This window comes from Protomyctophum parallelum (assembly GCF_964188405.1).
Source record: "Protomyctophum parallelum genome assembly, chromosome: 15".
Classification (NCBI taxonomy): Eukaryota; Metazoa; Chordata; class Actinopteri; order Myctophiformes; family Myctophidae; genus Protomyctophum; species Protomyctophum parallelum.
In genome coordinates this window covers 50383869-50500687 of record NC_139710.1, presented here as the reverse complement: position 1 = coordinate 50500687, position 116819 = coordinate 50383869, and the positions used below count along the sequence as shown (strand labels likewise).

The following is a 116819-nucleotide window of genomic DNA, read 5'->3' as shown; positions in this document are numbered from 1 at the left end:
AAATAGGTCATGATGAATATATAAATATAAAAAGGAGTCACTTCAGGACCATGATCATTAGACGATCCATGTGAGAGCTTTGGCGGCTAAAAGAGAAGGCCTACTCTGAACCACAGGTCCAGACATTCTTTTCAGCACTCACCTTTTTTTGTTGTTGAAGAATATTTTCGGCAAATTCGTAGCCGTATACAAAACCCCCGAGCAACCGAGGTGTGTAGAGTGAATGACTATAATACAAAACCCCCGAGCAACCGAGGTGTGTAGAGTGAATGGCTATAATACTGCACCAGATAAAGAGCTCTTCATCACTCAGGATAAATCTCCTCAGCAATAAGCCTCTGACATTATCCAGAGATGTTTACCAATAATGGCCTACAACTCCTCCCAATGTATGAATGAATGAACCATTGTAAAGCGCTTTGAGCACTTGGAAAAGCGCTATAAAAATGCAATTAATTTACAGCCATGTTGTGATCATAATTTTGTGATGCTCTAGTCTATATACTGTATACTAAAGCATGCAGGTTAATTGTATTATATCATTTAGGAGTAATGTTGCATTCTAACAGGGTCATGGATTTAAATTGCATGACTGTGTACAATAACTAACCTGACTCTGCTCCATATGGCGGAGTCAGGTTATACAATAACTGCCTAACTAATAATAACTGGGTTCTGGTCCTCTGGGAAGGAGAAATTGCTTTTAGAGCTTCGCCGTCATTTCCCCCTTTTTCCCCTTTGTACTGTATACAGTAGGCTGTAAGTGTTTTATATTTGTTGTTTTTCCCCTTTGTACATACAGTAGGCTGTAAGTGTTTTATATTTGTTGATGATGACATGTATTTTTGTGTTATTTTTTTATGCTATGGTGATGAATTGAATAAACAAAACAACAAGTCCCCAGGACACTTTTGTTGTGTTATTCTTTTAGCCAAAATGTCGGACTGTACCTCGTGCTGTTTACATTTCTGACTAGTAAAGTATTCAGTCAGTCAGTCGCACAGCTGATGATGGCTTCATTTTCAGTGGAAACTGGATTCAATATTTGCTGGGAAAAGAGGCCTACATCAGTGGTTCTCAAACTTTTTCATGTCAAGGACCCCCAAAATGACACTTATTATCCCGCAGACCCTCATTTGAAAAGGTTATGCCTGTCAGGGACCCCCCATAAGGGGTCCTTTTTACAGATTTAGCAGTGACTCTCAACCATTTTAATTTCAAAAGGATCGCCAGTTTTACATGCATTAGGCTACGGACCCCCATTTAATGCAATTTCTATCTCTGGGACCCCACTTTAGACTGTATTGTAAAATCAATGTTAATTTAACTCTAAGAGCATACAATTGGGTCCATTGGGTCTATTCACTTCCATTTGTACACTCTTTGAGTTACAGACCCTTAAGGATCCATTTGGTTACAAACTATCATTTAGCTGGGAGACCCCCTGGAACTCCCCCAATGACCCCTGGCGGTCCCCAGACCCCACTTTGAGAACCACTGGCCTAGGTGAGCCGAGGGTCAAACTGCCTTGTGACCTTCTGACTCCTGGACCACCTTTATGCCCTCTCAGCTAATGTACACAAACAGCCCTACAGTAGTAGTAGTGTTCTGTTGTTTGTGTACACATTTAATATAATGGCTGCGGTCACACGATGCTTTCTTAAGTTATGAATGGGATTAGAGAAACGCTGAGCTACTGAAAACGTGGCACGTCACCCTGCAGAGATGAGCTGCTTACATAAGGGTGACAACAGCATGCTGCTTAGTATGAATGATATGGATATGGCCAGGCTGGCTGGTTGAATGAATGAATGGCTGGTTGAATACTTACTTATAGATGCATATGGCTGGCTGGTTGAATGAATGAATACTTACTTATAGACGCATATGGCTGGATGGTTGAATGAATGAATACTTACTTATAGACGCATATGGCTGGATGGTTGAATGAATGAATACTTACTTATAGACGCATATGGCTGGCTGGTTGAATGAATGGTTGAATACTTACTTATAGACGCATATGGCTGGATGGTTGAATGAATGAATACTTACTTATAGACGCATATGGCCGGATGGTTGCATGGTTGTTTTTAGATCAGTGGTTCTCAAACTTTTCATGTTATCTCGAGACCCATTTGACAGATCAGACGTTTGCCCCGGGAGACCCAAACTACTGAAAATAGCTGATCTACAAGCACACAACGCGTCGCTACGTGCCATATGTTGCGAGCTTTGGTGGATTGCCTATTTTCACTATACTTCTTATACATTTGTTTTCAAATGTATGGATTTTCTTAGATTTTTTAGATTTTATTTCTTCATGGAATTACTCATCATTGAATTTGTTTTTGTTTTTTTGTTTTTTTTCTGAATGTTTTTTGAAAATGCTTTGAAATAATAATAATTAAAAACTAAATGTAGGGAACAAAAAACAAAGGGACCCATAAAAAAGTGTGGGAATTAGTGGCTCAGTCCAGACAGGAAATAAATGTATGAAAATCAAAAATCTTTGAACTTGAGCTTTTTCTTATCTGTGTATAGTTGGGGAGGCTTTATTTATGGGTTATGGCCTTTTCCAGAAGGTATGTCCAGGTATGTGTCCGGGTAGCTCAGTCAGTAGAGCGCTTGCTTTTCAACCACAAGGTCAAGGGTTCGAACCAGGGCACCGCCAACTCAGCATATGAGCTTGAAGCTTGAAGTTGTGCGGTAAGTACTGGGAGCTGATGGTAGGTGTTGTAAGTACTGGGAGCTGATTACCTATATGTCCATTGAATAGGTCTGATTAGGCAATGTTTCAATAATGACCTTCAAGAATTAAATCAGGTCATTTTGAGTCAGAAACAACCTTTCAGAGCTGCAATCACTTAAGTGAGGATGCAGCATAGTATGGCTTAAATCAGTTACATGGCCTTTTGATTGATTGATTGAAATATTTATTAACAGTTTGTAGAATTTACAGTACATTTTAAGCACAAACTCAATACAAAGACTGTCAACTGTGAGTGGACGACCCAATTAAGCATTACACTTGTTTACAACAGGGTCCACATTGTTCAATTCATCAAAACATTTAAAGACATACAAACATTTAGAGACATACAAATAGACATTTCTATGTAGCTAAAGAACAGAACAGGAATTCATCATATGGGAAGCAAAAAAGGGAAAAGATACAATATACAGTGAGGGAAAATGGGGGGGGGGGGGGGGGCCTTTAATTGTATGTCCAATATATTGGTCTAATTGGGCTATACAAAGGGACGTCTTTAAATGTTCTGATGAATTGAAAATGGTGGACTGGACCCTGTTGTAAACAAGTGTAATCATGGTTCGTCCACAAAGTAACAGTTTTTGTATTGACTTGCTTTCGTTTGAAATGTAGCCTACCCATTCTGCATACTGTGAAAAAAATCAATCAATCAATCAATCAATCAATCAATCTAACTTAACCCATACCTAAATACCGTTTATTAAGTCCAATTCAAGACATAACAATAGTCAGTGTTTGGCTGTGTTTTGAGGCTTGATCAATCAATCAATCAATTTTAATCACTAATAAAATAGAGCAGGAGTTGAAAGCAAACACTAAACAGCTAAAAAAAATAATCGCAGAAGCAGAATTTGTGTTAAATTTTAATTAAAAGGTAGGCTATAATTTTGTTGTTGTTTTACCCCACATCTGAATCAATTTGCCATGCTGGAACTATCTGAAGTCTACATGAGTCACCTGACGATCAAGCATTTTTCACTTCCGCAGAGATGACGTCACGTCGAAGGGCTGGCTCATGATGGAAAGTCTCAGCTGTACTTTTCTTTTCCGCACACAGGTGATTCTTCGTCCATCGACGCCGCCTGACTAGTGTGGTGTGGTGGTGGCCTCAGAAATGGGTAAACTACAGGTATTTGAGATTAGTTTTAACAACAATAAGGTTGTTTATAGCCCAGGGGAGTCCATTTCGGGGACAATAACCATTCAACTGGCGCAGCCTCTGCAGTGTAAAGGTAAGCTTGTTGTCGAAGTTTTATGTTTTTCTTCTTTCCAGCCAGTGTTTCGTTTAGGACCCTGTGTTCTAAAAACAAGGAAGTGGATGATCTATTTAAGTATCTAACATCATTTAGATTAGATATTATTGGTGTGCTGCTAAGGGATAAGTAGTTATAAACATGTTCTCTTAGAGTAGACAATTCGTTTTTGTTATTGTTGACTACCTGTAAAGAAAGACCATGCTGTTTGGATTGCTGTGGACATTCTTTTGGACACATTTTATTCTATAGGAATAGGCCCATATTATTATTATTATTATTATTATTATTATTATTATTATTATTATTATTATTAATTAATTACGTATTTGTTTTGTTATACCATTGAATACCTTGATATCTAAACAATTGACCTCACATGTATGTAGGCTATATATATTATGTCTATAGCCTACACTTTTTAACAAGATGGCACTGCATGGTTAACAATCTAGGCAAATATGGTTGCATATTGCATAATGTGTCTCTGTTTTTGCCCAAATATCCTGAAATAAAGCAATGACTATTTAGATAAATTAGGCGAACCACATTATTTATTTATGTATTTACTATTTATATATTTTGCATCCGATTTAGCTCAATATCAATTTCAGTGATTGATTCATGTACTTCCTTTGCCCCTAAGTTCCTCTTTGTGTCTTCAAGGGGGGAGGGGGGGGTCCTCTAAAATCTTCATAAGGGATAACCTCAATGACGACAAACGTCACTGAATGTCACCAGTCCAAATGACAGAACAATAGCTGATTCTTAGATGTATAATTAGTATTTCCAGGTGTAACGAATAGCTCTTCCTCCCTCGAGGGTGTGTGTGTACACACGCACACGCACACACACTGTGTGTGAGAGTTTCTGTTTATTACATGTGTGGAGCTTCCAGTTTGTTGACATTCCTGTGCAGGTGGAGGTGGTCAGGCTGTAGCAACATGAACACACGCTCTGCTCTGCTAGTGAAAATGAACCGCCAGGAAGACGATATGAAGCACGCTTCACTTTCTTCCTTTTGTCAAAATCGTTTTTTATTAAGAACAGGTTATACTATTATTTTAAAATTGGTACTGTATACATTCTTATTATTTTTTACTGAAAAAAAGGAAAAAAACTGACAAAAAGAAACCCCTCAAACCCTCCCACCCATACTGACTATAGCTCAGTGACACTGCATAGAATAAAGTAGTATTTGGTATGGACGGTGCGTTCACACGGCAAAACGCAAAGATACAGTCTACCATTCGTTGTCAATGGAAGCCAGGGACATGAGTGACGATGCAAAGACGCAATGATGCATGTAGCTGCTCAACATTATACTTCATCTTTGCTTCTGCCCGTGTGTGAACGCAACATCAGATGATGAAATACTGTCCTGTCCTGAAATGATGATTGTAGACAGTCAACCACATCAGTCCTGTCCTGTGCTTCTGCAGGCTTTACTTTCTGACGCGGCCTGCCTGTGCGTTTTCTATTTAAGAACGCATTCATAATTTGTGCTCTCGGACTTCATGGCCTATCCTGTGTGGGACTCTGTGTGATCGACTGCTCTAGGGAGGCTCAGAGATGTAGAGTAAGACAGAGTTACTTCATGGGGCCAGTCCTCTTCTACAATAGACTTCTATGGGCGAAGAGCATAGCAAACAGTGACAAGTCCTGGACCGGAAGTTGGCAGAAATGCATTGGACCCATTCATGGGTTTAATAATCTTAAATCCTAACATTACCAAACATAAACATTACAGAGACGTTAGTTGTTAGTGTACAATACTTTAAAACAGTTGTCATGTTGCACACATGCTTAGAATTGCTCTTATTTGCGCTGCCCTCGTTGAAAACAATGTATTTCAAACTCCAGCTTGTCCCAGTGCAGGCTGCATGAACAGCGCTCGAGTGCTCAGTTTTCTGCCCCCCTCAATGTCGTAACTCTATGGTGACTCTGGGGAGGCTAAGGTTGTCCAACTTTAACCCATTTAGACCTGCGGCCGATTCTGCAAATGAGATCAGCAGTTCGCACACTTTCAAGATTTTCTTTTTTTTTTTAAGTTCAAAAATAGCAGATGCGGCAGAAAGCGACACGCTGCTAGCTTGCATATCTGCTATTTTTTAATGGCCAACGCAAAAATCTAAAGGGACAATGATGCCACGCTGGGCAAGTGGCATCAACGGAAGTGCAAAGATTTGGCGGAATTACCGCTCAAGGAAATGACGTTGGCGCTTTACAAATCCGTTTTTACATTCAATGTATGTATTTAATACTATTCATTCTCGCTTGCAGCAATCAAGGTGAACTGCAACGGTTTCTGTGGCGTCACCAACAAGGTCAACGACACGGCGTGGACGGTGGAGGAACAGTACTTCAACAGTACTGTCTCTGTGGCAGACAAAGGTACAGCCCTGCTCACCGTTATGTTTTCTGTATATCTAGAAAAACAAAGGTACTGGCCTGCTCACCGTTATGTTTTCTGTATATCTAGAAAAACAAAGGTACTGGCCTGCTCACCGTTATGTTTTCTGTATATCTAGAAAAACAAAGGTACTGGCCTGCTCACCGTTATGTTTTCTGTATATCTAGAAAAACAAAGGTACTGGCCTGCTCACCGTTATGTTTTCTGTATATCTAGAAAAACAAAGGTACTGGCCTGCTCACCGTTATGTTTTCTGTATATCTAGAAAAACAAAGGTACTGGCCTGCTCACCGTTATGTTTTCTCTATATCTAGAAAAACAAAGGTACTGGCCTGCTCACTGACTGCACTGGCTGCTCACCGTTATGTTTTCTGTATATCTAGAAAAACAAAGGTACTGGCCTGCTCACTGACTGCACTGGCTGCTGAGTGCTGACAATTATGTTTACTGTATATATCAGTGGTTTTCTACACATTTCATATCAAGGCCCATTATTTATTCTGTATTTGAGCCACGGACCACCATTTGATGCGATTTAGCCTCTCAAAAAGATTTTGTCCACAAATCCATGCTGTATTCATTGATGTGGTACCATAGAAGAGACAACAGGCGTTGATGGGAATAACAATTCTTCTACATACATTCTACATTGTCTAATTGTGGCGTAATTGAAGTAATGCAGCAGATGTAACAATTTAACTATTGAGAGTGTAAAAGGGTCCATTTGGTTTCATTTTACGCTCTCAAGAGTTATTAAAGATCTATAAGGGTCCATTTGGTTGCCAACTCTCCATCATTTAGCCGGGGACCACCTGGAACTCCCCGGCAAGGACCACTGGTGGTCTCTGGACCACTGGTGGTTTCCGGACCACTGGTGGTTTCCAGACCACTGGTGGTCTCTGGACCACTGGTGGTCTCTGGACCACTGGTTGAAAACCACTGGTATATAATGTCTTAGCACCAGGCCTGGGTCAATCCATATTGACTGTTATGCTTACTGTATACATTATCTAGCTACCAGGCCTGGGTCAAACTGTATTGGCAAATCATTTTCTAGTGTTTTTCGGTTAACTTGTTTGAAGTGCAAATGGGTGAGGTTTAAAAAAACATCAGGGCATTATTCAGGTTGTGTGACTCATGGAAACTGAACTTTGAAATACTGCGTTCATAGTTGTGTGTGTGTGTGTGTGTGTGTGTGTGTGTGTGTGTGTGTGTGTGTGTGTGTGTGTGTGTGTGTGTGTGTGTGTGTGTGTGTGTGTGTGTGTGTGTGTGTGTGTGTGTGTGTGTGTGTGTGTGTAATTCATAACTCAAACTGTATTTGAATAAACCTGTTAAGCCACAATAATTGCTGGTGTTATCATCCGTTTTTCACGGAAAACTTAAAAGCTAAAATGTCTAAAGAAGTAATTATTAATGCATATCATCAGTGTTTATCCCACGTATATTTGTGGATGTAAAATGGCTTCCATGAAGCTGGTGGTGTGTACTGTACTAGTCAGCGTGTTGCCCTGGGGGGGGCGCCAGGTTTGTCTCGCCACAAAGGAAACAACAGAGCTATTGTCAAAAGGTTCCCGAGCCACTGACAGATGCTTATCTGTGTTCTCCCTCCTTGTCCCAGGAACTCTGAAACAAGGGGATCTCTGCTTTCCCTTCAAGTTTCTCATACCAGGTAAGAGCGCTGAGTGATGGGATGGGGGGACGGGGGGGTTACGGGGGGACTTAACACCTGTTGCACACATTCTTTTCCTATGTGTTCTTTCCCCCTTGTTTGCATTTCATTATAGACAGACATGTCTCGACATGTTGTTCTTATTTAGCCTAACTCTAGCTCTGCTGTGGATTGGAATATACTAGTATTACTAGCACACCACCAGATGACATTTGTTTATAATAATGAATATTCTAGCACACCACCAGATGACATCTGTTTATAATAATGAATATACTAGCACACCACCAGATGACATCTGTTTATAATAATGAATATTCTAGCACACCACCAGATGACATCTGTTTATAATAATGAATATTCTAGCACACCACCAGATGACATCTGTTTATAATAATGAATATGATAGCACACCACCAGATGACATCTGTTTATAATAATGAATATTCTAGCACACCACCAGATGACATCTGTTTATAATAATGAATATGATAGCACACCACCAGATGACATCTGTTTATAATAATGAATATTCTAGCACACCACCAGATGACATCTGTTTATAATAATGAATATACTAGCACACCACCAGATGACATCTGTTTATAATAATGAATATGATAGCACACCACCAGATGACATCTGTTTATAATAATGAATATTCTAGCACACCACCAGATGACATCTGTTTATAATAATGAATATGATAGCACACCACCAGATGACATCTGTTTATAATAATGAATATACTAGCACACCACCAGATGACATCTGTTTCCTTAATTCACCGTGAGACAGAGTTTGAGGTTGTATGCAAATCAGTCTTCCCTTACATGTATTTTGTTGCAGCCGGTCACATTATCAGTGGGAGCCTGATTTCTATGTTTGCCCTATGACAGTGGTTCCCAAAGTGGGGTCCGTGGACCCCCAGGGGTCCTTGATGGAGTTCCAGGGGGTCCCTCCCAGCTAAATGATAGTTTGGAACCAAATGGACCCTTATGGGTCTGTAACTTAGAGAGTGTAACAGGTCCATTCGGTTCCATTTGTGCACTCTCAGAGTTAAATTAACATTGATTTCACAATATAAATTGGAGGTCCCAGAGATAGAAATGCCATTAAATGGTGGTCTGTAGACTAATATGTGTCAAACTGGGGGTCCTTGAAATTAAACTGGTTGAGAATCACTACTAGAGCCGTACAAATCTTCTCTTATGGGGGTCCCTGAATCACTGCTAGAGCCGTACAAATCTCCTCTTATGGGGGTCCCTGAATCACCGCTAGAGCCGTACAAATCTCCTCTTATGGGGGTCCCTGAATCACTGCTAGAGCCGTACAAATCTTCTCTTATGGGGGTCCCTGAATCACTGCTAGAGCCGTAAACATCTTCTATTATGGGGGTCCCTGAATCACTGCTAGAGCCGTAAACATCTCCTCTTATGGGGGTCCCTGAATCACTGCTAGAGCCGTAAACATCTTCTCTTATGGGGGTCCCTGAATCACTGCTAGAGCTGTACAAATCTCCTCTTATGGGGGTCCCTGAATCACTGCTAGAGCCGTAAACATCTTCTCTTATGGGGGTCCCTGAATCACTGCTAGAGCTGTACAAATCTTCTCTTATGGGGGTCCCTGAATCACTGCTAGAGCCGTAAACATCTTCTATTATGGGGGTCCCTGAATCACTGCTAGAGCCGTACAAATCTCCTCTTATGGGGGTCCCTGAATCACTGCTAGAGCCGTAAACATCTTCTCTTATGGGGGTCCCTGAATCACTGCTAGAGCCGTAAACATCTTCTCTTATGGGGGTCCCTGAATCACTGCTAGAGCCGTAAACATCTCCTCTTATGGGGGTCCCTGAATCACTGCTAGAGCCGTAAACATCTCCTCTTATGGGGGTCCCTGAATCACTGCTAGAGCCGTAAACATCTTCCCTCATGGGGGTCCCTGAATCACTGCTAGAGCTGTACAAATCTCCTCTTATGGGGGTCCCTGAATCACTGCTAGAGCCGTACAAATCTCCTCTTATGGGGGTCCCTGAATCACTGCTAGAGCCGTAAACATCTCCTCTTATGGGGGTCCCTGAATCACTGCTAGAGCCGTAAACATCTTCCCTCATGGGGGTCCCTGAATCACTGCTAGAGCTGTACAAATCTCCTCTTATGGGGGTCCCTGAATCACTGCTAGAGCCGTACAAATCTCCTCTTATGGGGGTCCCTGAATCACTGCTAGAGCCGTACAAATCTTCTCTTATGGGGGTCCCTGAATCACTGCTAGAGCCGTAAACATCTTCCCTCATGGGGGTCCCTGAATCACTACTAGAGCCATACAAATCTTCTCTTATGGGGGTCCCGGGCATATCTCTTCAAATGGGTTGGTTTCAATTTGGGGGTCCTTGACATGAAAGGGTTTGGGAACCACTGCCCTATGATCCCTCATAATAATAATAATAATAATAATATTATATTATTATTATTTTATTATTATTATTATTATTATGATCCCTCATGCTTTATATTATGGGTCATTTCAAAGCTTACCTCGGAGAACGAGGCTACATTTTCCTGTACCATGTTGACAATCCTCATGGTACAGTATGAGGTCATGTCGACTACTAACCGCGTGCACTTTCCAAGTAGATGATAACTGATTCCCATTGTGTCGGATATAATAATAATAATAAAGTAGATGATAACTGATTCCCATTGTGTCGGATGAGAGCGTGGCCATTCCACTGCACCATTCATACTTTATTGTTCTAACTTTCACTCTCTCTGTACTCACAATGATTTGTGTATTTAATGTATCTACACTGATGTTGACTTCACCACTTAAGCCCTACCATTATGGGGGGGATGGGGATGCTCGCCGAAAATACTAAACGACTGGTTGTGTTACTAGACGTTCCTGTTCTCCCTTTGAGCTTCGTCTGTAGTGGGTTCTGTATTTATGAGCATTGTATGTTTGTCCTGTTCTCGTGTATTTATTGTTACTGGCAGAACTGTGTCACTTATTTTTCCTCTTCTCTTGGCCAGTTCACACTTGTAAAAGAGACTTCAGTCTCAATGTGGTTTTTACTGGTTAAATAAAGGTAAAAAAAAATTTATTGGCATTTAGTCAACATATTAGAAAATAGGATTGAGGCAACATAGGGTTGACCTCCTATTACACAAAGCTCTTCTTCTGAACCTAGTCACTATGTGGATCTTTTTGCTTTTCAACATTATTCCTTTGTCTCTGCACCCTTCTTTAGTTACCAGGATGTGCATATAAATCTTTGTTGATAATTGTTTTACTTGATACGGAAACAAACAAACAAAAAAAACCTATGACCAGCTTTGATTTGTAATTGCCCCCGCCGATAACCACATACCGTTGACTACACTCTTCTTCAGCAATATAATGCCTGTAGTCTTGTTGTCTCTTGTTACTTCTCTTGCCTGGTGTATGGTTCTTGGTGACATCTCTTCCACAGCTATGGTTCTTGGTTGCATGTACAGTACGAGGTATCTTCCACAGCTATGTGTGTACTGTAGCTTAACTACCCCAGCCTGCCACTGTAAACCTAAGAACGTGTGTGAAGCACACCATAAGTTGTTGATCCGGTGATTATTTTAGGGTGTGTTTAGGCACAATTAACCCATTAAGACCTGAGGCTGATTCTACAAATGCCCCTCCAAATCTGCAGTAGTTCTCACACTTACAAGATCTTTCTTGATCTTTTCGCTGTGAGCTTTGTAGTATAGCCGCTATTTTTTTAATTAAGCTAAAATCTAAAATGACACCGATGCTTTCCCGATGTTAATGCGTTAAAGTGGACATTTTTACAGATATGTTGTGTGAGCATACCAAATCCAAAAGTTATATGACATTATTCAGAGTTCAGAGGTTTCCAGTTGTCCCAGAGACATTTCATTTTTTTTTAATAATATTTGTTTTATTTGGAAAGAGCAGTACAATACAGATAGCATTTTCACACATGACACACGAGCAATTCCCAAGATTTCATTTTTTCTTTCCACCCCTCTTCCCTCCCTCATCCCCCCCCCTCCATGTGGCTCCAACTCCAATGTCTCTGTATAGTCCTTTTTCATATGACATCAAGTCCACACTTAAACAGGGACAAACAGGGCAGTATCACTTAAACAGGGACAAACAGGGCAATATCACTTAAACAGGGACAAACAGGGCAATATCACTTAAACAGGGACAAACAGGGCAATATCACTTAAACAGGGACAAACAGGGCAATATCACTTAAACAGGGACAAACAGGGCAATATCACTTAAACAGGGACAAACAGGGCAATATCACTTAAACAGGGACAAACAGGGCAATATCACTTAAACAGGGACAAACAGGGCAATATCACTTCGGGATGAAACATTTCAGGAGGACAAAAAGAAAAGAGTGGGCAGAAAAAGACAGACAGAAAAACAACAACAACCAACAAAAATAAAACGAAAGTATATACACTATTGCTGAGGGGGACAAAAAACAATACAGCTTTGCTCTTGGACCATGAGAGAAAGAGAGGTGTCTTAAACATTTTCTACAATCGTAAAGCAGGCAAAGGACCAGTGAGATCACACACAGTCCGCTCTCAGAGGGGCAATGTGCACTATCCAGTTGTTCCAAATGTGGTAGTAATTGTCTAATCTAGTCCTTAACATGTATGTTAATTTCTCCATTTTGAAAATATCCAGGACTATTCCATGCCAATCGTCCATTGTGGGTGTGATTGGGGTTAGCCATCTTCTTGTTATTGACTTTTTGCTGGCTGCCAAGAGCACCTGCAGTAGCTTTGTGTATCTCGACTGGTTAAGACATTCAATGTGGCCCAGGTACAAGGTTGTGAAGTTAAAAGGTATTGGAGTATTAAATACTGAACACAGTGATATGTGAATATTGTTCCAAAACACCCCCAACTTGGGGCACCCCCAGAAAATGTGGAAGTGGTTGGCTTTCTTTTCCCCACACTGCCTCCAGCACGGCCTATCATCCCCTTTGTGTTTTTCCTGATACCATAGACATTTCAAAAGGTATTTATTAAATGATTCCCAAAGCATTTTCCCCTCATAGACATTTCAAAAGGTATTTATTTAAAGACGGTTACGCCGCGGACAAAGCCAACTCGAGTCGTGACAACTCATGACAACAAACACAATATTTTGGACCAAACAAATAATTACAAAGAAGAAAAACAACAAAAAAAGTATTGTAACCTGCCGTTTTTTCTTCTTTCTAATTATTTGTTCGGCCCGAAAAATTGTGTTTGTTGTCATGATTTGTCACGACAAGAGTTGGCTTTGTCCGCGGCGTAACCGTCTTTAAATAAATACTTTCTGAAATGTCTATGAGGAAAATGAAGGGATAATCATTTCCTGGGCCCTGGTAGGGGGTGGGTCTATAGGCTCAGGTTGTCTTGTCAAACTGCCTCTTGCCACCTGTCCCCTAACGACCTTTGAGGTATAGCATTAACTGACGTCTCCGTTTGTTCCTGCAACACAAAAAAGCAGTTTAACTCAATTCAAGTCTGTGCTTTGCTATTGTAAAAACACCTGTGCTACGGGTGCAGTCAACTGGAACCTGTGCTACGGGTGCAGTCAACTGGAAGAAAATGCTTATCTTGGACGGCGAGGTGCAGATCAAAACACAAAGGTTAACAAAAGCAGTCCAACGACACAATAGAAGTGAAGTTATAGAGCGTCTCCCAGTCCCGCTCTTCAGTCAACAGAAAATAAACGTTCACGTCGGGATACAGATTTTGTCCAATCAGGAGAGACGACTCATTACAGGATAAACAAGTGAAATATTGGAAGAAACATAAATTTTTTACTATACTAAAGAGCAGGGCAGACACCTGTTAATAAACAAACACAATGATTACTAGAAGAATGTAGAGCTGCAACTTCTTAAATACTTTATTTATTCATTTTTATTTCAACCAAAATACATCGCTTAACACCCCCCCATTTATTTTTATATTTACTCTTAATTTGAAGGCTTCTCCTGTCACACATATCAAACAAAGTGGTCCCAGCCCGTTTTGTTTAGTCATGGACTATAAGGTCACTTGTGTTCAGATAACCTCTTCCTGCAATGTGAGAGGAACAAACTGAACCAGTTCTTTGTACAGCCATGAATCTTAATCTGTTGTTTGAACCCTGTGTGTCGGCGCCTGTGTCTACACCTACCAATGTTTACACCTGTGTGTCGACGTTAGAGCCTTTGTCAATGAAAATGACTTCATCTCGACGCACGTCATAAGAAATCCATTCTGACCTAGATATCAGTTTTCTAAAAAAAAACATGTTTCTATGTCAGTGTTTCTCAAACATTTTCATGTCAAGGACCCCCAAAACTATATGTAATTGGCCGCCGACCCCCATCTGAAAATATGTTGTTCGGTGCCGTGCTATGAGCTTGTAGATCTGCTATTTTTCAATAGCTAAAGCATATCATAATGCTTCAAACACCAAAAGGGGTTCCCGTCCTGAATTGATTAAAGAAACGCTAGGCTACATTCATTGATTGATTTGATTTTGTGTCTTCACACCTCATCGCGCACGTGGTCTTACAAGACAGTATACCAATTCACAAACTCACACAATCGTATGATCAATATGATAAATAATATACTGTATATGATTTGCTCCCACCAAATCCAGATAGTTGGATTGTTTCCTCTTAAAGGAGAATTCCATGCTAGAATGCTTTCTTATCTTTCTTTGTAGTTTTTACGTCCCCACCAAAGAGGTCCAGGTGTTTTTTTGTGCAAAAACTCCTTATTGGCTATTTTCCCCATAAGCCCTCAATGAATTGCATTGCATTGAATGGAAATTGAATGGGGCTATGGGGTGTTATGCTAATTCGCTTATTTCCATCGAAAGAAGTAGTAAAGTGTGCCACTTGGGATATTATTTACATTATGAAGAGAGGATATATACAAAGAAATTATAATTTTGAGCAATGGAAATAAGCAAATTAGCACAACACCCCATAGCCCCATTCAATTCCCATTCCATTCAATGCAATTCATGTAGGGCTCATGGTAGGGGAAATAGCCAATAAGGAGCTTTTGCACCAAATAACACCTGGACCTCTTTGGTGGGGACGTAACAACTACAAAGAAAGGTAAGAAAGCCTTTTAGTATGGAATTCTCCTTTAACTTGTTAACGTAAACCATTGACGTGCCCCTCTATAAACTCAAGTTGTCAGATGAGTTAAGTTGACATGAGGCCAAGTGTTTTGTTTTCATTGTGGATATTTTCATTCATTCCTAACAAGAAAGGGGTAATCCTAATGCTACCGCTAATCACAATGTGTTGCCTCTTCCACCACAGCCTCGGCTCCATCCTAATGCTAGCGGTAATCACAATGTGTTGCCTCTTCTCCCACAGCCTCGGCTCCCACCTCCTTTAATCACAATGTGTTGCCTCTTCTCCCACAGCCTCGGCTCCCACCTCCTTTAATCACAATGTGTTGCCTCTTCTCCCACAGCCTCGGCTCCCACCTCCTTTAATCACAATGTGTTGCCTCTTCTCCCACAGCCTCGGCTCCCACCTCCTTTAATCACAATGTGTTGCCTCTTCCACCACAGCCTCGGCTCCCACCTCCTTTAATCACAATGTGTTGCCTCTTCTCCCACAGCCTCGGCTCCCACCTCCTTTAATCACAATGTGTTGCCTCTTCTCCCACAGCCTCGGCTCCCACCTCCTTTAATCACAATGTGTTGCCTCTTCTCCCACAGCCTCGGCTCCCACCTCCTTTAATCACAATGTGTTGCCTCTTCTCCCACAGCCTCGGCTCCCACCTCCTTTAATCACAATGTGTTGCCTCTTCCACCACAGCCTCGGCTCCCACCTCCTTTAATCACAATGTGTTGCCTCTTCTCCCACAGCCTCAGCTCCCACCTCCTTTAATCACAATGTGTTGCCTCTTCTCCCACAGCCTCGGCTCCCACCTCCTTTAATCACAATGTGTTGCCTCTTCTCCCACAGCCTCGGCTCCCACCTCCTTTAATCACAATGTGTTGCCTCTTCTCCCACAGCCTCGGCTCCCACCTCCTTTGAAGGCAACTATGGAAAGATCATATATCGAGTGAGGGCTTTTGTCGACACGCCACGGTTCGCCAAGGACTACAAGATGGAGAAGCCCTTTTACCTGCTCAGTCTCCTCAACCTAAACCAAGTGCCTGACATATGGGTGAGAAAGCCACCGACGGGTGTTCTCTCACTAACAGAAGCCCTTTGTGTGACTGTGAGGCAGGCCTCCTGTTTAGGCCAAATGTGTGACTGTGTGGCAGGCCTCCTGTTTAGGCCAAATGTGTGACTGTGTGGCAGGCCTCCTGTTTAGGCCAAATGTGTGACTGTGAGGCAGGCCTCCTGTTTAGGCCTAATGTGTGACTGTGTGGCAGGCCTCCTGTTTAGGCCAAACTATGCGCTCAGACTTGTTGGTGGGTAATCCTTGTATGGCAGCAGTATCTAGAGATATAGAAACAATCACAGTTACATTTTTTAACACCCTTTTAATCCAATTTAAGGCTGTGATACAATTTAGGCATTTAGCAGACACTGTTAATCCAGGTCGATTTACAAAAAGCAAAAACGGGTAACAAATCAAATGCATAGAAATAGTCCTCTAGGACCATATGTAAACTAAGGACCCATCATCCGTCTAACAGTAGAATATATATATATACATATATAATCATATATTTATACATATATTTAAACTATATATATATGTACATTTAAACTATAAACACTATAGAATGTTATAGAATGCCAGATCAATAATCACCTGTCACCTGTCTATACATAACTATGCTAACTAAATTCTAAATGTTTAGCCATTGCATTCCCCAGTCCCATTGTGGACACATGACAGTCATCAAGTGACCTCTGGTTTGCCTGTGCAGGAGCCCAGTTCCTCTGCGGTGACCCGGCAGTTCACCTACATGCTGGTGAAGACGGGCACCGTGATTCTGCAGGCCAACACCGACATGAAAGGCTACACTCCTGGTCAGATCATCCAGCTGACCGCTAACATCCAGAACCAGTCTGGGAAGACTTCTGGAAACGTGGTGGCCAGCCTAATGCAGGTAAACATGAGTTTGAGCAGAGTTTTCTTGAAACCCATTTTGGGCGGGAGAACCCCCTTTTGGTGTTTTAAAGCATTATATTATACTTTAGCTATTTATTTTTTATCGTGAAAATGCGGCACAAATCTTTGAATATATATTCTTTCAGAGCGAACGTTTTTAACTCTTTTAAATCTTTGCTTCTGAGGGGTCGGCGGCCAATTGCATATAATGTTTGGGGTCCTTGACATGAAATATGGAGCACCACTGATACAGAAACATAAGGTTAAATATGGAGCACCACTGATACAGAAACATGAGGTTAAATATGGAGCACCACTGATACAGAAACATGAGGTTAAATATGGAGCACCACTGATACAGAAACATGAGGTTAAATATGGAGCACCACTGATACAGAAACATGAGGTTAAATATGGAGCACCACTGATACAGAAACATGAGGTTTATGGAGCACCACTGATACAGAAACATGAGGTTAAATATGGAGCACCACTGATACAGAAACATGAGGTTAAATATGGAGCACCACTGATGCAGAAACATGAGGTTAAATATGGAGCACCACTGATACAGAAACATGAGGTTAAATATGGAGCACCACTGATACAGAAACATGAGGTTTATGGAGCACCACTGATACAGAAACATGAGGTTAAATATGGAGCACCACTGATACAGAAACATGAGGTTAAATATTGAGCACCACTGATACAGAAACATGAGGTTAAATATGGAGCACCACTGATACAGAAACATGAGGTTAAATATGGAGCACCACTGATACAGAAACATGAGGTTAAATATGGAGCACCACTGATACAGAAACATGAGGTTAAATATGGAGCACCACTGATACAGAAACATAAGGTTAAATATGGAGCACCACTGATACAGAAACATGAGGTTAAATATGGAGCACCACTGATACAGAAACATGAGGTTAAATATGGAGCACCACTGATACAGAAACATGAGGTTAAATATGGAGCACCACTGATACAGAAACATGAGGTTAAATATGGAGCACCACTGATACAGAAACATGAGGTTAAATATGGAGCACCACTGATACAGAAACATGAGGTATTTCAGAAAACTGTCAGGATTTAGAAGACATTTTTAAAAATGTCGACGTCAGGCCTAAATGTAGCCACGTTAATCCTGGACTTGACCCCATTTCTTTATAGTCTTTGGTATGACCCGACCTCTCAATCTCAGAGAAAACACACGAACTATATCTGTTCTGTCTGGCAGAAACCACCCAACTCCAGAATGTACATTTTTCAGGAAATATATATATTTATTTTCTCCAGGAAATGAGGTAAACCTTGTATATATTCTTTTGAGTGGTGCAACCACTCCTACAACCAGCTTGCAATGTCCTCGTACCTGTTTGTGTGTGTCTACCCCTGTGCGAGCATGAGTGTGTCTACCCCTGTGCGAGCATGAGTGTGTGACTTAATAATAGCAGTAGGGGGCGCCAGAAACAGTGAGAGGGGTAGTGTCTCTAATGAGAGAGAGAGAGAGAGAGAGAGAGAGAGAGAGGGGGGGGGGGGGGGGGGGAAATTGCACCACTCAGTTCACACGTGTGTGATTTTTAAAACAATGCAATACTGCCTCATCATGTGACTATATATTTATATTTCTTCCATGAGAGGGGGAGAGGTGGCTGAGTTAGTTTATATTACTTCCATGAGAGGGGGAGAGGTGGCTGAGTTAGTTTATATTACTTCCATGAGAGGGGGAGAGGTGGCTGAGTTAGTTTATATTACTTCCATGAGAGGGGGAGAGGTGGCTGAGTTAGTTTATATTACTTCCATGAGAGGGGGAGAGGTGGCTGAGTTAGTTTATATTACTTCCATGAGAGGGGGAGAGGTGGCTGAGTTAGTTTATATTACTTCCATGAGAGGGGGAGAGGTGGCTGAGTTAGTTTATATTACTTCCATGAGAGGGGGAGAGGTGGCTGAGTTAGTTTATATTACTTCCATGAGAGGGGGAGAGGTGGCTGAGTTAGTTTATATTACTTCCATGAGAGGGGGAGAGGTGGCTGAGTTAGTTTATATTACTTCCATGAGAGGGGGAGAGGTGGCTGAGTTAGTTTATATTACTTCCATGAGAGGGGGAGAGGTGGCTGAGTTAGTTTATATTACTTCCATGAGAGGGGGAGAGGTGGCTGAGTTAGTTTATATTACTTCCATGAGAGGGGGAGAGGTGGCTGAGTTAGTTTATATTACTTCCATGAGAGGGGGAGAGGTGGCTGAGTTAGTTGCTTTAGTATACAGTTTGAGGGTCCAATGGAGTTGAGAGGTTTTGCCCAAAGCACTTTTTAATACTCTTTATTGGTTCAATATCTTTTTAAACCACCACAGACGTGGTGGAAAAGAGCTATGTGGATTTTAAAGGAATTTCATCTCTAGAATAAGCTACCTTCATTTGTGTGTGTGTGTGTGTGTGTGTGTGTGTGTGTGTGTGTGTGTGTGTGTGTGTGTGTGTGTGTGTGTGTGTGTGTGTGTGTGTGTGTGTGTGTGTGTGTGTGTGTGTGTGTGTGTGTGTGTGTGTGTGTGTGTGTGTGTGTGTGTGTGTGTGTGTGTGTGTGTGTGTGTGTGTGTGTTCGTGTTCCTGTTCCAGAAAGTGACCTACGAGACCAAAAAGGCGACCCATGACATCAGGACCATAGTGGAGGTGGAGGGGGGGTGCGTCAAGGCCGGCAAGGATGCAGAGTGGAAGGAGCAGATCATAGTCCCTCCTCTTCCTCAGTCCTCCCTGACTGGCTGTGAGGTCATCAAGATTGAATATTATATTAAAGTAAGTCACAAGCTTACTGTACAATGAATAGGGTGATTGAAGTTGAATGTAAGAGACGAAATGAATAGAGGTGCTACGATCAGGGTTTTTTTTGGGATCGATCGCCGATTGTTTTTCTCATGAATATACCGATCTTGTGCGTAAGGAGAACATTTCCAAAATGATGTCATAACTGGGTGTGTGTGTGTGTGTGTGTGTGTTACCGAGTTACGGGCTGTTCACTCCAACTCAAGTCCACACCATGGGTATAACGAAGCCAATGGTGCTCTTATGTCTTTCTGAATACCCAGGTCAGTCTCAAATCTCCAGAGGTCACGCTGACCTTGCCCATCCACATAGGGAACGTCGCACTGGACAAAAAAGTGCAGAAGAGAACCAAATCAGTCACCTCGACCCCAGCTTCAGGTGAAACTGCCGCCTCTGCTGCCGCGGAACCGACCGCCACCACCCCTACCGTACCTCCTCGGCCCGCCCCCAAGCCAGCCCCCCGGGCCAGACACTCCTCGTATCACCCTTCCCCCAGCGCCCCTCCGTCTGACCACCACCTGGGAGCCGTAGGCGGGACGCCAGCCTCCGGGGCTCCGCCGGGCAGCGACTCCCTCCCCACCAAGAGCCACTCCCAGCTGGGCACGTCGGGCCCTCACACTGCCATTTCCCCCAGCGCTTTCAGCTACGCCCCGGGTCTCACCTTCTCCCAGAACCAGCAGCAGAACGACAACAGCCGCGCGCCGGCGGCGGGCCCCAGCAGCGGGCCTCTGTTCTGCGTCTCCACGGGCGCCACCATACCGTACTTCTCAGAGAGTGGTGCCAACCCCATGCCCACGGCATGCCCGCTCATTCTGCCTCCAGACTACAGTACCTCTGCGTATCCACAGGGTAAGTTCATTCTGCCTCCAGACTACAGTACCTCTGCGTATCCACAGGGTAAGTTCATTCTGCCCCCAGACTACAGTACCTCTGCGTATACACAGGGTAAGTTCATTCTGCCCCCAGACTACAGTACCTCTGCGTATCCACAGGGTAAGTTCATTCTGCCCCCAGACTACAGTACCTCTGCGTATCCACAGGGTAAGTTCATTCTGCCCCCAGACTACAGTACCTCTGCGTATCCACAGGGTAAGTTCATTCTGCCTCCAGACTACAGTACCTCTGCGTATCCACAGGGTAAGTTCATTCTGCCTCCAGACTACAGTACCTCTGCGTATCCACAGGGTAAGTTCATTCTGCCTCCAGACTACAGTACCTCTGTGTATCCACAGGGTAAGTTCATTCTGCCTCCAGACTACAGTACCTCTGCGTATCCACAGGGTAAGACTACAGACTACAGTACCTCTGCGTATCCACAGGGTAAGTTCATTCTGTCTCCAGACTACAGGACCTCTGCGTATCCACAGGGTAAGTCTCATTCTGCCCCCAGACTACAGGACCTCTGCGTATCCACAGGGTAAGTCTCATTCTGCCCCCAGACTACAGTACCTCTGCGTATCCACAGGGTAAGTTCATTCTGCCTCCAGACTACAGTACCTCTGCGTATCCACAGGGTAAGTCTCATTCTGCCTCCAGACTACAGTACCTCTGCGTATCCACAGGGTAAGTTCATTCTGCCTCCAGACTACAGTACCTCTGCGTATCCACAGGGTAAGTTCATTCTGCCTCCAGACTACAGTACCTCTGCGTATCCACAGGGTAAGTTCATTCTGCCTCCAGACTACAGCACCTCTGCCTATCCACAGGGTAAGTTCATTCTGCCTCCAGACTACAGCACCTCTGCGTATCCACAGGGTAAGTTCATTCTGCCTCCAGACTACAGCACCTCTGCGTATCCACAGGGTAAGTTCATTCTGCCTCCAGACTACAGCACCTCTGCGTATCCACAGGGTAAGACTACAGACTACAGTACTACAGACTACAGTACCTCTGCGTATCCACAGGGTAAGTTCATTCTGCCTCCAGACTACAGTACCTCTGCGTATCCACAGGGTAAGTTGTGTTTGGGAATTTACAACGGAGAATTCGAGCAACCAAAAGAAGAAAACAAAAGGAATGACTTTCCAGAGCTGGCTGTTGGTTTTCGATAGTTCGATAAACTATCTCCATCGTTCACTACAGCTGTGTTTAAATCTGAAAGCACGTCACGTGTTGTTTCCTTCACAATTCCCAAGAACACACTTGTTATCAGTTGTTATCGCATCATATTATTACAATTACACGTTATTTTAATTTCAAAATGTCCCGAGCCCAACCCGAGTCCTGACCAATTCAATTCTATTTTATTTAAGTGTCAAATCACAACAAGTTGTCTCAAGACACTTTACATAGAAAGCAGAAAACCAACAAAGATCCACCCAGAGCAAGCAATATTGCGACAGAGGTAACGAAAAACGTCAGGCAGAACCCGACTCTAGGATGGCGGCCAATATAATATGGTATAGCAATGTTGTCGGATCAATTATAAATGTCTGACCTGACCTAGAGGAGTAGGGGTCAGACGCCCTTTAGCTAAAGGGTGCCTGACCCCTAGGGGTCAGACACTCACAAATCATACACGGTAATCACAATGTCTGCAATGCAGCTTGTTTCCTGGCAGGTGACCTATCAGTGTGTCGTTTTTTTACCTGATCGTAGTAACTTGGCAACGCACCCTTCTGTGAGGCACAAGAAACTGCTTGGCCCTGTAGTCACTGGGCTAGATCTTGCTATATCTTGATGTAGATCGGTTAGTTGAACTATTTTAAAATGCTTTTCAAAATAGTAAAAAAAAGAAAAGGCAAATATGTTTAGGGATAAGGTGTGGGGCAAGATAAGAGACCAGTGTCTCATTCAAAAGATGATGGCACTGGCCGGCTTTCCTCCGTGGTGGAGAATTCTCTCCCGAGGCGCTTGGATTGAACATTTAATGCTTAACGTTGCACGCCTCGGAAACCATGTGACATTTCATGATTTTGGGAGTTATTTAACGCGGTCCGCTCACGCCATAGCCAGTTTGGCCTGTGTAACAGAAGGGGCTACTACGATCGGGTAGGAAAACGACACACAAACCATTCTCTACTACTCTCTGCTGTCCTATATCTTAATCTGAATGAAGAAAGCAGTTAATCAATGAGGTGTTTCTAATGATGACATTATCTAGTGAGTGTGGTCAAGACCTGCTGGGAAGTGTTTGTTTTGGGTATTGAATGGTGAGCTCTGTTCTGTTCTGTCTGTTCTGTTCTGTTCTGTTTTGTTTTGGGTATTGAATGGTGAGCTCTGTTCTGTTCTGTCTGATAAGCCTCCTTTCTGTTGGTGAGCTCTGTTCTGTTCTGTCTGTTCTGTCTGTTCTGTCTGTTCTGTTCTGTTCTGTCTGTTCTGTCTGTTCTGTTCTGTCTGATAAGCCTCCTTTCTGTTGCAGACGCCCCTCCTTCCTACTATGACAGCTTTAACACATGAACAGTCTCTGGACAACAGCAGAAAGGACTGGCAAATGCCCTCCGCCATTCAGGATCACAGACTTTCAATCAAATCATCGTGTACAGTGTACCTAAGATTCGGCTATATCCATGTGTCCGTGAAGAGTTACGTTTTTAAAAGGGAGATATTTACTGCTGGATTCTTGCTTCCAAAACGGTAGCAATTTGGGGAATGCAGAATAACCGAACATGTCTGTTTTTCATTTCAAAAGAACAAAAGAGCAGCACAAAAGATGCTGCGATGAAGCCCTTATTATAATCATGACATTTTCATTTACTTTCATTTAACTTTTTCTCTTATGGTAAAGTGTTTTAAGTTGTTTTAAGTTGTTTTAAGAAATACCCACCATCTGAATGGAACTGATAAGTGATCTGAACTCAAACCTTGTTGTTATAAAGTGCACAGACTGCTCAGTCAGAACACTGTTCATAGTAAATCATCACTGCGCTCCTCTCCTTAGAAAGGCCTTCAAAAGACGGGGAGTGACTGATAAGCCTAGTGATTTAATGAAAGGAGTGCGTTTATTTTGGATGTGCGGAGATTCAGAGAAGTTGAGGGGTGATTACGCAAGCGTGTTTTTACGGCCGCCCGTGAAATTGTCGCGCCCGTTCTCGCTTCGTGCGCACGGCCCGCGGGCGACTAGACTTTTTATTTCATTTTATTTTTCGCTTGGTTTCCTCGTGAGGTTTCCACGTGTCGCTGATCCAGGCGACAACGCCTGCGTCACTCGCTTTTCGTCTGAAGAGGTCCTTATCACTGTTTTAGCACTTTTTATGTAAATGAAGGCACTGTGCCTCTCTCTCTCTCTCTCTCTCTCTCTCTCTCTGTATATAACTGGAGCCAAGTCTTTAGTCAGCTCTGGGTGATTTAGAATTGAGCACTTATAAGATGGCGTCTGTGATGTCTAATCTGTAATGTGCAGGAATATAGCTGTTCAAAGGTAAACCGCACAATACAACATCTCAATAAATCATGTGATCTATTACCGACACCCATTACTGGATTCAATTATTTTAACCCATTTAGACCTGAGGCCGATTCTAAAAAGAAAGTCTTCTAAACGCGGTTAAACGTTATTCTGAAAAACCTCTGTTTCTATGTCAGTGGTGCTCAACCTATTTCATGTCAAGGACCCCTGGAGTTATCTGTATTTGGCCGCGGACCCCCATCTGAAAATATGCTGTTCCCAGGAGCAAAGATTTGAGTTAAAAACGTTCGCTCTGAAAGAATATATATCCAAAGATTTCTGCCACATTTTCACGATTTTTCAAAAACTTCAACAACTCAAGTATAACAGTTTTTTTTTTTCTCCTATGTTTTGATTTTGATTTTGGCAATCTTGTTTGGCTTGTTCTTACAGCAGTGTCTGTGTCACAACAAACTACTGCTTAGTAAAGGGATTCTGTAACTCCACTGTAACTAATGCATGATTACGTTTTTTCTTTTTCTTCTCTTTAGCCTTTCAAAATTCGTGTTTATCAGCCGATTATTTATTTGACATTGACTGAGAGTGTTGATTTTATTATTCATATGTTGTATCGAAGTTATTAAGGTACATAACTGTACCATCTTGGTGTTCATTTTTCCATCCTCACTTAAATGCTTCTTTGTTGCAAAATGTTGCCTATTTGATACAGTTCTATGCCAATTGTTCTAGTCTTTAAAAAGGTATCTTTAGGATTTGTGAAAAGGTTTAATGTAACATACGTGCAGAAAGATTGGAGTTTTTTTATTATTATTGTTTGACAGTGTATGCTACTAATAAATCAGTAGAAGGATCGATTTGTTCAATTCTTGATTCTTCTCACATTAATTTGACTTGCACTCATTGCATTGGTTTTAATTTGCTCTGGCAGTGGTGGAAAGTAACTTTTACTTCACTATTTGAAAATGTTAGTTACTAGTTACTTTGGAGATTTAAATTTTGACTAGAAAACATACATTAACTACTTCAACCCTATACACACACACTTAATGTATGTTTTCTAATCAAAATTAAAATCTCCAAAGTAACTAGTAACTAACATTTTCAAATAATGTGCAGTACTATTTGTTGTATGAGATAGTATTTTATACAGTAGGCCTAGGTATATCTATATTATAGATGAACATTAACATAAGACTAAAGGTTTTTGGGCCACATCACTTAATGATGGCCCTCAGGTTAATATCTGAACATTTATATTTTATTGATTTCAGCTAAAATGTTAGTTTTTTTTATGTCCAATTAGTTCATAAAGTTAATATAACTATAAAGTTGTGCATTTGAAATTCAATACAACGGTTACTTTTAAGGATTCCAATTCAAAACTAGCAAATTCAAATATAGCAAAAATAGCTCAAATGTATTTGGCCACAGATCCCCAATTGAAAGCCTGAGTATCGAGGCTATGCCAACTGGGACCCCCAATATGACAATATGAAACAGAATTAAAGTGGTTAATTTTTATTTTTGATCCGGGTACCTCCAAGGACCCATGATGTGCGCGCCCGTCAAGTCAACGCGGCGAGGAGTCATGTGCAACACAATGGCGCCCCCCAGTGGCCAATTCAACGCATCTAAAACAATCTGAATCTCACTGAGCATGCTCGCCTCTCTCTCAGCTCTCATCTGATCACATGACCACAGTGTAGGTACCATCGCGTATGCGCGGGGTGAGAGAGAGAGAGAGAGAGAGAGAGAGAGAGAGGAAGAAGGGGAACATTCTGTGTAGTAGTCACTCTCTCAGTCCGCCCCCCCCCCCTAAATCCAGACACCGACCGAACGAAGGCGAAGCTGGGCAGAAGAGGAGTGTTCTTGTTCTGGTCAAAGTTTGATCACAAGGGCCTTTTTTCCCTTCTTCTCTCCGACTGTTTACATAAGTTTCCTTCCTGTCTTTGCAGCCAGCAGCAGCAGCCGGGGTGATCCCTCTGCTCTGACGTACTCGGTAAGTTTTAGAGTTATGTGTATTAAGTTATGTAAAAAGATGTGGCAGTGTGGCACCTATTGTTGCTGCATCTATTCTGCATGCGTACTGGCCGCTGCTTGGGGTTGTTCAGGGGGAAGAATGATCGATGCATCATGATGCATGATGATGTGTGTGATTGTAACGTGTTGTGTCTGTCGTGCATGGTGATGTGTGTGATTGTAATGTGTTGTGTCTGTCGTGCGTGGTCGATCATTGATTTCCTGCTTGTCCTTTATAGTTCCTCTTTATTTAAATGCAAAGCGAAATGCGGTGATTTCTCTCTCCCTCCCGCTCCCTCCCTCCCTCCCGCTCCCCTACAGTGAAAATAATGAAAGCAATTAAATTCAAAGGACTCTTAAGAGACAAGTTTATACTCCACCCCCCCCCTCCTCTTACTCTGCCAGTATCCTCAGTAAGATAGTATATTTGATGATGATTATTATTTTGCATAGATGTGTACAAAGTCTATGATTTTGTATATATTGACCTACCGACCGTATATATATATATATATATATATATATATATATATATATATATATATATATATATACTTTCCTTGGACTGTACCCATTCGGCAGTTTGTTAACCCATTTAGGGCGGGGACCCCTTTAGGTGTTTTAAGCATTATGTTATACTTTATCTATTGAAACATAGCAGATCTACAAGCTCATAGCGCGGCACTGAGTGCCGTGCTATGAGCTTGTAGGTCTGCTAATTTCAGTCTACGTTTTTAACTCAAATGTTTGCTTCTGGGGCGGTCCCTGGAACAGCATATTTTCAGATGGGGGTTGGCGGCCAATTACATATACTTTTTACCAATTACATAAACTTTTTGCGGTCCTTGACATATAAAAACATTATATTTCACTTTACTTATATTGTTTTTAAATTTCGAGGTCAGGCCTAATCAATCAATCAATCACAGAAGCCCCTCATTCTCCGTAGAAGAACCATGGACTCCGATGGAGATGGACTCAGTGAGGGGGACTCTTCCGGGGGTCCCCCGGGCAGACGACCCTCTTCCAACAACAACAACAACCCCAGCTCTGGGAAAGCCAGTGGCAGCGGCGGCAAAGCTCAGAGAGAGATCAAACCCCAGAAGATAACGCCCTTCCACGGCTCGCCCATCGCCAGCAGCAGCAACGGCAGCATCGTGTTCCGCAGCCGCCAGCCGGGAGCGCCGCCCATGAGAACCTACGGTACCCCGCGCGGCCTGCTCTTCGCCGCATCCACCGGAACCAGCCCTGATGCTGCTGTTGGTCCAACATCTGCTCCTCCTGGCCGCTCACAGGTACACCCGTCTGTCATCCTCCGTAGAGCTTCCTCTACTGCACCAGTGGTTTTCAACCCCTTTCTATATCAAGGCCCATTATTGAGCCAAAACGAAAGAATACCGTATATACTGTATTGATGTTGGTACCATAGGGGAGATGACAGGCAAACGTTGATCAAAATAACAATTCTTCTACATTCTCTAATTCAGCGGTCATCAATATGTCCGGACCGTGCCAAAGAGTTGGTCTTGTCTGTGGCAAATGTTTTTTACACACCATTATTATAATGTTCTTATTTTGATTTCTGAATATGTCAAGTCTCTAGGTTTTCTTCAGAATATGTATGACACTAGTGTTCATCATCACCAGCATCATAACCTTTAATTCAATTGAGTACAATTGAGGGGCAGGTCCTCATTTTCAATGTAGCCGAATACAGAACACAAATCAATAATCAACAATATACAAGTCAGCATTTTACAACAGCACACGAATCAGAAAACATAAGATACCAAAAATAAAGCACTGTAAGAGATAGACAGAGAATGAATGAAAACGATTACAATGTTGAGCAAAAGGGCTGTAAATAATTCCCCTGAATTGTCCCATGGGAAGACAGTGATTTTTAACCCATTCTGACCTGAGATCAGATTCATACGAGGTTTCCGCCGGACACACACTGGTCTGATTAACCCATTCTGACCTGAGATCAGATTCTAAAAATGTCAGTCGTTCTTCGATTTTTTTCAAAAATAGCAGACCTACAAGCTCGTATCGCGCCACTCGGTGGCGCGATACGAGCTTGTAGGTCTGCTATTTTTCAATAGCTAAAGCATAACATGATGCTAACACCAAAATGGGTGCCCGTTCAGAATGGGTTAAGGACTCCTGGAACTCATTCCAATCAGGAGCACAGTGTTGACCCATTTTGGGCGGGAACCCCTTTTGGTGTTAGTATTATGTTATGCTTTAGCTATTGAAAAATTGAAGAACGACTGACACAGAAACATAGCTTTTTCAGAAAACTGTCAGGAAGGATGCAGAAGACATTTTTGTCTCCACCAGGCCGAAGGCATGGGGGGAGAGTATGTTTTGCACTCCGTCCGTCCGTCCGTGTGTCCGTCCGTGTGTGTGTGTGTCTGTGAGCAGTTAATCTCCGGCACCGTTAACCCGGTCGATGCCAAATTTTGCACACACACTCCCTGGATGCCAACGATGAACCTCTGCCCCAAAATTTCCAGAACGGCCTGTTATAGCGCCACCAGGAGGCCGCTTTGTGCAAAACAAGTTTTTGCACAGTACACCTACAGATTTTGTCCAAACATCGCGCAAATTGGTACACAGTCTCTCTAGTTTAAATAATAATTCAGATTGTATTAATATGAACTCTACTACATACTTTCTTATGCTTACTCAAGTAATTATTTACAAACACTCCTATCCTCCTGGTGGAGACCTGTGCCCAGAAGGGCACTTTTTCTAGTTAGAATCTGATCTCAGGTCAGAATGGGTTAATCACACTGGCATAATAGGAGTCCACTAGTAGTACTGCTGCTTCTCAAATGTTTTATCGTATCGCCATAATGAACCAATATCGGCCCTGTATCGTATCGTCTACCATGTATCGTATCGTCTACCATGTATCGTGATACGTATCGTATCGCTGTTAACCCATTCTGACCTGAGATCAGATTCATACGAGGTTTCCACTGGACACACATTGGTCTGATTGACCCATTCTGACCTGAGATCAGACTCTAAAAAATGTCAGTCGCTCTTCGATTTTTCAAAAATAGCAGACCTACAAGCTCGTAGCGCGCCACTCGGTGGCGCGATATGAGCTTGTAGATCTGCTATTTTTAAATAGCTAAAGCATGACATGATGCTGACACCAAAATGGGTGCCCGGTCAGAATGGGTTACAATGTATCGTTGCACCCCTACTTGTAGATCTGCTGTGTTTGAAATGTTTCGAAAAGTCACGAAAAATCTGTAATAATTTAGAAAAACAATACACAAATCTCCTCTTATGGGGGCAGAATCTATTTGCGGTCTGTAACCAAATATACATATAAATTTGGGGGCCCTTGACAATACATTATTTTGAAAACCACAGATTTATAACAGTATATACAGTTTTGAATGTGTGTGTTTATTATTTCTCTCCCTGGTCATTGAAGCCCCATGGCAGTAAGGGAGCAGCCAAGTTGAACAAGTCTGATCGGCTCAAGAAGACTGAAGCACCCTCGCGCAGCCGCAAGGCCAAGGCCGTCCCGTCCGACAGCAAGCCACAGCCAGGTTGGCCATTCTCTGTGTTTCTTATTCTAAACCATTATATAATAGGTGCAGGAGTTAACCCATTCTGACCGGGCACCCATTTTGGTGTCAGCATCATGTTGTGCTTTAGCTATTTAAAAATAGCAGATCTACAAGCTCATATCGCGCCACCGAGTGGCGCGATACGAGCTTGTAGGTCTGCTATTTTATGAAAAATCGAAGAACGACTGACATTTTTAGAATCTGATCTCAGGTCAGAATGGGTTCATCAGACCAGTGTGTGTCCGGCGGAAACCTCGTATGAATCTGATCTCAGGTCAGAATGGGTTAACCACATTCATCCATTCTCTGTGTCTTTTGTTCTAAACCATTATATAATAGGTGCAGGAGTTAACCACATTCAGGTCCTGTTTTCGGACATGGTCAATCATTCTCAAAAAGCCCTAGGCCCTACATGCTTATAGTGCTGGTGTCTTTTTTTCTTTTCTTCAAAATGTAAAAATGTGGGCAACCCACGTCGCCATTTTGAAAGAATGAAAGGGCACATAATGTGTTAAGTGTTTCATATTATCGATATAAAGAATGAAAGGGCACATAATGTGTTAAGTGTTTCATATTATCGATATAAAGAATGAAAGGGCACATAATGTGTTAAGTGTTTCATATTATCGATATAAAGAATGAAAGGGCACATAATGTGTTAAGTGTTTCATATTATCGTCACTACTACTACATAAGTAGTAATAAATGACAGTAATGGTAATAACAATCATGGCAATGAAAAAGATTTAAATGCTAAATGTAATAATTTGATAAGCTGAACTTGTAATGACAGGAGGCATTGTCTTGCTGACCATTTTACATTAACAGGTAGTCCGAGGCGGTGCTTCATATTCACATATTGTTTTTCTTGCCTTTTGTATTTCTGTATATGTGTATACGGCAGTATACTTTCCTTACTCTGTACCTGTAACTCATAACTGCTCAATAAATCTATCTCACACATATCTTATCTACAGCTGCGAAGCGAAAGAAGAGGAAAATGGGCACGTATAACTTGGTTCCAACAAGGAAGAAAGCCAGGGTCCTGAAACACCAGGAGAAAGTGAGTCCCTCAGACCCGTGTTAAATATTCCTTTCTCTTGTATTTACTTTGCCAAGACGAATCAATTAGAGCAGGCGTTCTCAACGTTTCTGGCTTGGGACCCCTGAAAATGCTTTGGCCATGTCTCGCGATTTTATTTTTTATTTTTATATGGTTATAATGTGGCTATATTCATGTAGAAAACAGAAGAAGAAATGATTATTGTAACTAAAGCTAGCAAAATAAACTGGAATATAAAACAGTACAGTAGTACAGCAGTGCATCCCGTGGATGCAGAGGTGGTTGTTTTATTGCGTCCCTCAACTATAAACTGCGTTTTGGGATGCAAAATGCACCCTATTTTAATCTCTGTTATGGTAAATGGATGCAAAATGCACCCTATTTTAATCTCTGTCATGGTATATGGATGTGTTCACAGCTCCAACAACTAAAGTTGTCCTTTAAGCATTATGTTATGCTTTAGCTATTTTTGAAAAATCGTGAAAATCTTTGAATATATATATTTCAGAGCGAACGTTTTTAACTCAAATATTTGCTTCTGGGGGGGGGACGACGACGACGACACACAACATATTTTCAGATGGGTGGTCGGCGGCCAAATACAGATAATTCTAGGGGTCCTTGACATGAAATAGTTTGAGAACCACTGACACAGAAACATAGGGTTTAACCCTGTGAGAACCACTGACATAGAAACATGGGGTTTAACCCTGTGAGAACCACTGACATAGAAACATGGGGTTTAACCCTGTGAGAACCACTGACACAGAAACATGGGGTTTAACCCTGTGAGAACCACTGACACAGAAACATAGGGTTTAACCCTGTGAGAACCACTGACATAGAAACATGGGGTTTAACCCTGTGAGAACCACTGACACAGAAACATAGGGTTTAACCCTGTGAGAACCACTGACACAGAAACATGGGGTTTAACCCTGTGAGAACCACTGACATAGAAACATGGGGTTTAACCCTGTGAGAACGACTGACATAGAAACATAGGGTTTAACCCTGTGAGAACCACTGACATAGAAACATGGGGTTTAACCCTGTGAGAACCACTGACATAAAAAAATGGGTTTTTCAGAAAACTTTCAGGATTTAGAAGGCATTTGTAGAATCGTCCTCAGGTCTAAATGGGTTAAACCAAGAATATAAAGCTACATACCGCAGTCACTACGGTAGCTTTATATTCACTGCGGCATATTGTCCGGTTTGCGATTTTACCGTCGTAAACCAACTCACCTGCCAGCGAGGTTATTGCAAGTGTGCCCCTCAAATAATTGGTAAAACACTAAGAGTTTAATGTTGATATAACATTAATATGAACAAGATAATATGTAAAATAACAACAGGACAAATGAGGTGATTTAGTTAGCCTGTTAGACAGATTGTACTGTAGGTTCATAGTGTACCTGGTATCATCTCTTTGAGGCCCGGCCCCTACACGCTCTGCCCACTATTTATCTGATTTATCTACTGTGTTTATTGACTGCAGTTCAGGGACATTGGTTTCTGTAATTACTTGCCCACCAAGCCACTATGTAGCCCAACAATGTTTCTCAAACGTTCTCATGATTTTTCAACATCTTTCCTCATAGACATTTCAAAAAGTATTTATTTAAAGACCTTTTAAGCCTAGTACAAAGCCAACTCGAGTTGTGACAAATCATGACGACAAACAAATGTTTTCGGGCCGAACAAATAATTTGAAAGAAGACGAAAACGGCAGGTTACAACACTTCTTTTGTTTTTCTTCTTCTGTATTTCCTGGGCATGGCGTCGTCATGAAAGGGTGTGGGACTGCGATGCTCTATTTGCGTTAAATAAAATGGAGCTTAATACTTTCTGTGCCAGCTAACATTAGCATTTATGAAGGTAAGCTGTGCCGCCTCTGAACCTCTAATTGCTCCCGGTGAGCAGGTTTTTCCCTTGCATAGTTCCATCTGCCATTGGTGTATGAACGTGTGTGTGAATAGGTGAATGTAATGCACAACCTAATGTAACGCGCTTTGGATAAAAGCGCTATAATAATGCACCATTTATTGTCCTATTTAGAAAGAGGATCTAAGCGCAGGCGCGGAGACGAACGGATCTGCAACAGGCGGGCAGAGAACAGAGCTCCCAGTGGAAGATCTGACGGCCGAACAGGAGACCTTCACCCCCAGGAAGGAATCCAAGATGGAGGAGGAGGAGGAGGAAGGCAGCCATGTGGAGGAATACACAGAGCTGGCTTTAGATTCCCTGGACCTGAAGGCCCAGCAAGAGCTGCTCTCTCCCTCTCACTCAGGTGGATGTCTTTAAATGATGGTGAAATTGTCCTCCATCATACGTCATTTAACCCATTCTGACCGGGCACCCATTTTGGTGTCGGCATCATGTTATGCTTTAGCTATTTAAAAATAGCAGATCTACAAGCTCATATCGCGCCACCGAGTGGCGCGATACGAGCTTGTAGGTCTGCTATTTTTGAAAAATCTAAAAAAACGACTGACATTTTTAGAATCTGATCTCAGGTCAGAATGGGTTCATCAGACCAGTGTGTGTCCGGCGGAAACCTCGTATGAATCTGATCTCAGGTCAGAATGGGTTAACACGTTCGGGGCTTTAGATGTATCTATCCATCCTATCTAGGCTGCCGGGATCGATCGGTTACCGTTGGAGCATAAATTACGCCCAAGTATTTGCAGCTTTGATTCACGAAAATCCGGTCGTTGTTGAAAAACATGCCGCCATTATGATGCGAAACGAAACCACCCTGCACAGCATGTTGTAGTCCAAACAAACCCCGTTCACTTGCATTGAACTCATTTTCCCAGAAGCCCTAGCAGCCCAGAGCATGTCTAGATTTCCGGTTTCGTCGTCATAACGCAGCGGCCTCGTCACCAGGTCCGTGAGCTGCATACTTGGTAACACGTAAACCCTCAATACTTAGTAGAAATGGAGTGTACTTGGTATGTTCTAACGCTCTACAACACCTGATCGAATCTCTTCGCCTAAAATATCCGATCTACAAACTGTCAAACGTCAGCTTGTAGATCCTCTGTTTTTTGATGACCGTTCACCCCCCCCCCCCAGAATAACCCAGAATGATTTTTCCTTTAACAACAAGTTCTATTTACAAATCAAAGGGACGGCCATGGGAAAGAGAGCACCATCTTATGCAAACATTTACATGAGCATATGGGTTCCCATATCAGTCAGTGCTAGAAAAATGCAGACTAAAACCAACACATTACTATAGATTCCGAATCCTGGATGATATATTTGGGATATGGGAACATAGCATAGAAAAATTCCAGGAATTTATTGATGTGTTAAATAGCCATCATAGATCCATAACGATAAAATATGTGACACATACAGAAAGGATTGACTTTCTTGATGTAACAATCTTCAAGGGCCCAAACTTTAACACAAACGGGAAACTAGATTTAAAAGTATTCTAACAGACACTCACACCTTACTACACAAAACATCATTCCACCCGGCACACTCCTACACAGGAATAGTCAAATCACAACTACTAAGATTCCATAGGATTTGCACGCAAAGAAGTGATTTCAAAATAGCTTGTAAAACTCTATTTAATGCTCTCAGACTAAGGGGATACACTAGGTCATTCCTCCGGAAAGCTCACAATACCTTTTTAGAAGTAAGAGTGCGGGATTGGCCCTGATAACCAGTTATTCCACACAGAGCAGACTAGCCAACAACAGAATAAAAAGGAATTTTGAGAACCGAACAGATGATCTTCTAAAAGATTATAAAATTATATTGGCCTACAGAAAAAACAAAAATCTTAAAGACTATCTAGTACACAGCAAACTAAAAGGAATCAACACACCAGCACGCCAGGGACCAGAATACTTCAAACCCAAACAATTTGTCAAAAATAGAACTAAAAAACGCGTGTTGGAGATTAAACAACAAATAACAGCCAGAACCAGCAACTGCATTTATTTAATCACATGTGAAAAATGTGGTTTACAATATGTCGGGTAAAACAATAGCTACAAGGCTGGGACAACACAGATACAATATTAACAATGCAAAAAAGACAACCACAAGGTTGGTTCAACATTTCATGGCTCACGGCATTGAAGCTCTAACTGGACTTCAACACAATCCCAACTGGACAGTTTTAGGACAAAGACGTTTTAATGAAAAACAGTGGATTAAGAACCTCAACACGAATTTTCCTGGAGGCTTAAACATGCCTAAAATCAGATCTTGAATACAACAAAACTTAAACTCAGGATTAAACTGGAGAAATTTTTAAAGTGATTGGATCAGACTTCCTTCGGATACATGGCGAATGCATTCATTCCTTGCATTGTGCCTACACAACAGCCACAGAATATGGATGCTGTGGGTTCAAGTGGTCAAGTTTTAAGCATTATGTTGATTATCTGGATAATCTCGTTAATAGCAATTACTTACATTGTCCACAATAATGGTGACATGACATGGTTTCCGTCCCTAGCCGTGGGCGAGGAGGCCACAGAGAGCGACCTGGCTGAGGAGCTGCCTCTGTGCTGCTGTCGCATGGAGACCCCGTCTGCCGCCGACAGCCTGTCCACGCTGGAGCAGACCTGCATGGCCGCCGAGAGCGTGGACGGAATGGTAAGACACGGGACACTCGCACCACGGCCACAGAGTGTTCACTTCATGGGGCCAGTCTAATGGCGGGCTCTTCTACATAATACACTTCTATTGGCCAATAGAAGACACCGGAAGTTTACGCAAAGCATTGGAGTCTTATGGGCTGGCGCAGGTTACAGGAACCACCACGTGACTGGGCTGTTTTCTGCCCCCTCAATGTCTTACAGGTTACAGGAACCACCACGTGACTGGGCTGTTTTCTGCCCCCTCAATGTCTTACAGGTTACAGGAACCACCACGTGACTGGGCTGTTTTCTGCCCCCTCAATGTCTTACAGGTTACAGGAACCACCACGTGACTGGGCTGTTTTCTGCCCCCTCAATGTCTTACAGGTTACAGGAACCACCACGTGACTGGGCTGTTTTCTGCCCCCTCAATGTCTTACAGGTTACAGGAACCACCACGTGACTGGGCTGTTTTCTGCCCCCTCAATGTCTTACAGGTTACAGGAACCACCACGTGACTGGGCTGTTTTCTGCCCCCTCAATGTCTTACAGGTTACAGGAACCACCACGTGACTGGGCTGTTTTCTGGCCCCTCAATGTCTTACAGGTTACAGGAACCACCACGTGACTGGGCTGTTTTCTGCCCCCTCAATGTCTTACAGGTTACAGGAACCACCACGTGACTGGGCTGTTTTCTGCCCCCTCAATGTCTTACAGGTTACAGGAACCACCACGTGACTGGGCTGTTTTCTGCCCCCTCAATGTCTTACAGGTTACAGGAACCACCACGTGACTGGGCTGTTTTCTGCCCCCTCAATGTCTTACAGGTTACAGGAACCACCATGTGACTGGGCTGTTTTCTGCCCCCTCAATGTCTTACAGGTTACAGGAACCACCACGTGACTGGGCTGTTTTCTGCCCCCTCAATGTCTTACAGGTTACAGGAACCACCACGTGACTGGGCTGTTTTCTGCCCCCTCAATGTCTTACAGGTTACAGGAACCACCATGTGACTGGGCTGTTTTCTGCCCCCTCAATGTCTTACAGGTTACAGGAACCACCACGTGACTGGGCTGTTTTCTGCCCCCTCAATGTCTTACAGGTTACAGGAACCACCACGTGACTGGGCTGTTTTCTGCCCCCTCAATGTCTTACTCTACATACGGCTCTGACTCACACAACCTGTGAGGGACACAAAAAGGCACAAGATGTCGTTCGTCCCGAGAGCGTTTTTTTAAATTGTTGTGTTTTTGATAGTTAAATAGTTAGTTAGTTTAGTTAGTTTAATAGAGCCGAGCGGTCCTCTCGTAAGAAACATCATGATTCATATTGTTATGCAATAATGTTTTCAAATGAACTTGGAGGGTCTTCCCCACGAAGGGAGGGGCTGGAAGGAGGGCCGTGGCTTTTGATGATTGGTTCAGTCAGAGGGAGCCCGGGGGGGGGGGGGGGGGGGAGACGAAGATTTACTAATATGTGCCTATCGGGTCGCAACTCTAACAGGGCTGAGTCAACTCGAACAGGGCTGAGTCAACTCGAACAGGGCTGAGTCAACTCGAACAGGGCTGAGTCAACTCGAACAGGGCTGAGTCAACTCGAACAGGGCTGAGTCAACTCGAACAGGGCTGAGTCAACTCTAACAGGGCTGAGTCAACTCGAACAGGGCTGAGTCAACTCGAACAGGGCTGAGTCAACTCGAACAGGGCTGAGTCAACTCGAACAGGGCTGAGTCAACTCTAACAGGGCTGAGTCAACTCGAACAGGGCTGAGTCAACTCGAACAGGGCTGAGTCAACTCGAACAGGGCTGAGTCAACTCGAACAGGGCTGAGTCAACTCGAACAGGGCTGAGTCAACTCGAACAGGGCTGAGTCAACTCGAACAGGGCTGAGTCAACTCGAACAGGGCTGAGTCAACTCGAACAGGGCTGAGTCAACTCTAACAGGGCTGAGTCAACTCGAACAGGGCTGAGTCAACTCGAACAGGGCTGAGTCAACTCGAACAGGGCTGAGTCAACTCGAACAGGGCTGAGTCAACTCGAACAGGGCTGGGTCAACTCGAACAGGGCTGAGTCAACTCGAACAGGGCTGAGTCAACTCGAACAGGGCTGATTTCAGTTTGGGTCCTGGGGAGACATCATATTTCTCTTTTGGCTCACGGGCTAAAAAAAGCTCTTTGTTTCTCTCCAGGTGAGTCGTTGCCAGAAGCGAGTGATGAAGCAGGAGATGATGCGTCCCTCCAACACGGTTCACCTGCTGGTCCTGTGTGAAGACCACCGCGCCGGCATGGTCAAGCACCAGTGCTGCCCGGGCTGTGGACTCTTCTGTAGGGCGGTGAGTAAGGGCTGTGGCCTCTTCTGTAGGGCGGTGAGTAAGGGCTGTGGACTCTTCTGTAGGGCGGTGAGTAAGGGCTGTGGCCTCTTCTGTAGGGCGGTGAGTAAGGGCTGTGGACTCTTCTGTAGGGCGGTGAGTAAGGGCTGTGGACTCTTCTGTAGGGCGGTGTGCATATCTTGTTACCAGGGCGGACCGTTTATTTTCTCCAAATCACTGAATGAGCTTAAAATTCCCGGTTCTATTCCCCGCTGCTGGTGGATTTGTCCTTGGGCAAGAGCAAGGAGTCCTTCGCAGACAATATTTTCAAATGGGAGTCCGTGGCCAAATACTTCAATCGATTTGGCATGAAAATCGGTTTGTGAACCACTGACTCGTATTTCCAACACACGAGCAGCTGCTAAATCCAGGGACATGTGACCTGTGGGAGTGTAAATGGTAAATGGTGCATTTATATAGCGCCTTTATCCAAGGCGCTTTACATAGATTGTGCATTACATTCACCCATTCACACACACATTCATACACCGATGGCAGCGGAAACCATGCAAGGCACCAACTAGCACATCGGGAGCAATTAGGGGTTCAGTGTCTTGCTCAAGGACACTTCGACAGTAACTCTGGGGGAGCCCGGGTTTGAACTGGCAACCTTACGGTTACCATCCAGGCACTCTACCCCTGAGCCACCGCCGCCGAGTGTGGGGTCTTGATTGGCTTACGAGCCCATCTGTGCGTCTATGCCCGTCTCAAACTGTGCTTTTTCAGTATTACGGCATCTTTGAACTGCAGTGCCCAGGCTATTATGAGTATTACGGCGTCTTTGAACTGCAGTGCCCAGGCTATTATGAGTATTACGGCGTCTTTGAACTGCAGTGCCCAGGCTATTATGAGTATTACGGCATCTTTGAACTGCAGTGCCCAGGCTATTATGAGTATTACGGCATCTTTGAACTGCAGTGCCCAGGCTTCCTTATCGCCAACATATTATAGTTGTCTCAACTAGATCTTCCTTCTCTATTACTCAATCACTTTTCAGTACCGTCTTCGATGAATCATTCTGAAGCATCAAATGCCCCGTGTTCTGATCATGAGCATTTAGGTCTGCTATTTTTTTTAAAGTCGTGAAAATGTGCCAAAAATCTTTGAATATATATTCTTTCAGAGCAAATGTTTTGAACTTAAATCTTTGCTTCTGGAAGGTCCCTGGGACAACATATTTTCAGATGGCGGTCGGCGGCCAATTACATTTAATCTATGGGGTCGTTGACAGGAAATATTGAGAATCACTGATATAGAAACATGAGGTTTTTCAGAAAAAAAGTAAAGTAAAGTAAAAAATATATATATTTTTTAATTTCGACGTCAGGTCTAAATCGTTTGATCTCTCTCCCCCACACACACACACACACACACACAGGGAACCTTCATGGAGTGCCAGCCATATGGAACCATGTCCCATCGCTTCCACCAGGGCTGTGCCTCCATCTTGAAGGAGCACAGGTTCTGTCCCCACTGCGGGGAGGATGCCAGCAGGGCCCACCAGGTCACGGTCTGCAAGCCTGAACCCACCACGCCCTCTTTGCCCCGCTCGGAGCCGCTGCCCGCTCTGCCAGCTTCGCCCGCCGTGCTGCCGCTGCCGTCACTGCCCGCTGTGCCAGCTGTGCCCCAGATTCTCAGGGCCAAGAAGACCAGCGAGCCACATGGCACGAGGGAGAGCGACGTGATGAGTCCAGACAGGTGAGTTGAGCTTAACCCATTTCTGGCCTTTAACCCATTCTGACCTGAGATCAGATTCATACGAGGTTTCCACTGGACACACGCTGGTCTGACGAACCCGTTCTGACCTGAGATCAGATTCTAAAAATGTCGGTCGTTCTTCGATTTTTTTCAAAAATAGCAGACCTACAAGCTCGTATCGCGCCACTCGGTGGCGCGATATGAGCTTGTAGATCTGCTATTTTTCAATAGCTAAAGCATGACATGATGCCGACACCAAAATGGGTGCCCGGTCAGAATGGGTTAAAAAAAAAAAAAAAAGTCTTCTAAATCCTGACAGTTTTCTGAAATACCTCATGTTTTCTATATCGGTAGTGCTCAATATTTCATGTCAAGTACCCCAACAATTATATGTGATTGGCCCGCAGAACCCCTCAGAAGCAAAGGTTTGAGTTTAAAAAACGTTTGCTCTGAAATAATATATATTCAAAGAATATTCAAACCACATTTGCACGATTTTTCAAAAACAGCAGACCTACAGTACAAGCTCGTAGATATGAGCTTGTAGATCTGCTCATTTTCAAGAGCTAAAGTATAACATAATGCTTAACCCATTCTGACCTGAGATCAGATTCATACGAGGTTTCCACTGGACACACACTGGTCTGATTAACCCATTCTGACCTGAGATCAGATTCATACGAGGTTTCCACTGGACACACACTGGTCTGATTAACCCATTCTGACCCGAGATCAGATTCTAAAAAATGTCAGTCGTTCTTCGATTTTTCAAAAATCTGCTATTTTTCAATAGCTAAAGCATAACATGAGGCTAACACCTAAATGGGTTCCCGTTCAGAATGGGTTAAAACACCAACAGGGGTTCCCGTCCAGAACGGTTTTCCTCTTCTGCCTCTCGCTTTTCCTTTTTGTCCCTTCAGTGTAATTACAGCATAGCCTATTAGCTTTTTGATACCAGCTCAGTGGCCTTGTGGTTAGAGTGTCCGCCCTGAGACTGGGGTGGATTGGGGGTAAGTCCCTGCGTCATACTAGCGTCATGTCCAGGGGGTGTACTAACCAAGCTATCATTTAGCTGGGGACCACCTGGAGGCTGGAACCCCCTCAGGTTCCCGTACCACTGGTTGAAAACCACTGGTCTAGCGTCGTAAAGCATAGAGACATTGCCAATCCTTTTATTGAAATGACATTGGCAGTGTTTTCTGGCAATATTTCCATTTCCATTTGAGGCATTTAGCAGCTGATGGCGCTCTCATTCATACCGTGACGTTAATGTGTGACTAAGGTCTTCATCATTACAGAGGAAGGGGTGAGGCTGTGCAACCTTAACCTAGACGAATGGCTTCATCCTGTGTCACTACGGGACCCTGACAAAGGCTTTTACGGCCCAAACGCGTAGGTCTTTTTTGAGTGGTGCAACCACTCCAAGGAACAGCAATGTCTGTGTGTATGCGCTTATGTGGCCATGAACACCAGTATGTGACTATAGGGTACCAGTAGGGGCGCTGTTGTGCCATAGAGAGAGAGATAGTATTAATGCTGCACTGTTGCCTGCTAATGAGAGAGAGAGAGAGAGAGAGGAGAGGGGGTGTGATTTTTTTTTTAATGCTCTTTGCCGAGCTTATGCCGTTAGTTTACTTAAAGGCTGTGCCTTGGACCTCTTTTTGTGTTGCCATTTTTCGAACCCTCGCCAACCTGTTCAACCACACGGACCACGGCAGGTCCTTCTTTCTATTCAACATTGATTCTGTGTGCTTTAATATCTCTAAGGTTGAAGGGCGACCATGTGACTGATTCTGTGTGTATAATATCTCTAAGGTTGAAGGGCGACCATGTGACTGATTCTGTGTGTATAATATCTCTAAGGTTGAAGGGTGACCATGTGACTGATTCTGTGTGTATAATATCTCTAAGGTTGAAGGGCGACCATGTGACTGATTCTGTGTATAATATCTCTAAGGTTGAAGGGCGACCATGTGACTGATTCTGTGTATAATATATCTAAGGTTGAAGGGTGACCATGTGACTGATTCTTGTGTGTATAATATCTCTAAGGTTGAAGGGTGACCATGTGACTGATTCTGTGTGCTTTAATATCTCTAAGGTTGAAGGGCGACCATGTGACTGATTCTGTGTGTATAATATCTCTAAGGTTGAAGGGCGACCATGTGACTGATTCTGTGTGTATAATATCTCTAAGGTTGAAGGGCGACCATGTGACTGATTCTGTGGCTTTAATATCTCTAAGGTTGAAGGGCGACCATGTGACTGATTCTGTGTGTTTAATATCTCTAAGGTTGAAGGGCGACCATGTGACTGATTCTGTGTGTATAATATCTCTAAGGTTGAAGGGCGACCATGTGACTGATTCTGTGTGTATAATATCTCTAAGGTTGAAGGGCGACCATGTGACTGATTCTGTGTGTATAATATCTCTAAGGTTGAAGGGCGACCATGTGACTGATTCTGTGTGTTTAATATCTCTAAGGTTGAAGGGCGACCATGTGACTGATTCTGTGTGTTTAATATCTCTAAGGTTGAAGGGCGACCATGTGACTGATTCTGTGTGTATAATATCTCTAAGGTTGAAGGGCGACCATGTGACTGATTCTGTGTGTATAATATCTCTAAGGTTGAAGGGCGACCATGTGACTGATTCTGTGTGTATAATATCTCTAAGGTTGAAGGGCGACCATGTGACTGATTCTGTGTGTATAATATCTCTAAGGTTGAAGGGCGACCATGTGACTGATTCTGTGTGTATAATATCTCTAAGGTTGAAGGGCGACCATGTGACTGATTCTGTGTGCTTTAATATCTCTAAGGTTGAAGGGCGACCATGTGACTGATTCTGTGTGTATAATATCTCTAAGGTTGAAGGGCGACCATGTGACTGATTCTGTGTGTATAATATCTCTAAGGTTGAAGGGCGACCATGTGACTGATTCTGTGTGTATAATATCTCTAAGGTTGAAGGGTGACCATGTGACTGATTCTGTGTGTATAATATCTCTAAGGTTGAAGGGTGACCATGTGACTGATTCTGTGTGCTTTAATATCTCTAAGGTTGAAGGGCGACCATGTGACTGATTCTGTGTGTATAATATCTCTAAGGTTGAAGGGCGACCATGTGACTGATTCTGTTTGCTTTAATATCTCTAAGGTTGAAGGGCGACCATGTGACTGATTCTGTTTGCTTTAATATCTCTAAGGTTGAAGGGCGACCATGTGACTGCTGGAGAGAATCGTCCCAAAGAGTCACTGGAGAGCATCCTGACGGCGCTGGATGATGACAAGTACGTTTAACCATTACATGTTTTGTAGTGTGTAACATTGGATCACACATGTAGTAATGTAGTGTGTAACATGTAGGTAACATGTAACATGTAGTGTGTAACATGTAGTGTGTAACATTGGATCACACATGGCTGTGCATGACTAACCCACATGTTTGTCCTGCTCAGTCAGAGTACTTTATCATAGTACCTAGAGTTCAATCTGTGACAAAACTGATTTATTGTGATCTATATGTTCTTTCCAGCTTGAAACCAAAGAAGGTGAAATATCCCACCAAACAGCTGTATATCTCTGCCAAACAGGGAGACCTCCAGAAAGTCATTCACCTACTGGGTAAGAAGAGAACACGGAACAGAATTATGCAACATAATGCTAGTTGCTGCTGGGGCTTTTTTCATTAATCTACTGGGTAAGAAGAACACAGAACATATCGTTTCTGTCGGGAGGAAACCTCATAACTCTTTTTTTTTAGGTTTTAGATTATATTTTTTACAATCTACAAGCTCTCAATGCATGTGCGATGCATTGAGAGCTTGTAAATTGGCAATTTTAAGATTAGAGCATTTGAAGTGGTCAAACTAGCTAGCAATATGTTCAAACGCATCTTCCTTGAGATCCTCAGTAGTCTCAGATATTTCATATAAAAGCAAAGGTCAAAGCCTCTCAATCTGGGTTTTACTCACGCTGGCTTACGTCGTACGTTCACTTTCTGTCGTTGACATTTCATTTTTGGATTTTGTTTCGTCAATGTTGAATCACAGTGGACGGGAAAGACCCCAACTTCATGATGGAGGGCCAGAACAAGCTCACCCCTCTGCATGCAGCTGCTGCTGAGGGCCACCAGGACGTCTGCCACATGCTGGTACAGGTGAGTCATAGTCTGAGTCTGAGGGCCAGCAGGACGTCTGCCACATGCTGGTACAGGTGAGTCATAGTCTGAGTCTGAGGGCCAGCAGGACGTCTGCCACATGCTGGTACAGGTGAGTCATAGTCTGAGTCTGAGGGCCAGCAGGACGTCTGCCACATGCTGGTACAGGTGAGTCATAGCCTGAGGGCCACCAGGACGTCTGCCACATGCTGGTACAGGTGAGTCACAGTCTGAGGGCCACCAGGACGTCTGCCACATGCTGGTACAGGTGAGTCATAGTCTGAGGGCCACCAGGACGTCTGCCACATGCTGGTACAGGTGAGTCATAGTCTGAGGACCACCAGGACGTCTGCAACATGCTGGTACAGGTGAGTCATAGTCTGAGGACCACCAGGACGTCTGCAACATGCTGGTACAGGTGAGTCATAGTCTGAGGGCCACCAGGACGTCTGCCACATGCTGGTACAGGTGAGTCATAGTCTGAGGGCCAGCAGGACGTCTGCCACATGCTGGTACAGGTGAGTCATAGCCTGAGGGCAGTCGACCCAGTGAAATGTGTTCTCTGCAGTCGACCCAGTGAAATGTGTTCCCTGCAGTCGACCCAGTGAAATGTGTTCTCTGCAGTCGACCCAGTGAAATGTGTTCCCTGCAGTCGACCCAGTGAAATGTGTTCTCTGCAGTCGACCCAGTGAAATGTGTTCCCTGCAGTCGACCCAGTGAAATGTGTTCCCTGCAGTCGACCCAGTGAAATGTGTTCCCTGCAGTCGACCCAGTGAAATGTGTTCCCTGCAGTCGACCCAGTGAAATGTGTTCTCTGCAGTCGACCCAGTGAAATGTGTTCCCTGCAGTCGACCCAGTGAAATGTGTTCTCTGCAGTCGACCCAGTGAAATGTGTTCCCTGCAGTCGACCCAGTAAAATGTGTTCCCTGCAGTCGACCCAGTGAAATGTGTTCCCTGCAGTCGACCCAGTGAAATGTGTTCTCTGCAGTCGACCCAGTGAAATGTGTTCTCTGCAGTCGACCCAGTGAAATGTGTTCCCTGCAGTCGACCCAGTGAAATGTGTTCCATGCAGTCGACCCAGTGAAATGTGTCCTCTGCAGTCGACCCAGTGAAATGTGTTCCATGCAGTCGACCCAGTGCAATGTGTTCCCTGCAGTCGACCCAGTGAAATGTGTTCTCTGCAGTCGACCCAGTGAAATGTGTTCTCTGCAGTCGACCCAGTGAAATGTGTTCCCTGCAGTCGACCCAGTGAAATGTGTTCCCTGCAGTCGACCCAGTGAAATGTGTTCTCTGCAGTCGACCCAGTGAAATGTGTTCTCTGCAGTCGACCCAGTGAAATGTGTTCCCTGCAGTCGACCCAGTGAAATGTGTTCCCTGCAGTCGACCCAGTGAAATGTGTTCCCTGCAGTCGACCCAGTGAAATGTGTTCCCTGCAGTCGACCCAGTGAAATGTGTTCTCTGCAGTCGACCCAGTGAAATGTGTTCTCTGCAGTCGACCCAGTGAAATGTGTTCCCTGCAGTCGACCCAGTGAAATGTGTTCCCTGCAGTCGACCCAGTGAAATGTGTTCCCTGCAGTCGACCCAGTGAAATGTGTTCTCTGCAGTCGACCCAGTGAAATGTGTTCTCTGCAGTCGACCCAGTGAAATGTGTTCTCTGCAGTCGACCCAGTGAAATGTGTTCCCTGCAGTCGACCCAGTGAAATGTGTTCCCTGGCCTGCAGTCGACCCAGTGAAATGTGTTCCCTGCAGTCGACCCAGTGAAATGTGTTCCCTGCAGTCGACCCAGTGAAATGTGTTCTCTGCAGTCGACCCAGTGAAATGTGTTCCCTGCAGTCGACCCAGTGAAATGTGTTCTCTGCAGTCGACCCAGTGAAATGTGTTCCCTGCAGTCGACCCAGTGAAATGTGTTCCCTGCAGTCGACCCAGTGAAATGTGTTCCCTGCAGTCGACCCAGTGAAATGTGTTCCCTGCAGTCGACCCAGTGAAATGTGTTCTCTGCAGTCGACCCAGTGTTCCCTGCAGTCGACCCAGTGAAATGTGTTCTCTGCAGTCGACCCAGTGAAATGTGTTCTCTGCAGTCGACCCAGTGAAATGTGTTCTCTGCAGTCGACCCAGTGAAATGTGTTCCCTGCAGTCGACCCAGTGAAATGTGTTCTCTGCAGTCGACCCAGTGAAATGTGTTCTCTGCAGTCGACCCAGTGAAATGTGTTCTCTGCAGTCGACCCAGTGAAATGTGTTCTCTGCAGTCGACCCATCTCTTGGAGCGGTGAGCCACAGTCGTGCCGCGCTCGAGAATCATTTGATTAGTTGATTTGACCCCCCCCCCCCCTCCTCAATCCAACCCATTGATGCTGAGTGCCAAGCAGGGAAGGCATTGGCCGGGTCCCATTTTTACAGTCTATGGTATCACCCGGTGGACACGTACGACAACATGGATTCTTGTTACAGTACAGTACTGATTACAGTAGTGCATCCAGGGAACGGGGACACGATTGCGTCCTTTATCAATATGTTGGGACGCAAAACGCAGCCTGTTTGCATCACTGCGTTATGTTGTTCTTGCGTGGTGTATTTACCGTGCTGTTCCTGCGCGCAGGCCGGGGCCAACCTGGACATGTTTGATTCGGAGCACAGAACGCCCCTGATGGCAGCGTGTGAACACAACCACCTGGACACGGTCAAGTACCTCATCAGCGCCGGCGCCGCCATCGGCCTCAAGGTTGGTCACACGCCGGCTCACACCACACTCTAGCCCATTCTGACCTGAGATCAGATTCTAAACATGTCTATTACATCCTGACAGTGTCATTATTAACCCATTCTGACCTGAGATCAGATTCTGAAAGTGTCTTCGATTTTTCAAAAATAGCAGACCTACAAGCTCGTATCGCGCCACTCGGTGGCGCGATATGAGCTTGTAGATCTGCTATTTTTCAATAGCTAAAGCATAACATGATGCCAACACCAAAATGGGTGCCCGGTCAGAATGGGCTAGATAGGCCTGTCAATAATTATAACACAATTATTATTCCTAGATAGTCGCCAATTATTTAGCTTAATTGTTAGAATGGTTTCCATTCATCTGTATGAAGCTGGAAGCTGGAGGACATTTCCACATCGTTGTCCACACTCTTTATTTGGGGCATTTGAAAAGAACATCGAAAAGAATACTGAAATTAGCAGATATACGAGTTTGCAGTGTGGCACAATAGATGTGTCATTGTAGCGGGTATGACATAGTGTGTGTCTAATATGCAGTTAGCCTTTTGTTGGATTGAAATACTTATGGCCCATACAATTATGGGGGGTACTGCGCCCGGGTGCTTTTGTAATTGACTAATACATTAATTAATAATCATTAATGTGTCAAATCGGAAAAAAAGGGCTTCGTTACGCCCTCCATATTCATATGGTCAATGCCTGTGAAAAGTGGGAGCGATTGGTGCAGGCAGTAAGGAGCTACGGCAGTGTTTCTGACAGACACACACACACAGACACACACTCAGACATTGTTAGAATTATAGTATGATGATGTACGAAATAATAGCCTAGATTCAGTGGGACTTACCCGATGACACTTGTTGCTATGGCCGCCACACCGCAGTGGTCGTGGCAAACTGGCAATTGAATAAAATCATGTGGCTAATATTAAGAATCTAATGACTGCAAATCGACGCGTTTTTCTGTTTTTGAATTTGACTCCCGGCAAGTAACAGTTTTAGACATAGTGAGGTCTCCACCTGACAGAGACGGTATCTACTGTAGGAGCGTCTGTGTTTTTAACCCATTCTGACCGGGCACCCATTTTGGTGTCAGCATCATGTTATGCTTTAGCTATTTAAAAATAGCAGATCTACAAGCTCATATCGCGCCACCGAGTGGCGCGATACGAGCTTGTAGGTCTGCTATTTTTGAAAAATCGAAGAGCGACTGACATTTTTAGAATCTGATCTCAGGTCAGAATGGGTTCATCAGACCAGTGTGTGTCCGGCGGAAACCTCGTATGAATCTGATCTCAGGTCAGAATGGGTTAAATCACACCTTTCTATTTGATAGCGCCCTAGTAGTTTAGTAGTAGTTTATTCATTTTAGTCATTAAAAGAGGAAGAACACATAATCCAGTGCCTGCATGCATTTTGTTATCTTTTAAAAAGAAAATGAAACATTGACCAAAAAGGTGTAAGCCTTAGCTTATTGTGCCTACCCTTTTAGCATTTGAATAGCTTGCATAGGTAAGAACATATGAAGGCCCTAGCCTACTTACTGCGAACCCCATCCTCTCCCCTTGCCTATAAACAACGTTTACTGCCTTCAAACCAGAGGCCGTTGGCGTGTTGCGGTCGTAGAAATGAACAGTAGGGTAAGGAGTGTCAGAGACCCAGAGAGGACAGGAGAAGGAGTCCGTGTTCAGTCCATGTGTCAGAACGGTTAGCCCTCCACCGTCCGCAGCCCAAATCCATCAACTGCACAGTGTGACGCAATTTCTTTATTTATTTTTATGGCATTTTTGTTGATTTATTCCGAGAGGACTAAAGGAGAGCTAGACAGAAAGCAAAGAGATGAGGAGAGCAACACAGCAGGGTCCCCAGCCAGCCAGGAATCAGACATGGGACATTGTGGGTTATTTACAGCTGCCCCCCCCAAGGGATGCCATTTGTGTCATAATGCTCACACACAAGCAGTGTTATTTGTCACACCACAAAACCCCTGACATGTACACAACGTGGCATTTATGAACAAAACCCCTGACATGTACACAACGTGGCATTTATGAACAAAACCCCTGACATGTACACAACGTGACATTTATGAACAAAACCCCTGACATGTACACAACGTGGCATTTATGAACAAAACCCCTGACATGTACACAACGTGACATTTAAAAACAAAACCCCTGACATGTACACAACGTAGCATTTATGAACAAAACCCCTGACATGTACACAATGTGGCATTTAAAAACAAAACCCCTGACATGTACACAACGTGGCATTTAAAAACAAAACCCCTGACATGTACACAACGTGGCATTTATGAACAAAACCCCTGACATGTACACAACGTGGCATTTATGAACAAAACCCCTGACATGTACACAACGTGGCATTTAGAAACAAAACCCCTGACATGTACACAACGTGGCATTTAGAAACAAAACCCCTGACATGTACACAACGTGGCATTTATGAACAAAACCCCTGACATGTACACAACGTGGCATTTAAAAACAAAACCCCTGACATGTACACAAAGTGGCATTTAAAAACAAAACCCCTGACATGTACACAACGTGGCATTTATGAACAAAACCCCTGACATGTACACAACGTGGCATTTATGAACAAAACCCCTGACATGTACACAACGTGGCATTTATGAACAAAACCCCTGACATGTACACAACGTGGCATTTATGAACAAAACCCCTGACATGTACACAACGTGGCATTTAGAAACAAAACCCCTGACATGTACACAACGTGGCATTTATGAACAAAACCCCTGACATGTACACAACATGGCATTTATGAACAAAACCCCTGACATGTACACAACGTGGCATTTAGAAACAAAACCCCTGACATGTACACAACGTGGCATTTAAAAACAAAACCCCTGACATGTACACAACGTGGCATTTATGAACAAAACCCCTGACATGTACACAACGTGGCATTTAAAAACAAAACCCCTGACATGTACACAACGTGGCATTTATGAACAAAACCCCTGACATGTACACAACGTGGCATTTAAAAACAAAACCTCTGACATGTACACAACGTGGCATTTAAAAACAAAACCCCTGACATGTACACAATGTGGCATTTATGAACAAGACCCCTGACATGTACACAACGTGGCATTTAAAAACAAAACCCCTGACATGTACACAACGTGGCATTTAAAAACAAAACCCCTGACATGTACACAACGTGGCATTTATGAACAAAACCCCTGACATGTACACAACGTGGCATTTATGAACAAAACCCCTGACATGTACACAACGTGACATTTAAAAACAAAACCCCTGACATGTACACAACGTGGCATTTAAAAACAAAACCCCTGACATGTACACAACGTGGCATTTATGAACAAAACCCCTGACATGTACACAACGTGGCATTTATGAACAAAACCCCTGACATGTACACAACGTGGCATTTATGAACAAAACCCCTGACATGTACACAACGTGACATTTAAAAACAAAACCCCTGACATGTACACAACGTAGCATTTATGAACAAAACCCCTGACATGTACACAATGTGGCATTTAAAAACAAAACCCCTGACATGTACACAACGTGGCATTTAAAAACAAAACCCCTGACATGTACACAACGTGGCATTTATGAACAAAACCCCTGACATGTACACAACGTGGCATTTATGAACAAAACCCCTGACATGTACACAACGTGGCATTTAGAAACAAAACCCCTGACATGTACACAACGTGGCATTTAGAAACAAAACCCCTGACATGTACACAACGTGGCATTTATGAACAAAACCCCTGACATGTACACAACGTGGCATTTAAAAACAAAACCCCTGACATGTACACAACGTGGCATTTAAAAACAAAACCCCTGACATGTACACAACGTGGCATTTATGAACAAAACCCCTGACATGTACACAACGTGGCATTTATGAACAAAACCCCTGACATGTACACAACGTGGCATTTATGAACAAAACCCCTGACATGTACACAACGTGGCATTTATGAACAAAACCCCTGACATGTACACAACGTGGCATTTAGAAACAAAACCCCTGACATGTACACAACGTGGCATTTATGAACAAAACCCCTGACATGTACACAACATGGCATTTATGAACAAAACCCCTGACATGTACACAACGTGGCATTTAGAAACAAAACCCCTGACATGTACACAACGTGGCATTTAAAAACAAAACCCCTGACATGTACACAACGTGGCATTTATGAACAAAACCCCTGACATGTACACAACGTGGCATTTAAAAACAAAACCCCTGACATGTACACAACGTGGCATTTATGAACAAAACCCCTGACATGTACACAACGTGGCATTTAAAAACAAAACCTCTGACATGTACACAACGTGGCATTTAAAAACAAAACCCCTGACATGTACACAATGTGGCATTTATGAACAAAACCCCTGACATGTACACAACGTGGCATTTAAAAACAAAACCCCTGACATGTACACAACGTGGCATTTAAAAACAAAACCCCTGACATGTACACAACGTGGCATTTATGAACAAAACCCCTGACATGTACACAACGTGGCATTTATGAACAAAACCCCTGACATGTACACAACGTGGCATTTATGAACAAAACCCCTGACATGTACACAACGTGGCATTTAAAAACAAAACCCCTGACATGTACACAACGTGGCATTTATGAACAAAACCCCTGACATGTACACAACGTGGCATTTATGAACAAAACCCCTGACATGTACACAACGTGGCATTTATGAACAAAACCCCTGACATGTACACAACGTGGCATTTATGAACAAAACCCCTGACATGTACACAACGTGGCATTTAAAAAAAAAAACCCCTGACATGTACACAACGTGGCATTTATGAACAAAACCCCTGACATGTACACAACGTGGCATTTATGAACAAGACCCCTGACATGTACACAACGTGGCATTTATGAACAAAACCCCTGACATGTACACAACGTGGCATTTATGAACAAAACCCCTGACATGTACACAACGTGGCATTTAAAAACAAAACCCCTGACATGTACACAACGTGGCATTTAAAAACAAAACCCCTGACATGTACACAACGTGGCATTTATGAACAAAACCCCTGACATGTACACAACGTGGCATTTAAAAACAAAACCCCTGACATGTACACAACGTGGCATTTAAAAACAAAACCCCTGACATGTACACAACGTGGCATTTATGAACAAAACCCCTGACATGTACACAACGTGGCATTTATGAACAAAACCCCTGACATGTACACAACGTGGCATTTATGAACAAAACCCCTGACATGTACACAATGTGGCATTTAAAAACAAACCCCTGACATGTACACAACGTGGCATTTAAAAACAAAACCCCTGACATGTACACAATGTGGCATTTAAAAACAAAACCCCTGACATGTACACAACGTGGCATTTAAAAACAAAACCCCTGACATGTACACAACGTGGCATTTAAAAACAAAACCCCTGACATGTACACAATGTGGCATTTAAAAAAAAAACCCCTGACATGTACACAACATGGCATTTAAAAAAAAAAAACCCTGACATGTACACAACGTGGCATTTAAAAAAAAAAAACCCTGACATGTACACAACATGGCATTTAAAAACAAAACCCCTGACATGTACACAACGTGGCATTTAAAAACAAAACCCCTGACATGTACACAACGTGGCATTTATGAACAAAACCCCTGACATGTACACAACGTGGCATTTATGAACAAAACCCCTGACATGTACACAACGTGGCATTTAAAAACAAAACCCCTGACATGTACACAATGTGGCATTTATGAACAAAACCCCTGACATGTACACAACGTGGCATTTATGAACAAAACCCCTGACATGTACACAACGTGGCATTTATGAACAAAACCCCTGACATGTACACAACGTGGCATTTATGAACAAAACCCCTGACATGTACACAACGTGGCATTTAAAAACAAAACCCCTGACATGTACACAACGTGGCATTTAAAAACAAAACCCCTGACATGTACACAACGTGGCATTTAAAAACAAAACCCCTGACATGTACACAACGTGGCATTTATGAACAAGACCCCTGACATGTACACAACGTGGCATTTAAAAACAAAACCCCTGACATGTACACAACGTGGCATTTATGAACAAAACCCCTGACATGTACACAACGTGGCATTTAAAAACAAAACCCCTGACATGTACACAACGTGGCATTTAAAAACAAAACCCCTGACATGTACACAACGTGGCATTTAAAAACAAAACCCCTGACATGTACACAACGTGGCATTTATGAACAAAACCCCTGACATGTACACAACGTGGCATTTATGAACAAAACCCCTGACATGTACACAACGTGGCATTTATAAACAAAACCCCTGACATGTACACAACGTGGCATTTAAAAACAAAACCCCTGACATGTACACAACGTGGCATTTATGAACAAATCCCCTGACATGTACACAACGTGGCATTTAAAAACAAAACCCCTGACATGTACACAACGTGGCATTTAAAAACAAAACCCCTGACATGTACACAACGTGGCATTTAAAAACAAAACCCCTGACATGTACACAACGTGGCATTTATGAACAAAACCCCTGACATGTACACAACGTGGCATTTATGAACAAAACCCCTGACATGTACACAACGTGGCATTTATAAACAAAACCCCTGACATGTACACAACGTGGCATTTAAAAACAAAACCCCTGACATGTACACAACGTGGCATTTATGAACAAAACCCCTGACATGTACACAACGTGGCATTTAAAAACAAAACCCCTGACATGTACACAACGTGGCATTTATGAACAAAACCCCTGACATGTACACAACGTGGCATTTATGAACAAAACCCCTGACATGTACACAACGTGACATTTATAAACAAAACCCCTGACATGTACACAACGTGGCATTTATAAACAAAACCCCTGACATGTACACAACGTGGCATTTAAAAACAAAACCCCTGTCATGTACACAACGTGGCATTTATGAACAAAACCCCTGACATGTACACAACGTGGCATTTATGAACAAAACCCCTGACATGTACACAACGTGGCATTTAAAAACAAAACCCCTGACATGTACACAACGTGGCATTTAAAAACAAAACCCCTGACATGTACACAACGTGGCATTTAAAAACAAAACCCCTGACATGTACACAACGTGGCATTTATGAACAAAACCCCTGACATGTACACAACGTGGCATTTATGAACAAAACCCCTGACATGTACACAACGTGGCATTTATGAACAAGACCCCTGACATGTACACAACGTGGCATCTAAAAACAAAACCCCTGACATGTACACAACGTGGCATTTATGAACAAAACCCCTGACATGTACACAACGTGGCATTTAAAAACAAAACCCCTGACATGTACACAACGTGGCATTTATGAACAAAACCCCTGACATGTACACAACGTGGCATTTATGAACAAAACCCCTGACATGTACACAATGTGGCATTTAAAAACAAAACCCCTGACATGTACACAACGTGACATTTAAAAACAAAACCCCTGACATGTACACAACGTGGCATTTATGAACAAAACCCCTGACATGTACACAACGTGACATTTATGAACAAAACCCCTGACATGTACACAACGTGGCATTTAAAAACAAAACCCCTGACATGTACACAACGTGGCATTTATGAACAAAACCCCTGACATGTACACAACATGGCATTTAAAAACAAAACCCCTGACATGTACACAACGTGGCATTTATGAACAAAACCCCTGACATGTACACAACGTGGCATTTATGAACAAAACCCCTGACATGTACACAACGTGGCATTTATGAACAAAACCCCTGACATGTACACAACGTGGCATTTAAAAACAAAACCCCTGACATGTACACAACGTGGCATTTAAAAACAAAACCCCTGACATGTACACAACGTGGCATTTATGAACAAAACCCCTGACATGTACACAACGTGGCATTTAAAAACAAAACCCCTGACATGTACACAACGTGGCATTTAAAAACAAAACCCCTGACATGTACACAACGTGGCATTTATGAACAAAACCCCTGACATGTACACAACATGGCATTTAAAAACAAAACCCCTGACATGTACACAACGTGGCATTTAAAAACAAAACCCCTGACATGTACACAACGTGGCATTTATGAACAAAACCCCTGACATGTACACAACGTGGCATTTATGAACAAAACCCCTGACATGTACACAACGTGGCATTTATGAACAAAACCCCTGACATGTACACAACATGGCATTTAAAAACAAAACCCCTGACATGTACACAATGTGGCATTTAAAAACAAACCCCTGACATGTACACAACGTGGCATTTATGAACAAAACCCCTGACATGTACACAACGTGGCATTTAAAAACAAAACCCCTGACATGTACACAACGTGGCATTTATGAACAAAACCCCTGACATGTACACAACGTGGCATTTAAAAACAAAACCCCTGACATGTACACAACGTGGCATTTATGAACAAAACCCCTGACATGTACACAACGTGGCATTTATGAACAAAACCCCTGACATGTACACAATGTGGCATTTAAAAACAAAACCCCTGACATGTACACAACGTGACATTTAAAAACAAAACCCCTGACATGTACACAACGTGGCATTTATGAACAAAACCCCTGACATGTACACAACGTGGCATTTATGAACAAAACCCCTGACATGTACACAACGTGGCATTTAAAAACAAAACCCCTGACATGTACACAACGTGGCATTTAAAAACAAAACCCCTGACATGTACACAACGTGGCATTTATGAACAAAACCCCTGACATGTACACAACGTGGCATTTATGAACAAAACCCCTGACATGTACACAACGTGGCATTTAAAAACAAAACCCCTGACATGTACACAACGTGGCATTTAAAAACAAAACCCCTGACATGTACACAACGTGGCATTTAAAAACAAAACCCCTGACATGTACACAACGTGGCATTTAAAAACAAAACCCCTGACATGTACACAACGTGGCATTTATGAACAAAACCCCTGACATGTACACAACGTGGCATTTATGAACAAAACCCCTGACATGTACACAACATGGCATTTAAAAACAAAACCCCTGACATGTACACAACGTGGCATTTATGAACAAAACCCCTGACATGTACACAACGTGGCATTTATGAACAAAACCCCTGACATGTACACAATGTGGCATTTAAAAACAAAACCCCTGACATGTACACAACGTGGCATTTAAAAACAAAACCCCTGACATGTACACAACGTGGCATTTATGAACAAAACCCCTGACATGTACACAACGTGGCATTTATGAACAAAACCCCTGACATGTACACAATGTGGCATTTAAAAACAAAACCCCTGACATGTACACAACGTGGCATCTAAAAACAAAACCCCTGACATGTACACAACGTGGCATTTATGAACAAAACCCCTGACATGTACACAATGTGGCATTTATGAACAAAACCCCTGACATGTACACAACGTGGCATTTATGAACAAAACCCCTGACATGTACACAACGTGGCATTTATGAACAAAACCCCTGACATGTACACAACGTGGCATTTATGAACAAAACCCCTGACATGTACACAACGTGGCATTTAAAAACAAAACCCCTGACATGTACACAATGTGGCATTAAAAACAAAACCCCTGACATGTACACAATGTGGCATTTAAAAACAAAACCCCTGACATGTACACAACGTGGCATTTAAAAACAAAACCCCTGACATGTACACAATGTGGCATTTATGAACAAAACCCCTGACATGTACACAACGTGGCATTTATGAACAAAACCCCTGACATGTACACAATGTGGCATTAAAAACAAAACCCCTGACATGTACACAATGTGGCATTTAAAAACAAAACCCCTGACATGTACACAACGTGGCATTTAAAAACAAACCCCCTGGCATGTACACAACATGGCATTTATGAACAAAACCCCTGACATGTACACAATGTGGCATTTAAAAACAAAACCCCTGACATGTACACAACGTGGCATTTAAAAACAAAACCCCTGACATGTACACAACGTGGCATTTAAAAACAAAACCCCTGACATGTACACAACGTGACATTTATGAACAAAACCCCTGACATGTACACAACGTGGCATTTATGAACAAAACCCCTGACATGTACACAACGTGGCATTTATGAACAAAACCCCTGACATGTACACAACGTGGCATTTAAAAACAAAACCCCTGACATGTACACAACGTGGCATTTAAAAACAAAACCCCTGACATGTACACAACGTGGCATTTATGAACAAAACCCCTGACATGTACACAACGTGGCATTTAAAAACAAAACCCCTGACATGTACACAACGTGGCATTTAAAAACAAAACCCCTGACATGTACACAACGTGGCATTTATGAACAAAACCCCTGACATGTACACAATGTGGCATTTATGAACAAAACCCCTGACATGTACACAACGTGACATTTATGAACAAAACCCCTGACATGTACACAACGTGGCATTTATGAACAAAACCCCTGACATGTACACAACGTGGCATTATGAACAAAACCCCTGACATGTACACAACGTGACATTTAAAAACAAAACCCCTGACATGTACACAACGTGGCATTTAAAAACAAAACCCCTGACATGTACACAACGTGGCATTTAAAAACAAAACCCCTGACATGTACACAATGTGGCATTTATGAACAAAACCCCTGACATGTACACAACGTGGCATTTATGAACAAAACCCCTGACATGTACACAACGTGACATTTATGAACAAAACCCCTGACATGTACACAACGTGGCATTTATGAACAAAACCCCTGACATGTACACAACGTGGCATTTATGAACAAAACCCCTGACATGTACACAACGTGGCATTTATGAACAAAACCCCTGACATGTACACAATGTGGCATTTATGAACAAAACCCCTGACATGTACACAACGTGGCATTTATGAACAAAACCCCTGACATGTACACAACGTGGCATTTATGAACAAAACCCCTGACATGTACACAACGTGGCATTTATGAACAAAACCCCTGACATGTACACAACGTGGCATTTATGAACAAAACCCCTGACATGTACACAACGTGGCATTTATGAACAAAACCCCTGACATGTACACAACGTGGCATTTATGAACAAAACCCCTGACATGTACACAACGTGGCATTTAAAAACAAAACCCCTGACATGTACACAACGTGGCATTTATGAACAAAACCCCTGACATGTACACAACGTGGCATTTATGAACAAAACCCCTGACATGTACACAACGTGGCATCTAAAAACAAAACCCCTGACATGTACACAACGTGGCATTTATGAACAAAACCCCTGACATGTACACAACGTGGCATTTATGAACAAAACCCCTGACATGTACACAACGTGGCATTTAAAAACAAAACCCCTGACATGTACACAACGTGGCATTTAAAAACAAAACCCCTGACATGTACACAACGTGGCATTTATGAACAAAACCCCTGACATGTACACAACGTGACATTTATGAACAAAACCCCTGACATGTACACAACGTGGCATTTATGAACAAAACCCCTGACATGTACACAACGTGGCATTTATGAACAAAACCCCTGACATGTACACAACGTGGCATTTAAAAACAAAACCCCTGACATGTACACAACGTGGCATTTAAAAACAAAACCCCTGACATGTACACAACGTGGCATTTATGAACAAAACCCCTGACATGTACACAACGTGGCATTTAAAAACAAAACCCCTGACATGTACACAACGTGGCATTTATGAACAAAACCCCTGACATGTACACAACGTGACATTTATGAACAAAACCCCTGACATGTACACAATGTGGCATTTATGAACAAAACCCCTGACATGTACACAACGTGGCATTTAAGAACAAAACCCCTGACATGTACACAATGTGGCATTTATGAACAAAACCCCTGACATGTACACAACGTGGCATTTATGAACAAAACCCCTGACATGTACACAACGTGGCATTTATGAACAAAACCCCTGACATGTACACAACGTGGCATTTAAAAACAAAACCCCTGACATGTACACAACGTGGCATTTATGAACAAAACCCCTGACATGTACACAACGTGGCATTTATGAACAAAACCCCTGACATGTACACAACGTGGCATTTAAAAACAAAACCCCTGACATGTACACAACGTGGCATTTATGAACAAAACCCCTGACATGTACACAACGTGGCATTTAAAAACAATTTAAAACACAATGAATGAACTCTGGTTCTGTAGTCAAAGTGTCAAATGTGAATCATCTCGTGGTCCCTCTCCTGCAGGACATCACAGGCTTCACCTGTCTGCATCTGTCTGCTAAACTGGGACGTTATGACGTTGTCCATCATCTGCTCGCCAAGGCCTCCAAATACATCAACTGTAAGGTACGGTACACACTCCAAATACATCAACTGTACGGTACATGTAAACGTTTCTGAGCCCACTATTCAAAGTGAGACCTTTTCTGTTGCTGTGACGTTATTGGGATCTGTTTTTTAAACGCCCCAGTGTGATATTAGTCTGGCCAATTGCAGTGCCAGGCTACCGAAAATAGCTGCTTTTCAAGCTCACAATGTCTCATGCTGTCGTGACGCGTTGTAAGCTTGCAGATCGGCTATTTATATTTAGCATATTCTACATCTGATCAGTGATCACATAGCTCAGACTTTAAGGTTAATAGAAAGTTAGTAGGATGTTGATGTCCTCGTGTGTGTGTGTGTGTGTGTGTGTCTGCGTGCGTCCGTGCAGGATGGTGGGGGGTGGACTCCTATCACCTGGGCCCTAGAGAACAAGCACAAGGAGCTGGTCCATCTGTTGCTGACCAGAGGGGCAGACGTTAACATCAGGGACAAGGTGAGCCCCATTCGCGCGCGCGCACACACACACACACACACACACACACACACACACACACACAAATATCAGTCACAGTTACCCACAAACTCACCCTACAGTCAAGTGGGATCCCATGAGATCCATTAATTTAATATACTTTTGGCCATCGTCCTCGCCTCGATGCAGAGAGATGGATGCTTTGTCCCTTGAACCCCCTAGGGGGCGGTATTGAACACCCCTTGAATCCTAACCTGACGAGGAAAAGCCTTCTTGCTCTCTGCTGCCTCCAGGTGGGCAGGGTGTCTTCGACACAAGGTACGCAACGCAAGCAATATGGTTGCGTTGGCTCGGGATCAGATCTCAAACCGACGGAACGAGACGGGTCACGTGACTGACGCAACGCAAGGGAGACATTTCTCTCACCCTGCGTTGCGTGTGTATTCTTGCGTTGGGGTTGCGTTGCGTATGTATTCTTGCGTTGGGGTTGCGTTGCGTATGTATTCTTGCGTTGGGGTTGCGTTGCGTATGTATTCTTGCGTTGGGGTTGCGTTGCGTAGGTATTCTTGCGTTGGGGTTGCGTTGCGTATGTATTCTTGCGTTGGGGTTGCGTTGCGTATGTATTCTTGCGTTGGGGTTGCGTTGCGTATGTATTCTTGCGTCGATTACGTTCGACTCTGCAAGGCACTTTACATGCTGTAGTTTGCTACTAACAGAAATTTGCATGCACAAGGGCTGCCAAAGTAGGCTATCAATTCAATTCAAATAGCTTTATTGGCATGAATGTACAATATTGCCAAAGCATAAATGCAGCAAAAATAAACAAGCAAAAATAAAAATAAATAACAGAAAACTATATCAAACATATACATAGACCATTAACTTTCACAATACAATATGCAAATATTGTCATATTGATCGAATGTGTCCGTGGTGTGTGTGTGTGTGTGTGTGTGTGTGTCAAGATAGTGTCAACATAACATTGAGTGTTATTTGCTAGGCCTATTTGTCCCTCTTTTTGTGACATGCAGTCACATACTGTGCAGCCTATCTTTGGTTGTTTTTCTTGTTTCTTCGCCCACTCTCTTCGAAGTTAAACTGGGCAAGCTCTAAACTTACTGGGCCACGGTGGTAAGGGGGCCGAGACGCGACTGGTGGTTGCGTTATGGTTGCGCCGTCGAAGTATGGTGGAACGGGTGAAATTGTTTAAGCCACTGAAATGTAAGGGAATATCATCCATGTTAATGTGGACCCCGGTGACCTCTCTCTCTCTCTCTCTCTCTCTCTCTCTAGGAGGAGAACGTGTGTCTCCACTGGGCGGCGCTGTCGGGCTGCAGTGACGTCGCCCAGGCCCTGCTGGAGTCCCGCTGCGACCTGCACGCTGCCAACGTGCACGGAGACACCCCACTGCACGTGGCCGCCCGGGAGAACGGCCTGGACTGTGTCATGTGAGTGTCTCTCGCTCTCTCTCTCTCACTCTCTCTCTCTCTCTCTCTCTCTCTCGTTGTTGCATGTTCAACTTGTTCATAGATGGCTTCATAGACTTGTTTGACAGTACTGTCAATGTGTAGCGATGAACCCCCCCCCCCCCCCCATAGCTTGACACGTCTACTTAAAATCATTAATGCCATTCTGAGAATCTTTCCTTGTATAGGTTGTTAATGGTACCCCAACTTTCAGCAGCTGTCACAAAGTTTCCCAAGGGAAACTAATTGGAACAAATTGATAGGTGATAGTAGACACCTTTATGAACACATTTGTGAAGAAAGCTAGTGGTAACCCTTATTATATCCCAAACCTCTGGGCTGAAAATAGCCCATCTACAAGAGCTTGTAGATCTTCTATTTATGGCTAATGTTCCCCTCAGAATAGGGATGCCCCCCCCCCCCCCCCAAACAAAGACAAAAGACAGTTAGCACCACATTTAAGTATGAAAAGAAATAAAGATTCGTGGTTCATTGACACAAGACAGTCAATTAACACAATTTCAGTATAAAAAGAAATGAATACATATGCATGGTTCCAGGACAAAGGGTCAATTTAACACGCTTAAATGGCATGCTACGGCTATTATTCACAAACTTAAGTTACAGACATGCTTGCAAATGGGTAGTTTTTGAGTTTCCTATAACGGCTTTGTATAAAATATTCATTGTGGAAATCATTTTCAAGACTAAAGAGGCACGATATTAGTTCCCAGTAACAGAGGCATCAATAAAATTATGCTGTCTGAATACATTTATGTAACCTAACCCTGCAATGCACCTGTGTCACTTTAGTCGTGAACCACATTAACCCATTCTGACCTGAGATCAGATTCATACGAGGTTTCCGCCGGACACACACTGGTCTGATGAACCCATTCTGACCTGAGATCAGATTATAAAAATGTCAGTCGCTCTTCGATTTTTCAAAAATAGCAGACCTACAAGCTCGTATCGCGCCACTCGGTGGCGCGATACGAGCTTGTAGATCTGCTATTTTTAAATAGCTAAAGCATAACATGATGCCGACACCAAAATGGGTGCCCGGTCAGAATGGGTTAAAACACTATTTTAAACGTCAGCTGTTGAAAAATAGCAGATACTGTATACAGGGCAATGAGTGCCATGCTACAAGCTTGTAGATCTGCTATTTTTTTTGAAAAGATGGTTCATAATGTACCCTTATAAATGTACCGGTAATGGACTCAAGTCACTCTAAACTAAATATCTTCAGTTCAGTAAGCTAGTTGGTATACTTCCGCGTATATGTGTTTAATATTCGTAAATTATTTCCGTTTTAACCCATTTACGACGATTCTTACGATGTTTCTATGTCAGTTGGTGCTCAACCTTTTTCATGTCAAGAACCCCCAGAATTATCTGTATTTGGCCGCGGACTCCCATCTGAAAATATGTTGTTCCCAGGAGCAAAGATTTGAGTTAAAAGCATTCGCTCTGAAAGAACATATTGAAAGATTTGAGCCCCTTTTTCAGGATAAAAATAAATAAATAGCAGATCTGCAAGCTCGCCGCGCTATGAGCTTGTAGATCTGCTATTTTTCAATAGCTAAAGCTAAAGTATATCATAATCCTTAAAACACCAAAAGGGGTTCTTTACTCTGAGTTGACTTGTTTTTTTGCTTCTACATTTATTACAAAGAAGAGCGCTGTGTCACCGCGCGCACGCACACACGCGCGTGCGCACACACAGCAAGTGTTTCAGTGCGTTAGATCTGTCACCTGACCATGCGCGCCTCTTACCGCTGGCGTGCGGTGCACACTTGATGCCGGCCGACCGGCCAGCACACTTTCTCTCTCTCTCGCTCTCTCTCTCTCTCTCTCTCTCTCTCTCTCTGGCCCTGTGTCTCTCTGTCTCTCTCTCGTCGCTGTAGCCAGGGGAACAGCAGATGACTCAACCCCCCCTGTGGACCCAGCCACAGTGCTGCTGTGTGTGTGTGTGTGTGTGTGTGTGTGTGTGTGTGTGTGTGTGTGTGTGTGTGTGTGTGTGTGTGTGTCTGTTGATCCTAGATCCACTCTCTTTTTTTTCTTTTTACAAATGTTAAGCTTTTGCTAAAGCTTTACATTCAGACAGTCACCATTGTTACAGTGCCATATGGGTTGTATGTAACCTAGTGTAATGTCCATGTCCTGTATTTATGTCCCCAACGCAGGCTGTATGTAACCTAGTGTAATGTCCATGTCCTCTATATGTCCCCAACGCAGGCTGTATGTAACCTAGTGTAATGTCCATGTCCTCTATATGTCCCCAACGCAGGCTGTATGTAACCTAGTGTAATGTCCATGTCCTCTGTATGTCCCCAACGCAGGCTGTATGTAACCTAGTGTAATGTCCATGTCCTCTATATGTCCCCAACGCAGGCTGTATGTAACCTAGTGTAATGTCCATGTCCTCTGTATGTCCCCAACGCAGGCTGTATGTAACCTAGTGTAATGTCCATGTCCTGTATTTATGTCCCCAACGCAGGCTGTATGTAACCTAGTGTAATGTCCATGTCCTGTATTTATGTCCCCAACGCAGGTTGTATGTAACCTAGTGTAATGTCCATGTCCCCTATATGTCCCCAACGCAGGCTGTATGTAACCTAGTGTAATGTCCATGTCCCCTATATGTCCCCAACGCAGGCTGTATGTAACCTAGTGTAATGTCCATGTCCTGTATTTATGTCCCCAACGCAGGCTGTATGTAACCTAGTGTAATGTCCATGTCCTCTATATGTCCCCAACGCAGGCTGTATGTAACCTAGTGTAATGTCCATGTCCTGTATTTATGTCCCCAACGCAGGCTGTATGTAACCTAGTGTAATGTCCATGTCCTGTATTTATGTCCCCAACGCAGACTGTATGTAACCTAGTGTAATGTCCATGTCCTCTATATGTCCCCAACGCAGGCTGTATGTAACCTAGTGTAATGTCCATGTCCTGCATTTATGTCCCCAACGCAGGCTGTATGTAACCTAGTGTAATGTCCATGTCCTGTATTTATGTCCCCAACGCAGGCTGTATGTAACCTAGTGTAATGTCCATGTCCTGCATTTATGTCCCCAACGCAGGCTGTATGTAACCTAGTGTAATGTCCATGTCCTGTATTTATGTCCCCAACGCAGGCTGTATGTAACCTAGTGTAATGTCCATGTCCTGCATTTATGTCCCCAACGCAGGCTGTATGTAACCTAGTGTAATGTCCATGTCCTCTATATGTCCCCAACGCAGGCTGTATGTAACCTAGTGTAATGTCCATGTCCTGCATTTATGTCCCCAACGCAGGCTGTATGTAACCTAGAGTAATGTCCATGTCCTGTATTTATGTCCCCAACGCAGGCTGTATGTAACCTAGTGTAATGTCCATGTCCTCTATATGTCCCCAACGCAGGCTGTATGTAACCTAGTGTAATGTCCATGTCCTGCATTTATGTCCCCAACGCAGGCTGTATGTAACCTAGTGTAATGTCCATGTCCTGCATTTATGTCCCCAACGCAGGCTGTATGTAACCTAGTGTAATGTCCATGTCCTGCATTTATGTCCCCAACGCAGGCTGTATGTAACCTAGAGTAATGTCCATGTCCTGTATTTATGTCCCCAACGCAGGCTGTATGTAACCTAGTGTAATGTCCATGTCCTCTATATGTCCCCAACGCAGGCTGTATGTAACCTAGTGTAATGTCCATGTCCTCTATATGTCCCCAACGCAGGCTGTATGTAACCTAGTGTAATGTCCATGTCCTCTATATGTCCCCAATGCAGGCTGTATGTAACCTAGTGTAATGTCCATGTCCTCTATATGTCCCCAACGCAGGCTGTATGTAACCTAGTGTAATGTCCATGTCCTGTATTTATGTCCCCAACGCAGGCTGTATGTAACCTAGTGTAATGTCCATGTCCTCTATATGTCCCCAACGCAGGCTGTATGTAACCTAGTGTAATGTCCATGTCCTCTATATGTCCCCAACGCAGGCTGTATGTAACCTAGTGTAATGTCCATGTCCTGTATTTATGTCCCCAACGCAGGCTGTATGTAACCTAGTGTAATGTCCATGTCCTGTATTTATGTCCCCAACGCAGGCTGTATGTAACCTAGTGTAATGTCCATGTCCTGTATTTATGTCCCCAACGCAGGCTGTATGTAACCTAGTGTAATGTCCATGTCCTCTATATGTCCCCAACGCAGGCTGTATGTAACCTAGTGTAATGTCCATGTCCTCTATATGTCCCCAACGCAGGCTGTATGTAACCTAGTGTAATGTCCATGTCCTGCATTTATGTCCCCAACGCAGGCTGTATGTAACCTAGTGTAATGTCCATGTCCTCTATATGTCCCCAACGCAGGCTGTTTGTAACCTAGTGTAATGTCCATGTCCTGTATTTATGTCCCCAACGCAGGCTAACCTAGTGTAATGTCCATGTCCTGTATTTATGTCCCCAACGCAGGCTGTTTCTGTCGCGAGGGGCCGACGTCACCCTGAGGAACCGGGACGGGGACACGCCCCTGGACTGCTGTCCCTACGGCTCCAAGGTGTGGAGCGCCCTCAACACCAACAAGAAGCTGACCGACGCCCGGAGAGGCAGGGACTGCCCCGGAGACAGGCTGCTGAGCAGGTATAGGAGAGGCAGGGAGACAGGCAGGTAGGAGAGACAGGCAGGTAGGAGAGGCAGAGAGACAGGCAGGTAGGAGAGGTAGGGAGACGGGCTCTTCAGCTGGTATGAGTAGGTCGTACTGATAATAGTTATCGGTTTATTTCCGTCGCTTAGCCCTCAATTTGAGGGACCTGAATTCAGGGGTACAGGCTTTAGTTCCGACATACTATTGGTCCGACTGTCATTAGGCCGACAACCTACCTCAAACCCTACCTTAACCCTAAACGCAAGCACAGGAGCAGCGCATGTCTGCCCCTTGTTTCCGCATGTCGGACCTTTGTAGATGGGAGGTGCTACTGTACATCCTCCCGGTGGGGCTTTTGTCATCTTACCGTCCTTCATAAACAAGTCAAATCACATAATTATCGTAACGCTGTGTTTTGTCCTCCTCCAGTGACATTTCCCGGGGCTACGAGGCCGTGCCGATAACGTGTGTGAACGGCGTGGACAGAGAGCCCTGTCCCGACAACTTCAAATACATCCCCGACAGCTGTGTCACGTCCCAGATGAACATAGACAAGGACATCACTCACTTACAGGTAATCGCCATGCGAAATGGGACTACCGTGGGCAGGGTGGTGGAAAATACAGGAGTAATGTTCTGTGCAACAAATACCTCTTCCAGTTGTCACTTTGGTCTGTAGCTAAACAGAACAAAGCTAGTTGTACGGGACATGCTCCTACTAACTACACTATGAAATCTTCTCACACAAATAATTCAACTCTTAAGGGCATATGTGTTAGAGTTAACAAATGCATACATTTACACTGAGGTCTTTACTGTGTAAGTGTAACGTCTGTTGTACTGAGTCTCTCAGTAGTGCTGCACGATTCTTGCTCAAACGTGAATCTCGATTTTCCTGCACAAAAATTGAGACCAAGATTCTCATTTCTTTCGCCATGAACATATTTAATGTCTGTAGTAGTCGCTGAATTTTACTATGTTCAAAACTGTAAAAAGAATTGGACAGCCAACTAGTGCTGCACAATTCCTGCTCAAATTTAGAAATGAGTGTGGAGTGTGGAGTTTGCATGTTCTCCCTGTGCCCCCACAAAAAATGCAGTAATCCTGGTCTCTAAACTGCCTCCCCCTGGCCAGCCGGGGCGCCTGATGGAGGGGAAAGGAACTGGTCGGAATAACGTGTTCCTTCCACGCGCTACGTCCGGCCAGGGAAACTCTCCCCTGTCAGGTGAAAAGAAGCAGCTTGGACTCCTCATGCATAGAAGGAAGCATGAGGTCAGTCCGCTGCCCTCCCCAGGTTGGCAGAGGAAGTGTAGCGCCCAGGATTACAGTATTAGATAAATGACACTGGGTGAATAAAGTGGGTTGCAAAATCGTGGGATAAAAATTATAAGACTTTTTCTTTTTATCTAGATCACAATATTTGTTCGATTAATCTCTCAGTTGAACTGTCGTTTTGAAACTCATATTTAACCCATTTTGGGCGGAAACCCCTTTTAGTGTTTTAAACATTGTTATAATTTAGCTATTGAAAAATAGCAGATCTACAAGCTCATAGCGCGCCACCGAGTGGCGTGCTATGAGCTTGTAGATCTGCTATTTTTGAAACATCGTGAAAATATTTATTTCAGAAAACTGGAGGATTTAGAAGATTTTTATTATTATTTTGAAGTCAGGCCTAAATGGGTTAAAAAAAATACAATAAAATAAAATATTACGTGACTAAAACAGTAAAAAGAAAACTGAATTTCTAATGGTCTCTTTTCAGCACTGTTCTAATGGTCTCTAATGGTCTCTAATGGTCTCTAATGGTTCTAATGGTCTCTTTTCAGCACTGTTCCTGCACAGACCAATGCTCATCCAGTACCTGCATGTGTGGTCAGCTTAGTCTACGCTGTTGGTATGACAGTGTAAGTTAGCCGGTGGAGGCGCACGCACACACACACAAACACACGCACAAACACACGCACACACGCACACACACACTAGGGCATTCACTTCTAGATTAATAGTCGACTAGTTGTTTAACTACCTATTATGTAAAAAAATAAGAAAAACGTTTTTATAAATATTTGTACATTTAAAAACGCTGTACATTGGTGACTATAACTATAATCTACCTGATCTTGAAATATATATATATATATATTTATTTATTTGTTCTTATCAACTAGTCAACTAGTACCAACAAGGTGGCCTAATGGATTTACTGTACTAGGCGACTAGTTGAATAGTCAAACTAGTTGCTTAAAGGTTTTATGACATTCATTTTCATTTATTTTTCTTTTTCTTTTTTCTTTTAGGTTTTATGACCTCAATTACACCCAAAAAACCTGAACTTTGAACATTCAGTGGATTTTCTGTGGTCTGAAGTTTTCTTTGGGGTTTTTTGGGCCTTTTGAGCTACAATGAAAACAGGCAACACAGTGAAACAGTGACATCTGCTGGCAAATCCCATTGACATATATGGGATTTGCAGTAAGTGATGTCACTTACTGCCGGCAAATCAGAGCACCTGTTTGAGCCAGAAAACCCCAGATTACAGAAAATCTACTGAATGTTAAAAGGTCATGTTTTTTGGGTGCAATTGAGATTTGAAAACCTAAAAAAAACAAGAACAATTCCAAAACCTTTTTTTTAATGTCACAATCCCTTTAAAGCCCTAGCCTAGCACACACACACGCACACACTCTAGTATGCTGCTCAGCTGTGCCACACTTAACTTTTTCCTCTCTCTGTGTGTGTGTGTGTGTGTGTGTGTGTGTGTGTGTGTGTGTGTGTGTAGGAGGGTCGTCTCCCTCTGGACTTCTGCCAGAGGGAACCTCCGGTTCTGTTTGAGTGCAACCACGCCTGTTCCTGCTGGAGAAGCTGCCGGAACCGCGTGGTCCAGAATGGTCTCAGGTCTGAGCAGTGTTGAGCAGTGTTGTTTTCGTCGACTAAAACTATGATGAAATGTTTTCGTCGACTATACCCTTTTTCACTGACAAACTGAATGGAAACTACATGAAAACTAAACTATGATGACAACAACTATGACTAAATATACTGTCGATTTTGTCAACAAATAAAAACTAGACTGAAATGTTAGGAAGGCACTAGTGGACAAGATATCCAGTAGAAGTCATTTTACACTTGGTTGCATGCTGAAAATACCAGATCTACAAGCTCACAACGCGATTATGCGTATCAGCCATTATGATGACATCAAGGCCCGCCAAAATACATTTTAGTCGACTAAATCAACTCTAGATTTAGTTGAAAACAACACTGGTTATGAGTGATTCACAGCGGTGGAAATTCACAGGCTGCACTGCCATGCTTTTAAGGGTGTGACAGTTAATGGAGCTAATCGTTTTAATCATTTGTAAAAAACATTTGGCCATTCATTGATTAATAATCAATCCCTGTTTTTGGCATAAGCGAAAAGCTTCCAAAAAAATGTCGTGGTTAATGTCTTGAAAAACGTTATAAATAAATGATATAAACATTTGATTTCGTTGCACCAGTACAGTACTTACTTTACAAGGTACAAGCTTGTAGATGTGCTATCTAAGCTTTCTTAATTAATTTGTGCAAACTTTCTAATCTAAAATATTTGAAAATGTCTTTCCCGAAAAGGGCTGGACGCCAGGCTAATTGAGATTAACCCATTTTGGACTGAGGTTGATTTTTTTTTTAAGTCTTCTAAATCTTTTTCTTTAAAAAAAACATGTTTCTATGTCAGTGGTGCTCAACCTTTTTCATGTCAAGGACCCCCACAAAATTATCTGGGACCCCCCCAGAAGCAAATATTTGAGTTAACTCCTTCAGTGCCACAGTCAGTCAGCCATCTTTGACACTGGTGCCATTTTGTCATACCGATATAGAAATCTTTGAAGACCCACAGAATATGTTGTGCCATACCAAAATATGATGTCACATATCTCGAATGAAAGATCTACTACTCTACTTTGCCAGAAAAAAGAAGTGAGTCGTTTGCTTTCACCGTTCTGAAGTTATTCGCCGTTGAATAAAGCTTGGTTTCATAAAAACGGCCATCTTGGAAACAAACAGCTGAGAAAACTGCGTTTTAGTGTGAGGTACTTTCTCACTCAGAATTCTCACTAAAGACTTTTATTTTTGATTTCAGTGATATCACACAGTACTTAAAAAGGAAAAAAGGAAAAAAAAATGCTTTATTTTACTGGAAAAAATAAAAGCTAGGAAAAAATAAACATGCAAAAACAAAAAAACGGGGCCCCCCTAATTTCCAATCCGGCCCTGGAAAATACAGGGGCCCCCTGGCCCCAGGCCCATGCCTAGGGGGGCCAAGTACCGAATCCGGCCCTGGAAAAAAATATCGTTTTGAGAGAGTTGGTGCACCAGCACCACCCTGTGGCTGGCTGTTGCAGCACATGTGCATACGCACGCATGCACGCGCGGGGACGTTGGGAGTGAAATCAGTGAATGTTCTGTGGGCACGGCGCGGTAATGGATCGCTTTCAATGCTTTTCCATAAGACTTGGATGGATCCATGTTGGACGGGAAGGTTTCCAGTTGCACACGGTGAGTTCGGTCAGCTGGGGGGTCTTGAGATGTCGCCCCTCTCGCGCGTCGCACGCACACACACACGCACGGGGGAGAAAACTTGTGTTGTTTCTGCTTGAGTTTCGATCGAGATTACGTTTCGGACGGGGGGGGGTTTGGCTGGCCACATTATCAGTTGATCAATGGTTGCGACGCTCCCCTCCCTTGTACATGCTCATCCTGTACGGGTCCATCAGCTTTGCGACTATTTTCTTTCAGATAAATAATGACTTTAGTTGGAAGAACGCACAGCAGTGTGTGTGAGCTGGGCTTGTGTTTGTTGTGTAGTGAGGCTGGATTTGTTTTGCTTCCCCATGTCCACAGTTTTAATCGTTTCGTCTCTTCATTTCGAGCGACGCACACACACAAACACACACACACACACACACACACACACACGCCTTCTTCCCATGGAGGACACCCCCCCCCCCGTGTGTGTGTGTGTGTGTGTGTGTGTGTGTGTGTGCGACGCTCAAAATGAAGAGAACTGTTTCTTGTGACAGGGAACAGAATTGTCTGTCTCTCTCGCTCTCTGACTAAACCAACTGTTTCAGATGCTTTTCCTATACCACCACCAACAACAAGGGGGCGGCAGAAAAGCAACCTTTTTTTTTTCTTTTTTTTTTTAGCACGTGATTTCAGAGTGTTCCTACAATATATGCGAGTTAAAGTCGCAGTCACAAGTTGCGCAACAGTCCCATCTATTGAAATCCAATTAAAAGTGATAAATTACGTCTTTACGGGCATGGCTACCAGTGCATAGTTGGATTAATGCCGCGCTATGAGCTTGTAGATCTGCTATTTTTCAATAGCTAAAGTATAACATAATGCTTAAAACACCAAAAAGGGGGTTCCCATTTTGGTGTTAGCATCATGTTATGCTTTAGCTATTGAAAAATAGCAGATCTACAAGCTCATATCGCGCCACCGAGTGGCGCGATACGAGCTTGTAGGTCTGCTATTTTTGAAAAATCAAAGAGCGACTGACATTTTTAGAATCTGATCTCAGGTCAGAATGGGTTAATCAGACCAGTGTGTGTCCATGTGGAAACCTCGTATGAATCTGATCTCAGGTCAGAATGGGTTAAGGACTGTAAGGGCCAGAGCACACTATCCTGCCAATAAACGTAACAAATGTGTGCTGTAGTTACAAGCTAGCTAATGTAATGAGAAAGTGTTGTGTTCTTAAAACGTTCAATGCATTTGATTGGACCTCTGCACCAGAAAGGAGACAGTCTCATGAAGCAGTTTATACTTTGCTCTGCCAGTGATTGACATCAGACATGTGATTGACATCAGACATGTGATTGACAGACAGTGATTGGCATCAGACATGTGATTGACAGACAGTGATTGACATCAGACATGTGATTGACATCAGACATGTGATTGACATCAGACATGTGATTGACAGACAGTGATTGACATCAGACATGTGATTGACAGACAGTGATTGACATCAGACATGTGATTGACAGACAGTGATTGACATCAGACATGTGATTGACAGACAGTGATTGGCATCAGACATGTGATTGACAGACAGTGATTGACATCAGACATGTGATTGACATCAGACATGTGATTGACATCAGACATGTGATTGACAGACAGTGATTGACATCAGACATGTGATTGACAGACAGTGATTGACATCAGACATGTGATTGACAGACAGTGATTGACATCAGACATGTGATTGACAGACAGTGATTGACATCAGACATGTGATTGACAGACAGTGATTGACATCAGACATGTGATTGACAGACAGTGATTGACATCAGACATGTGATTGACAGACAGTGATTGACATCAGACATGTGATTGACAGACAGTGATTGACATCAGACATGTGATTGACAGACAGTGATTGACATCAGACATGTGATTGACAGACAGTGATTGACAACAGACATGTGATTGACAGACAGTGATTGACATCAGACATGTGATTGACAGACAGTGATTGACATCAGACATGTGATTGACAGACAGTGATTGACATCAGACATGTGATTGACAGACAGTGATTGACATCAGACATGTGATTGACAGACAGTGATTGACATCAGACATGTGATTGACAGACAGTGATTGACATCAGACATGGGTCAAATTGCATGTGACTGCACGTTGAACTTTGATCAGGCTTGATTGACTGCCGGTGTCAAAATCAGGAAAAGCGACAGAAAAAGGCTCTCTACGTCAACGTTTAGAGACAGAGGGCTCCATTTTCATCACCGCTAAACCCCTTATCCCTAAACTTTAGAGACAGAGGGCTCCATTTTCATCACCGCTAAACCTCTTATCCCTAAACTTTAGAGACAGAGGGCTCCATTTTCATCACCGCTAAACCCCTTATCCCTAAACTTTAGAGACAGAGGGCTCCATTTTCATCACCGCTAAACCTCTTATCCCTAAACTTTGGTCTTTTTTTTCACTATTGTGCAAAACATTTTTTGATAGTTAAAATGGCAAGTCTACAAGCTCACAACGTGTCAATGTAGATTGGCTAGTTTAACTATTCAAAAATGGTTTTTGAAAATATATATAAAAAAGAAAAAAGGCAAATAAGTTTAGTGATAAGGGTTATGTAACATTGTAATGTTGTAACACATGTAACATTTCAGTCACAGAAGTACACAGAGGTGACTAACCCAGTTTTGCGTAATGTTTTTGTTGCTTTGTACAGTATATAGCAACATAACGGTTTAAAAAAAAAAGGACTTAGATTTAGAAGCGTTTTTAAGAATCATCCTCAGTCCTAATTTAGAATTAGACGATTCTAAAAACTCCTAAATAAAAGAAACGTCTTATCTCCATAGTCCATCTGCTGCTTTGGCTACTTTTGAATTTTTAATCCTGAAAAGTTAACAGTTTAGGACATGTGAGGTTTCCACCTGACAGACGATTATGTTCCTGTGAAATCTCCATGTTTCTAGATTAGCCCATTCTGACCGGGCACCCGTTTTGGTGTTGGCATCATGTTATGCTTTAGCTATTGAAAAATAGCAGATCTACAAGCTCATATCGCGCCACCGAGTGGCGCGATACGAGCTTGTAGGTCTGCTATTTTTGAAAAATCGAAGAACGACTGACATTTTTTAAATCTGATCTCAGGTCAGAATGGGTTAATAATGAAACTGTCAGGATGTAATAGACATTTTTTTAATCTGATCTCAGGTCAGAATGGGTTAGCTACGCAGGGAAGCTAAATCAAGTTTACTCTTTTTTTCAGAGTGCGGCTCCAACTGTACCGGACACAGAAGATGGGCTGGGCCGTCAGAGCCATGCAGAACATCCCTCAAGGAACATTCATTTGCGAGTGAGAATTGGCACGAGACGTGAATACAATGAATACAATGTTCTTTTTGTTGTCATCCAGTCTTCAAACAAAAGGCTACACATTACAGTACATTTGGTTCCATTTGTAGTACACTCTTTGGAGTTGCAGAGCCGTAAGGGTTCATGTTGGAACACCCCCATATTTCCAACGTTGGCATTAACTGATGATTCCACAGGTATGTTGGGGAGATTATATCAGATGCAGAAGCTGACCGAAGAGAGAACGACTCTTTCCTCTTCACCCTTGACAATAAGGTGAAATAAATACTAATGTGATGCTTTTATTAGGTTTTACAGTACATGCACTGGTTTCATACTTGTACAATAATGTACAATAACTGTATACGGTAGTTGTCCAGGTTTTCAGCAAGGAATCCCTCTTTCATTGGTGTTTCGCCTTGATTGCATCTAAACCCTAACATTTTACTTAACAAAAACGATGCCTAAAACCTAACCCTAACCTCACAAAAACGATGCCTAAAACCTAACCCTAACCTCACAAAAACTATGCCTAAAACCTAACCCTAACCTCACAAAAACTATGCCTAAAACCTAACCCTAACCTCACAAAAACTATGCCTAAAACCTAACCCTAACCTCACAAAAACTATGCCTAAAACCTAACCCTAACCTCACAAAAACTATGCCTAAAACCTAACCCTAACCTCACAAAAACTATGCCTAAAACCTAACCCTAACCTCACAAAAACGATGCCTAAAACCTAACCCTAACCTCACAAAAACGATGCCTAAAACCTAACCCTAACCTCACAAAAACTATGCCTAAAACCTAACCCTAACCTCACAAAAACTATGCCTAAAACCTAACCCTAACCTCACAAAAACTATGCCTAAAACCTAACCCTAACCTCACAAAAACTATGCCTAAAACCTAACCCTAACCTCACAAAAACTATGCCTAAAACCTAACCCTAACCTCACAAAAACTATGCCTAAAACCTAACCCTAACCTCACAAAAACTATGCCTAAAACCTAACCCTAACCTCACAAAAACTATGCCTAAAACCTAACCTCACAAAAACGATGCCTAAAACCTAACCCTAACCTCACAAAAACGATGCCTAAAACCTAACCCTAACCTCACAAAAACTATGCCTAAAACCTAACCCTAACCTCACAAAAACTATGCCTAAAACCTAACCCTAACCTCACAAAAACGATGCCTAAAACCTAACCCTAACCTCACAAAAACTATGCCTAAAACCTAACCCTAACCTCACAAAAACTATGCCTAAAACCTAACCCTAACCTCACAAAAACGATGCCTAAAACCTAACCCTAACCTCACAAAAACTATGCCTAAAACCTAACCCTAACCTCACAAAAACTATGCCTAAAACCTAACCCTAACCTCACAAAAACTATGCCTAAAACCTAACCCTAACCTCACAAAAACTATGCCTAAAACCTAACCCTAACCTCACAAAAACGATGCCTAAAACCTAACCCTAACCTCACAAAAACTATGCCTAAAACCTAACCCTAACCTCACAAAAACTATGCCTAAAACCTAACCCTAACCTCACAAAAACGATGCCTAAAACCTAACCCTAACCTCACAAAAACTATGCCTAAAACCTAACCCTAACCTCACAAAAACTATGCCTAAAACCTAACCCTAACCTCACAAAAACTATGCCTAAAACCTAACCCTAACCTCACAAAAACTATGCCTAAAACCTAACCCTAACCTCACAAAAACTATGCCTAAAACCTAACCCTAACCTCACAAAAACTATGCCTAAAACCTAACCCTAACCTCACAAAAACTATGCCTAAAACCTAACCCTAACCTCACAAAAACGATGCCTAAACCTAACCTTGAAGCTAATCTCACAGAAATTAGGCCTAAACCCAATTTAAAAATACAACTAAACTAAAACTAAAATCTATATAGTAGTATATATATATAGTTTATATGTATAGTCTCATAATATAGATATTCCACTGTTACTTATATATATATAGTTTATATGTTTATATGTATAGTCTCATAATATATATATTCCACTGTTACTTTCTTAGCTTACGCATGTTTTATGATAAATGCTTTTGTGATGTATTCCCATGCTTTTGTTCTTGATTATTGTAAATCGCTCTGGATTAAGAGCGTCTGCTAAATGCCTAAATTGTAAATTGTAAACGATGCCTAAACCTAACCTTGAAGCTAATCTCACAGAAATTATGCCTAAACCCAATTTAAAAATAAAAGCTGTCCGCGTGGGCGAAACACCTGGAGAAGAGACTCTCCCGTTTTTACAGAGGGTGGCATACCCCTTTCCCGTTCCAGTTCATTTTCCCATAGTTTAATTTGATTGGCCGAACCGGAAACCAGTGAAGGACAGTGTCATGCGTGTTTCCGCTTTAATCCAATCAAACAAAGCTATGGGCCCCACTGCGGAGCCAATCAAACAAAGCTATGGGCCCCACTGCGGAGCAAATCAAACAAAGCTATGGGCCCCACTGCCGAGCCAATCAAACCAAGCTATTATGGGGGAGAATAGGGAACGAATATACCACCTGCTGAAACACGGGACTACATTTATGCACAGCGCTGATTAACGCATTCTGAGTAGCTTGTAGGTCTGCAGTCTTTGTAGCTTGTAGGTCTGCAGTCTTTGTAGCTTGTAGGTCTGCAGTCTTTGTAGCTTGTAGGTCTGCAGTCTTTGTAGCTTGTAGGTCTGCAGTCTTTGTAGCTTGTAGGTCTGCAGTCTTTGTAGCTTGTAGGTCTGCAGTCTTTGTAGCTTGTAGGTCTGCAGTCTTTGTAGCTTGTAGGTCTGCTATTTTTGAAAAATTGTTAAAATGTGCTTGAAATCTTTCCGAAAATTGTCATGATTTAGAAACCTTTTTTTTTTTTTTTTTCGACGTCCGGCCTAAATGGCTTAAAGGCCCTTTTATTGTTATCAGTTTTACTACTTTTTATTGATTATTACTATAGATTTCTTGATCCTCCTTCCATCTACAGTCAATGAAAGCTCTGAGAAAGTCATGAGTAAAAAAAACCACTGTGTGTTTGCCCCCCCCCCGAAGGTGGGCGACGTGCACTGCATCGACGCACGGCTCTTCGGCAACGTGGGTCGTTTCGTGAACCACCTGTGTGAGCCCAACCTGCTGGCCGTCAGAGTGTTTACCATGCACCAGGACCTCCGCTTCCCCAGGATAGCCTTCTTCTCCAGCAGGCCCATCCAGGCAGGCCAACAGATAGGGTGATTATTATTATTAAATGTCTATTTAATAATGCTTCTTCTCCAGGCAGGCCAACAGATAGGGTGATTATTATCATTAAATGTCTATTTAATAATGCTTCTTCTCCAGGCAGGCCAACAGATAGGGTGATTATTATTATTATTATTATTATTATTATTATTAAATGTCTATTTAATAATGCTTCTTCTCCAGGCAGGCCAACAGATAGGGTGAGTGGCAGAAAGTTTAGATTTTAGTTTAGTCATAATCTTTGGAATAAAACTTCATTTTGTTTTAGTCACATTTTAGTCATCCAAAATGTTTTAGCGTTAGACTAGTCTTAGTCGATCTTTTTAGTCGATCTTTATTTGTTTTTGTTATTCATGTCTTCACTGTATTGCATTACTGCTATTATTTTTTTTATATTTTATGCCTTGCTTTTCTTTTCTTTCTTTCTCCATTGCTCTGTATTATTATTATTATTAAATGTCATAAGATTTTAGTCGACTGAATCTACAGTTGATTTAGTCGACTAAAATGTATGTAATGGCGGACCTTGATGGTGTGATTTTACACTTGCTGAAGTGTAAAATCAACAGAAAAGCAATGCAGTCTATATGAATACTCACATCTCTATTACATGCAGCAATGCAGTCTATATGAATACTCACATCTCTATTACATGCAGCAATGCAGTCTATATGAATACTCACATCTCTATTACATGCAGCAATGCAGTCTATATGAATACTCACATCTCTATTACATGCAGCAATGCAGTCTATATGAATACTCACATCTCTATTACATGCAGCAATGCAGTCTATATGAATACTCACATCTCTATTACATGCCTTACATGCTTACCCGCCCAATTGGTCAGCTGACTGCCACAATCAGCATATTACATGTGGGTCTTGCAAACACTGTATATACCCACATAGTGATACAGCGTATTAACCCCGCGAGTATATGTATGCGCCCTTGAGCACAGCATGAGGCCGACTGAACTAACTCCGCAAGCTACGTATCGTTTTGTTTTTCTTGACCACACATGTTAAGAATCTAAGAACCAGATTAGTTCAATTTGAAATAATGAATAGAGTCTACTGGACTCAAGGCTAAGCTCAGAGATAGTCCGGTTTGCTGGAGGTGTGATGAGGACCTCGGTACACTTATTCATGTATTCATGAGAATATAATGCAAATCACAAACCAGGATATTCCTTATACACCGGCTCTCTTTATTCTGGGTGATCCATCGCCACTAAAACACCTCCCTGCACCTCTAGCTGACTGGATTCAAACAGCATTAATGGTGGGCAGGAAGATCATTGTTAAGGAATGGAAGTCTGAGGTTTTACCTCCAGCACATGTATGGTTCACTCAGCTCGGTACTGTGGCTGCTTTGGAGAGGTTATCCTTTAAGATGAATAATCAGTTGGATAAATATGATCTGAAGTGGGACGTGTTCCTCAGTCATGTTGCAGGTCCCTTGGTGTGATCCATGGTCAGGCAATGCCCTCTTGATTGTTTATTGTATTACTACACATTATGATACGGTTGATGATGCTGCGTTTGGTCGTGTAAATAATGGAAACTATTTTCACATTTTAATTTGATTTTTCCTTTTTTTTCCTTTTTTTAATTTATTTATCTTATCTATCTTAATTGTCTATCCATGAATACGTACTCTGCTGTTGTTGCTTGTGTTTGTATTGTAGGTTTTCTGTTTTATGTGTTTGTAAAAAATCTAAAATCTAAAATAAAGTACTGATCAGAAGAATCTAATTTAGATTTAGGCAGACGCCAGGTTCATTGTTCAGCTGGTATCCTATCATTTCAAAGTCCAGATTGGTATTTATTAGCATATTGCTTAGACAGATGCTTGGTTCATGGTTTACCACGGTATCCTAGTTACTTGAGGTGCTACGCTGTTCTCTCTGGCTTCTATTTGAGATGAGATGAGATGAGATGAGATATACTTTATTAATCCCCGAGGGGAAATTGAAGTGTTACAACAGCATAAAGTGCATAGAAACTAAAAAGCTAAAAACTACTGGACAGACAGAGCAACACAGAACAGACACAAATGACATATCACACAAGACCAGACAACCAACGACCATATGCCATTTTGGGGGGGGGGGGGGGGGGGCAGTTCTTATGCCTTTGTATTAAAAAGTCTGATGGCAGTTGGCATGAAAGAGTATTTAGTATAGTAATGTGATTATTTATCTTCTCTTTATTGCCAAGTCGCTCTGAATAACACCTGTCTTCTTAACCCACTCTGAACGGGCACCGATTTTGGTGTCGGCATCATGTCATGCTTTAGCTATTGAAAAATAGCAGATCTACAAGCTCATAGCGCGCCACCGAGTGGCGCGCTACGAGCTTGTAGGTCTGCTATTTTTTGAAAAATCGAAGAACGACTGACATTATTTTAATCTGATCTCAGAATGGGTTGATCAGACCAGTGTGTGTCCAGTGGAAACCTCGTATGAATCTGATCTCAGGTCAGAATGGCTTAAATACCTAAATTGTCACTTGTATGGCCCTGTTCCCATTGCAGGTTTGACTACGGCGATCAGTACTGGAGGATCAAGAAGAAGTTCTTCAGCTGCCAGTGTGGCTCTGCAAAGTGCCGCTACACGTCCACCAACGGCGTCCAGGCAGGCCACCATTCCTGTTGAGACGTTGAGTGGCACAACAGAACAAACGCAGTTCTGCTGCCAGATAGATAGATAAGAGGCAAACCCAACTCCCCTCCAGGCGCGTGCACATATAGACATCAAAGGGGGCTAGCTTGAGCCCCTGCCCTTTTTCCCCAGGTCTGTAATAAAACTGCCCTCTCCAGACCATGAATGAATGCAGCTTTACTACGGTGAAAGAAATGCAAATGCCCCTCCTCTCTCCATAGCATAATACCCATTCAGGGTAGAATTGCCTTTTTCCCCGAATTCTCCTGAACTTGAACACAGCATTTTCCGGTGAAAGAATTTGCTTAGAAATCCATGTCGTACGCCACATCTCCGGTATAGTTAAAGAGTTCAGGGTTTCGCCTCGAAAATAGCGGATCTACAACGCATTGAGAGCTTGTAGATCTGCTATCTTCGCAAAAAACTATTCTTTGCAAAAACTGCCCCTGCCTCTCTAACATTCTCTGCACGTGCCTGCTCCCTCCTTAGTTACTAACAGTTTGTTCTTTGAGAGATCCTCAAAGATCAGCACGTAGATCCTTAGGGTTCATCTCTAGAACATAATATTCAAAACGGTTTCCAGACATGGCCCATGGGGTTAAAAGACTTGTGGAGGTGCTACCAGGGCCAATGAGACTCTGATGAATAGTTTTTTTTTGCAATCTTCGTCTTCTCTCATTTTTACAGACTGAAGATGAAGAATCCCTGAAGTCAAATCTGGGTCTGTGGAGGTAGTGCAAAATGCATAACTGGCTTTCATCCACTGTCTGCCTGTATGTCCTCAATATGACTATCACTCCAACTTGTCATAACAGAAAACTTTTTTCAAAAACTTTTCAAAAATAGAGAAATTAGACGATTTACAAGCTCACATTGCCTCACAATGGGTCGCATTGTGGCGTGTTGTGAGCTTGCCGATGGCCTATTTTTTAAAATAATTTGTCGTATGAGAAGTATAGGGCTTAACCCATCCAAAACCGGGAAAGCATCAGTGTCATAAGATCTTTGCTTTGGCAGATCTACAAGCCCACACTGCGTCACTAGACTGATTTTACAGTGTTTGACCTGTCTTAAAAACACAAGTGGAATGCAAATGCATGCATGTGTGTGTGTGTGTGTGTGTGTGGGGGGGGGAGGGGTCTCAGCTTTTGTTAGACGTAAGAAGGGGGGGGGGGGGGGGGGCACACAAAAAAGGTTGGTAATAATCACTTTCTATGAACACGCATCCATTCCCTGTTGAACCTTCCCTGTGCCAAACTGTGTGACAGCGATGCTTTGATTGGCCAGTTGCCATTATAAGGCTTCGATATCACAGATATTACACGAGATGAGTCTGATTTAGTTGTTTTAACCCATTCTGACCGGGCACCCATTTTGGTGTCAGCATCATGTTATGCTTTAGCTATTTAAAAATAGCAGATCTACAAGCTCATATCGCGCCACCGAGTGGCGCGATACGAGCTTGTAGGTCTGATATTTTTGAAAAATCAAAGAGCGACTGACATTTTTAGAATCTGATCTCAGGTCAGAATGGGTTCATCAGACCAGTGTGTGTCCGGCGGAAACCTCGTATGAATCTGATCTCAGGTCAGAATGGGTTAAGCGGTGTCTGTGTATTGCATCCCATCTGCTACCAGTGAATGTCTGCTGTCTATCAAAGGCAGCTCACGGTTATGTTTAGAGCACGGTACTTCTCACCCTTTTCTGGATCAGGACATTAACCCATTCTGAACGGGCACCCATTTTGGTGTCAGCATCATGTTGTGCTTTAGCTATTTAAAAATAGCAGATCTACAAGCTCATATCGCGCCACCGAGTGGCGCGATACGAGCTTGTAGGTCTGCTATTTTTGAAAAAATCGAAGAACGACTGACATTTTTTAGAATCTGATCTCAGGTCAGAATGGGTTCATCAGACCAGTGTGTGTCCGGCGGAAACCTCGTATGAATCTGATCTCAGGTCAGAATGGGTTAAGCCACCTGACTGGGCCACATGCATTTTCAGAGCGTGATCAATCAATCAATCAATCGATGGATTGTTAATCAATGAACTAAAGTAGTGAACACACATTTTTCAATTGTTTTAAAGAAAAATGCGAAATAATATATATTTTAATATTAATGTTCTTACTAAAATCTTAGTATTTTCACATTTCAACAACCAGGCAATTAAAGTTATTTTTGCATAAAACATTTAGTATGGAGACATTAAGACGGCGCATAAGAGAATGCAAAGGCAAGCAACATCTGTAAAGACAAAATAAGAGCATAAAATAGTGCACGAGAACCTCAGTAAAATGCATCCGCAAACACTGACTTGCAGTTTTCTGGAAGTTTGTTCCAGATGTGTGTTGCATAAAAACTGAATTTAAAATTGAATGCATTTTGTACACGATGGAAAGACGGAATTGCACTACAACTTTCACAGTGCTGAGATACAGAGATGGATTAAGATATCATCTGAAATGTGCCTGACGGAAAATATAAATCAGTGAAAGTTGTTGACTTGGAAAAATCCCAATCAGAGCATCCTTAACCCATTAAGGATTCTACAAATTGTCTTCTAAAATTGTTTTACAAATGTACAAACAGTTTTCTGAAATACCTAATCTATGTTGCTATATTAACGCTTTCATGTCACGGACCCCCCCAACTGATGCCTTTGGCCATCGACCCCCATCTCAACACATTTTGTTCCAGGGACCCCCAGAAGACTTGAGTTAAAAATGTTTGCTTTAAATATACACTGTCTAATGTCTGTATATATATATATATATATTATACAGATATTTCAAAAAAAATAGCAGATCTACACGCTCATATCTGCTATTTGTGACACACAGATGCCTTCCCCGTTTTATAGGCTAAAGGAAAATGCCTACCACACCCTAAGGACAGACACTAAAGATGCAACGTTTCATTTTAGTGGGCTTTTGTTGATAGTCATGGTTTTACCAGACAATATTCTGATTTATGAAGCTTTTTTTTTAATCACGTCTAATTGGCAATTAAAATGTTTTTAACACGCCTTTTGTTGTTTTCTTTTGATGGATCTCACCAAGAAGTGCCTGTTGGCTTTCTTTTTCATAACCAACCATATGTTCTCTTTGCGCACACAAATGATTAATGTGAAAGCTACATGAATGTAATTATCAATAAATTGCCCCGGTTAATAGCAAGCCCTGAACTGGCTTGAAATCAACCGGGGTGATTATAATATTAATTAAAATACACACACAGACTGCCCCAGTGCCCGCTATGCATATATGCAGATCTTTGCTGGCAGCGGCATCCCCTTTGGCAACCCCGCCCAGCATGGGCCACAGAATGCTTCTGTCATTCATGTCATGTGAACTGATAGTTAAAAGCAAAGGGGGAGGGGGGAGGAGGAACTGAAGGGGGGGAGAGAGAGAAAGGAGGGGGGAGGAGAGATAGTGAGAGGAGGGGGGAGGAGAGAGAGGGAGGGAAGGGGGGAGGAGAGATAGTGAGAGGAGGGGGGAGGAGAGAGAGGGAATTAAGGGGGGAGGAGAGAGAGTGAGAGGAGGGGGGAGGAGAGAGAGAGTGAGGGAAGGGGGGAGGAGAGAGAGGGGGAGGGAAGGGGGGAGGAGAGAGAGAGAGTGAGGGAAGGGGGGAGGAGGAACTGAAGGGGGGGAGAGAGAGAAAGGAGGGGGGAGGAGAGAGAGTGAGGGAAGGGGGGAGGAGAGAGAGTGAGGGAAGGGGGGAGGAGGAACTGAAGGGGGGGAGAGAGAGAAAGGAGGGGGGAGGAGAGAGAGTGAGAGGGAAGGGGGGAGGAGAGAGAGAGTGAGGGAAGGGGGGAGGAGAGAGAGTGAGAGGGAAGGGGGGGAGGAGAGAGAGGGGAGGGAGGGAAGGGGGGAGGAGAGAGAGAGTGAGAGGGAAGGGGGGAGGAGAGAGAGAGAGTGAGAGGGAAGGGGGGAGGAGAGAGAGGGGGAGGGAGGGAAGGGGGGAGGAGAGAGAGAGTGAGAGGGAAGGGGGGAGGAGAGAGAGAGTGAGAGGGAAGGGGGGAGGAGAGAGAGAGTGAGGAAAGGGGGGAGGAGAGAGAGAGAGAGGGAAGGGGGGAGGAGAGAGAGGGGGAGGGAAGGGGGGAGGAGAGAGAGAGGGAGGGAAGGGGGGAGGAGAGAGAGGGGGAGGGAAGGGGGGAGGAGAGAGGGGGAGGGAAGGGGGGAGGAGAGAGAGGGGAGGGAAGGGGGGAGGAGAGAGAGGGGGAGGGAAGGGGGGAGGAGAGAGAGGGGGAGGGAGGGAAGGGGGGAGGAGAGAGAGCTTTCTCCACGTTTCCTCCCTGATGCTATGGATACAGGGACGGCACAGGTGGAGCCTGACTAGCGTCTTTTCGGTCACGTGGGTCGATTCATGAGGAGCACTATAGTGTGTTGTGTGTGTCTGTTGGAGAAAGTGCTCACATTAATACATGTCAGTGATTTACAGCGGATTTCCTGAACGCTCCCGAGAACTGGGGGTTAAAAAAAAACCCCAAACAACGGCCGGGGTGTGTTCTCCATTTGTTGAATCGTGAGAGACTTTTTGATTGTGCAACCAAACCAAACCCGCATCGTTAAATCAGTCGAGGAGGAGGATTGGACACACAGACGGAGGAGCCAGAACGCTGCATCTGTTGTCGCCTGTCGGGGATCATTTTCCAGAACGCTGCTGACTGACTGCCTGCCTGCTGTGCGTTCATTCATTCTCCGAGCAGCCAGCCTCCACACGGCACGGATCGTCTCCTCTGCTGCGTGACGTGAAGGCTTTTAAGATTGCTGCACATTTTGTATGTGTTAAAGTCGCAGTTTGTTTTGTGTTTCTTCATCCCGGCCGTGTGTGTGTGTGTGGGACGCACTGTCTGAGCTCTATTTATGATGAGGTGATCGGCCAAGCCAGATGGAAGAAGCTAATAAGGAAGGAAAATGATGCATCATGGAATTTGGAAATATAAACTTTCTCGGTCGTCTAATTCCGCATCATTTTGAAATATGGGGGATTCTTAAAAGCATGGGGAAGAAGAACAAGAGAAAGGCGAGAACAGGCAGACGCTGCTGAGATCAGACGCACATTTCTTTTCCTCCCAATGTTCTTTTGTTGTTGTGAATGTTTGAATGAATCTTCCCTTCTTGGACATATATTACGCACACCTCAAAGGAACTCGTGGCTACACACCGGGGACAACTGTGCGTGTTGTGATGCGTCTTCTCCACCCGCTGTACTCTAGCGTCACTTTTGATTTCTCCTCCAAAGCTGCGAAATCAGCGCCGGCTATTCCATTCCAGACGAAGAGATGGCTCGCTTCGACCAAGACGAGCCGCTGTCGGCGAGCCGCTACGGAGGCGCCGGTCCGCCGGGCCCGGCGGGGAGAGGGGGAAGCCGGCAGGCGGGCGGTGGAGGCCCGCCGCCCCCCGGCCAGAGAGTGTACAAGCAGACCATGGCCCAGAGGGCCCGGACAATGGCCATCTACAACCCCATCCCCGTCAAACAGAACTGTCTCACCGTCAACCGGTCCCTGTTCATCTTCAGCGAGGACAACGTCATCCGGAAATATGCCAAAAAGATCACCGAATGGCCATATCCTTAATTATGCTGACTACTGTCTTTATCTATACGTTAAAGTTGATAACCTAATAATGTTCTGTCTTATATTGCGACGCATGGCGTGTTGTTGGCATATGTTTTGGTGCAACGATAGTTAAAAGCACAAACCGCTATAAAGACAGAAGTTGCTAGTTTTCAGTCGTGCATGCAGGGGTGGTGCCCTTTGAGGTGTGTGGTTGGCATGCATGACTTTTTATAATTTCTTTATAGTTTAAGTTGAGTCTATATGCGTATAAAGTTGACCCTTGAAGGCAGTTGTTTAATAGGCTCTCTCTCTCTATCCTTGTGCTATCCGATTATGGTTCACTGATGGATGCGTATGTAGGCGCTGTCCATGGTGCTAAATCACCATGCTGCAAAACAGGCGAAATCATCAGTCAGCGAGCTGCTGTTGTTGTGCGTGGGTGTGACAGCAAAGCAAACAATGCATTAAATATGGATGCCAGTCGTTCCGTTAACGTGGATATAGTGGCATGCATATTGAGTGTTTCTGCAACAGTGGACGATAGTGGACATGACACCTGTTGAGTCCTGACACGTTTTCGCCTCTACACTGTGACGCAGATTCGGTGTTTTGTTTTGTTGGGAGGAAGTGAACCGTGAGGTGAGGGCCCTTTTTGGTTTTAAACGAATGCCCACAAGGTGTAGTAATTTATTCACATTACGTTGTCGTTGTGTAATGGCCTCCATTACTTACATAATTACTGGTTGGTTAAACTCAGTGCTGAGCAAACATTTATCAGCCATTGACTTTAGCAGAGCATTACTAAGAACCCCCCCCCCACACACACACACACACACACACACACACACACACACACACACACACACAGTCTTGTCTGTAAGCGGACTAATCATGGCCTATAAGTGCAGACAGTAGGGTCTGTTGCTGCTCCAGAGCTGCATGTTGTCCTCTGTTTCACATCTCCTGGACACATTGTCTGCTAATACAGAACAGTTTCCCTGGGAGGGGGAGGGGGGGGGGGATGATAGTCCTATAATAAACAAGCAGTGCACTTCAATGAGAAACAACTATTTGTTTTATCACCGCCGACTCATAATAATCTATTTTACGGGCAGAGAGAACACCCCCATATTGCAAAAAAGGAAAAAAAGACTGGTTTATTGCAGAAGCCTAATTCATGGGAAAATATAGCAGACCCTATCAGTGCTTGTAATAGGGGGGGGCTTTGTTTATGGTGGCTTTTTCCATTAGATTGTTTCGATCTTAGCACATTTAGTACTGTATTGATAATACTCCTAAGTAACTATGTTGTTATTTATCTGCTTATATTCAGCCTAGTCATCCTATCGTCGATTATACTCGTGTCTCCCTTAACTTCCTCTCACTCCATTTGAGTACATGATTCTGGCCACCATCATAGCCAACTGCATCGTGCTGGCCCTGGAGCAGCACCTGCCCGCCTGCGACAAGACGCCCATGTCGGAGCGCTTGGTGAGTATGAGTACACCCTGTCTTCATCCCCCCCTCAGTGGTTCCCAGAGCTTTTTTCATGTCAAGGACCCCCAAATTGACACTCATTACCCCGTGGACCCCCATAAGAGAAGATACTTACGGCTCTAGCAGTGATTCTCAGCCTGTTTAATTTCAAGGACACCCCCCCCCCCCCCCCCCCCAGTTTGACATGCATTAGTCTACGGACCCCCATTTCTATCTCTGGGACCCCCCCCCAATGTATGTTGTAAAATCACAGTTAATTTAACTCTGGGGAGTGTACAAATGGAACAAATTGGTTCCATTTGTACACTCTCTGAGTTACAGACACGTAAGGGTCCATTTGGTTCGTAATTAGCATTTAGCTGGGGACCCCCTGGAACTCTCTCTCGGACCCCTAGGGGTCCCCCGGACCCCACTCTGGGAACCACTGCCCTATGTGACATGTAACAGTAGGTTTCTGCACTCCCATAGGGTCCCAGTTCACTCCCATAGGGTCCCAGTTCACTCCCATAGGGTCCCAGTTCACTCCCATAGGGTCCCAGTTCACTCCCATAGGGTCCCAGTTCACTCCCATAGGGTCCCAGTTCAAATAGGATTATTTTGGGGCCTCGCGGCCCAAAAAAGGTTGAGAACCACACTGGGTTTACGCCAAATTTGCATCACATGGACACATGACCTTAACGCTACGGGACTTTCAACTTCCTGCGCTCGCTTCACAGGCTGTCAACAAGCCTGTTGACTCGACTGTTGCAAGAATAATAGAAAAAATGGCTATACTCACCAATACAAAGACGGTTTGATCCCTAGATCCCTAGAGTGGACTCACTCTGAGCCCCGCACGGCCGCACCACACATAGCATAACAAGGCAGAAAAGAAAATATTTCACTGGAAGGAGGAAAAAATAACCATAGCGTTAAGGACACGTCCTTAATGAATGGACCGTATAGCTACATCACAGACCTGGGACCTGTAGGAGACCCAACTGAAGCCAATAGAGCGTCGCCCCCACGAGAGACCCATAGACTCTTCAGAAAGTATTTATTTAAAGACGTTTACGCCGCGGATAAAGCCAACTCTTGTCGTGACAAATCATGACAATAAACACAATGTTTTGGGCCAAACAAAGAATTAGAAAGTAGGAAAAAAAACGGCAGGTTACAACACTTCTTTTGTTGTTTTTCTTCTTTGTAATTATTTGTTTGGTCCAAAATATTGTGTTTGTTGTCATGATTTATCACGACTCGAGTTGGCTTCATACGACGCTTAAAAGTTCTTTAAATAAATACTTTTTGAAATGTCTATGGGAAAAATGCATTGGGATTAATTTCCTGGGCCTGGCGTCGTTATACATTTCTTTATAATACTCCATTTCTGACAAGCAGTGCTTTTAAATATACTCTCAAATCCTAATCCAACAGCAGATTTGAACTATTCTATTCCTTACCCAGTGCCAGCACAGCACAGCACAGTAGTGACACTTTAATCTCCTGAGTAACATGTACTCTGCATGGGGGGGCTGGACCACCCCCCGCCTCTATCTCTCTGCTCTATAGGTTAATCAGGACCCCCGCAGAACAGCCTGTGATGATGACGCACACACACACACACACACACACACACACACACACACACACACACACACACACACACACACACACACACACACACACACACACACACACACAATTCTACTGTCCTTCAGCCAACCAATCAATCACTCAAATAACTGCTTTTAGCTTGGGGGGTTTCTTTTTTCTTTTTTTAAAGAATGAAGGTTATTCCCCAAGGCAAAGCAGCCTAGTCCCAGCTGCCCTGGTTCATTGATCCAAACGGGCAGAAGCTCACAGTCTGATTCACACACTGTCTCTCACGGAGCTGCCTTGTCATATTCCTGGTATGCACTCAGAAATGACATAACCTACAAACAAAAACAAAACAAAATTGATAACCTATCCCACATTATTGGGTGTGTTCGGAGTTCAGTTTGCCTCTTTACTGTCACTGCAGTCTGAGTATAGGATGATAAGGCTAGTCAATAAATTGCGATTGATTGATTGATTGATTGAAAATTGTATTAACAGTTTGTAGTGGGTATTGGGTACACAGTTCAAAGAAAGTACAGGTCAATACAAAATCTGCTAAGAGGAGAAAACCAGAAAAAGCACTAAGACCTGTTTATTGCATGACCATGTACATACTACATCGGGTCCTCCATTTTCAATTCATCAGAACATTTATAGACTATACAAATATACACTTATATGGAAAAAAAACAGTTTTTCTACAAGCCCACAACATGGCGCGAAGCTCCACGTTGATATGCTATTTTACTACTTAAACATTTGTTTTCTAATTTGTGGAATTTCTTAGATTTGTCTCTTATTTATTCACCAAGTTACTTTGAAAGAAAAATAATAATAATTAACAACAAAAAAATATAGGAAACAAAAAAAACAAATGAACCATTGGGTTTTTCTCTCTCTCCACAGGACGACACGGAGCCCTACTTTATTGGAATATTTTGTTTCGAGGCCGGCATCAAGATCATCGCCCTGGGTTTCGCCTTCCACAAGGGCTCCTACCTGCGTAATGGCTGGAATGTAATGGACTTTGTGGTGGTCCTCACGGGGTGAGTAGTGCTCCGCTAATGGCTTATACAGCTGCTAACTGACACGGCTGATGGTCAGCACCGATTAATGAGGAGAGAAAAATACTAGCGCGTGTGTGTACGTGTGCGTGTGCGCAATGCGCATGCCCGCCCGTTCCGGTGTGTGAGTGTTTGGTTGCTAATGAACAAGGCGCAGTAGAGCTCAGCCCATTCCAGATGGCAATAATGTAGTCTCACCCGGTCTGAATAAACGGGCTCTTGATAACAGTATCATCTTGAACAGGTTCAGTGTTGTGTTTACACATAAACCGGCACGGTGGGAACCAAATGCTGAAGGTGCAGTCTATCTGGGCACCTCTGAAGAGTGGGCAGTCTATCTGGGCACCTCTGAAGAGTGGGCAGTCTATCTGGGCACCTCTGAAGAGTGGGCAGTCTATCTGGGCACCTCTGAAATCTGGGTACCAAAACAGTGTAGTCACCAGGATAACTGCATGTACACCTCAGAAGAGCTCTTGGCATCTGGGAAATCTGGGCACAAAAATGGCAATTAAGGCATTGAAGTGTGTTTAGCTGCCGGCGCCTGTCTGTCGTGCATTTCTGTGATAAAGATGACTGGACAATTAACCTGCAGGCTTAAAGAATGCAGTTTGATTCACATTCAAAAATACAAATGAAACTGTGGCCATAGGCTGACCTGACCTATTATATAGGCTGTGGAATAAAACATGGCTTAACAAGTGGTTTATGTACAGTATGTTTTGTAATTATAACCTAAATCTGAAACTAGTAGTAACTAAAGCTGTCAAAATACAAATACAGTACAATATTTACCTCTTAGATGTACAGTAGAGTGCTTGCTTTTCTTTTATTCTCCATTGTTCTGTAAAGCACTTTGAGCTGCATTTCATGTCATGAAAGGTGCTATTATTATTATTATTATTATTAGAGTAGAAGTATAAAGTATTTAAAAAATACCAGAAAGTCAGGGCATATTCCACGCTTGGGTGGCAGTGCTGTAGAAGGAGAATGTTTTGGAAGTGGGTGGTACAGTACCAGATGTAAATGTTGCTTTCCTCCACTGGAAAGGAGGGCTGATGACTTGACACAGACAATGCTGCTCTTTTAGCCCATTTTGGGCGGGGACCCCTTTTGGTGTTTAAGCAGTATGTTGTACTTTAGCTGTTGAAAAATAGTAGATCTACAAGCTCATAGCATGCCGCGCTACGAGCTTGTAGGTCTGCTATTTTTGAAGAATCGTGAAGATATAGTCCAAATGTTTGAATATATATATATTATTTCAGAGTGAATGTTTTTAATGCAAATCTTTGCATCTTGCATATTTTGAGATTGGGGTCCGGGGCTTAAAATAGTTCGAGAACCACTGACTGGTTAAAGAGAGTCCCCTGATGGCCCTGGGAGGCTGCCATGTTGGTCCCACCAGTCCTCCTCTCCTGGCCTCTCGTTGTGCCTAGTAATGGTACAGAGATTTATTTGGCCCTACATGGTGGAAAATATACGTTTACATTGCCAAAGCAAGTGTAATAAAAAAGTATATATTCTTTCAGAGCGAACATTTTCAACTCAAATCTTTGCTTCTGGGGGGGGGGTCCCTGGCAAGGTTATAATAGTTTGGGTTTTTTCATTATAGTTTAGTTTTAGTTAGTTTTGACATCTTTTTTTCTAATTCAGTTAGTTTTAGTTAGTTTTTAGAGCGGGTTTGCTAGTTTTAGTTTAGTTTTTATTTTGTGAAAATGCTTAGTTTTAGTTTAGTTTTAGTTTAGTTTTAGTTTAGTTTTAGTTTAGTTTTAGTTTAGTTTTAGTTTTTGCTGCCTTACGGTGCTGAAAAGTGCCGTAAAAACGGCTCGGGAAATAAGGAAAAGTACCGAATTAATTTAAAAGGTTTATATTCTAAATGTCCGTAAGGCATATAAATATTGTTAAAAAAAACGATGACGAATGCCATTTTGTCTATCATTTCAGTTCGTTTTAGTTAGTTTTGTGAACACACAATACAGTTTTAGTTTAGTTATCGTTTTTTAATTTATTTTAGTTTCAGTTTAGTTTCAGTTAACTAAAATGTTTTTTTAATTCTAGTTTTCGTTTTTTCGTTAGTTATAGTTAACTATAATAACCTTGGTCCCTGGAACAACATATTTTCTGACGGGGGTCGGCGGCCAATTACACATATATGTTTGGGGCGTCCTTGACATGAAAATGTTTGAGAACCACTGACATGGATTTTTCAAGAAAACTGTCAGGATTTAGAAGGCATTTGTAGAATTGTCTTCAGGTCTAAATGGGTTTTAAAGTGTTTAAAGGTAGCAGCTCTGTTTACATGTGCAGTAGGTCTACTTGGTACAGATCGTAGTCCTTAGGGTGGTTGTATTCCATTGACTAACCTTCTTTTATCGCAAACAGCTGCACAAATCTACATGTTTGTGTGAAAGAGAAAGTGTCTAAATTAAGTAATATGAACTGCTGAGATATAATGCTCTGCTGAAATGTATACGCATGTATTATCATTACAGTACAGTACAGTGTGAGAATGAGTGCTTGTAGATTCGTCTTCTTTCAGTGAATCTCTCTCGGCTTTTAACGTTGTGCGTCAGGATTTAGAAGACATTTGTAGAATCGTTCCCAGGTCAAAATGGGTTAAACAAAGGCGGACGGCGATATGTCTTTGGCCACTGACCGTGTCTATGTCCGTGCTGGGCAGGTTGTGTGTGTGTGTGTGTGTGTGTGTGTGTGTGTGTGTGTGTGTGTGTGTGTGTGTGTGTGTGTGTGTGTGTGTGTGTGTGTGTGTGTGTGTGTGTGTGTGTGTGTGTGTGTGTGTGTATGGTCGCTCTGTAAAACGAGCAAGGATTGGCCATTTATTTTTGATTCTATTTTGATTTTTTGATTTGGGTGATATGCTGACGGGTGGAGGTGGGTGATATGCTGACAGGTGGAGGAGGGTGATATGCTGACAGGTGGAGGAGGGTGATATGCTGACGGGTGGAGGAGGGTGATATGCTGACGGGTGGAGGAGGGTGATATGCTGACAGGTGGAGGAGGGTGATATGCTGACGGCCCGGAGGAGGGTGATATGCTGACGGGTGGAGGAGGGTGATATGCTGACAGGTGGAGGAGGGTGATATGCTGACGGGTGGAGGAGGGTGATATGCTGACGGCCCGGAGGAGGGTGATATGCTGACGGGTGGAGGAGGGTGATATGCTGACAGGTGGAGGAGGGTGATATGCTGACGGGTGGAGGAGGGTGATATGCTGACAGGTGGAGGAGGGTGATATGCTGACGGGTGGAGGAGGGTGATATGCTGACGGGTGGAGGAGGGTGATATGCTGACAGGTGATATCGATGGCTTGTCAGAGCCTGCACTCACGGTTGTGGCCCCAGCAGCAGCGCTGTCCGTGGGTCGTGCGTGGATGGGAGCGGCCGTGGGTCTGTCCGTGGGTCCGTCCGTGGGTCTGTCCGTGGGTCGTGCGTGGGTCCGTCCGTGGGTCTGTCCGTGGGTCTGTCCGTGGGTCTGTCCGTGGGTCTGTCCGTGGGTCTGTCCGTGGGTCTGTCCGTGGGTCTGTCCGTGGGTCTGTCCGTGGGTCTGTCCGTGGGTCTGTCCGTGGGTCTGTCCGTGGGTCTGTCCGTGGGTCTGTCCGTGGGTCGTGCGTGGATGGGAGCGGCCCCAGCAGGCCTGATTAAATTGGGGCCAGGCAGCCAGGCTGACATGATAACCCTAATTGAAGGGCTGGGTGGTGGATGATGAGGCAGCCCATTACTGTGGCGGTCTGGAGGCTTTATCGCCTTACGGTGATTGGAAGAAGTACTGTTTTTACTTGAGTAAAAAGTAGGAATAGTACAATGTAGAAATGCTGAAAGTAGTTACTAGAAAATTAAACTATAATTTTGCATTATTTGCCTCGGATGTGGTGGAGTAGAAATATATAAAATGGAAATTGGGAAGGTTATACCTCAGAAGTTCAGAACTGTACTTAAGGCCCGGGCGGTTAGCTCAACCGTCTGGGCACCTAGGCTGCTGAGCCGGCCTGACGGTGTGCCGCGGGTTCGACTCCCCCTCCCCACCATATCAATCTATCAACAAAAAGCCCCAAAAAATATCTTGAAAAAAAGAAAAAAAGAACTGTACTTAAGTACTGTACTTGAGTCTCTGTACTTACTATGTACTTACTTTCCACCAGTGCTTATCACTGCCATGTTAAAGCAAGCTGAGGGATCGAGACATATTGTGGTCTGAGGTCTTTGACGTGAAACTGTTTGAGCACCACTGAGGTCTTTGACGTGACAATGTTGGGGCACCACTCATTATAGAAACATAGGGTTTTTCAGAAAACTGTTATTTCGTAGAATATGCATGGTCTCAGGTCTTAATGGGTTAACCCATTCTGGACGGGAACCCCTTTTGGTGTTTTAAGCATTATGTTATACTTTAGCTATTGAAAAATAGCAGATCTACAAGCTCATAGCGCGGCACCGAATGTCGCACTAGCTTGTAGATCTGCTATTTTTGAAAAAAATCATAAATGTGGCGCAAATCGTTTAGAGCGAACGTTTTTAACTCAAATTTGTGCTTCCCTGGTTGGGGGGGGGGGGGGGGGGGGTCGGCGGCCAATTACAGATAAGTAAGAGTTTTTTCAGAAAACAAACGGTTAGGATTTAGAAGCCTTTTTTTCATCGACCTCAGTCTAAAACGGGATAATAGACGAGGAATGGTATCTGGACATAATATGTATATAATAATAATATATAATATTATTATATACAGTTGTTTCCGGGCCAACAGTGACGACGTCATGCAAACAAACGCAGGCTAAACGTTGTGCACAACAAATCACTGGCCATTTCCTTCAGGATGCGCCGAGCACAAAGCCATCACAATTAGTCATTAGCCGGAGCGGGATGATTACCCGCGTGCAGGAGAATGGAGATCCTTCAGAGATGGTCGTGGGGAAGAGGAGTGGAGTGTGTTCTTGGCACTGAACGTTGTTGGAAGCATAGAAATAATTATTAGATTTGTTTGGCTTTTAGTACTTGACAAAAGATTTGAATAACAACCGGTAGCAATAATAAAAATGCTTTCAAAAGAGAGTGTTATTTTCTTTTCTTCCATTTGCTGCTTTCTTTCGTTTTTGGGATTTTAGCTATTTTTGACAGGGGGGCATTCAAACATGGGGCTAAATATGTATTATTATTTTGTCGGGTGAGACCTGACTAAGACCTGACTAAGACCTGACTAAGACCTGACTAAGACCGGGTGAGACCTGACTAAGTAACAGAGACCTGACTAAGTAACCTGAGTGACCTAAGTAACCTAAGTGAGACCTGACTAAGTAACAGAGACCTGACTAAGTAACCTGAGTGACCTAAGTAACCTAAGTGAGACCTGACTAAGTAACAGAGACCTGACTAAGTAACCTGAGTGACCTAAGTAACCTAAGTGAGACCTGACTAAGTAACAGAGACCTGACTAAGTAACCTGAGTGACCTAAGTAACCTAAGTGAGACCTGACTAAGTAACAGAGACCTGACTAAGTAACCTGAGTGACCTAAGTAACCTAAGTGAGACCTGACTAAGTAACCTGAGTGACCTAAGTAACCTAAGTGAGACCCGACTAAGTAACCTGAGTGACCTAAGTAACCTGAGTGAGACCCGACTAAGTAACCTGAGTGACCTAAGTAACCTGAGTGACCTAAGTAACCTAAGTGAGACCTGACTAAGTAACAGAGACCTGACTAAGTAACCTGAGTGACCTAAGTAACCTAAGTGAGACCTGACTAAGTAACCTGAGTGACCTAAGTAACCTAAGTGAGACCCGACTAAGTAACCTGAGTGACCTAAGTAACCTGAGTGACCTAAGTAACCTAAGTGAGACCTGACTAAGTAACAGAGACCTGACTAAGTAACCTGAGTGACCTAAGTAACCTAAGTGAGACCTGACTAAGTAACCTGAGTGACCTAAGTAACCTAAGTGAGACCCGACTAAGTAACCTGAGTGACCTAAGTAACCTGAGTGACCTAAGTAACCTAAGTGAGACCTGACTAAGTAACAGAGACCTGACTAAGTAACCTGAGTGACCTAAGTAACCTAAGTGAGACCCGACTAAGTAACCTGAGTGACCTAAGTAACCTAAGTGAGACCCGACTAAGTAACCTGAGTGACCTAAGTAACCTAAGTGAGACCCGACTAAGTAACCTGAGTGACCTAAGTAACCTAAGTGAGACCTGACTAAGTAACAGAGACCTGACTAAGTAACCTGAGTGACCTAAGTAACCTAAGTGAGACCTGACTAAGTAACCGCTCATGAAATGTAGAAGACCTAGTCATACATGAGGATCTAGTCCTGATTGGCTGCCACACACGCTGCTGTCATGCATTGGTTACTCAGGTCACATGACAGGTAACAGGAATTAAGCCGGTATTAACAGAAATATTTATATTATATTTAGAGACAGCCAATGTTATGTAACGCAATGTTATGATTGAGACCGGCCGGTTGAGAGGAGCGTTCGTTACTAAATAAATAAACCAGCGCTTCTTTCACCTGTCAAATATCACTATGTCATCATTTCTTGTTTACAAAATATTATGGTGATTTCTTTATAAATATATAGTCCTACTAGACCCCAGGAAATTACATTTGGCCACAAAAGATCACAGGATCTACTAGTACTGGGGGGAAGCAAAAATAGCTGAAATCACTAAAACGAAAGAAAGAAGCAAAAAAATATTTTTCTTTATCTTTTTCCTTCTCTAATAACGACCTAAAACATGAACCTTGGTTGAAAAAAAACTAAAGTTGTCCTTTAACCCTCTAAGACCCAGCGTTGCTTTTTAGCAACAATTTTATTTTAATTAATTACTAAATTATTATTATTTATTTCTGTTCTTTTTTCACCTAAACGTCATCAGTGATGTTCATTGCAATGCCATTGGTCATGATATTTGCATATAAAAAATGTCTGGACTCTTTTTTAACCTAGAACTTTTGACCTTTACCCTAATAAAAGTAGGTAAAATAATTGTAATATATGTTTCTTTGTGATCATTAGAATGTTTTATTCATTATTGTGAAAGATATCCCCCAAATGTAAAACATTAACATATTCTTTAGTCTTAGTCCTAGTAGTACAAAGTAGTAGTAAGGTTGAAATAAATTTTTTGCAAGTAGAAATTAATGCGGATCTTAGAGGGTTAAACATGTAGCTGTAATGTTAGAGACCACAGAAGTGAACCTTTTTAAGCCTGTTTTCTCAACTCGCTGTTTCTCTGCAAGACATTATACTCTATAAGCCATATCTCTGAAACTGGTGGGTCAAACTGAACAACCAATATGTCAATTTGAAGCTATGATTTCCTGCTTTCATGGAGCTGGGCTACCAGTACCTACGTACTGCCATGTCTCATTCCAACCAAGGACAAGGAGTCTCCTGCCACCTCCCCAGCCCACAGGCTCAGCTCCAGGACGAAATGACTGAGGGGTCATCTGAAAATGGCGAGGGGGCACATCTTTCTTAATATAGTAAAACAATTATGTACAAAATGTTAACCTGAGGGAGCATAATTTAGATCCGACGATGCTAGGCCCGCTGTGGTGCCGGGCCACCGAACATTCCCTCACCCTGGCACTCTAAACGCCCCCAAAGTGGACTAGATTGTCCTCCGCCGTCATGGTCAGGATGTCCGTGACCAGGCCGGTGCCAATGGTCTTGCCGCCATCGCGCAGAGTGAACCGTTGGCCCTTCTCGAGAACCATTGGCTGGCGGAGCGTCATATTCAACGAGGTGTCCTCCCCAGGCATCACCATCTCCTTATCAGCTGGCAGGGTGACTCTAACCGACATGTCCCAAGTTAGAGAGAACATAATGGGCATGAAGTTGCTGACAAATGGCTTATGTCTGCCTCCTTCTTCCTTACTCAGAATATACACCTGTGCCTGGACCTTCTGGTGTGGCTTGATGGAGCTCGGCTTGCTCATCACCATGCCTCTCCTTAGGTCCTCTCGTTTCAGACCTCGGATCAGAGCGCCCACGTTGTCTCCTGCCTCTGCCCTATCCAGAAACTTGTGGAACATCTCAACACCTGTGACCACAGACTTGAAGGAACGATTATGCCCCACAAACTCACAATCATCTCCCTTCTTTATAACTCCCCTCTCCAATGTTCCAGAAACAACAGTCCCCCTGCCTGGGATTGAGTAGACCCCTTCAATGGGCAGCAGGAAAGGCTTTTCCAGCTCTCTCTTGGGAAGGGGAACATAGCTATCCACGATCTCCAGCAGTTTCAGTATGGCATTGGCTCCAATGTCAGGCTGTCTGTTCTCCAGGGCGCAGAGGGCGGAGCCGATGACGACCGGCGTGTTCTCGCCATCGTAGCCGAACTCTGTGAGCAGCTCACGGATCTCAAGCTCCACCAGTTCCAGCATCTCCTTGTCGTCCACGGCATCGGCCTTGTTGATGAACACCACCACGTGCTCCACGCCGATCTGCCGCGCCAGCAGCAGGTGCTCGCGTGTCTGCGGCATCTGTCCGTCGGTGGCAGCCACCACCAGGATGCAGCCGTCCATCTGCGCTGTGCCTGTGATCATGTTCTTGACATAGTCGGCATGGCCCGGACAGTCTGTGTGCGCGTAGTGCCTGTTTGCTGTGGAATACTCCACATGCGAGGCATTGATGGTTATTCCCCTGGCCTTCTCCTCAGGGGCGTTGTCAATGTCCTCATATTTCTTAAAGCTTGCTCCACCAGCCTCTGCCAGCACTTTGGTGATGGCTGCTGTCAGGGTGGTCTTGCCATGATCAACGTGGCCTATTGTGCCTATATTTACATGGGGCTTCTCCCTCGTATACGCCTTCTTTGCCTCTGCAGCAAATGTCCGCCGATGGGTAAATGTCAGGGGTACAGCACACAGTTTGATGGAACTGGGCAGGAGGCTGGGCGAGGAAATCTGGAGAGCAGAGCAACACGCACGCAAAGCCAACAGCACCGCCATCTTGAACTGTTGACAAAGAAATGTAAATGACCTAGCCTCGGTCAGAAACGGTCACATAATATTTGTCAGGCATGACCAAATATGGAGTATATGCAGATGTCAGAACATCATTGTGACGTCAGAACAGGCCAGCTCCATATATGGAGAATGTCCAGAGCCTGGGCAGAGCCTGGACAGGGGCCCTGTCCAGAGCCAGAGCCTGGACAGGGGCCCTGTCCAGAGCCTGGGCAGGGGCCCTGGGCAGGGGCCCTGTCCAGAGCCAGAGCCTGGACAGGGGCCCTGTCCAGAGCCTGGGCAGGGGCCCTGGGCAGGGGCCCTGTCCAGAGCCTGGGCAGGGGCCCTGTGCAGGGGCCCTGGGCAGGGGCCCTGTCCAGAGCCTGGGCAGGGGCCCTGTGCAGGGGCCCTGGGCAGGGGCCCTGTCCAGAGCCTGGGCAGGGGCCCTGTGCAGGGGCCCTGGGCAGGGGCCCTGTGCAGAGCCAGAGCCTGTGCAGGGGCCCTGTCCAGAGCCTGGGCAGGGGCCCTGTCCAGAGCCAGAGCCTGTGCAGGGGCCCTGGGCAGGGGCCCTGTCCAGAGCCTGGGCAGGGGCCCTGTGCAGGGGCCCTGTCCAGGGGCCCTGTCCAGAGCCAGAGCCTGGGCAGGGGCCCTGTCCAGAGCCAGAGCCTGTCCAGGGGCCCTGTCCAGAGCCTGGGCAGGGGCCCTGTCCAGAGCCTGGGCAGGGGCCCTGGGCAGGGGCCCTGTGCAGGGGCCCTGGGCAGGGGCCCTACATACATATTTTCATTCAAAAATAATTATCTATGAAAAAGGTTTATTTATTCGTATGTACTTGTTGCTATATACTAAGTTAAATGTTAATCAAATGTTAAGTTTTCCAAATGGATAAATATGACAAAATATGAATCAAAACCTATAACGTATCACTGGCTTGCGGTTACATGCGGAGGGCTTTTTCATTCATAATGAAAACTTCAGAATTAATTAATTCAGAAGTAATGTTTTTTGCCGCGTGTTTACATGGGAAATGGTCATTCCGCGAATGAGTGTTTACACAAGTCCAAAATTGTTTCAATAGGATTTAAAAATGGAATAAACCATCAGATTTAAGTTTAAATCAGATTGGCCATTTTCATTCCGTTTTTGTAGGCGTTTACATGACAACTTTGAATAGGATTTAACTTCCATTCTGAATGAAAAGGGTATTTAACTGTCCATGTAAACGTAGCCACTGAAACCTCCTCACCCTGAGTCACGTGATCATGTGACCTTTCATGACCTTATCATCCTTTAGCCAGCCGCCACCGATCTCTCTGAGTTTGGTATCTTTGTTGTTATTGTCATGATGATGTCATACATTATTAAGCGCTTAGCGCTCTATGCTGTCTCATCTGCCATAGTAAGAGAAATGGATTTCCCTTTCTTGAAGTGTTTGGATGTCTCCTCCCATTCACAGCCCCATGGGGAGTATATGATGTGGCTGCCTCCCATTCACAGCCCCATGGGGAGTATATGATGTGGCTGCCTCCCATTCACAGCCCCATGGGGAGTATATGATGTGGCTGCTGTTCCCTTGATAGGCGTTTATACTTGTCAATAGTCTCCTGGTGTTAGTTCTGTGGCTGCTGTTGACCTGAGATCAGGTTCTTTTTTTTCTTATTTTTTTTTTAAGATTTTGTTTTTGCGGCTTACGCCTTTTATTGTTTTTTTTTGAAGGGACAGAGAGTAGGCTGACAGGAAACGGGAGAGAGAGATGGGGGGGGAAGACATGCAGTAAAAGGCCGTGTCGGGCTCGGGAATCGAACCTGCGGCACACTGCGACTGGATTACCAGTCGGGTGCCCAGACGGTTACGCCACAGCCTGGGCCTCAGATCAGATTCTTAAAATGTCTGTTTGAAAATGACAGTTTTCTGAAAAAGCTATGTTTCTATGTCAGTCGTTATTCGATTTTTCAAAAATAGCAGACCTACAAGCTCGTAGCTATGAGCTTGTAGATCTGCTATTTTTCAATAGCTAAAGCATAACATAATGCTAACACCAAAAGGGGTTCCCGCCTAAAATGGGTCAGCAGTGTTGATTTCGTACTAAGACGAAAAATGTCCGTCGACTACCTTTTTTCACTGGCGAAAACTAAGATATGGCGACTAAAACTAAGACTACTGACAATTTCGTCAACAAATAAAAAACTAGAGTAAAATGTTAGGAAGGGACTAGTGGACAAGAGATCCAGTATAAGTCAATTTACACTTGGTTGCATGCTGAAAGTAGCAGATCTACAAGCTCACAACGCGTCATGTAGATCGGCTATTTTCAGCAAGTGTAAAATCTGTCATTACGACGACATCATGGCCCACCAAAATACATTTTAGTCGACTAAATCAATTCTAGATTTAGTCGACGAAGATATTATGGTATTTAGTCGACTAAAACTAGACCACCACTAAAACATTCCAGGCGACCAAGGGTTATATGGTTAGCCTGTCCCAGCCCATGTGATTTCTGCTATAGAGGGGCGGCCGGTGAGTTTAGCCGAATGCAAACGGAAATAAAAGCCCGGGTACCGAGACTAGATGATTCCTACAGAAATGCTGTCTACCACAAGGAGGGAGTTTTGCAGCCATGCGGCTTTACAAACAACTCTATTATTTCAGTGGCTGTAAATTGAGTTTCCTCGATAAGTGCTACGGGAAATAATAATAATTAACTGTGGGTGGCTGTAGCGTCTTCTGTAGCGTCGTCCAGTTTCAAGAGGCGACTGGAAAGTCGCCTCTTGAACGGGAAGACTGGAAGGTGCACGGCTGGTTTGAATGGTTGACTGATTGGCGACTGATTGGCTGATATCTGGCTGTGGAAAGTGACTGAGGAACGCTACCTTCCCGAAGCAAGCACATCGCCAAGTCAAATGTATTTATATAGGCCCAGGCCGTAGCGTAACGGTCTGGGCACCGGACTGGTAATCCAGTCGCAGTGTGCCGCGGGTTCGACTCCCGGACCCGACACGGCCTTTACTGCATGTCATCCCCCCATCTCTCTCCCGTTTCCTGTCAGCTTACTGTCTGTCCCTTCAAAAATCAATAAAAAGGCGTAAGCCGCAAAAAAATATCTTAAAAAAAAAAAAAAAAAAATGTATTTATATAGCATTGTTCTCAAACGTTTAACTTTTAACCCATTTAGACGTGAGGACGATTCTACAAATGTCTTCTACATCCTGACAGTTCTCTGAAAAAGCTATGTTTCTATGTCAGTTGTTAAAGGTATATTCAGTGATTTCACTCAAAAAACCTTAGGTTTCGTTTTTGGCTGTGGGACCCAGCCTTTCGTCCAATCAGGATAGAGAGTCAAAAACGAAACCTAAGGTTTTTTGACCCCCAGGGGTTAACTGGGGACAGGGAGGAACTCCTTATATGGCCAGCACACTCTATAGTAGAGAGGATTATCACAACAAAACAAAAAAATAAGTGATATTTGAATTAAGTGAAATCACTGAATATACCTTTAAATAGCAGTAAAAATTAAAAAATAGCAGATCTACAAGCTCGTAGCGCGCCACCGAGTGGCGCGCTACGAGCTTGTAGATCTGCTATTTTTCAATAGCTAAAGCACAACATAATGCTAATACCAAAAGGGGTTCCCGCCCAAAATGGGTTAACCCATTTAGACGATTCTACAAATGCCTTCTAAACCCAGTTTTCTGGGAAACCCCATGTTTCTATGTCAGTTCTCAAAACATTTTCATGTCAAGGACCCCCAAAAATATATGAAATACATTTTCACAACACTCAGTGACACTCGGTGACACTCGGCACTCGGTGCCGCACTATGAGCTTGTAGGTCTGCTATTTTTCAATAGCTAAAGTATAACAAAGTATAACATAATAGACCGAATGTTAGGGTTTAATTTGTGCAGTCTCAGTTACAGACCATTTGAATCTGTTGGAAATACATTTGGACTAGGGATGGTGGAGCCCGAAAATCGGGTCCATTATAAACCCGGTTCGGCATTTATCGAGATGAGAAGACGAGAAGAGTGTGTGTGTGTGTGTGTGTGTGTGTGTGTGTGTGTGTGTGTGTGTGTGTGTGTGTGTGTGTGTGTGTGTGTGTGTGTGTGTGTGTGTGTGTGTGTGTGTGTGTGTGTGTGTGTGTGTGTGTGTGTGTGTGTACACCTTAGAACTGTTTATTGGCATACAAACTCTCACAACTGGCCAATAAAAATAAGGTTCTGTTCTTTCCACAAAATAATAGCAAATGCTCGATAGTGGGCTCGATAAGGACCCGGCTCAATAAGCCTGCTCGATAAGGTGATCGTTATCAATAAAGCCTTAACGAGCTCCATCCCTAATTTGGACTGCCCAAGTTGTTTCCTAGCAACGCAATTCCACTGACAAGCTCTAGACGAACATAGTTAGAAGAATAGCATTAACATTTAATTTGGTGGAAAACTGTCTTCGTAGAGGGCTCACCAGGGCTGCAACTATCAACCCCTTTTGGTGTTGTAAGCATTGTGTTATACTTTAGCTATTATATAGCAGATCTACAAGCTCATAGCGTGGCACAGAGTGCCGCGCAGATCTACAAGCGCACAAGCTTGTAGATCTGCAATTTCTTTTTAGAAAAATCTTTGAATATATATATTATTTCGCAGTAAACGTTTTTAACTCAAATATTTGCTCCCGTGGGGTCCCTGTTTCAGCCAAATACAGATATTTCTGGGGGTCGTGAAAAAGGTTGAGTTTTTTAAGAAGCATGTCCGTGTCTTTAACTAACGTGTCTTTAACTAACTTAACGTGTCTTAAGCATGTCCGTGTCCGTGAATCGTTAAAGCACATTTTGCACTCCATCGCAGTGTTGTGGTATCTGCAAGTTCACAACGCATGGCATCGTGGGTATTTTCACTATTTCATTCAGATGTTCTTTTTTTTTTTTTTACTTCTCACCTATAATGACTGTATGTGACTCTGAGGGCTGAGGACTCGTGCAGTACAGTAGACTGACTGTATGTGACTCTGAGGACTCGTACAGTACAGTAGACTGACTGTATGTGACTCTGAGGGCTGAGGACTCGTACAGTACAGTAGACTGTATGTGACTCTGAGGGCTGAGGACTCGTACAGTACAGTAGACTGTATGTGACTCTGAGGGCTGAGGACTCGTACAGTACAGTAGACTGTATGTGACTCTGAGGGCTGAGGACTCGTACAGTACAGTAGACTGTATGTGACTCTGAGGGCTGAGGACTCGTACAGTACAGTAGACTGTATGTGACTCTGAGGGCTGAGGACTCGTACAGTACAGTAGACTGTATGTGACTCTGAGGGCTGAGGACTCGTACAGTACAGTAGACTGTATGTGACTCGTGGGGGACTCGTACAGTACAGTAGACTGTATGTGACTCTGAGGACTCGTGCAGTACAGTAGACTGTATGTGACTCTGAGGGCTGAGGACTCGTGCAGTACAGTAGACTGTATGTGACTCTGAGGACTCGTGCAGTACAGTAGACTGTATGTGACTCTGAGGGCTGAGGACTCGTGCAGTACAGTAGACTGTATGTGACTCTGAGGACTCGTGCAGTACAGTAGACTGTATGTGACTCTGAGGAGGACTCGTACAGTACAGTAGACTGTATGTGACTCTGAGGACTCGTGCAGTACAGTAGACTGTATGTGACTCTGAGGGCTGAGGACTCGTGCAGTACAGTAGACTGTATGTGACTCTGAGGACTCGTACAGTACAGTAGACTGTATGTGACTCTGAGGACTCGTACAGTACAGTAGACTGACTGTATGTGACTCTGAGGGCTGAGGACTCGTGCAGTACAGTAGACTGTATGTGACTCTGAGGGCTGAGGACTCGTGCAGTACAGTAGACTGTATGTGACTCTGAGGAGGACTCGTACAGTACAGTAGACTGTATGTGACTCTGAGGAGGACTCGTACAGTACAGTAGACTGTATGTGACTCTGAGGAGGACTCGTACAGTACAGTAGACTGTATGTGACTCTGAGGAGGACTCGTACAGTACAGTAGACTGTATGTGACTCGTGGGGGACTCGTACAGTACAGTAGACTGTATGTGACTCTGAGGACTCGTACAGTACAGTAGACTGACTGTATGTGACTCTGAGGGCTGAGGACTCGTGCAGTACAGTAGACTGTATGTGACTCTGAGGGCTGAGGACTCGTACAGTACAGTAGACTGTATGTGACTCGTGGGGCTGAGGACTCGTGCAGTACAGTAGACTGTATGTGACTCTGAGGGCTGAGGACTCGTACAGTACAGTAGACTGTATGTGACTCTGAGGACTCGTACAGTACAGTAGACTGTACCGGGTTGGGTTCACGCGTCTGGCTGGCACAGATAATCTTCTAAGTCAGCCTCTTTCTGAACAGAAGAGCCACTTCTGTAACAAACACATGAATAATTGATTAAGGTTTCACTGTTAGATGAATTAGACCCAGTTAGGCTAGAGTGCTCATTTAATCTGTTGGGAGGGCGTATCGTTGTTATACAGTATGGCTACGGTAGACTTTAACCTCGGGGTGTATTATGAATTCCTACAGTAAATGTAGTATTGTAAATTGTCTGACCTGTATAGTAATAAAATGTTATTAGGTTGAAACAACACAGCTGTGTTCTACTTCCTTTTAGCCCATTCTGACCGGGCACCCATTTTGGTGTCGGCATCATGTTATGCTTTAGCTATTTAAAAATAGCAGATCTACAAGCTCATATCGCGCCACCGAGTGGCGCGATACGAGCTTGTAGGTCTGCTATTTAAAAATAGCAGATCTACAAGCTCATATCGCGCCACCGAGTGGCGCGATACGAGCTTGTAGGTCTGCTATTTTTGAAAAATCGAAGAGCGACTGACATTTTTAGAATCTGATCTCAGGTCAGAATGGGTTCATCAGACCAGTGTGTGTCCGGCGGAAACCTCGTATGAATCTGATCTCAGGTCAGAATGGGTTAAACCCTGATGGTCTGAGCTGAACATGGCTTTGGCTTATGGCCGTTAAATCATGTGGTACCGTACACAGAACAGAGTAACCCGCACTTCAGGAAAATGTCCTTGCTTTCAGGCAAAAACTTTATATCTCCATTTTGTTCCACCACTCACTTCAGATTGGTCTGATTTCTCCTAAATTAATACTGTACTTTGTCATATAGGCTACAGTGCAAAAGTAGCAAACATAGCCATTTTACAAGCTCATAACCCGACATATGAGCTTGTAGATCGTCTATATTTGCATTTTTTGTCTTTTTACATGTAAGTGAAAGTGTCGCTGGGTTCTTATAGACATCTATCTTATCTATAAAAATGCACGTACGTGTGCACGTCTGTAATGCACGTAACGCGAGAACTGTTCGCCCCCACCGATTCCACACACACGCTCAGTGCCCCGTGTCGAGTCGGTCGGACACACGGTTGTCCAGAACCGCCACAAAAGGCTCTGGTCAGGCTCTGCCAGTGGACCTCGCCTGTAGATTCCATGACGTCACATTGAGATTAGGCGACACACTTCGTATTTGGGCATGCCCTAATATGGGCAGTTCTGACACAGAGCTCTCATATATAGGAATAACGGGACACAGAGACGGATATAGCTGTCCCCAGAGCACCCCCCCATGGTGACCCCATGACCCCAGAGAACCCCCCCATGGTGAGGAGGCCCTATAACAAAGATGTCATCTTTAATGGCAAACAGCAGTGGAGGAGGAGTGGACTGAAAGGGGGCGGGGTTAATGAGCTGGAGGAGGAGTGGACTGAAAGGGGGCGGGGTTAATGAGCTGGAGCGGTGCTTCTCAACCTTCTAGAGACCCCCAGGCTGTGCAATAAAAACGGGTCAAACATTGGCCAGATTGTCAAATAATATGAAAGAGGCAAAATAGCCGACCAAAATAGCAGATCTACAAGCTCACAATGTGTCGCGTTGCGACGCATTGTGAGCTTGTAGATCTGCTATTTTCAAATGGCCGAAATGCATAGGGTTGAAATGGTTAATGTATGTTTTCTAATCAAAATGAAAATCTCCAAAGTAACTAGTGACTAAAGTTTTCAAGTAATTGTAGTGGAGTAAATGTAAAAATGTTGGCTCTGAGATGTATAGTGGAGTAGAAGTAAAAGTACTGGAAATTGGAAATACTCAAGTAAAGTACAAATCCCTCAAAATTGTACTTAAGTCCAGTACTTAAGTAAAAGTACTTACTTCACACCACTGGTTGCTTTGCTGCTCAGGAGGCGGAGCATCTCATCGCGCTGACAGTCAGTCCATGTTCTAACGCAGCGGAGCGGGCCAGCTGGCTGCTACTGCGCTCTGTCTGTCTGTTTCTCTGTGTGTGCGTGCGTGCGTGCGTGCGTGCGTGCATGTGTCTCGTCTCTCACAGGCAGGTCCTGTGGGGACAGTGTGGTGACACCGGTATGCTGTCGTAGTCTGTCTGTCTGCTGTCTGTCTGTCTGCTGTCTGCTGTCTGCTGTCTGTCTGTCTGTCTGCTGTCTGCTGTCTGTCTGTCTGTCTGCTGGTATACTGTCGTAGTCTGTCTGTCTGCTGTCTGTCTGTCTGCTGTCTGTCTGTCTGTCTGCTGTCTGCTGTCTGTCTGTCTGTCTGCTGGTATACTGTCGTAGTCTGTCTGCTGTCTGCTGTCTGTCTGTCTGTCTGCTGTCTGTCTGTCTGTCTGTCTGCTGTCTGCTGTCTGTCTGTCTGTCTGCTGTCTGTCTGTCTGTCTGCCGGTATACTGTGATTACTGTCGTAGTCTGTCTGTCTGCTGGGGTTCCATGTGTAGTACAGTGTGTAGGACCATGTGTAGGACCATGTGTAGGACAGTGTGTAGGACCATGTGTAGGACAGTGTGTAGGACCATGTGTAGGACCATGTGTAGTACAGTGTGTAGGACCATGTGTAGGACCATGTGTAGGACAGTGTGTAGGACCATGTGTAGGACCATGTGTAGGACAGTGTGTAGGACCATGTGTAGGACAGTGTGTAGGACCATGTGTAGGACCATGTGTAGGACCATGTGTAGGACAGTGTGTAGGACCATGTGTAGGACAGTGTGTAGGACCATGTGTAGTACAGTGTGTAGGACCATGTGTAGTACAGTGTGTAGGACCATGTGTAGGACAGTGTGTAGGACCATGTGTAGGACAGTGTGTAGGACCATGTGTAGGACAGTGTGTAGGACCATGTGTAGGACAGTGTGTAGGACCATGTGTAGGACCATGTGTAGGACCATGTGTAGTACAGTGTGTAGGACCATGTGTAGGACCATGTGTAGGACAGTGTGTAGGACCATGTGTAGGACAGTGTGTAGGACCATGTGTAGGACAGTGTGTAGGACCATGTGTAGGACAGTGTGGTGACACCGGTATACTGTCGTAGTCTGTCTGTCTGCTGTCTGTCTGTCTGTCTGTCTGTCTGCTGGTATACTGTCGTAGTCTGTCTGTCTGCTGTCTGCTGTCTGTCTGTCTGTCTGCTGGTATACTGTCGTAGTCTGTCTGTCTGCTGTCTGCTGTCTGTCTGTCTGTCTGCTGGTATACTGTCGTAGTCTGTCTGTCTGCTGTCTGCTGTCTGTCTGTCTGTCTGCTGGTATACTGTCGTAGTCTGTCTGTCTGCTGTCTGCTGTCTGTCTGTCTGTCTGCTGGTATACTGTCGTAGTCTGTCTGTCTGCTGTCTGTCTGTCTGCTGTCTGCTGTCTGTCTGTCTGTCTGCTGTCTGCTGTCTGTCTGTCTGTCTGCTGGTATACTGTCGTAGTCTGTCTGTCTGCTGTCTGTCTGCTGTCTGCTGTCTGTCTGTCTGTCTGCTGGTATACTGTCGTAGTCTGTCTGTCTGCTGGGGTTCCATGTGTAGGACAGTGTGTAGGACCATGTGTAGGACAGTGTGTAGGACCATGTGTAGGACCATGTGTAGGACAGTGTGTAGGACCATGTGTAGGACCATGTGTAGGACAGTGTGTAGGACCATGTGTAGGACCATGTGTAGGACAGTGTGTAGGACCATGTGTAGGACAGTGTGTAGGACCATGTGTAGGACAGTGTGGTGACACCGGTATGCTGTCGTAGTCTGTCTGTCTGCTGTCTGTCTGTCTGCTGGTATGCTGTCGTAGTCTGTCTGTCTGCTGTCTGTCTGTCTGCTGGTATACTGTCGTAGTCTGTCTGTCTGTCTGCTGGTATACTGTCGTAGTCTGTCTGTCTGTCTGCTGGTATACTGTCGTTGTCTGTCTGTCTGTCTGTCTGTCTGCTGGTATACTGTCGTTGTCTGTCTGTCTGTCTGTCTGCTGGTATACTGTCGTAGTCTGTCTGTCTGCTGTCTGTCTGCTGTCTGCTGTCTGTCTGTCTGTCTGCTGGTATACTGTCGTAGTCTGTCTGTCTGCTGGGGTTCCATGTGTAGGACAGTGTGTAGGACCATGTGTAGGACAGTGTGTAGGACCATGTGTAGGACCATGTGTAGGACAGTGTGTAGGACCATGTGTAGGACCATGTGTAGGACCATGTGTAGGACCATGTGTAGGACCATGTGTAGGACAGTGTGTAGGACCATGTGTAGGACCATGTGTAGGACCATGTGTAGGACCATGTGTAGGACAGTGTGTAGGACCATGTGTAGGACAGTGTGTAGGACCATGTGTAGGACAGTGTGGTGACACCGGTATGCTGTCGTAGTCTGTCTGTCTGCTGTCTGTCTGTCTGCTGGTATGCTGTCGTAGTCTGTCTGTCTGCTGTCTGTCTGTCTGCTGGTATACTGTCGTAGTCTGTCTGTCTGTCTGCTGGTATACTGTCGTAGTCTGTCTGTCTGTCTGCTGGTATACTGTCGTTGTCTGTCTGTCTGTCTGTCTGTCTGCTGGTATACTGTCGTTGTCTGTCTGTCTGTCTGTCTGCTGGTATACTGTCGTAGTCTGTCTGTCTGCTGGGGTTCCATGTGTAGTAGACTGCCTGCGGGGAGACGGCTTTTTAAAGGACCACTTCACCACTTTTCAACCTATCTTCATATAATAGGTCCTCACTAATAATCATAAAAAATGGCGCAATTCTTTTCTACTCGGTCTGTGTCTCATAGGAGGTCTGTGGGCAGTTTAGAAACCGTCTTCCAGTGACATCATCGATGGGGAATACAAGCTAATAGAAACTGCAGGCTTTCTAGTCCTGAAAAGTTGCAATGCGAAAATGGAAGCCATCGTTTTCACGATAATGAAAATCTAAACATTTTTGTAAAAAAATCTTGTTTAAAAAAAAAGAATCTGCCTAATGATGATGTCACTGGAAGACGGTTTCTAAACTGCCCACAGCCCTCCTATGAGACACAGACTGAGTAGAAAAAATCGTGCCATTTTATCATGATTATTAGTGAGGACCTATTATATGATGATAGGTTGAAAAGTGGTGAAGTGGTCCTTTAAGTATAATGCTAATGCGGGCGAAAGTAGAGGTGGCGTGCGTGCGTGCGTGCGTGCGTGCGTGCGTGCGTACACACATCTTTTACTTTCTCTAATAACAACCTGAAACATGAACCTTGGTTGAAAAAAACTAAAGTTGTCCTTTAAGTAAAAGTACTTAGTTACATTACACCACTATATATATATATATATATATATATATATATATATATATCCCTCTCTATATCATACACGCCTGCTTTGTTTGGCTGCCAAATGGTGATGAGTGCAGCAGTTTATTGAGCGAGGCCTGTCATTATGTTAAGCTGATGTCCATTACATGAACGCTGGCACTGGCCCTCCTATCCATCACAGGTGCACGGGGCGGGCGTCAGCACATGGCGTCTCTGTAAGGCCCTCCCTGTGTAAGACCTGGTCAATACATCAGTGGTTCTCAAACGTTGTCACGTCAAGGACCCTCAAAATTGGCACTAATTAGCCCGCAGACCCCCATTTGAAAAGATATATGCCAGGGACCCCCATGAGAGGAGATTTGTACGGCTCTAGCAGTGATTCAGGGACCCCCATAAGAGGAGATTTGTACGGCTCTAGCAGTGATTCAGGGACCCCCATAAGAGGAGATTTGTACGTTATTATGCTGTTCTAACTGTTACTACACTTAAACAACGTTTAAAAAATAAATAGAAAATGTGTTAAATTGATCGGTAATTCAAGTGGGCATGTCCTCTGGGCAAGTAGAACATGACCTGTACTTTCCTCTGTGAAAGTGCCTCTGAGACTCAACCCCCCGAGGATCCCCATTACATACGATTTGTATTATTCGAAGCCCCCACCCCCCCTCCCCCCCACCTGTAGTACTGAATTCACATTCACAGCAGAAAAAATCGCACCCTTGCATTTCAACTATTTCAGCCATCTCAACAATAACATACGGTACGTTAATAGCAGTAAGTTACTGCTGACAGAGTTTTCCTCCAGCATCTGTTTACAGTGTTTAGCAATGCTCGCTTAAAAAAAGAGGAAGCCACAGCATACTCTACATGAGTGCTTATTTCACTATGCTACTGTCGGAGTCCTTTGAAATTCCCACGATGGAATATTATAGCTAGGTCACGAGTTTAGTAACTCTGTCCCTGTGTACCACTTAGCAGGCTAAGCAAGATATGCCCAGAGGTCCCTAAAAAAACATGTAGTAAAACAAAATGGAACTGCACTGTAACGTGCATACGATTAATCGGAAAAAAAAGATCGCAATCTAGATTCAGACTCATTATTCAATTTGAGCAAGATTGTGCAGCACTAGTTGGCTGTCCAACTCTTATGTTTTTGCCACAAGAGAGAGACTTTACAGACTACAGACAATACATATTTTCATGGAAAAAAATGAGAATCGTGTGTGAGAATCGTGATCTCACACAATTGAAATCGATATTCACATTTTGAGCAAGAATCATGCAGCACTAAGTGTTTTACACCCATATACGACTGGGAAAAACTATCAGGAAGGTACATTGGCCGATGGTTGCAATCCTCTGCGTTTTTAGTGCCAATATGTCAAGGTTTACATAAGTGTGTGCGTGCGTGCGCTTGGGAGGAGGTTACGGTATAACCACAGCTATCGTCTTTCTGTGTGTGAACCTGTGTGCCATCCATACAACCCCCACCCGCCCCACCAGAAGTATTTGTTGCCATGGAGATGAGCTGGGAGGGTATTCGTTCGGTCGTATTATAGCAGTTTATTCTCAACCTTTTCTTTTATTGTTTCAAGGACCCCTCGGTTATAAGGCAACAGACCCCTGAGTCTGTGCACCGATCTACACTGTCAAATCCTCAGTGGTCGTATAAACTCTGAGAGAGTGCCTTGCTTAAGGGTCCATTTGCTCCCCCCGGACCAGGCGTTGAGCACCAGTATGGTGTATGAGGGCTCTGCTGGTCCACTTGTAGAGGCTGCAGGTGATGGACTGACTGACTGACTGACTGACTGACTGACTGACTGACTGTGGGAATTCACACTTAAAAAGCATGTGCTGTGTAACGTTACACCATTACACATTTACTCTACACACGTACTGTACTACATAAACGTGCGCGTACACACACACACACACACACACACACACACACACACACACACACACACACACACACACACACACACACACACACACACACACACACACACACACTGAGGACATGCTTTATAGATAAGAGTACCATGTCCATGCTTCCAGAGTTAAAAGAACACTATATTATGTCGTTTTCCCTCTCCAGTCAGGTTTACGGTGTATACGTACGATATGCAGTACAATCTCAACAACAAAGCGCCGACGCTGGTGTCTTCTGAGGCCAGCTCTTTCATTCTTCTTTATGTCGTTTTCAATTGGAACAGTCGAGTGGAGACTATATGGTGCAGTCACTGTGCCAAAACAAAGCCATACTGGAGTGGAGTCAAGTGTTGCAATGGGGGAGACTTCATGTCAGAATGCACTAACCAGCCAGGCTATGAGGCCAAAGAAATTCACCGTCAGTCTGTTCTCACAGACAGAAGATTTCTCTCTCTCGCTGTTATTATTGCTGCTTTTTGCGGCCAATTCTCTCTCTCTCTCTCTCTCTCTCTCTCTCTCTCTCTCTCTCAATCTCTCTCTCCGTCTATCTCACACACTCCCCTCTTTCTACGTCGCCTCCATTTCTCTCGTTTTTCTGTCTGTTTTTCTGCATGCCTCCCTTTAGCGTATCGGTTACCCCCCCCCCTCTCTCTCTCCGTCTCTGTTAAGTCACACTTACTCTGTCACTCGCCCTGTGCCACTCTTTTCTTCTCTTTCAGTCATTCAATTACTTTGAATTTCTCACCATCTCCCCTGTTCTTTCTCTCTCCCTCCCTCCTGTTGCTACCGTATATCTCTCTCTCTCTCTTACGCCCCTCCGCCTCCCCCAGCTCTCTCTCTCTCTCTCTCTCTCTCTCTCTCTCTCTCTCTCTCTCTCTCTCTCTCTCTCTCTCTCTCTCTCTCGTAGTCTCTTGGCTGTTTGCCTCTAATGAGATCAGTGGAGTCTCCTTTGTTTCTATGGTGATGCCTCTAGTCATCTCCGCTGTGGCTTTCCCCCTCCCAGCATGCATCCTGATACAGCAGTCTCTCTCTCTCTCTCTCTCTCTCTCTCTCTCTCTCTTTACTCTGTTCTATACACTGTCTATTCTCTGTGCCTTTATTTATGTCTTCAATTTGTCATTCTATTCTTTCTCTTACTTTCTCTCTCTCCATTTGCCTCATTGCTCCTCCTCCACTCGTTTTCTCTCCTTGCCTCTTTCTCACATTCTCTCTCTCTCTCTCTCTCTTGCTCTACCAATTCACTTTCTGTCAACTGCCTATCCTTTCAGCCACCCATCTCTCAATCTCCTAATCTAGTTTCCCCTCTCCTCTCCTCTCCTCTCCTCTCCTCTCCTCTCCTCTCCTCTCCTCTCCTCTCCTCTCCTCTCCTCTCCTCTCCTCTCCTCTCCTCTCCTCTCCTCTCCTCTCCTCTCCTGATGGCAGAGTATAGATTTCACATCTCAACCCGAGTATCCTACAGTATACATACAAATCACACCCGTGTGTATACATCGTACATCTTCCATTCATTGTCAATGGGAATTTAATGTTTGTGTAGGACAACATTTTTGTGGACGATTTGCTCATCCACATATGACGTAAATTCTCCATTCATTGTCAATGGGAATTTGTGTTTGAGTTTGTGTGAGACAAAAATCTACACTATAGCTGAATATAGGAGGGGCTAGCGCCCCTCAATTTTTTTATTAAAGGGACACTTCACCCTTTTTGCAAAAAATAATATCTTAATGACGTTTAGAAGCTTTAGAACACTTTCCTGGAGGTCTTTGATCTGATTCAGATTTAGAACACTTTCCTGCGGGTCATTGCGTGTGTAATAATGTGGTTTAAGATATTTTAGATTTTAGTAGTGAGCACAGTGCCTCTGATGTCATCGACACTGGGCTCACTTCCTTCCTGGACTACAATTCCCATAATGCTTTGGTGCACTGCTCCTCCTTGTGGATAGGGGGAGGGCTGTCTTACTGAGACAACATGTAGTCCAGAGAAGTAAGTGAGCCCATGAGCCCAGTCAGGGAGTAGCCACACTACTATACACTCTGACTCAGACGTAACCATAAACAATCCCCATACGCCCACAGTATATTGTACTAATATTATACTCTGACTCAGACATAACCATAAACAAAGCCCATACGCCCACAGTATATTGTACTAATATTATACTCTGACTCAGACATAACCATAAACAATCCCCATACGCCCACAGTATATTGGCACTTGTAGTCTTACCCACTTGTCACTCACTATACCGTTTGGTTTGGATTGGACAGCTGTGGAGAAATGGCACAAGGAGGTTTCTACAGTAACAGTGGAACTATGTGTGAGGTCTCTGATTCACTCGAGCACACAATCACAAAGGGACAACTTACAGTAAGTAGGATGACTGTTTGGAATCATGGTGCTGCGGCCATGCGTGACTGTCTGTTTGTAATCATGGTGCTGGCCATGCGTGACTGTCTGTTTGTAATCATGGTGCTGGCCATGCGTGACTGTCTGTTTGTAATCATGGTGCTGGCCATGCGTGACTGTCTGTTTGTAATCATGGTGCTGGCCATGCGTGTCTGTTTGTAATCATGGTGCTGGCCATGCGTAGCTGTTTGTAATCATGGTGCTGGCCATGCGTAGCTGTTTGTAATCATGGTGCTGGCCATGCGTAGCTGTTTGTAATCATGGTGCTGGCCATGCGTAGCTGTTTGTAATCATGGTGCTGGCCATGCGTGTCTGTTTGTAATCATGGTGCTGGCCATGCGTAGCTGTGTGTTTGTAATCATGGTGCTGGCCATGCGTGTCTGTTTGTAATCATGGTGCTGGCCATGCGTGTCTGTTTGTAATCATGGTGCTGGCCATGCGTGTCTGTTTGTAATCATGGTGCTGGCCATGCGTAGCTGTTTGTAATCATGGTGCTGGCCATGCGTGTCTGTTTGTAATCATGGTGCTGGCCATGCGTAGCTGTTTGTAATCATGGTGCTGGCCATGCGTGTCTGTTTGTAATCATGGTGCTGGCCATGCGTGTCTGTTTGTAATCATGGTGCTGGCCATGCGTGTCTGTTTGTAATCATGGTGCTGGCCATGCGTGACTGTCTGTTTGTAATCATGGTGCTGGCCATGCGTGTCTGTTTGTAATCATGGTGCTGGCCATGCGTAGCTGTTTGTAATCATGGTGCTGGCCATGCGTAGCTGTGTGTTTGTAATCTTGGTGCTGGCCATGCGTGACTGTTTGTAATCATGGTGCTGGCCATGCGTAGCTGTGTGTTTGTAATCATGGTGCTGGCCATGCGTGACTGTTTGTAATCATGGTGCTGGCCATGCGTAGCTGTGTGTTTGTAATCATGGTGCTGGCCATGCGTAGCTGTCTGTTTGTAATCATGGTGCTGGCCATGCGTGACTGTCTGTTTGTAATCATGGTGCTGGCCATGCGTAGCTGTTTGTAATCATGGTGCTGGCCATGCGTAGCTGTTTGTAATCATGGTGCTGTGGCCATGCGTAGCTGTTTGTAATCATGGTGCTGGCCATGCGTGACTGTTTGTAATCATGGTGCTGGCCATGCGTAGCTGTTTGTAATCATGGTGCTGGCCATGCGTAGCTGTTTGTAATCATGGTGCTGGCCATGCGTAGCTGTTTGTAATCATGGTGCTGGCCATGCGTAGCTGTTTGTAATCATGGTGCTGGCCATGCGTAGCTGTCTGTTTGTAATCATGGTGCTGGCCATGCGTAGCTGTTTGTAATCATGGTGCTGGCCATGCGTGTCTGTTTGTAATCATGGTGCTGGCCATGCGTGACTGTTTGTAATCATGGTGCTGGCCATGCGTGACTGTTTGTAATCATGGTGCTGGCCATGCGTGACTGTTTGTAATCATGGTGCTGGCCATGCGTGACTGTCTGTTTGTAATCATGGTGCTGGCCATGCGTGACTGTTTGTAATCATGGTGCTGGCCATGCGTGACTGTTTGTAATCATGGTGCTGGCCATGCGTGACTGTTTGTAATCATGGTGCTGGCCATGCGTAGCTGTTTGTAATCATGGTGCTGGCCATGCGTAGCTGTTTGTAATCATGGTGCTGGCCATGCGTGACTGTTTGTAATCATGGTGCTGGCCATGCGTGACTGTTTGTAATCATGGTGCTGGCCATGCGTGACTGTTTGTAATCATGGTGCTGGCCATGCGTAGCTGTTTGTAATCATGGTGCTGGCCATGCGTAGCTGTTTGTAATCATGGTGCTGGCCATGCGTAGCTGTTTGTAATCATGGTGCTGGCCATGCGTGACTGTTTGTAATCATGGTGCTGGCCATGCGTGTCTGTCTGTTTGTAATCATGGTGCTGGCCATGCGTAGCTGTGTGTAATCATGGTGCTGGCCATGCGTAGCTGTGTGTTTGTAATCTTGGTGCTGGCCATGCGTGACTGTTTGTAATCATGGTGCTGGCCATGCGTGTCTGTCTGTTTGTAATCATGGTGCTGGCCATGCGTAGCTGTGTGTAATCATGGTGCTGGCCATGCGTAGCTGTGTGTTTGTAATCATGGTGCTGGCCATGCGTAGCTGTGTGTTAGTAATCATGGTGCTGGCCATGCGTAGCTGTTTGTAATCATGGTGCTGGCCATGCGTAGCTGTGTGCTTCCAACCTGCTCCCCCCACCTTCCTTTCCTTTCCGTTTTTAATAGCAGACCTACAAGCTCGTAGCGCGGCACCGAGTGCCATTTTCACGAAAAATCGTGAAAATGTGGTCACTGGAACAACATATTTTCAGATGGGGGTCCTACTCGGAGGATATTTGTGCTGCCCCCCACTCCCGACGAGAGCGCTGCTATTCCTCATGCAGATCGTCTATCTTCACTGTTTGCGAGATAGATAGATAGATAGATAGATAGATAGATAGATAGATAGATAGATAGATAGATAGATAGATACCTTTATTATCCCGCGGGGGGAAATCAGTCGCCCAGAGGCAGCACAGCAGTTAAGGTTACAACATACAAGCATACAAGTACTGTAGTATACAGAAGAAACAAGGCAGAAGAAAAAGCAAGGTGCAACAAGAAACAATAAAATAAATAAAAAATAACAAACAGTGCAAATAAGAATAAACAAAAACCTATATACATA

The 116819-nt window shown here is 43.8% G+C and overlaps 4 protein-coding genes across 5 annotated transcripts in view; 3 read left to right on the top strand and 1 right to left on the bottom strand.

The window, feature by feature from the left end:
* The first annotated feature begins 3851 nt into the window (after nt 1-3851).
* Nucleotides 3852-23566, top strand: arrdc1a (arrestin domain containing 1a). Its single transcript, XM_083784173.1, has 8 exons — nt 3852-4005; nt 6310-6420; nt 8058-8108; nt 16158-16312; nt 17028-17210; nt 19842-20018; nt 20309-20894; nt 23407-23566. Exons 1-8 carry the CDS (start codon nt 3888-3890, stop codon nt 23442-23444), a joined length of 1419 nt encoding a protein of 472 aa, XP_083640299.1. The 5' UTR covers nt 3852-3887; the 3' UTR covers nt 23445-23566.
* A 2596-nt stretch (nt 23567-26162) lies between these two features.
* On the top strand, nt 26163-80661 carry LOC310872803 (histone-lysine N-methyltransferase EHMT1-like). Of its 2 annotated transcripts, none has more exons than XM_083784946.1 (23): nt 26163-26392; nt 27362-27707; nt 29870-29987; nt 30986-31071; nt 33133-33364; nt 35561-35700; nt 37872-38015; nt 39430-39749; nt 42959-43042; nt 43288-43376; nt 43805-43911; nt 46508-46630; nt 59102-59203; nt 59568-59672; nt 60945-61099; nt 65583-65750; nt 66184-66328; nt 67584-67661; nt 68537-68652; nt 73559-73645; nt 73842-73920; nt 76718-76893; nt 79445-80661. In XM_083784946.1, the coding sequence occupies exons 2-23, from the start codon at nt 27369-27371 to the stop codon at nt 79563-79565; spliced, it is 3114 nt and encodes a 1037-aa protein (XP_083641072.1). In that variant the 5' UTR covers nt 26163-26392; nt 27362-27368; the 3' UTR covers nt 79566-80661. The 2 variants fall into 2 exon arrangements, with proteins under 2 accessions (XP_083641072.1, XP_083641071.1); XM_083784945.1 differs by having other exon boundaries at nt 27342-27707.
* Nucleotides 80662-84857: 4196 nt separating this feature from the next.
* LOC310871919 (putative voltage-dependent N-type calcium channel subunit alpha-1B) overlaps nt 84858-116819 on the top strand; it is a gene marked incomplete at both ends in the record, with an annotated part of 193130 nt that continues 161168 nt past the window's right edge. The window contains 3 exons of the mRNA XM_083783557.1: nt 84858-85141; nt 86519-86624; nt 89118-89257. Of these exons, the coding sequence (XP_083639683.1) occupies nt 84858-85141; nt 86519-86624; nt 89118-89257 (530 nt within the window). The remainder of the gene's footprint in view (nt 85142-86518; nt 86625-89117; nt 89258-116819) is intronic.
* Nucleotides 96876-98234, bottom strand: LOC310872684 (elongation factor Tu, mitochondrial-like; the record flags this gene model as incomplete). Its single annotated transcript, XM_083784729.1, has 1 exon — nt 96876-98234. One exon carries the CDS (start codon nt 98232-98234, stop codon nt 96876-96878), a length of 1359 nt encoding a protein of 452 aa, XP_083640855.1.

Bases quoted from the DNA above. Each gene is read 5' to 3' on its own strand.
- LOC310872803 (XM_083784946.1), top strand. From the start codon at position 27,369: ATGGACTCCGATGGAGATGGACTCAGTGAGGGGGACTCTTCCGGGGGT. The intron at 59,204-59,567 runs GTACGGTACACA...GCGTCCGTGCAG, and splicing joins CCAAATACATCAACTGTAAG to GATGGTGGGGGGTGGACTCC. The intron at 76,894-79,444 runs GTGATTATTATT...TTCCCATTGCAG, and splicing joins CAGGCAGGCCAACAGATAGG to GTTTGACTACGGCGATCAGT.
- arrdc1a (XM_083784173.1), top strand. From the start codon at position 3,888: ATGGGTAAACTACAGGTATTTGAGATTAGTTTTAACAACAATAAGGTT. The intron at 8,109-16,157 runs GTAAGAGCGCTG...CTTCTCCCACAG, and splicing joins CTTCAAGTTTCTCATACCAG to CCTCGGCTCCCACCTCCTTT. The intron at 20,019-20,308 runs GTAAGTCACAAG...CTGAATACCCAG, and splicing joins AGATTGAATATTATATTAAA to GTCAGTCTCAAATCTCCAGA.